Source organism: Podarcis raffonei, chromosome 3 (assembly GCF_027172205.1).
Source record: "Podarcis raffonei isolate rPodRaf1 chromosome 3, rPodRaf1.pri, whole genome shotgun sequence".
Taxonomy (NCBI): Eukaryota; Metazoa; Chordata; class Lepidosauria; order Squamata; family Lacertidae; genus Podarcis; species Podarcis raffonei.
In genome coordinates this window covers 43,512,735-43,656,913 of record NC_070604.1, presented here as the reverse complement: position 1 = coordinate 43,656,913, position 144,179 = coordinate 43,512,735, and the positions used below count along the sequence as shown (strand labels likewise).

General features: G+C 41.4%; 2 protein-coding genes and 2 long non-coding RNA genes across 5 annotated transcripts; 3 read left to right on the top strand and 1 right to left on the bottom strand.

Annotated features, from left to right (window-relative positions):
- The first annotated feature begins 33,140 nt into the window (after positions 1 to 33,140).
- Positions 33,141 to 101,688, top strand: SNAP91 (synaptosome associated protein 91). Of its 2 annotated transcripts, XM_053381390.1 has the most exons (31): positions 33,141 to 33,253; positions 34,652 to 34,811; positions 52,609 to 52,751; positions 53,543 to 53,618; positions 56,002 to 56,104; positions 58,231 to 58,324; positions 58,972 to 59,083; positions 59,687 to 59,793; positions 60,544 to 60,585; positions 68,308 to 68,394; positions 69,483 to 69,553; positions 70,765 to 70,770; positions 72,791 to 72,818; positions 75,947 to 76,056; positions 76,612 to 76,715; positions 80,638 to 80,652; positions 80,824 to 81,003; positions 84,331 to 84,438; positions 85,064 to 85,354; positions 85,568 to 85,648; positions 85,800 to 85,871; positions 86,753 to 86,836; positions 87,894 to 87,977; positions 90,691 to 90,834; positions 92,973 to 93,122; positions 94,264 to 94,294; positions 95,283 to 95,394; positions 96,721 to 96,801; positions 97,715 to 97,819; positions 99,631 to 99,733; positions 100,196 to 101,688. In XM_053381390.1, exons 2-30 carry the CDS (start codon positions 34,682 to 34,684, stop codon positions 99,721 to 99,723), a joined length of 2,844 nt encoding a protein of 947 aa, XP_053237365.1. In that variant the 5' UTR covers positions 33,141 to 33,253; positions 34,652 to 34,681; the 3' UTR covers positions 99,724 to 99,733; positions 100,196 to 101,688. The 2 variants fall into 2 exon arrangements, 1 of the variants encoding a protein (XP_053237365.1); XR_008329452.1 differs by lacking the exons at positions 68,308 to 68,394; positions 70,765 to 70,770; positions 72,791 to 72,818; ... (12 more) ...; positions 99,631 to 99,733; positions 100,196 to 101,688 and having other exon boundaries at positions 80,824 to 80,915.
- An 11,732-nt stretch (positions 101,689 to 113,420) lies between these two features.
- LOC128410301 (uncharacterized) lies at positions 113,421 to 123,428 on the top strand. The gene is made up of 4 exons (XR_008329451.1): positions 113,421 to 113,609; positions 116,833 to 116,908; positions 122,946 to 123,004; positions 123,089 to 123,428. It is a non-coding gene; the product is annotated as an uncharacterized LOC128410301 (long non-coding RNA).
- On the bottom strand, positions 115,655 to 127,160 carry PRSS35 (serine protease 35). Its single transcript, XM_053381380.1, has 2 exons — positions 127,028 to 127,160; positions 115,655 to 118,561 (listed from the first exon to the last, which is right to left on the bottom strand). Exon 2 carries the CDS (start codon positions 118,543 to 118,545, stop codon positions 117,301 to 117,303), a length of 1,245 nt encoding a protein of 414 aa, XP_053237355.1. The 5' UTR covers positions 118,546 to 118,561; positions 127,028 to 127,160; the 3' UTR covers positions 115,655 to 117,300.
- Positions 127,161 to 127,552: 392 nt separating this feature from the next.
- Positions 127,553 to 128,761, top strand: LOC128410300 (uncharacterized). Its single transcript, XR_008329450.1, has 3 exons — positions 127,553 to 127,768; positions 128,290 to 128,428; positions 128,666 to 128,761. It is a non-coding gene; the product is annotated as an uncharacterized LOC128410300 (long non-coding RNA).
- The last annotated feature ends 15,418 nt before the right edge of the window (positions 128,762 to 144,179 follow it).

Genomic DNA, 144,179 nt, shown 5'->3' with positions numbered 1-144,179 from the left:
CTCTAAAAAGTCGGGGATCGACTTATACGCTGGGTATGGGCTCGCTGGGCAGCGGCAGTGGGCGGCGGGCTCCGCGCTGGGAGGAAGCTGCCCAGCGATGCTAAGCCGGTTTCGCTGGGCAGCTGCCTCCCAGCGCGGAGCCCGCCGCCCACTGCTGCTGCCCAGCAAAGCTGCCACGTATAAGACTGGGCATATAAGTCGACCCCCCAAATTGGCATCTGCCAATTTGGGGGGTCGTCTTATACGCCCAGTCGCCTAATACGCCGGAATCTACGGTACTTTATGAGTGTTAAAATATTTATTTGTGGTATTACAACTTACAACAGTTCTGCTATCGTATCCAATACTGATGATCTCTCTCTCTCACACACACACAGCCAAATATATAAAAAGTATAAATTTTGCTTATCCGCCTCTTTGTGTACATATGCTGCAGTTAATGTCCAAAGTTAAATGAATATTGATGCTGACAATTCTAGACACGTTTTGTAAATGTCTAAAGAAAGATAGATATAGATACTAGATATATGCACACATTTAGGAGACTGTCAATTTGGACATTTTGGGGATTAATTTGGAATTGAGCTATTTTTGAACATTTGGCTTAATATATTAATTGCAGCTTTATCACTTAAGTAACCAGGCATTTGGACTGAATCCGTCTTAAGAAATGTTTTCATTGTCCACAGTGCAACACTGGGAGACAATGCCATATAACATGGACACACAAGAGTAAGCACTGAGATCTGGGCAAACCTGAGTGTGTTAATCCAAACAAGAAGGGTGTTCACAGATGGCTCAGGGTGAGATTTGGCAGGGTGGTGCTAATGACACTTTTACATGGGAATATCTGGATGGAAAACATTCCACTCTTCATTTTTACCTCTGAGTTAACAAAGTTTGAACAGAGCTCTTGCTATCACTGGAACAATGCTGCATTGTGGACCTTCTATTTGTAAACAATAAGCAGAATTATATCTCTATTTTACATATGCAATGTTAAGGGCTCAGTGTGTGTTACAGATCTTACTTTTACAGACAGGATTCTGTTCTGCTTCACTACGGATGACAGGAAAACACCCGAGGTAATTAGTTTGTCACCTCTTTATCACTAATGACTTTCTGAGGTTGAGAACCTCTTATTACAGGAGATTCCACGGTCTTGAAAACTTGAAGACAGAACCAGTCCACAGGATTTTTTTTTTTAATGTGATGTAGTCAATCTGCGTTGACTCATCCAATACATATTAGCTAGGTGTTGAGTTGGACTTCTGAATATGTAGCATAGGATGAGCTGCAATATGGACACACACTCGGGGCTGCTACAAACATGTCAAAATTCCAACAGAGAAAGCTCTTCTGTGTAGGAAATAGCATTACTGCATGAACTGAACATTAGTGTGATTTCATAAAGCAGTTCACCGCTGGGAAATAAAATGTTACTGAAATTATGGGGAATGGGGCCTGATGTAACTGTTATCATAGATTCATTTCACAACTAGTGACTCTGCATATACCTAGAATGCTGGTCAGGTAGATAATTTCTCTGGGAATAACCTCTGATGGGTGCAACTGCTACGTGTCCTCCAAAATACTTTCGCACATTGAAAAGTTTAATATTGCAATCACTACTAATTGCACCAGCAGTACCATCAGCCAAGAAAAAGAGAAATAACACTGTTAAGAAAAGCAATTCAAACAGCCCAATTTAGTAATCATCTCAATAGTAGTTTTTATCATTTTTGGTGTTTCAATCCAATGGTAGGACTTCATATTTAGACTGCAGTTCTATGAACACTTCTTTAAGAAAAAAACCTTTTGGAATTTAATGCAAGGTACTTCTGAGTATATGCCTATGATGGGCTGCATATTTCTGAGTACTGAGGAACTGTGAACATCATTCAGATGAACAAAATAATGTGGTTATTCCAACTGTAAACAAGGAAATAATTTTTTTAATCAAAATATACTGATTTTCTATTTTGATATGAGGAAGGGTTTTGGATTATCAATTGAAAGTAATGAATCCTTTTAGAAGAAACACTACTACTACTAAAAAAAAAAATTCTCAGCAAGCTAATTTTACTACCGTATATACCGTAAAAAAGGTAAAGGGACCCCTGACCATTAGGTCCAGTTGTGACCAACTCTGGGGTTGCAGCGCTCATCTCGCTTTATTGGTCGAGGGAGCCAGTGTACAGCTTCCGGGTCATGTGGCCAGCATGACTAAGCCGCTTCTGGCGAACCAGAGCAGCGCACGGAAATGCCGTTTACCTTCACGCTGGAGCGATACCTAGTTATCTACTTGCACTTGGACGTGCTTTCAAACTGATAGGTTGGCAGGAGCAGGGACCGAGCAACGGGAGCTCACCCCGTTGCGGGGATTCAAACCGTCAACCTTCTGATCGGCAAGTCCTACGCTCTGTGGTTTAACCCACAGCGCCACCCGTGTCCCAATTTTACTGTATAAGCAGAAGGAAAATGTTCGTACTGAAAAAATGAGTTCTATCATACTGTTGTTCCATTAGCAAAACTATTTTTTAAAGGGCTTGTTAGCTTCGAAACAAATCTCATGTGTATGTTCATTTATTATATTTTAGAAAATGTAATTATGCAATGCTACAATCCCATACATGCAGAATTTAGTAAGAATGTCACAGCGTATGCCCATGAATGTCCATTCAGAAGTAAGGAAACCTGCCTGCCAGTTCAGATCTTCTTTGCTTACATCCTACTAACATTTGAAATGAGTTTGGCTGGGATGCAGGAAAAGACATCTTCCGTGGCCATGCCCACACCTTGGAACATCCAGCCAATGGAGGCCCATGTCACTTCTCAGATGGCCCTTCTGCCCCTGTGCAAAGACATTTATTTTCCAGCAGGCATTTGGCCTGTCAAGGTGTTAATTTTAATCTCCCTGATTTGTTAACTGGAAGTGTTTTATTGGCTTCCTCTTTTTCACATTTATTTCATTTTATTTGTCTAATGACCTTCTGTCCTTCCAGAAAATTTCTCGTGAGGCAGCAAAGATTAATATGTGAGTTAAACCAACACATAGGGTAACATCTAGGGTGCCTATCTGCTAGCACAACATACTTGTGCTATGTGCAACAAGGAGCTCCCCATCCTCTCTGCTTATAGCTTTCTGTACACCCCCAAAATCTGCTCTGGGGTGGTGGGGGTGGTGGACCCTCTAAAGAAAATGGGGGGGGGTTTGCAGGATGCTGCAGGGGGAAGAAAGGGAGGGAAAGTTTCCCTGTGCCAATGACGTCTGCTTGTACAATGTGGATATCTCCCATAATAATAAAACACAGAAAATCAGTACAAAATGCCTATAAGAAGAATATCAAGTACCAACAAAAAACACCCAAGTAGGCAGCTCCAAGATTACAAAGATATAGCTAACCCAAACAGGTTGATAATAAGATTGCAAGCTGCCTTGAGCATGTCTTTTTAATGGATAAATATGCTTGTAAAAGAAAATATAGCCCTGCTGAGTTCAGTGGGATGTACTCTGGCTGTAAGTGAGTTAAGATGGCAGCATCAATTTGAGAGGCAGTGTGAGTCAAAACAGGTTCCCACCTCTTAAGCAGTACCACTTCAGCTCACTAAAAATTAACACCTCTCTCTTAACTCTGAACAAACAAGGAGCTTCCTTCATTGCAGACAAACCTTTCAGAATACAACTGAAAATGGCAGCTGAGCTCTCCTTCCATTGTCCTCCAATTCAATGACTATGAAACATTTCTAACCAGGCAGTGTTGATTGCACTTCTTATTTGGGAAAACTGTGTTCTGCCTCTTATCACTACAAAAAGTACTTTTTGTATTTTCTTATGGTGGAATCTTAAAAATGATGATGATGATGATATCTTAGTAATTGAACTAACAGGTCACATAATTTAAGGCAGTTTCCATGCATCAAAAATATACAGATTTAAAAACCAATAAAACAAGTACTGTACTGTAGATAACAGGCCATTAAAAACAAACTAACTAGGGTAGACAAGACAAAAAATGAAACATACAGAGGAGACCAGTAATTATAAAGCATCCACACCCACACACACACCCACACACACCCACACCCTAAAGCAGCCAGCAAAATTGTCATGGCAGGCTGCCAGGAAAATCAGAGCATTGATGTCTGGGCCAGATGACAAAAGTCCATTCACCACATGGAAAAGCTCTGTGCACACTTTCTTCACTGCTATCATTGCCACATAATAGGTGCAATAATGCATGTTCAGTCAGATTTGCACTACTTACCCTTTTCCCCGTTTCATCGCATGCAGGTCACTAAAGGACCAAGGTGACCTACACACTCCACAGCGTTGGCAAAGGAGGATGGAGGTGTGCATGTGTGTTGTGTGTGCAAACTTTTTGCTTAACTGGAATGTAGTATGCTGTGCAAAGGGTCACATCCCTTGCTCCATGCTCTTTTGTGACTTGTTAAGGTATTGGGTACAATCCTAGTCATCAATTCTAATCCCAAACCATCAGCAGATTCTACCCCGATAGAAGAGTCTTGGTGGAAGTCTTTGTCCAGAAGCCATAGAGCTTCTAGAGGTAGCTTTAGGATAGCCACCTCTGTAGATCAGCATCTTGGGGAGCCATAATCCTTGGCATGACTCTGAAATGGTTTCAGCCCTCTGGCAGGAGGCTGGAACAGATACACATCCAATGCCCGAGCCAAAGTTCTACCAACGTATGTTTGTAATCAATAAAGTTGTGGCCATTTTTAATGCAGATCATTGTCTGTTTGAATTCATCTCATCACCCCTTAATTTAACCACTGCCAGGGTGAGGGTGACACTGTGACTGGGACCACAAAGAGTCACATCCCTTGCTCCATGCTCTTTTGTGACTTGTCATACTCACTTTTGCCTCCAGCTCCACAGCTCTCAAAAATTGCCCACAATAGTATGCTGCGCTTGGACTGGAAAGAGTTACTCCTCTGCCCCACCCCTCTAAGCCATGAAGAGATTAAAAATGCTAAAGTGAAATGTTTATGTGGAAGCTTATCACAAAGGCACAAAGGAACTTATATAATTCATTTCTATCTCTATTTCAAATCGGAACCAGTAAAGGCGGTGAAGGTCCTGTGTGAGTGTCTGGAGACAGATGGAGGATGGATGGCAGCTAATGGATTGAGGTTGAATCCTGACAAGACAGAAGTACTGTTTTAGGGGGACAGGGGTGGGTGGGGGTGGAGGATTTCCTGGTCCTGAATGGGGCAACTGTGCCCCTGAAGGACCAGGTGTGCAACCTGGGAGTCATTTTGGACTCACAGCTGTCCATGGAGGCACAGGTCAATTCTGTGTCCAGGGCAGCTGTCTACCAGCTCCATCTGGTACGCAGGCTGAGACCCTACATGCCCACAGACTGTCTCGCCAGAGTGGTGCATGCTCTAGTTATCTCTCACTTGGACTACTGCAATGCGCTCTACGTGGGGCTACCTTTGAAGGTGACCCGGAAACTACAACTAATCCAGAATGCGGCAGCTAGACTGGTGACTGGGAGTGGCCACCAAGACCACAAAAAACCGGTCTTGAAAGACCTACACTGGCTTCCAGTACGTTTCCAAGCACAATTCAAAGTGTTGGTGCTGACCTTTAAAGCCCTAAATGGCCTTGGCCCAGTATACCTGAAGGAGCGTCTCCACACCCATCATTCAACCCAGACACTGAGGTCCAGCACCGAGGGCCTTCTGGCAGTTCCCTCATTGTGAGAAGCAAAGCTACAGGGAACCAGGCAGAGGGCCTTCTTGGTAGTGGTGCCCGCCCTGTGGAACGCCCTCCCATCAGATGTCAAAGAAATAAACAACTATATGACATTTAGAAAACATCTGAAGGCAGCCCTGTTTAGGAAAGTTTTTAATGACTGATGTTTTAATGTATTTTAATGTTTTGTTGGAAGCCGCCCAGAGTGACTGGGGAAATAAATAAACTACTACTACTATTATTATTATTATTATTATTATTATTATTATTATTATTATTTTGTAAAAAGGGGGAGAGACTCACTTCCATCAGTATGTCATTCCAATATTGCTACCATTTTGTTGACCAAGAATAACACAGTTGCTTGGCGGGGTGGGAGTGGGGGGTAGAGAATAGATAAAGCTATGTCACTTCGTTAATTAGGCATGGTAGGCATCATGCGGTTCTGCATCAATATGCTAACTGGTTAGAAGCATACATCAGAATCATCACCACCATACCACTGTCGACCCTTCTCAACTAGGTATTTTCAAGACAATGTGGCTTTTACTGTCATTAAGCAATGGATTAGGCCTATAATTCTGCAGCGACTGAAACTGATTAAACTTAGGCAGAGTCAGTTGCAATCTTAACGTACAAATAATTGTGCAGTTGGGTAATCTTAGGCTCTGGACTTAATAGTCTTATGGAGGGCTGTGTGGTATTTCACTTATTTCAAAGCGCAGAAACTAATTCCTGCTGCATTTGGGGATTCTCATTTTTGTCGGAGTGAGGAGAAGCACTTCAAAGTCCTGCCTGGGCAGGCAGCACTGACTGCAGTCATAAGCATAGTTTCTTGGAAGTATGTGCCAACACAGCTTATTTTTGAAGAAACTTGTTTAAGATCAGAATATTCATTTGGTCCAGCTTTTGTTCACCCCTTTCCTACTCTTTATATTTTACAATCCTGTCATCTGTTTGACAATTGTATCGAACTTTTGTGGGCAGCATATCCCCAGAAGATTAGCAAAATTGTGACTAGTAAACCTTATTGTTGCAACCAAAATAACTCTGACTTGCTATAGGAAAAAAGCATTTTCTTCCTACAATGAAAAAGTGCCTGCTAAAAGTTCTGGAAGTAACAGACATGGACAAGCTGATATGTATGGTTCATCAGATAAATGGACTGATAGATTGGACTTAACTTTCTTACTTAGTATTAAAATAAAAATACTTTGTCTACCAGATTGGAGTTCTTTGGGCAACATCCACATCTTCTACAGTGGTACCTCGGATTAAGTACTTAATTCGTTCCGGAGGTCCGTTCTTAACCAGAAACTGTTCTTAACCTGAAGCATCACTTTAGCTAATGGGGCCTCCTGCTGCTGCTGTGCCGCCAGAGCACGATTTCTGTTCTCATCCTGAAGCAAAGTTCTTAACCCGAGGTAATACTTCTGGGTTAGCGGAGTCTGTAACCTGAAGCGTATGTAACCTGAAGCGTATGTAACCCAAGGTACCACTGTATTTGTGTGATGCAACTTTCCTTTCCTCTCCTCTCCTCTCCCTTGCAGTCCCCCCCCCTTAAAATCTGTTCCAGAGGGTCCCCCAACCCTCTGAAACAGATTTTGGGAGGCTGAGGGCCTGCAGAGGGAGAAAGAAGCCATCCATTCCACTGGTGGATGGACAGCTTTGGGTTTCTCCCTTTGTATTTATGAAAATATCTCTCTGTTGTGTGCTGCCCTCCCCTTTAAGCATTAACTTCTGCTAAAATACCTCAGGACTCTTGCTTGCTTTTGGTCTAAACGTGTAGTGGAGTTATAGGGCCTCTACTTGGTGATTCCAGCTACCTGGTGTGCATATAAAATGCAGAACAACTCATTTATATTTCCCACCCCAATATAATTATTTAGCATGATTTACTAAATATTCACTTTGAACGCTGAGCAAAAATAAGAAGCCTTCTTTGGTTCTCATGAGCTCACCAAGAGCAACTGCAACGAGCCCAAGTTGAGCTACATGCTGAACTTCACAGGCATTGTTAAAATGCTCAGCTTTCTAGAAACTTGAGCAGAAATCTCAATAGTCTTAATGTCTTCCCTACTTGCCTATGACAATTTTATTACATTATACATTATCCCATTCAAGATTTCCCCTCACAGTACTTTGGTGAAAGGAATAACACTAACAGATTGTTAGGTTTATACATTAAGCTCATACAAAACACAATGGATCTTTCCTATCCATATTTAATTGTGCAAGAGAGCAATGATGCATTAATAAGGAAGAAATAAACAAAAAATAATACCTATATTTCTTAGTTGAATAATTTTCCTGATGCTTAGCAATAAGTTGATTCTGATTACAACATTGTGGTAATATTTTCCCATTTAATCAGTGAATGACTAGAAAATCTGTAATTGTTACTGTCAAGGGAGGGATTCTGGTTAGTGGGCCCTTATTATCTGTCCAACTAAGAACAGAGGAGCCCTTCAATGGCAGCTATACAGTTACGGATAAAGGACTAAGAAGAAGAAGAAGAAGAGTTTGGATTTGATATCCCGCCTTTCACTCCCTTTAAGGAGTCTCAAAGTGGCTAACATTCTCCTTTCCCTTCCTCCCCCACAACAAACACTCTGTGAGGTGAGTGGGGCTGAGAGACTTCAAAGAAGTGTGACTAGCCCAAGGTCACCCAGCAGCTGCATGTGGAGGAGTGGGGACGCGAACCCGGTTCACCAGATTACGAGACTACCGCTCTTAACCACTACACCACACTGGCTCACCACTAAGGGCCATGGCTCAATGGTAGGGCATCTATTTGCATGCTAAAAGTCCCTGGTTCAATCCTTGGCATCTCTAGGTAGGGCTTGGAGAGACTTGTATCCTGAAACCCTGGAGAGCAGTTGCTATTCAGTGTAGACAATGCTGAATTAGATGGACCTTTGTTTTCTGAGTTGACACACCTTTGATTCTCTGGCAAAGTAATGGAGCACCAAGTAGGTTGGATCCCCAAAAGAGTGAAGCTACACAAATAGCCTCCACTTCATTTACTAGCATTGTTGTTGTTGTTGTTTAGTCGTTTAGTCGTGTCCGACTCTTCGTGACCCCATGGACCAGAGCACGCCAGGCACCTCTGTCCTCCACTACCTCCCGCAGTTTGGTCAGACTCATGTTTGTGGCTTCGAGAACACTATCCAACCATCTCATCCTCTGTCGCCCCCTTCTCCTTGTGCCCTCCATCTTTCCCAGCATCAGTGTCTTCTCCAGGGAGTCTTCTCTTCTCATGAGGTGGCCAAAGTACTGGAGCCTCAGCTTCACGATCTGTCCTTCCAGTGAGCACTCAGGGCTGATTTAATTAAGAATGGATGCGTTTGATCTTCTTGCAGTCCATGGGACTCTCAAGAGTCTTCTCCAGCACCATAATTCAAAAGCATCAATTCTTCGGCGATCAGCCTTCTTTATGGTCCAGCTCTCACTTCCATACATCACTACTGGGAAAACCATGGCTTTAACTATACGGACCTTTGTTGGCAAGGTGACGTCTCTACTTCTCAAGATGCTGTCTAGGCCTGTCATTGCCCTTCTCCCAAGAAGCAGGCGTCTTTTAATTTCGTGGCTGCTGTCACCATCTGCAGTGATCATGGAGCCCAAGAAAGTAAAATCTCTCACTGCCTCCATTTCTTCCCCTTCTATTTGCCAGGAGGTGATGGGACCAGTGGCCATGATCTTCGTTTTTTTGATGTTGAGCCTCAGACCATATTTTGCGCTCTCCTCTTTCACCCTCATTAAAAGGTTCTTTAATTCCTCCTCACTTTCTGCCATCAAGGTTGTGTCATCTGCATATCTGAGGTTGTTGATATTTCTTCCGGCAATCTTAATTCCAGCTTGGGATTCATCCAGCCCAGCCTTTCGCATGATGTATTCTGCGTATAAATTAAATAAGCAGGGAGACAAAATACAGCCTTGTCGTACGCCTTTCCCAATTTTGAACCAATCAGTTGTTCCATATCCAGTTCTAACTGTAGCTTCTTGTCCCACATAGAGATTTCTCAGGAGACAGATGAGGTGATCAGGCACTCCCATTTCTTTAAGAACTTGCCATAGTTTGCTGTGGTCGACACAGTCAAAGGCTTTTGCATAGTCAATGAAGCAGAAGTAGATGTCTTTCTGGAACTCTCTAGCTTTCTCCATAATCCAGCGCATGTTTGCAATTTGGTCTCTGGTTCCTCTGCCTCTTCTAAATCCAGCTTGCACTTCTGGGAGTTCTCGATCCACATACTGTTTGAGCCTTCCTTGTAGAATTTTAAGCATAACCTTGCTAGCGTGTGAAATGAGTGCAATTGTGCGGTAGTTGGAGCATTCTTTGGCACTGCCCTTCTTTGGGATTGGGATGTAGACTGATCTTCTCCAATCTTCTGGCCACTGCTGAGTTTTCCAAATTTGCTGGCATATTGAGTGTAGCACCTTAACAGCATCATCTTTTAAAATTTTAAATAGTTCAGCTGGAATACCATCACTTCCACTGGCCTTGTTATTTGCAGTGCTTTCTAAGGCCCATTTGACTTCACTTTCCAGGATGTCTGGCTCAAGGTCAGCAACCACACCACCTGGGGTGTACGAGACATCCATATCTTTCTGGTATAATTCCTCTGTGTATTCTTGCCACCTCTTCTTGATGTCTTCTGCTTCTGTTAGGTCCTTACCACTTTTGTCCTTTATTATGGTAATCTTTGTACGAAATGTTCCTTTCATATCTCCAATTTTCTTGAACAGATCTCTGGTTCTTCCTATTCTGTTGTTTTCCTCTATTTGTTTGCATTGCTCGTTTAAGAAGGCCTTCTTGTCTCTCCTTGCTATTCTTTGGAAATCTGCATTCAATTTCCTGTATCTTTCACTATCTCCCTTGCATTTTGCTTGCCTTCTCTCCTCCGCTATTTGTAAGGCCTCGTTGGACAGCCACTTTGCTTTCTTGCATTTCCTTTTCATTGGGATGGTTTTCGTTGCTGCCTCCTGTACAATGTTACGAGCCTCCATCCATAGTTCTTCAGGCACTCTGTCCACCAAATCTAAATCCTTAAACCTGTTCGTCACTTCCACTGTGTATTCATAAGGGATTTGACTTAGATTGTATCTTACCGGCCCAGTGGTTTTTCCTACTTTCTTCAGTTTAAGCTTGAATTTTGCTATAAGAAGCTGATGATCTGAGCCACAGTCAGCTCCAGGTCTTGTTTTTGCTGACTGTATAGAGCTTCTCCATCTTTGGCTGCAGAGAATATAATCAATCTGATTTCGATACTGCCCATCTGGTGATGTCCATGTGTAGAGTCGTCTCTTGTGTTGTTGAAAAAGCGTGTTTGTGATGACCAGCTTGTTCTCTTGACAGAACTCTATTAGCCTTTGCCCTGCTTCGTTTTGATCTCCAAGGCCAAACTTGCCAGTTGTTCCTTTTATCTCTTGATTCCCTACTTTAGCATTCCAATCCCCTATAATGAGAAGAACATCCTTCTTTGGTGTCACTTCTATAAGGTCTTGTAAGTCTTCATAGAATTGGTCTATTTCAGTTTCTTCAGCACCAGTGGTTGGTGCATAAACTTGGATTACTGTGATGTTAAAAGGTCTGCCTTGGATTCGTATCGAGATCATTCTATCATTTTTGAGATTGCATCCCAGATTATCTTTTTTTATCATTTTTGAGATTGCATCCCAGAAGACAACAGGCATTTACTAGCATACTATCTAGAATAAGGTTACCAGATGACCCCATTTCCCGGGGACAGTCCCTGGATTTACAAATCAGTTCCCATACAAAATCCATTGAAGTTGAGCCAGAATCTAGTACTAAAAGGGTTTTAGAACTGATACAAGAATTTGGTCAGGTCGCAGGGTTTAAACTGAACAAGTCAAAAACCAAGGTTTTAGAGAAAAATTTAACACAAATTGAGAGAGAGAGGTTTCAGAACATGACAGGTTTAACAGTGGTTAAGAAAGTTAAATACTTGGGGATCAATATGACAGCAAAAAATGGGAATTTATTTAAAGATAACTATGAAAAATGCTGGAGTGAAGTGAAAAAGGATTTAGAAATATGGTCAAATTTGAAACTTTCATTGCTGGGCCGTATCGCTGCTATAAAAATGAATGTATTGCCTAGAATGTTGTTTTTGTTTCAGGCATTGCAAATTGTGGACAAGATGGACTGTTTCAAGAAGTGGCAGAGAGATATTTCAAGATTTGTCTGGCAGGGCAAGAAGCCTAGAATAAAAATTAAAATATTAACGGATGCAAAGGAAAGAGGTGGATTTGCCCTGCCAGATTTTAAACTTTATTATGAATCAGCAGCTTTCTGCTGGTTGAAAGATTGGCTACTTCTTGAAAACACAGACATTTTGGATTTGGAAAGTTTTAACAATGTATTTGGATGGCATGCATATCTGTGATATAATAAGGTCAAAGCGCATGAAGCATTTAAAAACCATATTGTTAGGAAAGCATTGTTTAATGTTTGGATAAGATACAAGGATCTATTGGAAAATAAAACCCCAAGGTGGCTGTCATCAATGGAAGCGAAAGCTCAGAAAAAGCTCAATATGGAGGCAAAATGGCCGAAATATTGGGAAATTTTGGAACAAGATGGAGATAGACTAAAACTGCAGAGTTTTGAGAAACTAAAGAACAAAGTGCGAGACTGGCTTCATTATTATCAGATAATGGAGGCATATAATTTGGACAAGAAAATTGGCTTCCAGGTGGAAAAATCAAAATTAGAAACAGAACTGTTAGAACCTAAAACCAAGAATTTGTCAAGAATGTATAACTTGCTGTTGAAATGGAATACTCAGGATGAAACGGTGAAGTCTGTTATGATTAAATGGGCACAAGATGTTGGACACAATATTATGTTTGCTGACTGGGAACAGTTATGGACCACAGGTATGAAGTTTACGGCATGTAATGCCTTAAGAGAGAATATTATGAAAATGATATACAGGTGGTAAATGACCCCAGTCAAGCTAGCAAAAATCTACCATTTGCCCGATAACAAATGTTGGAAATGCAAAGAAACTGAAGGTACATTCTTTCACCTTTGGTGGACGTGCCCAAGGATTAAGGCATTCTGGGAGATGATATATAATGAATTGAAAAAGGTATTTAAATATACCTTCTTGAAGAAACCAGAGGCCTTTCTCCTGGGCATAGTTGACCAATCAGTGTTAAAGAAGGATAGAACTTTTTTTATGTACGCTACAACAGCAGCAAGGATACTTATTGCAAAATATTGGAAGACACAAGATTTACCCATCCTGGAAGAATGGCAGATGAAGGTGATGGATTACATGGAGTTGGCGGAAATGACTGGCAGGATCTGAGATCAGGGAGAAGAGTCAGTGGAAGAAGATTGGAAGAAATTTAAAGACTATTTACAGAGACATTGTAAAATTAATGAATTTTAGAATGATGTTGGATTGAAATTAAGTGGTTTCTAGCTGTAATGGTCTAAAAGAATATGAAAAAATGGTTTTTTATACGTAAAAATTTAAGGTTACAATAATTTAAGATTAAAGATCTGGGTAGAATAAAGAGGGAAAGAAACTGCTGAGCTAATAAATTGAATTGGAATACAAAAAAGGGAGGTATGAGGAGGTCCGAGAAACAAGTAAATGAAATATAATGTGATGAAAAGATTGTTTGTTTTTAACAATTTTTATTTTGTATTTCTTTTTTCTTTTTTCCTTTTCCTTTTTCTATTTTGTAAGGCAAAAATCTTAATAAAAATTTTATTTTAAAAAAAACAAAATCCATTGATGTTGAAAAGTGTCCCTGGATTCGTTGAAAAAATCTGGTAACCTTAATCTAGAACTGTGTATGTAGCTTTTCAAGCTTTAACTACAGACTCATAGTCTCTTCCTGTTCTTTCATATCAACAATCTAGTTTTCAACCAGATTATACATAAAGCCTCCTGCACTCTTAAATCAACACTTCTATCCAGGGTAGGTCACCATTTAATTAAGGCCTCTAAAAAAAAATAATATTCTCAGTGCTGGGGATATTGTGCTATTAATTATACACACTGGGTTCATGTTTAGTTTTTCCCACTAGTATTATATAACGTCTTCAAGACTGCTGGGTTCCTTAATGGGAGAGAGATTATACATGACTGCTTTCTTACGCTGAAAATGGGCTAACCCCATGTCCTGCAGGATTACAACATTCAAATTATGTTAATTTAATTAAAAGGACAGTGTTAGGTACTTTAGGACCCAAGTGCAGACTTTGTTAATGTAGTACCATCATTTAATCAATCTGATTACATCATCTTCTAACAACTGGGCAACTGAAACTGTATGCATTGTTATGGGGTTAGGGTTGGACTAGATGTCCTCTTTGGATCTCAAATAGCCTTGTGATTCTTGACTGTAATATTGGGGCCGGGGTGGTTAATAGAACCAGAAAGACCAGAAGACAATATCGTTATCATTCTGGCAAATGGCCAAGCATCCTCCTTTTGTTAGGGATATTGGGGGCCTTTAACAAAGGCCAGAGACTGTTAGGGAAGGGGGCATGTCTTTCTCTCTTCTCTTAAGGAATACTGTGGTCCAGGTGTCTGTGTGAAGAAAATGGAGACAGAGTTCAGACTGACAGCAAGACAGACTAGGGAGTTGAGGAAGCACTGAGCTTTGGGGATATTTCTTAGGGTGTTTAAGCCAATATTACCAAATGCCAATAACCCACCAGTGAGCTCAATCAGTGGAAACAAAAACCAGAAGGTAGTATCCAGTATCTTAGCACAGTAGACCCACTGAAATGAAAGGACCTAAATTAGTCATTGCAATGGGTCTGCTCTGAGTAGGACTTGCATTGAATACAACCCAGTCTAGACACTGAACTCCTGAAATCTCTCACCACTCAAAGAATTGGTGTGAATGCATTACAGTATGATCATAATACTGGTAAAACAAGCAACAGCCATTTCTGGACCGCAATGGCCTGGCCACTGTCATCCTTGCACTGGTAACCTCCAGGGAGAATTACTTCAGTGTGCTCAGTATAGGACACAAAAAAGGAATCCTTTGGTCTGCAGTGCTCCTCAAGACAGGGGTCAGCAGGGATGTTGAAAAGAAGCCTAAGCCCACACAATACAACCGTATACAACCAGAATATTGGGGGAAGGTGTCAAAGTGGCCTTGACATGTGACTTGACTGCTGCCAGGCAGGAAAAGTTTAAGCCTTTAAATGCTATTCTGCAACTAAAATTATTCATACAGCCAAAGAGGGATTCACTATAGTTTATGGATGGACTCTACATAGTATATACATTGACCTCAATCTGGCTCTGTGTGTAGTGGCAACCTTGCATGTGCAGAGCTGATGTTTTCAGAATGCAAACCATAGGAAACCCCCTGGGACATTGCCAGATACTGCTGGGTGCAAGCACAATATCCTGTTTCAGATTGAGATGCACAAGGAGTGCCCAGGAAGCTCAATCGGAGTCCAAGCAGGACCATGGTCAGCTCAGTGTGGAGCTGGGTAGATGCAGGCTAGCTAGATGCACATTAACCAAGAATTTGTAGATTGTACTCCAGCAAAATATGGAATTGAGTGAGACATAGGTCAGGGGGAGCCAATGTAGTGCTGCCCAGATGCTGGGCGTCATTCTCCATCAGCCCCAGCCAGCATGGCCAGAGGTCAAGGCTGATGGGAGCTGTAGTATGTCAAAACAAATTCAATACCTGACTATGCAAATACAGTAATCACAATACACAAAGCGCAACAGGCTGAATAATAATAACTGTAAACTGTATTGTTTCTTCTTGTAAGTTCTTGTATAACACAATCCTTAGGTAAAAATAGAAAAGTCCTCAAGGTAACGAGAACAACACAGCTGATGTACACTGATGCAGATTAAACAATAAGAAAAGATAAGAAAAGATGAGAGCTGGACCATAAAGAAGGATGATCGCCGAAGAATTGATGCTTTTGAATTATGGTGTTGGAGGAGACTCTTGAGAGTCCCATGAACAGCAAGAAGATCAAACCTTTCCATTCTTAAGGAAATCTGCCCTGAGTGCTCACTGGAAGGACAGATCCTGAAGCTGAGGCTCTAACACTTTGGCCACCTCATGAGAAGAGAAGACTCCCTGGAAAAGACCCTGATGTTGGGAAAGATGGAGGGCACAAGGAGAAGGGGATGACAGAGGACGAGATGGTTGGACAGTGTTCTCAAGGCTACCAGCATGAGTTTGACCAAACTGCGGGAGGCAGTGGAAGACAGGAGTGCCTGGCGTGCTCTGGTCCATGGGGTCACGAAGAGTCAGACACGACTAAATGACTAAACAACAACAAGAAAAGACGAAATGTATTAATACTGGAATTAGTTTCATAGGTTATATACCATACATATGAACTGTATATGTTGCACATACTGGGCTAGACCTTTACTTTAGGAAATAACCAATAACATGTTTACAGTTATTATTATTCAGCCTGTTGTGCTTTGTGTATTGTGGGAGCCGTAGTACAACAGGGGGACCATATTGGCTACTCCTGGCCTAAGTAGTCCTGTTATCAGGATGGTGTCTCCAGTTCTGCACCCTTTGAGAAAATTCTTGGTACCCTATTCCACAGCCACTGGCTCTTGTCGACCCTAGACATAGTGTGATTGCAGAGAAGGGCCCTTCTGAGGAGCAGTCCTCCGAGGAGAGAGATAAGGCTATCTTTTCAGCCAGCAACCCATTGCTCCCCTGTGGCAGGCTTCTGGGCTGGTTCCTACACCTACAGTGGTACCTTGGGTTAAAAACACCTCGGGGAACAGACTCTGCTACCTCGGGTTAAGAACTTCGCCCCAGGATGAGAACAGAAATCACAAGGTGGCGGCAGCAGGAGGCACCAGAGGTACCACTGTACTCTTCTCCAGCCTCAGTGTTCTCAGATTGGTCCTCTAATAGTAGTGGGTTTGACTGCTGTACAGATGGCTCCGTGGATCCACTGAACTGTATGACATTATAGGTATGCATGACCGTGTTGTACACTAATAAAGGACATTGTTGCTGGAGATGTTACTGCAAAAAATATATACAATGTCCAACCCAGAATTATTCTACAGAAGCATTAGTTGATTGAGCTCATTTCAAAAACTTGCTTCCTCTAATTTCTAATGCTTCTCTCTCTTTTTTTCTATTCACTCCCCATTTTTCTTTTCCAATTTTTGGTTCTGTCCTCTTTTCTTCCACGTATGCAGGGAACAAAAACTTGGTGAATCCTACATATGGCAGGAAATGCTTTCCTGCCTATTTTTCAGCATGGGTTTCACATCCACATTTGATGTGTTCTTCCACTTATGCACATTTTTTTTCATGTGCAGAGCTAGCTGCACATGGAGCATGTCCATGGTATTTGTATTCTGGGAATGTAAACCTACACAACAGTATTTTAAGTATCTCTGACATGACATCAGCTGAAGTCAGCAAAACTGCTGTTTCGATATACATTGTATGGCCACGTTCACACCATACATTTAGAGGACTATGGCACCACTTTAAATAGTTATGTCTTCCCACAAAGAATGCTGGGAAGTGTGGCTTGTTAGGGGGTGCTGAGGGTTCTTAGGAGACCCCTATTCCCCCCTCAGAGCTACAATTCCCAGAGTTCCCTAGGAAGAGGGCTAGGCTGTTAAACTACTGTGGGAGATGTAGCTCTGTGAGGGGAATAGGGGTCTCAGCCCCCCCATAACAACTCTCAGGCCCCCCCTTAACAAATGACAGCCTCCAGAATTCTTTGGGGGAAACCATGACTGTTTAAAATGGTATTGTAGTCCATTGTATGGTGTGAATGTGGCCTATGTTTCTTGCTGCTTTTTATGACTAAATAATCTGAGTATTAGAAATGATATATAAAAGGAGGGCACAATGGATGTAATATTAATTATATGGAAAGTTTGTCAAATACCAGTTTGCAACTCCACCTCACCCTTTCTGCTTCTTTTGGCAATTAGGAGGCAAATGTGTCAATGTGACATGAAAAGGATTAACTGAAAAAAGGTGCAGCTGCAGGTCAAACAAAAACCGCCAGAGCACTGAATGATACGAGAATCAAATGGCTTCTGATATCTGATATGCACCAGCCATCCTAAGCATCAATGGACAATTTATTCCAGGGAAATATATCAGTGGCACTGCCCAACTGTCACTGACTCAGCCATTTAAATCTTTCCTGATATTGAAATAATCCATCCCAATAAATCTAGTTAAATTGTTTTAGATAAGGGCTGCAAATTAATGACTATTGTCTAGTGAGTTTCCAAAAGCAATAGCCTTGATGATGAGATAAATGCTGCTATGCCTCTCCAGAGGAAGGAGCAGGAATATATAGGCTCAGTTTGACTGGCATTACAACCGTAATGAATAATAGCTATGGCTCTGTGGGGAAACTGGAAGACAGACTGAATACGAGACACAGCAAATGCATGACAGCGCCATCCAACTGTGTGTGGTTTAATAGCGGAACTCGTTGGCATTTTCTGAGGGGAACAAAAACCCACAACCCCTCTCCTTTACCAAACATACATGTAGGGAACACAGGTGATTAACTGGAGAAACAAAAAGATATCTCATTCTCCAGTGGGTTTTTAAAAAAGAAAATATTGCTATTTCTGATATCATTTTGAGCATGAGCAGTTCTTTTTTTGGGGGGGGGGGATGGGGACTAGGGAGAACAACCACTGCAGAAAGCTCTACAAAGGGGTTGGGAAACCATCTTTGTTCATCCTGATTCCTGAGGGCTGCATTTCCTTCTGGGCAAACTACTGAGGGTCACATGTCAATGGCGGATGGGGCCAGAGTCAAAAGTAGAAGAGCCACAAATATAATTTTTACCTATGTATCTTAGGCTAGTTGCTACAGATACTCATACACCCCTCTCTATCTTGCATCCAGACAAGCAAGAGTCATTATCAGAGTTCAAGGATACATTCTCCCCCTCATGAAATTAGATATGCCCAATAGAATATGTTGTGGCATGTGCTTGGTTGAGGCGCATGTGTGGTGCCCGCAACAGTTTCTCCTGTACGCAAATGTGGCCACCGGTTGGCAAGCTCTCCCCTACGGATTGCAGATTGGCAGAGTTAAACCAATGTCACAGTGGAGTAAGGGAGGCAGGTAGGCCTCTGGCTGCCACAAACTGAGGGTCTCAGATCCCAAGAGGGGACAGCAAGGTTTAGGAGGAAGAGAGGCAGAGTATTGAGACTGTTAGAGGAAGCGAAGGCGGGGTGGGGTGGAGGACAGCCTAGGAAAAGGGGCTGAGGAAGTGAGTAACCCAAAAGCAGCCTTCTCTGCTCTGGTGCCCTCCAGGTGGCCTCCCAGCTCCCACCAGTCCCAGCCAGTATGGCCACTGGTGGTCAGGGAAGATGGAAGTAGTTGTTCAAAAACATCAGGAGGCCAGAAGGTTGGGGGAGGCAAGCTCAAAGGAACATAGAGGAAACAAGAGGGAGAAAATACCTTGTAGTCTAGTTGGCCTCTCAGCAATTGTTCTGGGGGGGGGGGGATAACAGCAAGCAACACTTTGTATTTGGGAAGATGCCAGCACAAATACATTATATAGTGTAATAGTATATAAGGAGACATTAAGTAGATAATGTAGAACAAACAACATGCTGCAAAGGGGAATACGGCTTCAGAAGATTTATGGTAACTATGGTATTTCTGATACATATAACTGCACCTTAGATCTGAACGGTAATGCAGTGGACTTAATGCGTACTACACACTCCATTTGATATTTTCAGCGCCATTATCAAAAAGGATGTAATTTCTCTAATGTATATTTGGCGCCATCTATAGACTGATAACGAAACAGTATCCCTTTGCTGTAAATTATATGCAGCCATTGTGACTTTTAGAAATCATGTGCCAAACTGTATCAAAACGTTAGGGTTGTATCTACCTACATTCTACTCAGAGTAGACCCACTGAAATTTACAGACTGAAGTTAGTCCTGTCCATGAATTCCAGTGTGTCTACTCTGAGTAGCCTAGCACTGGATTACGATTACAACCCATAACCAGGCTAGAAAGCGCCCCTGAACTCTGATAATGTTTCTTGCTGGATGGGAAAAAGAGAGGAATGTGTGAGTAAATTAACATTTGTTGCTCTACACAATTTTGCTTCTGGCCCTGCCCACCATTGGCATGTGGTTTCTAGAATATGACCCTTGGGGTGAAAAGGGTTCCCAACCCCTTGTGTGCTGGAATGCAGCCTAATATATATATTTTTTGCAGGGCTGACATTTTGAAGAACTGTAGATTTTAGGCTGTGACTGTGCTACCTGCTAATCCTATACATGCATAGGATTGCACTGAGGAGAATTTAGGCACTCCCATGCTGTCACAATTGATATATACACCAATAGACAGCTAGATAGACAAAGATAGAGATATAGAGATATATATAGATACAGATACAGATGATACAGATACAGATGATATAGATAGATATAGATATAGATATAGATATAGATATAGATGATATAGATATAGATATAGATGATATAGATATAGATATAGATATAGATATAGATACAGATATAGATATAGATATAAATATAGATATATGAGAGGGATGTCTTGGCTGTCAATAAAAATCCCAAGACAACTTCCGGGTCAGCGCCATCGACGAATGGCGGAGTTCCTCCGACCGGAGGAACGGGCTCTGTGGAAATTGGGTCTTCCCGCCGCGGCGAAGGCGGGGGCCCGCTAGAAATACCAGGCGGAGAAGCCTGGGGACGTGGGGTTCGGCAGAGCGCCAAGAGCGCCTCCCCTACTCACAAGGAAACCCCTTTTCGGGGCTCCGGAGTAAAGTGGGGTGAGCAGCGCGGTGCTGCGAACCAATTGCTATTTCCATGGAGGGAAGCCGCGCAGCCATCGTCGGAGAGCGCTGAATTTTTCCTGATGACATTTGGACTCTAAATCAAGTACCCGTGAGTAAAAACGGAGAATTGGATTAAGAAACTTGAAAAATTTATGAATTAGGCACGAAGCGGGAAGGTTTAAACAGGAAGTCAGCCTTCCGCTTTTTTTTATATAGACTGAAGCAAAGACCTTGCAACCTAATAGTCTGGAAAACTGCATTAAAATTGGAAATTTCCTGCACCCATAACTAATAAAAACCCCTTGGAAGCAGGAGAAAAGGGGGGGGATTTTGACTGTTCAATCCTGCAGGAGGAGAGTAAAGGAATTTAAGTTTCCATCGTTCCAAACCTGGGGACGGGGTGTCGGGACAGAAATTGTTTGAGACGTCCATTGATTGAAAGCGGAGTATTTTTGACAGATAGTCAAAGAGAAACAAATTAACTTCAACGCTACTTTCTGCATTTTTGCATTTTAAAGAAACAAAGTATCTGAAAATCGAAAGCATTTGAAATCCTCTTTGTTGGATACATTCTGAAAATGGATACAAATAGAAAGTGTGTCCCCTAGAGGGAGCTTGTCAGTTTGTTGTTGCAGCTTACTTGGAGACTCTACAGCTGTGCGAGATTGGGATCGTGGGACCAGCCGTTTGACCTTGACAGAAATGTGTTGGAAGGAAGGTTTGGTGTCTGCCCTTGGCATGACAAATGTTTTGCTGGAGCAGCTGCATGAGAAAATGAATTTGATGCATGAAAAATTGGACTTGATGAGTGCTGTGGCCAGTGAATATGATTTAACAGAGAATAAGGATAAAGAAGCTATACAGCGATCAATTCAGGAATCTGGTTTAACAAGGCAAGTCCAAGGGCAGATGAAGAAGGAAGAGGTAGTGATTACTCTTCAAACAACACAAATGGAGAGATCCAAAGTCCTGCAGGAAAAAAAGCCACTGCGTTGGAAGGTTGAACTTGGAGAGTGCTGGGAAGTGTTTGAAATCAAGGAAGCTTTTAACTCTAGTGGGACTATGAAACAGGTGAATAACTATCTTTTGGATAATTTTTTTTTGGATTACAAAGATGACGATGAGGAGTGGGACTGGGGGGAAGTGGCCAGTCTGACGAAGGAAAATGGAAATTATTACCGGATGGAACCCTCCGGAGACCCACTCCCCAAGAAACTAACAATAGACAAAGAAGTGCGTAAGCATAAACAAGAACAAGAAAAATTGCAGAAGGGGCCTAGAAGAGATTTAAGGGCCTCGGACATTAGAACACCAGATTGATGGACTGGATGTATTGGACAGAAAGGACTGACACAATCCGAAACCAGGAAGAAGGGACGCTGGATAAAAATTAGAGATATAAAGGGAAATTCTTTTGTTAATTTTGGAATTAGTGTAACATTAATGAAATATTAGGGAATATGCTGGAAAGGAATTAAATTGGCTTTAGTAGAAATGATGTAAGGAGATATGTATGAATATGATGCAAACTTTGAAATTTTAAGAATTTTAAGATAAGATAAGGTTAAAGAGATTAAGGTAAATTGAATAACAGATTATATTAAAAGATGGAAAGGATATGTCGAATCAACAAATAAGATAGACTGTGAAGATTAATTATTTAAATTAAAATTTAAATTAAAATTGAGAAACATGGGAAGAATTTGCTGGAATAACAATTTAAACTAGAATACAAAAAGGGAGGTGTGAGGAAGTTCAAGAAATAAGCAAATGAAAAACTGTAATTTGAGATTTGTATTTTTTATTCTTTCTTTTTTGGTTTCTTCTTTTGTCTTATTTTTTGCTGTATTTTTCTGTTTCTTTTTTGTTTCTTTTTTGTTGCGTTTATGTATTGATGAAATTGTGAATAAATATCATTAAAAAACAACAACAATAAAAATCCCAAGATTAACTTGTCCAGAGTATTTCAAAGGGAAGAAATATGATAAGAAATCCCATTATCTGAAACACAATTAGCCACATTTAATTTCTAAACAGCCCTTCATCCGAGAATCACAGGTTGGTTTACAATATAAAAACACCAAATTACATACCATAGTAACAAACAATACCTTCCCACACACAGTTTAAACAGCCATAGATTGTTGAATTAACCAAAGGCCTGGCAGAAGAGGAATGTTTCTGCTTGGCGCCTAAAGATATGCAATGAAGGCACCAGGCGAGCTTCCTTGGGGAGAGCATTCCACAAGTGGGGAGCCACCATAACAAAAGCAATTGCCATTTGTTTTAGTATCTTAAATTATTCAAAGTACTTTATATAAAGAACCAGGGTGACCTACCTCACAGGGTTGTTATGAGGATTAAATAGGTAGGTAGAGAACCATATGTGCCACCCTTGGTCTGCCTGGAGGAAAGGTGGGATATAAATGTGATAGATAAATAGATGCATCATCTCAGTAACCCGTAGAACAACCCCATAAGGCAGATGACATTTATTATATTTGGAACCTATAATAAAATGTTGCACTTCTGCCTATTCAGGGTCTACTTGGTCATTCCCTCCTGTTAGAACATTCCATTCCACTCCTCTTCCCTTTCTAGTGTTCCATTTTTCTTTTCAAACTCTCATTCTACATTGTGTAGCTGCTGAGCATGCTAAATCTTCTATTGGCTGGGCTTTTTTTTGGTGGTGGGGTAGAGTTCCATCTTCACACCTTGGAGTCCTGAATACCTTGGAGTTCTATAAAGCATGGGAATAGTTCCCTATTGTTTTTCGGTGGCCCCATTCTGAATATTCACCACCACCTGAGCAATGAGGTAAAGGTAAAGGGACCCCTGACCATTAGGTCCAGTCATGGCCGACTCTGGGGTTGCGGCGCTCATCTCGCTTTATTGGCCAAGGGCTTCCAGGTCATGTGGCCAGCATGACTAAGCCGCTTCTGGCGAACCAGAGCAGCACATGGAAACGCCATTTACCTTCCCACCGGAGCGGTACATATTTATCTACTTGCACTTTGAGGTGCTTTCGAACTGCTAGGTTGGCAGGAGCAGGGACCGAGCAACGGGAGCTCACCCCGTCATGGGGATTCGAACCGCCGAACTTCTGATCGGTGGGCAGGCCAATAGAGTGAAGCCAGCCATGAGCTGGACACTGTCACCAAGCTAAATGGGGAACATAAGAAGGGCCCTGCTGAATCAGGCCAAGGCCTGTTTGTAGTCCTCCAGGTTTTGTTGGGCTTTGCATCGGCTCCTTCTAGCACAGCCAATGGTCCGAAATGAGGGGAGCTGCAGTCCAACAATATCTGGAGGGCAACAGGCTTCCCACCCCAATACAAAGGCTGTTGCTTTGCAGAAATTGAGTATGGAGCTTGGGCATGTAGAGCTTCTCCCAGCTAACCCTGAAACCACAGAGACCTATATAGGAACATAGGAAGCTGCCCCACACTGAGCCAGACCATTAGCTTAGGGATGAGGAAACTTTGGCCCTCCAGATGTTGTTGAACTACATCTCCCATCAACCCCAGCCAGCATGGCTAATAGACTAAGGGGAGTTGTAGTCCAGGACACCTGGAGGGCCAAAGATTCCCCACCCTGGAACACGTCCATCTGCCTTGTTATAATCTACCTTGACTGACATCAGCTCTCCAGGGTTTGGAGCAGGGATCTCTCCCAGTTCTACATAGAGATACCAGGGATTGAACCTGGAAGCTTCTGCATGCAGAGCAGATGCCATGGCCCTTCCCAGTTTTGCATATGTGTGCACCCTTCACAAATGGCAAGAGTGCTTACTGTATTTCTATTCCACATACAAAACAATTGCATGAGTTCCTTCCATCTTAGAAATGGGCTTTCTTTTGTACGGATTAATTCAAGCACCCTGTCTCTGGAAGATGCCACTTTGGGTGAAGATGCTTTTTTTTTGTGCAAATGGATTTTTTCTCTGTCCAAAAAAGAGAGGCACATTTGCAGACATGCAACATTTAAATGTGACTCTATTAAACAAAAGTAGTCCACAGCCAGAAGCTGCTCTGCTGGCAAAGCATCGAAATTCAGCTTTGCTAGTATGCCAGTATCTGAATTTAAAGCAGTAGTCAACTGTACTGAAGCGAAAGAGTCTATCATTTCATTTGGCTCTCTGACAAAAATGCAGTCATAAATGAAGTCTAGAATCATCCGGTTTATTATTCCTGTTTGTTTCTGCCAATGATGTCCTTTTTCTGCAGCACTCCCACTGTGGCTCTCAAGTCCTGAATGCATTTCTTTTAAAGATAATGAATGATGCCATCCTGTATGGCAATTTCTGTTGGTACTAAAGGGTTAAGAGGTAACAAGTCGCTTTAATCACTGAGCAGCTGGAAGTCATTAAGCATCCAAGAATGTGAGTTAGTTTGTATAAATAGTCAGTTCACCCGTGTGTGTGTGTGTGTGTGTGTGTGTGTGTCTCTCTCCCTCTTTGACCTGACTCGCAGCATGTGTGCTTTATCGCCAGGGTTTTTCTTTTGTAAATAAAGTTTTTTCCTGAGTTCCAAAGTGCTTGCTCCAGGATTCTTCATTGAAAGGTACTGACTCTCCTGCCTTCTTCAACCGCTGCACGAAATTCTCTGCTGAGATAAGATTTATGGCATTGGAAGCGCACTGGACGTTTACTTAACATTAAACTAATTAAAGTTTAATGGACAATTTCCTCTCTTATTCCCCTCTGAAATTTAGGGGGAAAGAGTAAGATGACTTATACATCAGCTGACTTATGCATCCAGCAACGATTTGAGTACTGGGCTAGGGAGATATTTGTCACAAGTGTGTTATAATTAGAACAAGCCACACAGATGTGCTTCAATATGGGTGAGAAGTTCTGACTTCAGAAATCATAGTTAGCATGATATACTAAATCCTTCACTACAGATCCTTTTGTTGTGCCGTAATGTTCTTCACTGCTGGGAAAAGAGCCATACAGCCCCTTCTTCAAAGGTTATAAAGCACAGGAAAATAGGAATCTGCCTTACACCAAGGCAGACCAATGCTCTTTTTAGCTCAGTACTGTCTACACTGACTGGCAGTGATTCTTCAAGGCAGCGTTCTCTCCCAGTCCTACCTGGAGATGCTGGGGATTGTACCTAGGACCTTCTGCATGCAAGACTGATGCTCTATCACTGAGCTACGGCCTTCTGCAAGTCAGGTATGGGGAGTTTGTTGGCCTCCTGGTGTTGGACTACAACTCAAGTAATCCATGATCCTTAGCCATGCTGGATGAGGCAGATTCCCCATGCCTACTATGAGGCCTCAGCCCTGCAGGTGTACTTCAGCACATGTGAACACAAACATGCACACATGCACAACTTTGCCCCTTAGTCCTGAAAGAGGAGTTAATTGCAGCTATATAGGAAGCTAGCCAACCTAGCAGTTCGAAAGCATGTCAAAGTGCAAGTAGATAAATAGGTACCGCTCTGGTGGGAAGGTAAACAGTGTTTCTGTGAACTGCTCTGGTTTGCCAGAAGCGGCTTAGTCATGCTGGCCACATGACCCAGAAGCTGTACACCAGCTCCCTCGGCCAATGAAGCGAGATGAGCGCTGCAACCTCAGAGTCGGTCACGACTTTACCTTTACCTTTTTATATAGGAAGCAGGGATGTGGGTGGTCTAAACCACTGAACCTCTTGAGCTTGCCGATCAGAAGGTTGGTGGTTCAAATCCCTGCAACGGAGTGAGCTCCCATTGCTCTGTCCCAGCTCCTGCCAACCTAGATAGCAAGCACAGGGTATCAAAAAGGGACTCTGCACTTTTGAATTTGCACTACTGAGTCAAACCATTGGCTTAATGCTAGCTCAGCACTGTTTACAAACAATGCAAACCCAAGTGCTACCCTCCATCTCCAGGATTTCAGCCCTACCTGGAGATGCCAGGAACTTTTACATTGCTCTGTTACTGTACAGGCGTCTCCCCACTTACACGCATTTAACTCACACACAGTGCCGGGTAGTAATTAAATAAACTGATTTAAACTATAAAGTGCAAAAAGGGCCTCGAAACAGCAGGAAAACTGTGAAAATGACGGGAAAACAGCAGGAAAACAGCTAGCAATCCTAGGAGCCTTTGCAACTGCAACCCCATGAGGTTTATAAGGTGTTTACAGGCCTTTTAGATGGTGTTCCCCACTATATGCAATTTCACGTAAATGTGTGGTAACCCCGGGAATGTAACCCCTGTATAAGTGGGGAGATGCTTGTACTATGCCTCTTCCCCATACCATAAGGATTAAGTGTGCGCTACCAGCTTGGAGAGAAAATGCTTCTGGTAACTTTTAAGTTTCTGCATCTCTCTCTCTGTGTGTCTCTCCCCCCCCCCCAGCAAATACTTCACAAAGCCAAATGCTCAGCCAATGGCAAATAGTACTTATTGACTTAAGTAAAATGGTGCCCATTTACCCCAGCTTAGAATCCCTTTTTTCAAGCAAGATGCATCCGTGAAAGAGAAACTTACAAATCCATTAAAGAAACAAGTCAGTGATGTTAAGGAACACACGAGCTTTGAACTGTTTCCTAATCAGTATTTGAGTTGTAGCGATTTCTCAGTTAATTATTAGACCCTTTTTATTAAAGGTTTGTTACACAGGGGACATACAAGCTCTTTTCCTTTTATTTTATTTTTTTAGCACACAGCCATTTCCCCTAGCAGCATTTCCTAGTGGCATTCACTTTCAGAATCTGTTCTCGAAGCTTTCCAGCAACAGATTTTTTGCAGTGTATGTTCTCTCCTGGTCTCTAGCTCAGGGTTCAAACCAGCCATTTTCTCCAAGTATGCAGGCCATTTTATCCCTTTCTTATTACCACTCTACATTCCATGCTAACCAAGCATGTTCAGTCCTTATTGGGCTGCTTTTGGTGGGGATGGGTCAGTTGCCACGATTTAAAAAATAACTGTGTTTATGGAGAACGAATGCTGATATTTCCCTCTTCTCAAATTTGGTTGCAATCCTTGTGGTAGTCACCACCTGTATTTTTTATTGCAAGGGGAGAATGTAAATCCTTACTGATAACCAATTAAATAGGAAGCTTTTCCTGGGGGATTCTGTCTGAACATTCAGCAGGAATGTGTTGACTCAGGCACCGCCACAGACTCCGTGTGTGTGTGTGGTGTGTGTGTGTATGCGCGCGCACACGTGACTTTGGAATAAAACAGTATTTGGATCATTCTTGCTTTCCACGAGCCAACTGTTGCAAGGTCTTCAAGGAATATAGTGGTAGGGGTGGGGAGAGAAACCCAGATAGAATGTAAATTACACGACTAAAAAGATTTTCTCACTTGTTATTAATTGAATCACTGTATCACCTTTGTTCTAGCATCAAAGTCAGGTTGCGTAAATATGTGTCAGATGAGTGGGACGGCTTTTTAAACTGACAGCTGGGGTTTAGTAGAACATCGCAATTATGGCTTTGCCTGTCTCTTCATCCAACTGGTGAAGGAACTAGTCCAAGCTTTAGCTGTTTTTACAGCATTTCTACTTTGCAAATGGTTTTACTCACTGAACGCTCTTCATTCATGAGTTTATCTGCATTTAAACTGGTGGAGATAGAGAAACAGCAGAGTGGGCTGTAGCATTTTGATACCCCCACAATGCATAAACACCTGGAATCACACAAACAAACTTTCTGATTAGCTTAACAGAAAATGAATAATAAATATAGCAACAATAACCATCATCATAATAGTGTGATTTTAAAGGAAAGATGTAATTGAAGGATGTACCAGTTTAATGGAGATTCCACAGATCTCCACAGATTCAGTTTCTAGCAACAGATTTGTCCCATATGCTTAGGAAATGCCCAGTCATTCTGGGTAAAAATTAAACAGACTCTCTGTTCCTGACAAAATTAAACAGAATCCATCTTGTGTAATTTTGGATAAGATAAGATGAAAAATGATAAGAAGAGGTCCCCGCTCTGGTTCCCAGATGCTGAACTTGCTGATTTAATAGAGCTCTGCTGCAGAAACACATTCTGTCGGATGTTACCACAATTCATTCCCCTGAAACACCCGCTCCCTCCCAGTCAACCACAAATCCTGCCAGCTGAAGCAAGCAGGTGCTCCATACCTGAGACAGGAGCTAACTGGTAACTCTTAATAATTGAAAAGTTGGTTATCCCATAAATGAATAGGATGGCGACAAAGGAATCTCAAAATAGCTTGACAGTGAACCAACATTACACAACTGGTCATTGAGCTTGCATTTTACAACACATATGCCTCATCTGTGTTGGCTGCTATTCAGGTGTTGTCCCCATAAATTATTAACATTTACAGTTATTTGCAACTGAGGGTACAATCTATACAGGAGCTATGTCAGCTGAAGGGCTTTACACTGGGCTGCTGGCAAGGCAACTACACTGGTGGAATCAGGAGCAAATAGGACCATACTGGGTTTCCAGGAAGTGTTTGCTTTCCATCCTAGTAGAAAGCAGAAGGAAAGGGGGACAGGAGCAAAGGAGAAGGAACAAGGAGAGGATAAAGGAAGAGGAAGGGAGGAAGATACAGACCATGAAGGGGAAATGGGCTGCCCCATTGGAGACTGGAAACAGGAAAGGGAAGGAGCAGAAAGCGGTCTGGTAATCTCAGTGCTAAAATATTACAAAAGACAAAAAAAGGACATACTCCTTCTATCTTTTACGCTGCAAATAATGGGTTGTATTAAAATTTGGTTACATCAATCTGTCAAAAACAACTCCCATTACTGGCCAAGCAGAGTGAGGCATTTGGTTTAACTCCTTCATTTGGCATTCCATTTGGTTGCAACACTTGTTTGCTTATAATGCAATAACTTAGGTGCACATTGAGATATCAGAATGAAGTTCAAAACACACGTTCAGGTCATAACTACATTTTAAGTCCAAATACTGGCTTGACCCTACACCCATTTTCAGGAAGAAGGGATTATACAGAATTGATTGTAATGAGGCATTTGAAGTGGGGCTTCTTAGACAATAGTATATGCTTGATGACATAGACCTGTGAAGACTATGTATGTGGTTTTTCGAAATGGCTCTTGAGTGGGAAAGATGTGTTCCCCACTCTGATTTTCAAAGTCAAATACATTAAAGGTATCTTTAGAAATCTACCTTTTATTCAGTTAACATAGCTGAAAACAATTTTAAAAACAATGTAATTCTGATGATAAACTACCCCTATTAGCTACAGGATTCCCCATGCAGAAATGATTGCAATTTTATCATGCACAAGGGTCATAGCTGTCAATGTTTCCCTTTTTTAAAGGGAAATCCCCTTATTCCGAATAGGATTCTTCACAAGAAAAGGGAAAAGTTGACAGCTATGACAAGGGTATCAACCATAAAAAGCCCGACTCAGATAACAGCCACACTTCCAAGTCCACAATGCAAAGAATTATTTGTATACAACTGTTTGAGGCAGCCTTCATGTTCTTTCCAGTCACTGGCTGAGCTGCTGTGATTTCATAGCATGTTAATGATCATTCTAACAACTGTGGCAGAATGTGACCTGTAGATTACTTATACAGGGTCTTCTTTGGGGCTGCACCATTACAGCTGTTGCCAACATTCACATTTTAAAGCCACCTGAAGACGTATATGTTTGGTCAGGGCTTTGTAGGGGATTAATGCAATGTGGGCAACTATATGATGATGTTTATATTTATTACACACACACACACACACACACACACACACACACACTTTATGTATCAGAAGATATCCAGGTGTACAACATTAAAAAGTGTACAACATTAGTGTACAACATTAAAAACAAATCACAAAACATCAAAGATAAAAGCATAATAGAAGCATACTGACAGACAGCCTAATAATAAAATAGCCATCATAATAACAGCCCTTTCCCAAACACTATATATTTCCTACAGTATTGTTATGATTATTTTAAAATGGTTTTTGATGTTATAATTTGTATATTGCAATGCTCTTGGCAATTTAGATCTGTTAGCTGTCCTAATGGCATCACAGATCACTGTTAGAAATATACATAATAAAGACATATAAATGCATACATATTGCAAATTACAAAATACATGCTAAATCATTAGGAAAGAGATCAATGCCTTTTTACAAATCAATGGTGTACGGTTCCAAGTGTGGCACTCAAGGACTTAACTGGTAGGATGTTCTGTTTCTTACTGTATTTTTAATATCCTGTTGCATGCTACCTCACTCTCTAAGCCAGGCATGGCCAAACTTGGCCCTCCAGCTGTTTTGGGACTACAATTCCCATCATCCGTGGCCACTGGTCCTGTTAGATAGGGATGATGGGAGTTGTAGTCCCAAAACAGCTGGAGGGCCAAGTTTGGCCATGCCTGCTCTAAGCGGTGTGAGATTCCAGAGGTTCCAGGCACTTTGTGCTTCATTTTGGAAATGAGCCCAATAGAGACTGTGGTGGTTTTATGATATATGGTTTATTTATATATGGTCTTGTTTCTCCCATAGCCACAGCTTTGGATTCAAACAGAAATCAAACATTGTTCTGACACTCTCTCCAGCTTGCCATTTCTCTTCTGGCCCACATTACTGCAACTTCCAACTCCTAACTCAGGCTTTGTCCTTCTAACCATATATGAGTTGAAGAAGGAGCACCACCATTTGCCCATCTCTCACAGAGCCCCCTTCCCTTTCCCTGCCCTTAATGGCCCATCACCAAAGCTATCACGTCAACACAGGAACCTAGCCTGCCTTAACACTTGCTGGATCCAGGAGTTAGAAATGTCTCACACATAACCTACTTCCTGCCCCGCAAACTCAGAACAATTCATATGTATTTCTATTAATTGTGCTCTTACTCCTAGGTGCAAATGGCTTCAAGACTTTTTATAGCGTGGAGTGATGTAGAAATTTAATAAACCAGACCTAACCAGCTGCTGGTGGTGGGGAAGCCTGCCTTTTCCATCCCAGCACTAGAAGAACAGCCTCATGTTCTAGCTTTGCACTTCTCAGCGGAATAGGATTTCTCCTTGCAATATGACTTCACCTCACACCCCGGCTCCTGCTCTTTATAAGGACTGGTATTTTGCTAGTTTGTAAAATTAAGAGGCCACTGCAACTGTAAAATAATTCAACATGTACTGTTATCTTATAAGCAAGCTGTACATCCTGAAACCAAGAACTCTAGAGCTGAAGGTTACCATCTCTGGATTAAATTCAAAGTAACTATTCAAGAGCAAAATTGTTTTGGGATTTTCAATCAACATTAGGGGGCCTATCCAGGAAAAAGTAAGCAAATATAAACCACTGCAACTGGTACCAGACTGACTCAGGTCTATCTAATAACGTGACTAATGAGATGCATCCACATCTTTCCAACATGCCCCCCTTCTGCAGCACCGCTTCACTCATGACTTACGAGCTCTTATTGCTGCTCAATTTGTCATTACGGGGAAAGATGAAATATAGCATCATGATAGTGCAATTTCAGTTTCTGAGTTCTTAAAATACGGCAATTTTCTGAGTTTAACTACAATTGCAGGTGATTACAAAAGCAAAGACGTTTGAAAATAATGAGGAACTGTCATTATTATAATACAATTTGAAGTACATCTTAAGTGGCTAGAAAGCATTTATAGTTGCACTGGAAGTTATAATTTGAAGCTGTTTTATATGAGAACTATTTATGAACATACCTGCAGTGCCATTCTAAGCACCTTTACCCAGTCTGAAGTGATTCCCATTGAGCTCAATGACTCCTATAGCAGGCAGCATACTTAGGGCTGCAGCTTTATGTTAATTGTTCATCCATTTGGTTACACAGCTAATAATGTTTATGGCAGCAAAGAAGATGAAATGTGAAGGAGCCTGGTAGAGTCAGGCAAATCAGATATTAGCTCTTTATTTTTATTTTATTAAAGATTTTCTTGATTTACAAAAGTGTGTGCAATGTCTCTCTTGTATTTCCCCCATGTAATTTTTTTACAAATCGGTTTCATTTGTTGAGACATTAGGAAGAAAAGGGGGAAAGAGGTGTGGGGGGGAGATGGGGGGGTTGGGGTTGGGTGGCGATGTTTCTATTTTACTTACTATATGTAGGGTTTGGTGTCAGCCTTGCTTGTGCAGGTTCTTTGCTGTTCACTTGTGTTCCTTTGGCTCTTTACAAAATGGTTTGATAATATGCTAACTTTATTAGAAATAATACAGTCCAAAGGGGAGAGATCTTGCTATATTTTCACATATTTGAAGTGAAAGGTACCCCCAAACAAAAATACAGGTGTATACCGATGTACGTATATAGTAAAACTATTGGGCTGGTGGTGGGGAAGGAAGAGGGGCGCCGCCACCCCGGTTTCTCCACAGTCAGCAGCTGCCCTTCCCACGACTGGGCGCGCGGTTTTTTCCAAGGCGGGGAGATTCCCACCGCGCGGCCCGCGAGGGGTGTCCCTTTTAAGAGCGCGGGGGGGTGTTGGGGGGGAGGCCTTATCCGGTTCTTACGGCCCCCTAGAGGGCTGTCCGCTTCGTCTGCTCCGAGTCACCTGACTCCGAAGAAGCCACAAACCTGCGAGGCCCCGTGAGGAACGAGCAAGAAGAGCCGGCAAGAAAAGGCAAGGAGGGAGCGAGGTGTGTGCGCGCGCGCAGACACACACACACACACACACACACACGAGAGAGAGAGAGAGAGCGTCGGGGGTTGCGTATTGCACGCATACATGCATCCTAGCAGTGGCACCACAGGGAAGGTTTGTGGCCGCAACCGGGGATTAGGCAACCGGGGATTAGGCTAGAAATAGCGGTGGCGGCGGCGGGCGTGGAGAGCTCCCCCGGCACCCGCTCCGGCCTTAGCGCATCCCTGCTCTCCCTGCACCTGAGGGCGCGGCGTGTGCGCCCAGGGCGCGCCTTTCCCGCGCTCTGGAGCAAAGGGGGCCGCCGGTGCGGACGGAGGGGGCTCGGCGCAGCTGCGAGCGGGCGGGGGCGAGAGAGGTTAGCGTGTTGGGTGGAGGGGGGGGGAACAAGCGGAGGAGGAGAGACCGTGGCCTCCTCGCGAGCAGGAGGCAGCGCCAGCAGCACCGCGAGGGGCAGAGCAGAGGCGCGGCAGTCGCCAGAAGGACGCGGACGCACTGACAGGTCTGCTGCTGCCGCCTCGGGCACTTCCACATTCTCCGGGGAGGGGACGGGGAGAGCAGGCCTGGCTGGGCGCTGCTTGGTAATCCCCGAGGCGAGGTGGGGGGACGGGAGGGAGGGAGGGAGAGATGCAGATATGCAAGACTACTAGCCAAACGCCGCCGCCGCCGCCTGTGCTGTCGTTCCTCTCCCCCCCCCCCGGAAAAAGGGGAGGGTTGCATTGCAGAGGGCGAGGAGAAGGAGACAAGCGGCTTGGAGAGGGTAGGGGGGAGAGGAGGGGGAGCGGGGGGCTGCGGGGTGTGAGAGATCGCCGGGGTGGGGTGGTTTGGGATTGGGAACCGGCGGCCTGCGGTTGTCTTCAAGACAGAGCTGGCTGGGGGAAAGGCACCGAGAGGGCATAACATGGCGCAATGATATGATAATCTCCCACCAGAGAGAGAGAGAGGTAGAAACGCAGGGAGGAAGGCGAGAGAATCCCGTTGCTGCAGTAAGAAGCCCCGCCAGCAGCAGGAGGGAGCGGTGGTGACAGGGCCGTGTTGGAGACTGGCTAGATAATTCAGTCGCTGGGCCCTCTTGGGGCTCTGTCAGGAAGGCCCAGGGCTGGGAGATCTTCTGTGAGGTTGCGGGGAGGGGAGGGAGAAAGCTTCATTTATTCCCCACCCCTCATAAACAAGAGAGATGAGATACATAGTGGTTTGCAGGAACCGCCATCATACTCAAGGGAGGCAGGCAAGGGAAAGGACACCCCCCCACACACCCTCGGAATTCATATACAGTATTATTATGTGGGCATATTTCTGTTTCGTCTACAATGCCCCCAGAATCTCTCGGATATAGTTGCAATGCAAACACTTACACAACAGAGGAGGTGGCATGGGAGGAAGGAGGGAACCTGGAATGAGCCAGGATTTAGAAATCAGCTTTCGCTAGTTAAATAATTGTCCATATATATATATATCCTTTTAAAAAAGATTATCCTCCCCTCAGTTGTTTTTCTTCCCCCCTCCCCCTTGTAGAAGTGGTAGCAGTCCTAGAATTAGCCGAAGATGTCGGGTCAGACGCTGACAGATCGCATCGCAGCTGCTCAGTACAGCGTTACAGGATCAGCTGTAGCTAGAGCCGTCTGCAAAGCAACCACACATGAAGTGATGGGGCCCAAGAAAAAACACCTGGACTGTAAGCATCTTTTTATATAAGTGGTTCGCGTGTGGAGGGCTAGGGAATCTGTGTGGTTCTGTGCTCCTGGGGTCCATTGCCCTCTGGGTAATCAGTTTCTTCCACCATTAGAATTAAATTAAGTGCTTAAAAAACGAACTTTTTATTGTAGCAATATAACACCTCAGAAATGACTTAGTCCCCTTATTTTGCTTCATTTTGACCTTCAGGTTTTAGGACAGGTGCATGTATCAGAGAGAAAAGGCCTGTGACTACTTGGAAACTGCAAAAGTATTCTGGCCATGCTTTGGGCGAATGAGTTTAGATGAGGGTGGATGTTGACTTGAGTTGCTGTAATGTGGAGATTATCTCTACAGAGAGGTTGGTTTGATTGTGGCAAAACTGAATGATTCTTGTTCATTGTAATGGTTCCATTGTGTATCGTTAATGAAGGGTAGGAAAGATGAAAATTTTAAAGTATGTCACATGCACCACTCATCCCAAATGAAATCGCTGTAGTGCTCTTAGTTGTGTTATTTTGTGCAGCCATCCTTAATTGTGTTAGATCTTCATTCTGCACTCATTTGGCCTTCATTCTATGTTGCAGTGGTAGTCAAAATGGCTAGACCATGGTTGGGCCATCTAATCCTACTTTATGGCCCTCATATTACAGTTTGTAATCCTAAATACTGCGAGCAGCAAAGGACAGAGTAGTTCTGATCTTCTGTACTCAACACAGCAAAATAGAAACCTAATCAACACCAGTAGAAATGAGAAGGTCCACAGACATCAACCTGCACACAACATCTCTAGGAACTCCTCCCATCACCCATCCGTAATGAAGTCGCTCATCAGTACTCCCATAGAACCCACACAGAGAAGGCACCAACAATATATGTGAATGGAAGGGATACCATGATGACATCACAGGGCCCTGTTACATCTTCCTGTGCACATTGCACAGGTGCATTCTGTAACTGCTGGCTGGGACTGATGGGAGCTGTGGTCCAAGACATTTGGGGGGCACCAGGTTAATGAAGGCTGGGTTAGGAGGACAAGCAAGCACACACACCTGCAGCCACAAGTTCTAGTACAGGGTTAGGAGTTCAGATGCCTTGGCAGCTGGTGGCAGACTGCAGATAACTCTTTTAAGAGGGACAATGTCATGGTTAAATGTGTCCCCTTCCATTCACACTTGCCACACTCTATAGGGCTGAAGGAGGTAGGATCTGTAGAGCACAAGCTTCTCAGGGCAAAATATTCTGTTGCTGAGATGGATAAGTGTTATGACTTTGCACTTCCTTCTTTATTGTTGATTTTGCATAGCTGTCTGTGCAGGTCCTTCCTTTAAGTAATGAGCTGTGATAGAAAGAGAGCACTGTACACAAAGTTTTCCAGATGTACATTTGTATCCAAGCAGGTCTCACTATCTGAACACAATGCATTCTCCAGGAATTGTTTGTTAGGTGAGCGTTCTTTTAATGAGAAGATGATTTCCATTGATTCCTATGGGGGAATTTTATCATGCATTCCGACCATGGAATTCTGACCCCAAAATGACAAACAAAACAAAAAACAAAAACAAAACTGGGAAACCCAGGACAACCCTCTGAAAAAAGATTTGTCTGATCTCTCCCACTTCCCACCATGGTTTCTGGTGAAACACCTGCTGCAAACCAGCAAAACATAAGGCTGCTTATTTGTTTACGGTACTACACATAAGTCTGGCTGTTTGGATATCTGAATCTGTGGTGTGTATAATGAGGTTTGGGTACTAATTCCTCATGTGAATGTTTCAATAACGTGAATGTTTCAATAACAAGTGTTTGGATAGTGGGACCTGTGTGTGTTTTGATTCTTTGGGCAGAATAACATAAAACTTGTGCCATGCTTGTTATGTGATTGGTATTCATTTGCTAGGGCTCATATAAGTATATTGTTTTTAAAACAGCATAGAAAATGGCAGAAGATGAAATTAAAAACAATACAAAGCAGAGACCCATTCATCCAGCTGGGAAAGCTTGTCAGAAGAAAAAATGACTTTTTTTCTGGAAAGTGCAGATAGAGGGTGTCTGTTGCATATTGACAGGAATGCTGTTTGACAGAACAGGGGGCAGCCACATTGAAAGCCCTGCTCTGAGTTATTGTGGAGTGGACTATTGTGAAGTAGATACATAGGAAGATGCCTTATGCCAAGTCAGGACCATTGGTTTCTCTAAATCGGCGTTTCCCAAACTTGCAGTCACTGGCAGCCAGAGTGGACAGTATGGATTTAGAGCAGTGTTTCCCAAACTTGGGTCTACAGCAGTTTTTTGTACTACAGCTCCCAACATCCCTAGCTAGAAGGACCAGTGGTCAGAGATGATGGGAATTGTAGTCAAAAACAGCTGGAGACCCACATTTGGTCTCTAAATCCATACTGTGCACTCTGGCTGCCAGTGACTCTCCACGTTTTGAGGTAGACTTACCTGGAGATGGCAGGGTTTAAACCAGGGATCTCCTGCATGTAAGGCATGCACTTGGCTCCTGAGCTACAGCTGTTCCCTGTGCCACATTCTGTTCTCTAATGTGGGATGGGTGAGGGAAATAGGGGTTTGCATGCCTATTTCTGGGTCTCCATTGACTTGAAGTGTGTTTTCCTGTGGTGCTGATAGCATTATGAAATCTCTAGAAGACTAAATTATGCATTTCCCTAGAATAGTACAGCACTTCTCACCATGCCCCTGACTCCAGCCAGACTTTCTCTGTGCAGCATAGGGTTATGCTGGTGTAAATTCACTACACTGGCATAGCATCACCTTAACTGGGTTCAGCAGAATATGCAGTAGCAATCCTATCCTCACTTAGCAGAATAGGATTGCACTGTTACTCTGTGACATCCAACTGGGTTTTGTTTAGCTCTCTTGATGTAATCACTTTGTATAGAAAAACTGCATAGTTTAATGATTAGCCTGACATTGTTTAAAAACTTCAAAGATTGGACATGAAAAGCAGGGGCATAGTAGAAATAGTGACCACATCCTCTCTTTTTTTGCACCTGCAGATCTGTTTAGAGACAGAGGTAATTGAAATTGCCAGCTGACAACCTTATAGGCAGTGATTGATGCATTGGGACTTAACCTTTCTTGGCTATTGTCTGACTATCAGACCACATTTCACGGTAACTACATTATATTAGGAATCCAAAAGGCAGGATAATGTAATCTTTTAAGCAACTCCATCTAGCCTTATTGTCGCGACCTTTTTAACATAAAACATGCAAACATGGTGCCATGTGTAGTTGTTAAGTTTCCATCCCTAATCATCTTGGCCTAATATGTGAAGATAATAAGCTTCTCCCACCCAACCATTCACACATGTCCGCTGTGATTTTTAATTGGAAAGAAATTTTACTGAATTCAGTGAAAAATGTGAGTAATTATGCCTAGATGTGTAGCCTTAGAAAAACTGAGATGGGTGAGTGGCAGTGCTGTTGGCCCAGCAATACATATTCCCACTTCATTTGCATTGAATAAATTCAGATGTATGTACTGAAGATTCATGTAATCAGTTACTGCTGTAGATGTTGGCCATGCAGTTTTTGGGATTGGGAGCAATATACTTCTGGAGAAATGAGATTAACTTTGTAAGTAAGAAGCACAAGGCGGAATTGTAATCAAGTTATGGGGAAATTTATGTATGCTCTTGAACAAACTCCTCTGTTTTGTAATAGCAAAAAGGAGAAAGACTGGGGAGAGGCATTTGGAGAATAATATTGGTGTTAGGGATCTTGGAGCTTGCACGCTGCTCTTTAAGGCACAGGAGTCAAAATTGGGAGAAACTACAAAGGTAGTCTCTGCTTTTCTAATAACAGTAAGGTGGCAGCACCATTGGGGGTTCAGGTGTGCACAGTGGCAAGGAGCAGGGAACAGTACAGTATAGTGAAATAGGACAGGTGCTAAGAAATCTTGGCCAGCCACCACATTGCTGAGCTTATGGGGCCACAGTCGATGCCTCTTGAGACCCCAGAATGCCTCACAAGAGAATGATGTGTCTACATTGTGATTCCAAAAATGTAAAATGATCTTATTTTTCCTTGTAATCTAGTCACTGTCCCCTCCTCTTTTTTTTGCTATCCTGCTCATTTTTGCCTTCAAAGGCCATTTTTATTTGCTTTTCTCTTTCCCTTGTTTCCTTTTTTTCTTGATATACCAGGTTGTTTGATGTATAATGGCCTTGGCTACAAAGTGTAATAATGTGGTATTAATTAAAAAGGTGGGGAAGGAAAAAGTATGATGCCTCTAGGAGCAAATGTGACTTAAAATGCTTACCTTGAAGAGGCTTACCTGGTTCTGCCTTTACGAGCAGCAGAATATGGGACAGAGTAGGGAGGTTCAGGGTATTGTGAATGCTTACTTCAAAGGTAAAGTAAACCCAGATTCTCTGATAAGTGGAATGTGGTGTCTTCCATTTCTAGATGCTTGAGCAACATCTGTCCTGCTATAGTATGGATAGTGAAGCATCTCAAGAGACCTGCTTTGCAACCTATGGGCAGTTTTTTTCTTTTTTAAAGGTACCTGTCTTTTTAATAGTCCTAAATCATATAGCATCTTTCCACATTAGAAATAGGGGGAAAGATGCTATATGACTTAGGGCTATTAAAAGTGGCTGAATGTGATAGTTCAGAAAAGCACCAATGCCACTGGGGAAAGGGACAGACATGTTTAAACTTAGAGTGGTGATGGGAAATCTGAGACTTGCATTCCTCCCCTCCCCTTTTTAAGTAAACACAAGCATGGTCCTAAATGTGCATATGTGTGCCCTAGTTTTTGTTTTTGCATTCCATGGTTTGGAACATGTTTCTCAGAAAACAGTCCTTCAGAAGTTGAATTTTAATGGTTGCTGGCTGTTGTGCTGGAGAAGGCAAGTAAATAATAGAATGAATGTACATGTGGCAGAAGGCACACTACTGGGACTTCCACAGTAACTCTCCAGAGATAAGCACTTCCCTTGTAGAGGAAAGAAATGAGAGCAAAGCAAATAGGCTGTTAGGCTAGCATTTTATGAATGGTTTACTGTGGGGATGAGCACGATTAATTCAACTAGGTAGACCCCCCCTTTTATTTTTTTCAAAAAGAAGAGTTTGGATTTGATATCCTGCTTTATCACTACCCTAAGAAGTCTCAAAGCGGCTCACATTCTCCTTTCCCTTCCTCCCCCACAACAAACATTCTGTGACGTGAGTGGGGCTGAGAGACTTCAGAGAAGTGTGACTAGCCCAAGGTCACCCAGCAGCTGCACGTGGAGGAGCGGAGACGCGAACCCGGTTCCCCAGATTATGAGTCCACCGCTCTTAACCAAAAGTAACTGAAGGCAACTTACAAAAATATAGCAGATAGTTTAAGAGCAACATAAAGCAAAATCAGAGCAAAAGCTAAAAATGTACTCATATTTATACAAAAAGGGAGGATGAGGACACCCCCACTTAAGGAGACCACAGGTAATTAAAAGGCCTGCTGGAAAAGGAATTTTTTTGCCTGGCGCCTAAAGATAGGTAATGATGATGCCTGGCATGCCTCCCTAGGGGAGCATTCCATAAGTGGGGATCTGCCACTGAGAAGGCCTGTCAACACTGTCCACAGCTCCCTCAGAGGGAGCACATGATGAATGCAGCGTCCATGCTGGTTCGTGTGGGGAAAATATTGGGGTCCTGAGCCACATAAGGCTTTATAGGTCAAAGCCAGTGCCTTTAATCGAGAGCACAAAATAATTAGAAGCCACTGTGGTTATGCTGGAATGGGTGTGATATGTTCAGATCATCTTGCATTGGTAAACAATCTGGCTGCTGAATCTGCACCAGCTGAAGTTTCCAAACTACCCTCTAAGGCAGACAGAGATGGATTTAGGGGAGCGTGGCCAGTTTGCTGGCACTGGGCACTGAGTTGAGAAGGTGCCCCAGCGGGCATCATAACAGTGAAGAACAGTGGAAGGCAAGAGGCAGTGGGGTGCCTATGTGTAAGTAGTAATAGAACCTAGATGTCTGAAGGGTGATATGTTCAGATCATCATCAAGATATCTCAAAATAGAAAACTCTTTAGCAGTATGGATCCAAGACGTGACACACATTTTTGCCCTGGTGTGGAAACAGAGCCACAGTATGTACCCCTGTTGAATTTCTATTTTGAATCATTCCCACTGTTCTCTTTCCCTATTGCAAGTGGAATCAACAAACTATGAGCCTTGGCTTGCTGTGATGACTAAACTGGTGCTCATGATTTGTTTTTCTCCAAATAAACCACAATCTGGAGTGAAGGTTTCTTACTGGCTTCCTGGTTGTGACTTGTTTGGGAGAAACAAACCTTGGGCACTGGTTCAGATATCATGGTAAGTCAAGGTTTGTGGTTTGTTGCTCCTGCTGTTGCTTGGAGAGGAGTGTAGCAGGAAGGATTTAGCAGTTTTCTTGTTTGTTGCTTACCATGTCATCTTCATGATAATGATTGCTTATCTTCAGAAGAAGTCATAAGCTTGTTGCCCCTGGATTTACAAATGGTGGTGGCAGAGTGATCAATAATAATGTGTGGAGGTTTTTTTGGTTGGTTTGTTTTTGTTTTTTAAGATGCTGAATTGAAATTGCTTAGTAAGATATTTGGTCAGGGCTAAATTATTGAGATGGCCACTGGAGCAGTATGAGTAGATAATATCAGTGATTCAGATAGCACTTTGAGAATGATAATCTGCATTCTTTCTCTGTATGCTGCCTGCAAGAAGGAAAGAGGAAGAGGAGGAGGAATTTGGAGGTTAATTGCAGTTTGAGGAGCATTTTAAACATTAAGGAGCAGTTTAGTCAACATAATTTCAGAAATGACATGGTCTGGGAGTGCCCCCCCCCCAAATTCTAGAATGTATTCTTTGGTCTGCATCCAGATACAAATGAAAAGCATATATGTGTGTGCATGTAGCTTCTCAACACTGTTTTCACACACACTCTCAAACTTCTAATTCATAAAATCTTTAGAAGCAGTATGAGAGATGCTTTTAAAAGATTATAGTGAAAAAAAGCTCCACATGTGCACAGAAACAAGCTTTCTAGACTCGGGTCTGGACTTTAATGTTCTAAGCGGATTGTGAAGCTACCGTATTTTTCGCTCTATAGGACGCACTTTTTCCCCTTCAAAAATGAAGGGGAAATGTGTGTGCGTCCTATGGAGCGAAGACACCATAGCCCCGCGGCCCTCTCCCGGCTGGAGAGGTGACGCGCGGCTATGGCAGGAGCCTCCATAGCTGCGTGTCAACTCTCCAGCCGGGAGAGCGCGCGCGGAGCTAAAGCAGCCCCCCGCGACCCTCTCCCGGCTGGAGAGGTGACGCGCGGCTATGGCAGGAGCCTCCATAGCCGCGCGTCACCTCTCCAGCCGGGAGAGCGTGCGCGGAGCTAAAGCAGCCCCCCGCGACCCTCTCCCGGCTGGAGAGGTGACACGCGGCTATGGCAGGAGCCTCTATAGCCGCGCGTCACCTCTCCAGCCGGGAGAGCGCGCGCGGAGCTAAAGCAGCCCCCCGCGCCCCTCTCCCGGCTGGAGAGGTGACGCGCGGCTATGGCAGGAGCCTCCATAGCCGCGCGTCACCTCTCCAGCCGGGAGAGCGCGCGCGGAGCTAAAGCAGCCCCCCGCGACCCTCTCCCGGCTGGAGAGGTGACGCGCGGCTATGGCAGGAGCCTCCATAGCCGCGCGTCACCTCTCCAGCCGGGAGAGCGCGCGCGGAGCTAAAGCAGCCCCCCGCGCCCCTCTCCCGGCTGGAGAGGTGACGCGCGGCTATGGCAGGAGCCTCCATAGCCGCGCGTCACCTCTCCAGCCGGGAGAGCGCGCGCGGAGCTAAAGCAGCCCCCCGCGACCCTCTCCCGGCTGGAGAGGTGACGTGCGGCTATGGCAGGAGCCTCCATAGCCGCGCGTCACCTCTCCAGCCGGGAGAGCGCGCGCGGAGCTAAAGCAGCCCCCCGCGACCCTCTCCCGGCTGGAGAGGTGACACGCGGCTATGGCAGGAGCCTCCATAGCCGCGCGTCACCTCTCCAGCCGGGAGAGCGCGCGCGGAGCTAAAGCAGCCCCCCGCGACCCTCTCCCGGCTGGAGAGGTGACGCGCGGCTATGGCAGGAGCCTCTATAGCCGTGCGTCACCTCTCCAGCCGGGAGAGCGCGTGTGGGGCTAAAGAAGCCATAGCCCCGCGACCCTCTCCCAGCTGGAGAAGTGACGCGTGACTATGGCAGCAGCTTCTCCGCTGCGCCTTTCCGCTGCTCCCTGACCTGCTCTTTGGGGCTGGTGGTGGGCTTCCCCCCGCCAGCCCCAAAGAGCAGGTCGAAAGGAACCTGAAGCCTGGAGAGCGAGAGGGGTCAGTGCGCACTGACCCCTCTAGCTCTCCAGGCTTCCAATGTAGCCGCCTGATCGCACCTTAAACGGCACCTTGTTTTAGAGCGGGAAAACAAGAGGGTGAAAATTCTCCCACTCTCTGCGCAGCGCTTCCTGCCACTTCGCTGAAGGGGCGCTGGGCAGAGAGTGGAAGAATTTTTTTCCCTTGTTCTCCCCCCTCTAAAACAAGGTGCGTCCTATTGTCCGGTGCGTCCTATGGTGCGAAAAATACGGTAATTGCAGTCCTAAGCATGTTTACCCTGAAGTAAGTTCCACTATTCTCCATAGGACTTGTTTCCTAGGTAGTGTGCTTAGGATTGTAGCTGAAATTCACCATCTATGAAGAACTTTCTGGTAGTCCTGGGAACAAGCTTTAAATTCTGTTTGCAGCCAATCTGAATTTTGCAACTCTCCATAAATTATACAAATTGAGTAAATTTGCAAAAGGTAATTTAATTGATGGTCCTTAGAGGTTTAATTTGATATAGGTCAGAATTTTAGAGGCGAGAGGTACAAACCATTATTTGAGGAGGTATCATTTGTCCCATAAATGAAACCCAGTTCTTGGGTTCATTCTTTGTCACAGGAAAGAGTGACCAAGAAGTAGACTCAAGGCTTGGGCTGTGCAGTTCTAGAAAGCACTTGTTGGCCTGTTTTGGAGTATGTCTCGGCTTACTAAACAGTGAGATGCATGGCCTTAATTTCTTGTTGGGTCTGAATTGGAAAACCAGAATAATTCAGGATATCAAATCATCTAAAGTTGATGTTTAAGATACTGACTTGTTTCAGTCTTGGGAAGCATATTTTCCCAATTCATACATAACAGGAAACATTGGTTAACTGTGGCAAGCTGGGAAGGGGTAGTGCAAGGATGAAATGCGTACACAAGGCTCTTAAACCGAGATACATGCAGCAATTTAATTCAGTTGGAAAGAAAGTAAACAAGCTGCAATCTAGGATACAGTTCTGGTGTGCAAATTGGGGAGAGAGAGATGCCCATATTATCTACCGCTTCAGTAGATGGAATGGGCATTGCCAGCAGGAGCTAGGTCAGTGATTAACTTCCTTGCACATGAATAAATGGTTAATATTTATTCCTATAAAACATGGCAATTGTAGAATGGTAGAACCTGCCATTCTCTGAAACCGGGCAACTAGCCCTCCGTAGATAAGGATCCTGAAAGGCAAGGGGTCCTGTGTGTTGTGTGGCATGCAGGAGCACAGTGTTCATCCAGAGACACCTGTAAAACACTTGATCTCCTTTGGTAGTTCTCTGCTCCTTCCATCCTTAATTATGAGTGTTTCACATTTTTGTCCCACAAGACTACCTTTCACATTGGTTCCACTGCGGGTGGCTGCAGTGCATAGATGATGGATTTCTAGAAGGGACCAAAAATTGGCTTAAAAGTAATAAGTACACTTGGTGCCAAGTGTATTTAATGTAGTGTGGGACGCCATCCTAACTGAAGAGGGAGCCTCCAGGTTGCCAGCCAAAAGCAGGGCATAGGATTGATACATGAAATAATGCAGTTGGCAGGAAAGGTCAGCATAAGGAGGTTTAGGAGAAGCTTTGCTAAACAATGGAGCCTGGCTGATGTAGGCATTAGGCACTAAATAATAGCATGCACCAAGCAATACTGCCTTTTTGTAGCTCTCATGTTGGTTTAGCATGGAAGGGGCAGCTTCCTTGCATGAATTATTGAGAGAGAGTGCTACTGAAAGTGATAATCTGACAATATAAGTACCATGTGTTTGGGGTTCAAGACATGTTTCAGTCATGACACTTTAGGCTGTAATGGAAACTTGGCTGTCCCTCATAAATATGAGGTATGGCATCTAGGAAGAAAACCTAAGTAGAAAATTTCTGGGAAGCCTTTTTTTTTTAACAACTAAAATGCCAGTACGGTAATCAAGTTGTCATTTTTAGAATTTGAAGAGTTGCTTTAGAGGCCATAATCTCAATGGTTATATTTTAATGGATAACTGTGTGTGAACACCTGCTAATAATACTTGAAAGTTCTTTCTTTCTGTGTACAAATGTGGAAGCATGCATGGAGCAGTTGGGTCCAGTTGCATTTCCCCGATTTTAGGAAAGCAGGGGCAGAAATGGATGACATCTCAACTGGGTACAAGCTTTAAACATCTGGTTTCTTGAAAAACTTTCAAGACTAAGAGAAGGCCCTTGTCTGTTTTGTATAAAGAACTCAAGTGCATTCTTTAAGGAACAAAATAAAAAAAATCCTTCCAGTAGCACCTTAGACACCAACTAGGTTTGTTATTAGTATGAGCTTTTGTGTGCATGCACACATCTTCAGATACACTGAAACAGAAGTCACCAGATCCTTATATATAGTGAGAGGGTGGGGAGGGGTATTACTCAGAAGGGTGGTGGGAATGGGTGATTGGCTGATAGGTGTGGTAAACCTGTTGATGACTGTTAAAGACTGCAATTGGTCTTACAAGGAAAAGCAAGGGGTGAGATGGCTAAAAATAGCTTTATCAAGTATAATGAGATAAGAATCCAATGTCTCTATTCAGACCAGTTCTCTCCATGGTTTTAAGTTTGGTAATAAGTTGCAGTTCAGCAACTTCTCTTTCCAGTCTATTTCTGAAATTCTTTTGTAATATGACAGCTACTTTGACATCTTGTATAGAATGTACTGGAAGATTGAAGTGTTCTCCTACTGGTTTCTCTGTCTTGTGATTCCTGATGTCAGATTTATGTCCATTTATTCTTTGGAGTAGGGTTTGTCCTGTTTGTCCAGTCCCACCACCTTTCTGAGTAATACCCCTCCCCACCCTCTCACTATATATAAGGGTCTGGTGACTTCTGTTTCAGTGTAACTGAAGAAGTGTGCATGCACACGAAAGCTCATACCAATAACAAACTTAGTTGGTCTCTAAGGATCTTGTCTTAGATCAGGCAGTGATCATGTAACCTGGCAATGTTAAGAGTAGACTATGGTAATAAGTTCTACATTTGAAAAGTGTTTACATGTGAGTTGCTATTGGTACATATGGTTTGAAGCCTTCATTGCTGAACTCCTGCACTTCTAGGTGCAATGCATGGTGTCAGTTGTGGCCTTTGGAGCCCTAAATGGCTTAGACTTTGTAGATTTGGAAGGACATATCTGTTGATAAGACTTTAATTTGGTTGACCTTGGGATTAAGTAAACTTTGATTCCAAAATCATTGTCCTGTGTCCACGCATACAAAAGCCTAGATTGTCTTAAATAGTGCTTACACTGCAGTAGTGTAATCTTCCAATTTCCTTCAACAAGCAGGGGGAACTGTATGCTTCTAGTGCTTAATGCTTCCCCTGTTCTTTGGTTGTCTATAGATAACAACAACTTGTATTTCTGAACTCTTCTAGGGTGCTTATAATATGTAATACAATTATCAAGTGGATTAATTTTTATTTCATGGAGACCTAGAATAGGTGGAGTAGCATCATCATTAGTAGCAGCATCATTAGTAACACCAACTAAGTCAGATTTTTGCAGTTAGCCACTTGCCTCATTATTTTGTCTGGAACATTAGTTTGGGCAAGCATAGCTCACCAAGGTGCCTCACGCTATTATAAAAACAAAAACAAATCTTATCTCAAAACAATCAAAACTGACAAAGACAGCAACATTCACAGTTATTAAAAGGCCAGTTAAAAACAGGTTATCAAAAGGAGGTTCAGAAAAGATGAGCTTGTTAGTGAGTCTAGTCCATGCATTGGCAATGAGAGCAGTGCATGCTGTGCTCTGTTCTTGCATATAGCTGAACTCTTGACAACTACAAGTGTGGTTCGGATATGTATCTAAACTGTTAAGTCAGGCTCAAAGTGAGGCAAGGCTGAGAGAACAAACTGGTGCAGTGCAACGTGTTGTACTACTTTTGCATTCTTGAAGTTCAAACTATGTCCCACCACTACCACCATCTTCTGGCTTCAGTGGCAGGGCCTAGGGACAAGACAAAATAAGTGTCCAGCATGGGGACCTGATGGTAGACTGCTGCTCCTTGAATGAGTCCTTATGAGCTCTCTGACTTTAGATCTTGTTTGCAAGCATCACAGTCCTGATGCTCTTTAAAAAAGATGCTTCATACAAATCATTAAAGATGAATATTGTGTATGTCACCTTTTCACCATCTCTTACAAATCTTTCCTGCCGGGGATGGCCACAAGGGGTCTGCAGAAACTAGGCTGCCTGGGGAGTAGAGGTCTTGATCATTGTAAGGCCTTTGCTGTTACTTACAGTATAAAATGTTGGAATACTGCCAGTATAATTTTAGAGAGAATAAATGGGCTGCCAGGTAGTTGCTGGTGTCATAATATGTTAAATAATTGTCATAATAGCTAATCTACTGTGTAGGCTTTCTGGTCTAGCTACTTTACATATTGAAAAGAAGAAACCCCGTCCCCATCAAATTTAGTCCTAAAGCGCACTACTTAATGTTCTTGCTTTTGTCAAATGACTGCTCCAACAAAGTAATGCTGCTACTTTTGTAAATGTGAAGTAAAAACAGAAAGTACCAGAAGTACTTTGCATAAATTCTCAATATCTTTTTACATTAACCCTGCAAGATAGGCTGGTATTGTCATCTACATATTACAGACAGAAGAGATTTTCTGTGACAAAGGTCAGCTAATAAGGGTCAGTTTGTATAAGGAGCAGAACCAAGTGTTTAAGCTTTTCCTGGATTGTACTTTTTCAATAGGGCTGAGGTTGCATGTTAGCATACTTATCTCATGGAAAGAAACTCTCTGCAAGTCAGATAATTAGCATTCTAGCAAGAAAGCTGTGCTGAATCCCTTTCACTAACGTACCATTTCTGCATGAGGGAGTTTTTTCCATGGCGTTAGCAGGTAGTAGAGAATCTCTTCTGTCCCTCCCAACTTGCAGTCTGAAGTTGGGACAGTCATAAAGAAGTTTTGCCACTTGATTCTGCGTAATGTATAAACTGCTTTTCATAACTCGGTGATATTTAAACTGAAACCTATGTGGCTCATGGTGCATTAGTTTAACCAGCACACCAATTCTCACTCTAAAAATGGTAGACTCTTCTTCTACTGGCAGAAGAGTATTTTGCATAGACCTTATGGACTTGTAGAAAATGGGGCACAGTTATTACTTTGAAAACTATAAGTGAAATATTAGCAAGACATGACTCTGTTCAGAGACCTGACAGCCAATCAGTAACTAGCTGCAGGTGACTTAACTGTTTTGGACCTTGAGGCATTTTGCATTTTGCACTTCTTCAAGCATAACTCATCAGTGTAGCCCCCTTTTTTTGCTTCAAGTGTTTTACAGTGCTTATTAAAGGGTGCACAAATTTTCAGGTGAAAATAACATTTCATTCTAGATCTGATAGTTTACCTACTTAGATCTACATAGGCGATGTGCTGCTAACTAGCCTAAACAAAAATAGAGTGGAAACAAATGCCAACACTAAAAATAGAAGCACTGTTTGTCAAAAATATATTAGAGTAAACGTGTGACACTGTTTCCATAAATTTACCTGTGTAAATTTACAGTGTTTAAATGAATATTTAAGCAGCATGAATATCTAAAGCAAATTAGGCAGGAAAACCAGAATATTATTCCTTCAAAAGGCAGTTATAATTTTCTTTTACAAGAATATTCACTAAATGTCCACTTAAATTGTGTTTTATCTTAAATTCCCTGAGGTGTTCAATGCAAGTGTTTAAAGTAGCATTCTGGTGTTTGTGAATAGCAAACAGCATTTATGTTCCTGCAATTAGGGGTCTGACCTTTGTGGCCCCTCTTCTCACATGCTTCCATACATATATGCCTGCCACACTTTTACTATTGCTGTTCTTTCATAGCTACTTCTATAGCAGCTGAAGTTCTGCTGTTTTCTTCTGGCTTTAAAGACATTCACATAGAATTAGATGGTTAGAATGGACCAGACATTTGTTGACATAAGCCCTGTGTGAGTATTGTCTTCGGATAGCTGGTGAGCTAGTTGTTCTTAAAATTCAGAACTTAATACAGTGGACAGCTCCTGTGGCTGACTTAATAAGACAGCGTGCCTCTAATGACTGCAGGAGCTGTTTTTAAGCTATGAGTGCAACAATTAGAGCCCTTACTTTCCTAAATCTTCCCTACTAATTATGCAGCAGACCCTTGGTAATGATGGTAACGAGATCACATTTAGAGCAGATTGCACAATATTTCATCACTGTTAGCCAAGAAACTGCAGTGAAACAGAATGTCTTTTTTTAAAGACCTAAAATTTTCATTTGAGACTGTGTAATTAAGAGACCTCTGGTTATGAACTTCCAGAGGTCCGTTCTTAACCTGAAACTGTTCTTAACCTGAGGTACCACTTTAGCTAATGGGGCCTCCCGCTGCTGCTGTGCTGCCAGCGCACAATTTCTGTTCTCATCCTGGGGCAAAGTTTTTAACCCGAGGTACTACTTCCGGGTTAACAGAGTCTGTAACCCAAAGTGTTTGTAACCTCAGGTGTTTGTAACCCGAGGTACCACTGTATTGGTATGGGGAAAAAGATGTGAGGCACCTTCCTTTAGCTCCAGATGTTAGCAAGTGTCACTAGAATAAAATTATGGTAATGAAGGTGCAGATTTAGTTGTTTGTTTTAATTCCTATTTCACAATAACATGTTACTCACCTAGTTCTTGCGATTAGGATATCAGTATACTTCTATATCATTTAAATCTGCTGTGTGGCAACTTCCTTTTCTTTTACAAGTAGCCTAGTGAACAATCACACTCCTGTTGGCTCATCTACTTAATTTTAAAATTTACTATAATTATATAAGGGTTGCCAAATGACATGTGCTTTGGGCACCACACACAAATGAAATTAAAATAAATAATGAAACAGAAATATCATAAAATAAACTGGCAGCTTAAAAATTAGAGAGATGACTAAACCAAGGTGATTAAAAAATAACCAGCACAAATAGTGGTTCAAAATGGTAAAATCATTTAACCCCCCCCCCTTTGGCATGGGAGAACGAAAAGGTCCCAGAATGACCATAAAAAAGGTACTAGCCAATCCTCTCTGAATTAGAGGGATGTCTGTAATGCTTCCATTGCAGTATATTGCTACATCTTTGCACCCTTACAATTGGAGGGTCACAGTTGTGAACTTGTTTGTATTCCTTGAGCAATATTATTGTTTTGTTTTCATGGGGTTGTTGTAAGCTGCTTTGAGTATTTCTGTTTTGGACTAGTGCCAAATTAAAGAAATTCTAATTTGTATCTTAATTTGTGTATGTCTGTCTCTGGGAGGCTGAAAACAAGTTAAGCTTTTTTGGGAGTAGGTGTGCATGAGAAGAAACTTCCGTCACTAAGCCAGAGGGATGCAAAGTAGGTTAGACTAGAAACAACAACAGCAACAAGAACTGTGACCCCTAATTTCTGAGCGCTGGTAGAAATGGAGAAGTACACTTAAGCTTACCACCAGAGAGCAAAATACAGAAAAAGCATAGGAAACAGAATAGTGAGTGGCACTTTGTCGAGGTCAGCTGAGGTGACACAAAGCTATGCTTCAGCATTTGATGTGCTGGCTGCTGCTAGAGGCTTGAAAATTCCCATGCTGCTTCTCGTTTGCTCTGCTAGGGAAGAAGTATAAATGAAGAGTACAGTGACAATTTACATTCATGTGCCTTGTTCAAATATGGAGCTGAATTCCTTTCACCAACATCCTTTCAGCCTGCCCCCCTCTCCATTCTCTTGCTTACATATCTATGCCTACTTCTGTAGCTGAAAAAAAAGATGTCATGTTAGTCCCAGAAATTGAGACTTAAATAAATAATTGCTGCAGCATTTCTCAAACAGGGCATGGAGACCTTTTGAATGCAAGATTGCTCAAAAGTAGCCCAGCAACCTTCTCTGGAAGTTTAATTAATGACTGAATCCTGTTTTGGGATCTGTCAATGAAAAGCTAGACAAGCAATGTGTTGTGAGGACAGAACCATGGTGTATCTCTATCTGAGCTGCAGTTCCTGTGCATCTGCCAGTGCCTCTTGGCTATTATGTTGTTAGTTTCCTGAGTCAAAACATGAATCTCTTTGGTCAAGGTAGGGATAGGGACTCTTGCAACATTAGCAGAACAAATTTCACTGCCCTTAATCCTTTCCCTTGGCATTTCTGTTTGGCATTTCTAGATCAGTATGTGGGAGGAGTTGGTCTGGATCGCCTTAGGTTATGTTTTGTAAAGAAAAGTGACTAATAAATGATGATGATAATACAATCGTTGTGTTTTCTGGGGTATATTCTGCAGGTATAGCTGCAGCAAGTAGCAATTGGACCATGATGGATAGACTGGCTTTGTGCCCATTGGTTTATTTGGCTAATAATAGTGAAACTATTTATGCATTGGATGCTAAATTTGGCAAATGATACAGTGCCCAGTGCATGGGTAAAGCTGCCTGAAATGTAGCAAATGGAAGGATTTTGACTTCATTTTAATTTTAGTCTAGCTTCAAAATCATGTCACTTTCCCCCTCTTCTTTCCCAAACTTGCGGAGCTAGAAATATAAATGCTTAATTCTGGGATGAATTCCCATCTTATTTACCTTCATAGTAATGTAGTGCAAGGAGGGAAGTTAGTTGTAAGTGAAGGGGGGGATAACTGTAAATAATTGTGCTTTATGTCCACTGACTTCATACCACAGGTAAGTCAGCTGAGACTCATCTTTCAAAAGCAGGTCAATGGAGGCAATGGCAAAGGAAGGGATATTGGATCTTGTCCTTCTCACAAATTAGGAATGAGCAGAGACTTGCTGGACAAGTGAGTGGAAGTGACTTGTGGAAGGGATACTAGGGGGAATGGTTAAGGAACACATCTCTGGCAAACACAGATTTCAGAACCCTGAAATGGCAAATAAAAGGAAAGATCCACAGCAAATAGAAGGAAAAGGAGGGAGCCTTTTGAAGTGCCTAGAAGGCAATTTGCGTCTTTTAAGCTTCAGTTATTATACTTCAACATGATTTGAATTGTGGACAGGGTTATTCCTCTTTCAGGCACAGATCATGCTTGTAAAGAACCACTCCCATTTATAGTCTCTGGCTAGTAGTAGTAGGCAGTCCGGAGGAAAGTTGGTTTCCTATCTTAATTGTTTCTGTAGTGATTGATCTTGGGTAATAAATATATTTTTGTTTTGACAAGCTTTCCTAGCTGGATTAAAAGGGCTTTGCCTTACATTTCATTTTGTATTTGTTTTTAAACCCATCTACTGTTTTAGAAAATATTTTTAGCTGTTTTATGGTATGTTTGCACATCCCCTTGTGACAATCATGTGTGAAAGGCAAACAATTATTTAGGAGGTTGCTCTAAATAAAGTCCAAGTATAGTAGTGAAATTGAGTGACTGTTACATCACTAAACTGAAATGGCATGGTCTTTAACAATAACAAAACTGAAAGTTTCTGTATTTACAGTTATCATTCTCCCTTTCCCAAAATAGATCTTATCCAAGCCACAAATGAGACAAATGTTAATATTCCTCAAATGGCTGATACACTCTTTGAGAGAGCAACAAACAGTAGTTGGGTGGTTGTGTTCAAAGCCTTAGTTGCAACGCATCATCTAATGGTTCATGGCAATGAGGTAAGTGCACAAAATTTTCTTAAAGCTATCCTTCACTCAAGCTTTTGGGAGAGGACTTCCAAGGAGGCCAAATCAAATAGTTGCATGAACTCCCACTTAAAGGGGCTTCCCTGTCCTTCCAAAGGAGCCCTGCATAGTGCCAGAGAAGCAGGGTTTCTGGTAACATCCTGGCTCCCACTTGGATCTTGGACTCTTGACTCAGTTGTTGGGATTAAAAGCTTTATTCCAAAATTCACTACAGTAAAAATATTATAGGAATAAATGCTGAGACAGATACTTATAAAGAAAATGGCAATACTCATGCCTGTACCAATTTTGCCCAGAAAGACCCATTTTAGTTCTAGGTTCAGGGGTTTCCATAACACCAGCCAAAATCTTTGCACTGTTCTGGCCATGTGAAAATGTGATGCCTTGCTGTGTTTAGGGTTAAATTGCACAATTGACCATATGCATATTGGAATCTTATTTATATGAGTAGTGACATTTTAGAATATGTTCTTATATCTGCATTGTTAAGCACACACAAAAACACTGGATGGTCTGATTAAGTCTTTTTAGTGTGGAAGAAAGCAGTGCAGACTTTAGTTTTGTGCATTGGGCCATCTGTATCCACTCCAGGCAGAATTATTCAAATTGGCAAGAGATGTGTAAGGCATGGCATTTATTATAATATGATTATCATGGGTTTTCACCTAGAAGGAAACATGCTTGTGGGTTTGTCATGAAATAGTGAGAGGATAATGTTGAAGGACATATACAACTAATATTATCCTTTCCTCCCTTCCTCCTAGAGGTTTATTCAGTATTTGGCATCTAGAAACACACTATTCAATCTCAGCAATTTTTTGGACAAAAGTGGATCACATGGTAAGAACCCTTTGCTGATAATGTTTGCCTGGTATATGTGCAATCATTTAGGCATCCCTCCCCCCCCCCCCGTGAAATATATTGGCAGAGGACAAGTGCCTTGTTTCCTTTATAGGAACTGTTTTTAATATAGCAGAAAGGAAAAGAAAACGTGTGCTATTTGGAGGAGGGATGAGGCAAGAATAAAAAAGGAAAGAAAATGAAGAGAACATGTTACAATGGAAGGACTTATTTAAGCTTGTGTAATTTCAGTGCTCTGTTCTTTCCCCAAAGGTGTCACAAGAAACCTTGTATGGGGATTGCGTACTTGAAAGCCTGGAACCATACACTTAAGCACTAAGCTCCTAATATTATCTGCTGCTTTATAATAACTTCTTTCTGATTCCTTGCATCATCTTAAGCCAAAATATCCATTCCTAAGAACACACAGTTGTACTGTATGTAGGCAAAAATTAAAATCTCAGAACAGCAGAAGGAGTAGCCACTGGTGGTTGCAATCTGTCCTCCGTCCAGGATGAAGTTCTCATCCAGAATAGGAAGGTTACATTATCAAAGCAACATCTCTCCACCCCCTTCATCCCCCCCCCCTTGGCTTCTCTACCGCAAGAAGAACTGAGACTTACAGCTTTTCACACCCAAAGCTCAAATTTGGCAAGTTATTGTCTTGATGGCTTTACAGTGGAATTCTGGGTAAACATGAAATTTAAACTATTGCTTTTCTCTTAATCCTTTTATTTAAGCTTGTGGTAGTATATGAATTTTAATACTTTTGGGGGATAGGGTACAAATGCAGCCAAGTTGTGCAATTTGATTTGCCTGCATCCTTTTCTTTGTCTGTCCATATCTTTTTGTTGTGTCTCCCCATGTCTGTTGCAGTTTGTGAGGACAGGGACATGTCTATGCCACATCTGTAAGGCAGCATGTACACTGATGGTGCTACAGTATATAAAGAATAAATAGCAGGCAAATCTGCTTTCCACTAATGACTTCTGCTTGCACATAATGGAAGCTTTCAGATGTGCTATATGATAATGGCAGCGATCACATGAGAGTGGTAGAGGTTTTGTTTTACCATTTTTGGGGAGCCTAGGGTGCTTGATACAAAAGGGCAGTCATGATTTTTACTGGAATGATTCTTCAGTAAATCCTTAAGTCCTAAGAATAACAATTCTGGGAGCTGTCGAACAAGACTAATTAGACACTGGGCATGCCCATCTTTTATATGTGAAATATAGATGGAGAATATTAATGAGATTCAAGGCTGAAACATTCCTGAAATGTCTAGATGTTAAGGAGGTACCAGCTTTCCATGTAGCAGGGGGGATTCAGATTGAAGTATAAAGTTTAAAGAGGTATTTTGGCCCCAATATATGTTCAGCCTTGCTTGGAGCTTAGTCTCCAAATGCCTCAGCATGTTTAGTTTGCCCCTTTTCTAGATCAGTTGGTAGAACACATTAAAGCAGAAAGATATTTCTTTATACTATCAAACTGCAAAGTAGATCTGGATAGAACATTTTTTACTTTGGATTTTTCCAGCACAGCCTCTTAAATTCTGTTATTTGATTTGGTTGCATTTGGGATCCAATAGGCTCAATGTATTTGCATCTTAACTGTTTTCTAGACCAGGGTGCCTGTGAATATTTGTTATGAAGAGCTTATTTTAAAGCGCATTGCAACCTGCTTATCAAAACTACCTGTAGCTTCAAAATGATAGCAGAACAGGGTAACATGGTATTGGAAGATGGCAAGATGAGTGGAGCAGTAAAATTAATGAATAAGCAAGGTATGCTGTTGGCCACCATGGCTTATCAATATATCAGATTATATTTATCCAAAGGTCAGTTTGAACACCATTTTTCAGTTATTTCCAGTCACCCAAAAGAACAAAACACATATATCAGTGTAGATTACAGTAAGCCCACAACTTGCATGGGGGTTACGTTCCAGGGATCATGCCTAAAGCAAAAATCGTTGATAGTCAAAGCTCATTGAGTTCAATGGCAGGTGGGATTGCCAAAATCATTGTTCCCAGAACTCTGCCCCCTTCTTAATTTTTTAATATATTTTTTACCACACAAGTAAAGCTGAATGTGCAGAAGTTAAATGTGTGTAAATTGCAGGCTTACTGTACTTTGCTTGTCATATAACTCTTGGCACCTACATATATAGCTAGGCAGGTACATGTAGGGATTCTCTTATGTAGGTTTAAGTGAGATGAATTATTTTGCAGAATGTCACTGAAATCCATCAGGGTGTCATCGTTAATAAAATAAATCATTGAGTTAAAGATACAGCATTTGCAACCTCTCTCAATCCATTAGTAAAAGATTAAAAGGATTTTTAAAAAAATCAAAAAATTATGACATATTTTCTTCCTTGCTAGGATATGACATGTCCACGTTTATCAGGCGCTACAGTAGATACTTGAATGAAAAAGCATTTTCCTACCGGCAAATGGCATTTGATTTTGCAAGAGTGAAGAAAGGGTAAGCTTATCTAATATAAATACTGATGGTTCCTACAAGTATTGTTGGTTGCAATATATGTTGCTTTAACTGCTACTATTGCCGAAAGTAATTTAATAATTAAATTATAGCACTAGAATGTATATAGTGAGTGTTCTGGTATGCAAGTAGGTTTTTTTAGTTTTTGCAAACCTGCTGTAGGATCTGGGGCGGAGGAGGAGAGACTATTTCTACTTCTGACCAGCAGGTGAAATCTAGTGCTTCTGTTCTACAGTGGTTGCTTTATATATTGCAGGGATATCCACTGGCTTAAGAAAAGAGGAACTGATTTTCTCTAGTTCCTCCTTCCCACTTCAGCCCCCAGAAAATATTTCCTGGAGGGTTGGAGGAATCTCCAGAATAAGTCAAGGGGAAAGGAGGAATGTAAGAAGATCACTTCCCATTATCTTAACATAAGTGGATGCCTCTGCTGGATCACAATCTGTTTCGTATCTATTTATAAACCATACACATATTACTGGTAAAAGTATTTGAAAATGGGAAAGCTGCTGCATAAATTGCATAAATGAATACTGTTGTGGGTTTATTTGATTTCCAAATGCAATTGAACATGAGAAGAAATTTTGTGGTTGTCCTAGTATAGTTGGGGCTTCCTTTATATGGAACATTCTGTATTTTAACCTTGTAGAATAAACTGGGCTAAAAATGAAGGTTTGTATCTAGTGCTCTATACATGTAGCTCTGCTAGCACAATGGAGCATTTGTTTCCTTTGCTGCTCTCGAAATCTGCTCTAGGGTGTCGTCCAAAGCTAATTTTGAAGGCATGCATGAGGCTGTAGGGAATAGGAGAGGAAGAGGAAGCTCTGTTGCATGCATAGAAGTCTGTTGCACCAATGGAGGCACATCACTGAATATGGCCCAAATTGTCTACACTGGGAAATGTTTCCCTGCTTCTATGCCTTTAGTGACCTTGTCTCATCTCTAGTCTCATTATGTGTCCTGCTGGTATATTAATACTGTAGAGAGGAGGTAGAAATGTGAGTTTACTCCTTTCAGCAGCAGCCATACATGTTACGTATGGCCCTTAGTCCAAGTTTGTATTGGTTGTTGCAAAGATACCAGGCAGTGTGTTTTTATTATTATCCTGTATTATCCTTATTATCCTGTAATGATCCCCTTGCTCTAGCCTGAGTCCCCAAAGATAATTCAAGGAGTTAATCAGAATGTGATGCCTGTTGAAAGTAGAAAAGGGACCAATACTATATGGCTTAAAATATTCCAGAATTCATTATGGGGCAACCTTACAGGGCTCACATAATTTGTGTGAACCCTACAGGCACTTTGCTTTTCCCTTCCCCATTATATCTGGAAGTGCAGAATCCTTTTATGGCACATAAAGAATGTATCTTCAAATAAATGTTTAATGCAATAGACAGAAAATATAAGCAATTTTTTTAAAAAACAACAACACCATGGGTGTCTTTAATCTGAAACACAGAACATCTGTACATGGTTGGATGTTCCGCTGTACTGCATCTTTTCCCATTATCTGTGGATTAATAGAATATTTAAAAATAGTGCATTATTCTCCACAGAGTGAAATTACAGTGTAAAACACAGTGCATGCTTGATTTAATCAGTGATGTAAAAGTTTGACCTTAATGAATCTTCAGTACTTCAGGTAAGTAGTTGAGACATTGGAGTGTGCCTTGTGGAAAAGCAAGTACTATCAGAGAAATATTGGAACTACTATTTGTCTATAGAAGCAGGGTTTGATGACCAAAATCAGGATCATTTTTCCTACCCTGCCATCTTTTTTCAGCACTACATGTTTCTCTCATTCTATAATAAGGTGCCTCCTAATTAAACCTTTTCCTAGAATGAAATACTATCCACTTTAATTTGAATCTCAGTCTTCACTCTAAAGCAGGGAAACCCCAAGCTTGGATCTCCAGCTGTTTTTTTGATTACATTCCCTTCATCCCTGACCACTGGTCCTGCTAGCTAGGGATGATGGGAGTTGTAGTCCAAAAACAGCTGGAGACCCAAGTTTTGGAAACCCTGCTGCAAAGCTTTAATTTTGTTATTAGTTACCAAATAACGCCTATGAGATTTTTTGGGTTGTAGCTTGATTTTTTTTCTTCCAGGGCGGAGGGTGTAATGAGGACAATGGTTCCAGAAAAATTACTGAAGAGTATGCCAATATTACAAGGACAAATAGATGCACTTCTTGAATTTGATGTATGTATTTACAGTTTTCTAAATTCTTTTATGATAAAAGGAAAACACTTCCCACTTTAGGTCACTGTAGAAACATAATATAACTTCAAACCTTATGAACTTGTACTAACTTCTTATTTCTTTTGGCAAGCTTCTCCAAGGTGCAGAAAGAATGTGGCAGAAAATTCTGAATTGAACCGTACTGAATAACATTTTTGCATTTAACTGAAGGTCCATAACAAAACTTGGTCTTCCAATCGCTAGCAGCACATACACATACATACACACAAAGTGTGCATTGTTCACAGTTGTGCAAGATCATGCTGAGGATTGTTTGTCGGTGCATTTTCCCTTTTGCATCATTGTATTTTCCAACAGTTGAGAGAGATAGAATTTGGATATTTCTGAGAGGCAGAAATGAAGTTTTTCTCCAGCTCCTGTTGTTCCCTTGAAATGAGATGAACCTTGGTACTTTAAATTTGCTTCAGATTTGTCTGGATTTTCACACATAATTTGTATATTCTGTTTATATGCGTGAAACAGACTTCAGTCCTGCGTGCGCCTGAACAATGTACATATTCAATAGTATTTAACTTTGTTCTAAGATATGACATAGCTCCAACATTTCAAATCACAATTAACAACCATGGGTTCTAATTTTTATGTAGGTTCATCCAAATGAGCTGACAAATGGTGTTATAAATGCTGCATTTATGCTTCTGTTCAAAGATCTCATCAAGCTTTTTGCTTGTTACAATGATGGAGTTATTAACTTATTAGGTAAGTAACTTGATGTAGCATGTTTTTAACGTTACATTGCTCCAAGAGAATAGTAGTTCTGCAGCTTAATCTTGTTAAGAGAGGAAGAAGCCATCTTATTTTCCAAGTGCATGATTCTCTCACATTCAGCTGTGTTCTTTTCTATATTGTTCCATGTCACCCCAAATTCCAAAAGCGTTGCAAGATTCCAGGGGTTCCAGGCACATACCCAGCATTGTTTCCTTTGGGAAGATCAAGGCATAGCAGAGGCTAGTGTCTTTAAGAAATATGGTTCATCAACACATATTTTCACTTGGAAACCCCAAGTGTTTCTCTCATTGCCCCTCTCATAGCTTCAGCAAACTTGGATCCAAAGCAGCAGTTAGTCATGGCTGCTGGTTTCATAGTGCAGCCTTCTGCAGCCAGCACCGCATGGAGTTCAGGAACAGTGAGAGATTGGGCATGGAAAGTCTGCAGCAGGACAAGGAAAGCCAAGGAATTGAGCAGGGCTGCTGAGCATATGCAGAAGTGCTTTTCTGCTTGTGCAATAATCTGCAGATGAAGACTTGGTATGAATAATGTAAAAGTTTTGTGGATTAAAAATGAATATGTCATTTATTCCAGAGAAATTCTTTGAAATGAAGAAGGGACAGTGCAAAGATGCTCTTGAGATTTACAAGCGGTTTCTGACTAGAATGACAAGAGTATCAGAATTCCTCAAAGTTGCAGAGGTAAGTGAATCTTCCACTGTGGCATGTTGGTTGTTATGGTTGCTATCTAGGCATGTGATTTCCCCCACAATTATCTACTTGATAGCAAACTGAGTTGTCGTTCAGATACTCTCTTTGTATGTGTTTAGATCAAACGCCACGTCCATAAATAAACTACATTGTGTAAAATTTCTTTGACATTTATTGAATTTTGTGGAAAGTGTTAGCTGTTCAGGATGTCACCAAAATGCAAATAAAATAACATTAGTCTCTGCTTTGGCCTTCTACAGTATATTCATGTTATACCAGTTAAGATGATAGTAGTAGACCAGCAGCCTGCTGGTGGGAATAGCTGCTGCATCATTATCTTTCTGACAGAACAGCAATTTTTATATCCCAAGTTAGGGAAAACCCATCTTTAAATAGATATGAGTTCTTCAATTTCAGGCATTCATTTTTATGCGTGGAGCGGGTCAGAAGGACACAGCCTGGGACCAGCTCTGTGCACAAATGTTTTGCTGCATCCATCTGTGTTTGAGAGAAGTTCTCCATCCAGAGTTGCAGTTCTGTAGGGCAATGAATGTATTGCATATTTCTACAAATATGCATTAATTTTAAAGCACCTGGATGTGGATATTACAAATGGAGCTTCAAAGTGAGTTAAAATCACAGTTCAGATGCAGTAGTCAAATTGAGCTATTTAGTATTTCTGGACTTGTTAAGCATAAACAAAAGAACATTTCTGAATTATTATTTTTTCATTATCCACAGCAAATTGGAATTGATAAAGGAGACATTCCTGATCTTACACAAGTAAGTTCCTAAATTATATTTAGCTTGGTGGTTGGTTTAACAATAGCAAAAATGACTTCTGTTCATTTAGCATGCAACCTAATGGCGTTACTCATATTTTAAACATCAGCATATGCCTCCTGAAAACAGCAACTATTTTGACAGATGTCAATCCACTTTTTGTTCCCAGAAGAGGACTTCATTTTTAAGGCCACATTTAATTAAGAGATAAGCAATGAAAAGACTGCATATTTCTTCTCCCTTCCAGAGGTGCAGATTGATCCCAGAAGCTGAGAGTGTGAGTAATGCATCTGGGAGAGGAAATTCTTAAGTACTGAATCCATGCTTTGACCTAGTCCATGACATCACTTTCACTGGGTTACCTTTTGTCTCTAGACAAGAGACAAGTTTAGGGCTGCCATAATACGACTAAAGATAAGGTGATAAATTACCAGAAGCCAGAGAGCTAGTGTACTGGTCAAGAATTCGAGTTAAATCTCTGTTCCCTGGATGACCACAGGAAAGCCTATCTCTCAGCTCCCATCTGTAATGTGGAGTAACATTGGCTTGCCTTACAGAATTGCTGTAAACATTTATGTAAGAATACATGTGGACCACATTTTAAAGGCCTAGGAAGTATGCTGCTAAGTCGTTACACAGAAATGTAATCAAGGGATCGAACACTTAAAAACATTATTGTGGCATCCCTATCCTTGAGATTAATCATTAAGACCCTTGCATATAAATGAGATTGCTTTACCTTCAACTTCACAGCAGCATGACCTCTGTTAGTTGACCTCCCAGATAATTAAAGAGTCGGTCTGATAGAACAGGGTGCTGTGATTACAAAGACCCAGCATGGATTTCTCAAAAATAAGTCATGCCAGATGAATCTCATTTCTTTTTTTGATCGTTACAAGCTTGGTGTATCAGGGGAATGCCGTGGACGTAGTATGTCTTAATTTCAGTAAGGCTTTTGACAAAGTCCTCCATGACATTCTTGTGGAGAAGCTGGTAAAATGTGGGCTAGATTCATAGCTGGTTGACTCATCAAACCCAAAGAGTGCTCACAAATGGTTCCTCATCATCCTGGAAAAAAGTGACAAGTGGGGTGCTTCAGGGTTCTGTCCTGGATCTGTTGTGGTTCAATGTCTTTATAAACAACTTGGATGACATCAAACTGGGAGGGGTAGCTAATGCCACAGAAGGCAGAACTGGGATTCAATATGACCATAACAGATTGGAAAGCTGGTCCAAACTAGCAAAATGAATTTCAAAAGGGACAAATGTAAGGCTCTACATTTAGGCAGGAAGAACCAGCTTGCCAGTAGTACATGTGAGAAAAGGATCTAGGGGTCTTGTAGGCCACAGGTTTAACATGAGTCAACAGTGTGATGCAGCAGCAAAAAAAGCTAATGCTATTCTAGGCTGCTATCCTTAATAGAAGGATAATGTCCTGATCAATGGAACCACGGTATTCTAGTATTTGTCAGACCACACCTGGAGTACTGTGTCCAGTTCTGGGCACCACAATTTAGGAAGGATATGGACAAGCTGGAATGTGTGTTGAGGAGGGCAACCAAGATGATCAAGGGTCTGGAAAGCAAGCCTTAGGAGGAGCAGTTGAGGGAGTTGGATATGTTTAGCCTGGATAAGAGGAGAATGAGAGGAGATATGATTTTTTTTAAATAGAATATTTATTAAAGTTTCCAATAATAATACAATAAAAATCAAAAAGAAAAAAGAAAAAATACAAAAAATAAACATGGTTAAAAACACATAAAATATCATTACTTATTTTTCATTTACTTATTTCCCAGACCTCCTCATACCTCCCTTTTTTGTATTCCAATTCAAATTGTTAGTTCAGCAAATCCTTATCAATAAATTTAAACCTATTTCTAAACCTTTTTTTCCATATTCTCTTAAGGCATTACAGCTGGAAACCACTTAGGTTCTATCCAACATCATTCTAACAATCATTAATTTTGCAATATTTCTGTAAATAGTCTTTAAATTTCTTCCAATCTTCTTCCGCCGACCCTTCTCCCTGGTCTCAGATTCTCCCAGTCATTTCTGCCAATCACATATAGTCCATCACCTTCATCTGCCATTCTTCCAGAGTGGGTAGATCCTGTGTCTTCCAATACTTTGCAATGAGTATTCTTGCTGCTGTTGTAGCATACATAAAGAAGGTTCTATCCTTCTTTAACACCAATTGGCCGACCATGCCCAGTAGAAAGGCCTCTGGTTTCTTCAAGAAGGTATATTTAAATACCTTTTTCATTTCATTATAAATCATTTCCCAGAAAGCTTTAATCCTAGGGCACGTCCACCAGAGATGAAAGAATGTACCTTCATTTTCTTTACATTTCCAGCATTTATTATCGGGCAAATGGTAAATTTTTGCAAGCTTGACTGGGGTCATGTACCACCTGTAAATCATTTTCATAATATTCTCTCTTAAGGCATTACATGCCGTAAACTTCATACCTGTGGTCCATAACTGTTCCCAGTCAGCAAACATAATGTCATGTCCAACGTCTTGTGCCCATTTAATCATAGCAGATTTCACCGTTTCATCCTGAGTGTTCCATTTCAACAGCAAGTTATACATTGACAAAATCTTAGTTTTAGGTTCTAACAGCTCTGTTTCTAATTTTGATTTTTCCACCTGGAATCCAATTTTTTTGTCCAAATTATATGCCTCCATTATCTGGTAATAGTGAAGCCAATCCCACACTTTGTTTTTTAATTTCTCAAAACTCTGCAATTTCAATCTATCTCCTTCTTGTTCCAAAATTTCCCAATATTTCGGCCATTTGGCCTCCATATTGAGCTTTTTCTGAGCTTTTGCTTCCATTGGTGACAACCACTTGGAGTTTTATTTTCCAATAAATCCTTGTATCTTATCCAGACATTAAACAATGCTTTCCTGACAATATGGTTTTTGAATGCTTTGTGTGCTTTAACCTTGTCGTACCACAAATATGCATGCCAACCAAAATCATTGTTAAAACCTTCTAAATCCAATGTGTCTGTGTTCTCAAGTAGCAGCCAATCTTTCAACCAGCAGAATGCTGCTGATTCATAGTAAAGTTTAAAGTCTGGCAGGGCAAATCCACCCCTTTCCTTTACATCAGTTAATATTTTAATTTTTATTCTGGGCTTCTTGCCCTGCCAGACAAATCAAGAAATATCTTTCTGCCACTTCTTGAAACAATCATTTGTCATTTGCCATAACACTCTCATGAGAATCCAAGGTCGCTCCCACGGCTTGAGAAGATTGTTTTGAAAGGGAATTTTCCTATAGCCCAGTTGTTGTTGCAACAATGACAATAATCCTCTAGGGGGACACAGTTACAGTCCAAAGTTTGCAACTTTCTTGAAACAAATATAGCCTTTGTGAGTCCCCCAACTCCTTGAAAACAATAATTTCAATATAATTGGAAGTTACTTTAAGATACTTTAAAATCAGGAGAAGTCCAGAAACACTGTAGCTCTCTCACAGAGTTAATTCAAAAGATCTTAACTTGCCGACAGGCTTTCCACTGGCCGGTTTTTCCTGTTAGAATGCAGCCCATTCCCAGGTTATGGCAGTGGATATTCACTTTCTTTCCTCCTTTTCTTGCAGGTAAATGTTCTCAACTCTCTTCCCCTCCACTCCTGCAATCTGGAGGGGGAACAACTTTCTTAATGTTGAGATTTAAATCTTTTCTAAAAGTCTGTCAGAGTTTCCACTTTACAGTCTCTTTACTTTGATCTATTTACAAGCAGGGAAGGCAGACTTTCTGGTTGTACCTTCCCATTTCGGTGTCAAATTTAATCAAATTTTTCTCCAATTAATTCAATATAATCCTACTCATGGGTAGTTGCTTTTAAGTCCAATTGTTCCAGGAAAAAGTCAGTGCTCTCCGATAACAGCTGTGCGGCTTCACTCCGCGGAAGAAGCAGTCGACTCTCAGCACCGCGTCTCACCCCCCGTCCTGCTCCAAAGCCCTTAAAAGGGTTCCTTTGCAGCTGGGGGGGAGCGCAAATGGTGCCCGCCGAGTCCCCACGTTCGCAGGCTTCCCCCGCCTGCGATTTTTAAAGGGTCCCCGCTTTGCCGCAGCGGTAAGACCCGATCCCGCGGAGCTAGTCCCTCCGAGACTCAGAGAGAATCCGCCATTAATCGTTGGCGCTGACCCGGAAGTCCTGGACCTCCAATCTGAGAGGAGATATGATAGTCATCTTCAAATAAAGTGTAGTGTGACAGGATGTGGAGGATGGAGCTAGCTTGTTTTCTCTTTCTCCGGAGGCTAGGATCCAAACCAATGGCTTCAAGTTACAAGAAATGAGATTCCAACTACATAAGGAAGAACTGACAGTAAGAGCTGTTTGACAGTGGAACGGACTCCTTCGGAAGGTGGTGGACTCTCTTTCGTTGTTCAATAAGCATTCCTGTGCTTCTGTAGGCTTTTGCAGCCCTTTGGAAGATTGCTTTAAGAAAACTCATGACAGTTCAGTTAGGGGTGCCGGAATGCTGTTGGTTTTCCATTCTTGTTTACTTTTTGAGGATTTACTAATAAGAGAGCTTTGGAGCATGATCAATTCAAATATTTTACTGCATACACCAGTGTGTGTCCTCTGAAGAAAAGCAATATGCTGGCTAATCCCCAGCCTCATTGAAACAGGTGTATGATATGGCAGAGTAAGAGATAAAAAGAGTAAAAAATATATATGCTTTTTCTTCTGCTGAAGCTTGTGTTTTTTCACAGAAAAGCTATTTTAATATCCGGGGGTGGGGGGAACTTTAAATATAGCTCAGCAGAAGGAGTACCTTGAGACTGTCTTTCTTCATACCAAAGGTCTCTTGCTTAGCATTGTTTAATTTATAGATTGATGTTGTTGTTGTTGTTGTTTACAATACTGCACCTGCAGATGAGGACTAACCCCTGAACCTACTTCCCTGATTTAATTTTTCCTCTATGGTGTTTTCTCCCTACGCATGCCCAGGTGATGTGTGCTTTCATAAAACAAAATATGCAAATGGCCTAGTCATATGTGAAAGTCCAATGAGAATTATTGTGGGGGTTAATATAAGTTGGTGCCTCTATGCTAGTCAAGATAGGGACAGCACAACTTTCAGTTCTAGTCAGTAGCTAACTGAGCCTGGATATAGGGAAATTGTATTCAGTTGCTCTTTGTGAGTTATTATTGATAGTTACATTATCGGGAAGTTACATGGTTCTCACAAGTATTCAAAGGGTTAATCTTCAATGGTTTTGCTCAGATTCCTGGTGTACATTTGGGGTGAAAAGTTAGCAAGGGAGTGATGTTTTGTTTGTCATTTTAGGCAGCATTTTTATGAAGTATGGCCACCCAGCTTGCATTTTCTTGTCTTGACATTATCTCTCCTTGAGTAGTGCTGGGCTATGGCAGAGGAGTGCAAGTGCAGAAGCCAATGAGAGTAAAATTGAAACAGAGCCAAATTAAAGAGAGTGGATGGGATTTCTAATGTGAAAAACAGTGGATAAGAATCTATTATTATTTTTTAGTCATCACCATCAGTGATTGAGCTGCACAAGCTACCAGTTTGTCTCTGGGCTGAAATTCAAAAGCTGGTCTTAACCTTTTAAAGCTGAAATGGTCTGGCTCCAGAAACCTTACAGGCCACATTCTTTGGTGCTCTGAACCTACTCTGGCATTCTGTTCAGAAGCTGAGCTCCTGTTCATTATTCCCCTCACCCAGTGTGTGAAGTTCAGTATGTTGGAATGCAAGGGAACATCTGCCCAGTCTCTGAAATGTCTTCCATATAGAGGCTTGTGTTGACACCTTGCTTAGTCTTTTGACAGTCAACTGATTTTATTGATCCAGTTCTTGAAACTTTATTTTCACCACTTAAAATGACCTTGTTTCTTTATTTATATTAATATTTTTAAATTGAAAAACCATATAAAAGTTTTAAGGGGCCCCTTTAAAAGGGTGACACTACATTTGAACATAATACAAAGGCTATAATGACAGTCTCTTAAAATCACTTCTGTCTGAAAACATTTGCTGTTTTTCAGATAATTATAAGCCAAGGTTTGCTTTAGCCATAGTTTATTCAGTCAACCATGAGTTGTCATATCACAGATAAGCAAACAAGCAACAGTTTGTTCCTCCAGAACTTGTTTTCTTTTCTAGTTGGTCTTGCCTTGTACTTCTGTAGCTTAGTGAGCTTGTGCAATGATGTGACCAAACAAACCATGTTTAAACAAGGTTGTTGGCCAGGTTACTTTTCCTTGGTTTCAATAAACAATAAACACCCATAACTGGGAACTCCAAAGGCAATTAACATTATGCCTATTCATAAAATCTGGTTTCACCCTTCTTTCTTAGCTGCTTGCCCATACTGCATTGTCAGGGAGATTATAAAGTTTTGGAATATGTTCCTAGGTAGTATAAAGGCCTAGTGTAATTGCAAATTGACATACTTTAATTGTTTATAGCAACCAGTCAATTTGCATGCTTGTTTGGAAAATAGATGAATGAGGAGACTCGATTTAAATCATGCCGCCTTCTGGGTGACTGCATATTAATTCGTTGTATTTAGTGAGATGTGGAACACATTTCGTGGCTGTGTACTCAACATCCTAAAGATGTTCCTTGCTCCATTAACTACATTCGCAGTTTATGGTGGTGGCTAGAAATACTAATTAACTCTATCTCTAAGAGGAGGATTTGTTCTTGCTATCAAGTACTTTATTTGAGATAAGTACTTGGTATCATTAGTACTATGCAGGACATGGAGTGTTATTACTACAATGCATTCTAAGTGGAATTTATATTCTAAAAACCATTTTAGAGAAGGCTGTCATTAGTGCACTAAGAGATGTGATCTGCACCTTTAGTGTAAGCCCCATTAATTTCACATATTATAATAAGAATCTTATGGATATGTCCTTTGCTAACAGCAGAAGAGAGTTACATGTTTTTTTTCTTTCTAGAATTAGCCTGGGCTGTTAGTGTTCCTAAGCCAGCTGTATCATCCTCACTCTTGCCCTTTGTCCCTTAAAAAAAATTATCTACAACCCAGGAAAGCCAGAACCAATAGCACTGCTTCATACACCGTATTTATGTGAATCTAATGCACACTTCAGTTTTCAAAACCTTGAAACCAAAAAAGTATTTGCTGTGCCAGCAGTGTTTTTCAGGCTTGCAATCGAATCTAATGCACCATCAAAGACGCCTCATGCATAAGACACCCCCTATTTTTAGGGACTTGGATTTAAGAAAATGGGGGGAGATGGTCCAGAGTATAAGACGCCCCCTAATTTTTGACATTATTTTTTAGGAAAAAAACCTAGCCTTTTCCTTATACTTGGAAAAATATGGTATAATGTGCACCCTAATTTTCACAACGTAATTTGGCCAAAAAAAGTGCGTATTACATTCAAGTAAATGTGGTATTACAGATTAGAAGCAAGTAAGATGCTAAATTTGTTAACATATATATCTAATGCTTTCTCTTTTAGCAACATTTGAAGTTGACTTTTGAGGTTTGGGCAACTGCTTATAAACTAAAGCACTGCCCTGTGAAACAGTTCATCTGTTATATTGTAGAAGCCTCTGTTTAGGGTTAAGACTGTTAATCTCAAAGGATTTAGGGCTCTATGCATTGCTAATATAGTCCAAACAGCAAGTTTTTGCACATTGTTCCGGGTAACCTGCTTAATTTCTGTGTAAATCTATTTTATGTATGTAAAAAAAACCCTTAGGTGTTGCTGACCAGAGTTCTATGTGATCTGAAAAACAGTGGTGATAATGAAAAGTCCCCATTTAAAGACTATACAATTGATGAACCGGTAATCTTGATAAAATATGGCTTGCATCCACTTCTGTACCTCTGAAGTTTTCTTCTTTCATCAGTGACTTTGTGGAAATCTGCTTATCTAGGCACTATTTTTATCCTGGAGGAGCTAAGGACACTGTTAGTCATTCTTACTGTACTTACCTTTCCTTTCTCATTGTAACAACAGCAAGCGCATGTTGGGAACTCTCTCTTAAAAAATAATATTGAAGGGATCAAAGGGGGGAAATCAATCAATCGATCAAATTGCATTATTCTGTAACTGCAGAACTAATACTTGTGTCAAACTTTTATCTCATTTTTTAAACTTCACTTTAGAATGTAAAATACTATATTCCCAGCCTTAAAAAAAAAAAAAAACAACAAGAAGAAGAAGCAGTCTGGTTTCTGGTCTGGAAAAAATAATTATGTACTACTTCTGGGAAATATTTGGACCTGCAGCATAAACACAGTATTTATAGCAGAGACAAAATGCCTGCCATCTCTTGATAATACAGCCTAATGTGTGTTATTGCACTGTGAATCCCTCTCTCATATCACTGGTCAATGTTGGGAGAGCTGTGGCATGATGACAACATTTCATGCATTATATTAATGTTACAGAAACAAGAGATTAAAGACAGGGAGCAGCTGCACTTTCTGTCCATTTTTGTAATATGTAGTTCTGACCTATGTTACAGTTCTACTTGTGTGGAGGACTGGGGAAAATTTGGTTAAGCTAATTAGGTTGAATGCAGAAACTCTAGTTATGCATGCAAGTATCTATTTTAGATTTATTGGCAACTTTGACCTGTGAATGCCTGTGCTGTTGTTAATTTCTAATGCACGATGACTCATACTTTCGTTTTCTGACTAATAATAAAAACAATATTCAATGTACTCTAACCAAAGAATAATAGTTTCAATAGCAGCATGGAAGTGGTGTTCCTTTCTCAAAGCTGTGTTTTGGAATTAAGATGATGGCATGTAAATGCATGTAACTGGTTATGACTAGTTCCGAGAAGAGATGGCGTTCATGTTGGACTTCCCAAGCTGCTGCTCTTTAGTTTTAAATGAGTAACTTGTTTTCCTTATCTATCTTAGGCTCCCAGTAGTCTTATGGAGACTCTTGAACAACATCTAAACAGTTTGGAAGGAAAGAAACCTGGAAACAGGTATGCAGAAAGGTGATAGAGCTGTATGTGAAGTTGTTACACTGCAACTCTAATCCTATCAGCTTGGTTATCTGTACCTAAATACCCTTGTTGTATTCAGACTGCACCAAAACCAGCACCTAGTTCTTCCTCATAAGAGAGCACCCCAGCCTAGCAAACAGAGCATAAGACCTGCCCATGCTTGCTTTATTTAGATTTGGGGTTATAGGATGTTAGGATAGCTCCAACATAAAACTGTGGTAGCAGAGCAGGGCAGTTGCTGAGGAGCTACCCTGGCTTGTTTTGTCTCTTCCACTGTAACTCACCTGGGCTATCCACACCACTCACTCGTCTTCCCGGATGGCCTGTTGTTCTGTTCTCACTCTGCAATTCATGTGACTACCTTACCTTTTAATTTATATAGGAAGATACATAGATACACACAAATACCCTTTTGTCTAAAGAATTATTATTATGTATTAAATTTGTATACCACCCTTCATCCGTAGATCCCAGGGCGGTTCCCAGCATAAATTGTAAGCTACACAAATGTAATGGAAATTTTTCTCCGTTTTTTGGCACCTTCCTCTTAGCAGCCACCCAAAAATTATGCTATCCATGTTCTAAATTGAAAACACGGGTCTCCAGTATGTACTCCTGATGTGTCGTATTGCACAGTGTTTCTTGTGAAGCAGGACGTTCTGAATTTCATCATGCAAGCATAATGCAATCCAGTTAAAGATTATAGTTACTTGATTTAGATTACAACCCTACGCAAATTTTGGAGTAAGTCCAGTTGAATTCAGTAGGGCTTCTGAATGTACATGCTTAGGGTCAGGATGCATGTTTGCCACAGGCATTACATGTGTTGGACGAGGATCATGGATACCAAGCTTCAAGTCCTGCTCAACTGTGAAGCTTGCTGTGCCTCACAAGACTTGTTAGGATAAAATGGGGAAGGGGGAGGGCGAGAGCCATGTCTGCCACCTTGAGCTTCTTAGAGGAAAGATGGGATATAAATGTAATAAATAAATAAGAATTACTAAGCATATTAATATTTTTCAGCTGTATGTATACCATGCATGTTCAGTAACAGTTTCCTAGTGTCTTGACCAAACACATATCTAGGCTATTTGTTTATCAAGCTGTTAATTAAGCTGTAATTAACAAATGTTTCTTTACATGTGCCTCCCTTTTGTTTTGTTTATGTACATGGCTGTTTTGCAACTTAGTGAGGGGTAAGTAAATATACACACTAATGTTATGCATGTATATATTATACAGCATGTGTCTCTTCTAGCATCTCTTAGTGAAGCGATAGGCGTTGCTTAACTTTAATTCTGTGATACAGACCTAGAACTGTGTTCAAAAATGAAATGCCTATGAATTACACTTTGAAACGGAAAGAAACACTTTGATTTTCATAATTAAAAATGCATTTCTGAACTAAAAGGATAGTAAATTATGTATTTCAATTCAAAGTCTTGTAGACTGGTGTGGGTTCAGTTTTAGTTGAGAAGGGCAGACTGAACTAGGAACACACATTTTATAAAATGAGAAGGGCAGACTGAATTAGGAATACACATTATTTTATAAAATGTTGATTCTTATGTGTTCTTACTGGAAATGAAAAAGTATGAAATACTGTATTTCTTTTTTAACAGAGTGGGTAACTTTTGTTAAATTTTAAGTTACCTTTTGATTCAAAATATCAATGTCAATTACATTGAATTTAGCTAATGCAAATTTGATTTAACTAGGCATATACCATTCAGCTGGGACGCGGATGGCACTGTGGTCTAAACCACAGAGCCTAGGACTTGCCGATCAGAAGGTCGGTGGTTCGAATCCCCATGACAGGGTGAGCTCCCGTTGCTCAGTCCCAGCTCCTGCCCACCTAGCAGTTCGAAAGCACGTCAAAGTGCAAGTAGATAAATAGGTACCACTCTGGCGGGAAGGTAAACGGTGTTTACGTGTGCTGCTCTGGTTTGCCAGAAGCAGCTTAGTCATGCTGGCCACATGACCCAGAAGCTATCTTTGGACAAACGCCGGCTTCCTCGGCCTATAGAGCGAGATGAGCGCGCAACCCCAGAGTTGTCTGCAACTGGACCTAACGGTCAGGGGGTACCTTTACCTTTTATACCATTCAGCTAAAGTCTTCACTGGGCTGATGGTTCTGGTTTTTAATGAGTTTCTGATAAATGCTGCTTAGATTAATTTGGAGAATTTGCTCAGGTGAACAATCGATAGAAATTTTGCAGGAAATCCCATGAAGGTGTCTGACATATCCCACGTTAATGATCAAAACAACTCCTATTACATTTTTGTGTCTGCTTTAGCAATGTAGCTGCATAGAGTAATATGCAAACAAGCAACCTCAGTTATACTAAAAAGGTTTTTTAAAATATATACAGTGCTACCTCGGGTTAAGTACTTAATTCGTTCCGGAGGTCCGTTCTTAACCTGAAGCACCACTTTAGCTAATGGGGCCTCCTGCTGCCGCCACGCTGCCGGAGCACGATTTCTGTTCCTATCCTGAAGCAAAGTTCTTAACCTGAAGCACTATTTCTGGGTTAGCAGAGTCTGTAACCTGAAGCGTATGTAACCCGAGGTACCACTGTATTTCCTAAGTAGTATTGAAACATAAGAAGCTGCCGCCTTATTTACAGAGGCAGATCAATAGTCCATGTTGCCCATAATTGTTTCCTTTGACACTTAGTGGCCCCATAAAGGGTCAGGTAGAGGTTTTGTCGCTGCTATCTGAGGCTCCATACATGCTGTATGTTTAAAGCACATTCAAAACACATTTCCACCCCCTCAAAGGACTCTGGGCACTGTAGTTTGTTATGGATTGCTGGAAATTTAACACTGTGAGGGTTAAACTACAGTTCCCAAGATTCTTTGGGAGAAAGCTGTGTGCTTTAAAAGTATGCAGATGTGATTCTTTAACTGAAGGAAACTGGGACTTTCTATATGCAGAGGAAATGTGCTTAACCACTGAGTCATGGCATCTCTTTGTACATTTCATTGACTGCATTTGATATTCAGGGAGAGTATTAACCAATCTTCAACTAAAGTTTTACAGACCTGAATTTTCATTTAATTCCTAAACTTTTAGAGTAGAAGGTATAGTAATACACAAATCTTATAATTATTGTTCTTTGCTATAGACTGTGGCCTTGTACTCCAGCCTGCAAGTCTGCTTAAGATATTCCTAGTGTATTGCATTCAAAAATTTTCTTACATTAATTCTTCTAGCTCTGGCGCTCCTTCACCCTTGGGCAAGGTAAACATTTTAATGTTATAATAGCTAGATAGAGTTACTCTCTTAACACAAGTGTTTAAGAAATGTGAATGTAAAAGATTTGTTAGAAGCCCAACTGTATCTTGACTGATGTGCTAATTCTGTGTGCGGGAGGATTTTACATGAATGAGTAATCAAACCCAGACGTCTATAGCTGCATCTTCTCTCTTTCCCACAAACTTAAGTAGTGACTCTATTTACACATTTATTTGGATCATGTGGTAAAGGAAAATCAGGTGCTTTTATAGGTATTTGCAAAATTGGTGTTTTGTATTTATTTACTATAATTTATATTCTACCTTTCTGTCTCAAATATATATACTTGAGGTGGCTTCTAGAGAACGAAAACAATAAAATCAAACACAACAATATAGCAGTGTATAAATATTTTTATAAATAAATGTTGTTGGGCTCCAACGCTTATCAGCCCCAGCCAGCATGGGCAATGTCCAGGGATGATAAGAACTGAGTGGGCCCAGGGACATCTGAAGGAAATCGGGTTGGCTACCCCTTTTGTAAGGCATGCTAATAATTCTTGCTACCAATCTACCCAGTTAATGACCCTGTAACTTTTTATGTTCCTCATCCCTTATTTAAAACTGGAATTAGAATGGCTATTATAGCATCCTCTGGTATTAGAAAGCTCATTTTAGTGACAGTTTGTACATTTTTGTTGTTGTTGGGCAGTTCAGCAGCTTCGCATCTGAGTCTTTAAAGAACCTTCCATTGTTTGCCAGACCTGGTAACATGTTACAGTGGTACCTCGGGTTAAGTACTTAATTTGTTCCGGAGGTCCGTACTTAACCTGAAACTGTTCTTAACCTGAAGCACCACTTTAGCTAATGGGGCCTCCTGCTGCTGCCACACCACCGGAGCACAATTTCTGTTCTTATTCTGAAGCAAAGTTCTTAACCTGAAGCACTATTTCTGGGTTAGCGGAGTCTGTAACCTGACGCGTATGTAACCTGAAGCGTATGTAACCCGAGGTACCACTGTATTTTTAAATTTGTCAGTTAGCCCTAAAACTTCATCCTCTTGTCACCTGTTTCACTCTGTTTTTGAGAATCTGCACCTGAGAGAAACAGTTCAGGAATAGCTATAAACTCCCCAACAACTGGTACACTGAAGACCAGTGCAAACAATTCATTCAGCTTCTCTTCAATCTCCCTATCCTTTTCTAGTAGAACTTTCATACCATTGTCATCTACATCCCTGGTTACTTACCTCCTTCTGTTTAAAGCCATTTTTATTATTTTGTCTTAATACTTCTGGCAAGATATGCTTTCTCTGTATGTTTGTTTTAGACTTCGTACTCTTTGCGTTCTCTTTTGGACAGATGATCATTATTTAAGGGAAGGTTTCTTGCCTTTGATAACTTCCTTGGTTTTGCTTGTTGCCCTGCACTGACGTCCTCTTGAACTTATTTGTATTTGTTGGGCCTTTTCATATCATGGCGTTTAAAAAGTTGCAAGAATACTGCTGAGATTCAGCTCCCCGGACACTCCCTTTTTACTAATCCACTCATTTATAGAAAGTTTCCTCTTCTAAAATGTAAATGTGAATATGCTGGATTTCTAGGACAGCTTCCCATTTAAACCACAGATTGGGTACAATGAGGACATTGCAGTAAACTATACTTAATAATTTTATCATTCATAAGCTAACTAATTGTGCCCACTTAGCTCCGCTTTGCCAGCACCGGGAAGAAACATTGTGTTCCTTTGCTTTTGCTTTTGCATTTTATCCATGGATTGTGTCTATTTTGCTCCCCAGAAAACAGTTTGTGTCCACCATTTGTTCTTCGTTTACTTATTGTGACATATCTGAGCAAAACAAACTATAACCTCTGCTGTTAAGTTGGATCATGATTTGTTTCTACTCAGCACTAGTGGAAAGGAGTGAAAAGGGTGTGATTGGTTTGTGCACAGTAAAGTATTAATTATGGTTTACTGTGAATAGCTGAGATCCCTGTTCCAGAAGGCTATGACAATCTTGCACCAGGTTCAGGTTGGATCTCAGGATTAAGTCTAGACCTGCCTCTCCCTTCTGAGTAGGTTTTATTACCAATTTACAGCACAGTCATTTATCTTACCTAGAAATGTTGCAACTGGAACAGTTATAGATTAGGTTCTATTTCATACATCATACAAATCCTGCCTTTATGTTTCTTTCTAAATTCTGGTGTCAAGAGCCCTATTCTCTGAAACCATACACCTGAACACAAAGAACAAACTATTCCAAGTCTCAGAATCGTCAAGTTTTTTTTTATACTTATAACAGTTTTGTCTGCAGAACTATTTGATAAGGGCACAGTTTCATATCAGATGAATGCAGTTGTCACATTCTAAATGTGAACCTGGAAAATAATGGCGTTTTCCTGCAAGGATTGAAGTGGGAGTTTAGTTTCCTCTGCCTCTGTTGAAGCTATTGTTGTTGGTTTTTTTAAAAATAATAATTTCTAAGCCATCAAATAGGGTGCCTAGTGTCTGGGGGCCATATCTTAAGTTCCTCCTAGACTGAAGATATACAAAGTCTCTTAGAAAAACAACAACACTTGAGTACATGGAAGGGGGTGGGGGAAAAGATTTTACCCGTGGCCTTCAGCAGCAGAGGAACACCGTTGCCTTGAAGATACGCTGATGGGATCTTTTCCTAGATGGATGTTGGCAGGCTTCCAGCTTCTGTCATGGCAGTGAAATCTGAGATCTTGCTTAGCCACTGATCCCCAGATAATATTGAGCCACTGTGAACTAGAGACCTAAAATTCAAAGGCATTATAACTCGCTGTTAATAAAGTAACTTCTGTATCTACTGAATTTGGCACTTGTCTTTTTAACACATGCTTATGGTTCCTCTTTATGGGCTAATGATAGAGGAAGTGAAAGTTTGAGATGGACCTCTTTATTGGGAGGGGATTTAATCACGTTACGCTGCAAGCCTATTCACGCTTACCTAGTAGTAAGCCCCCATTGAACTTCATTCTGAGCAGACATGCACAGGACTACACTGTTGACCTCTTTTTTTACATTAAAATACTAAAGATACTTTTAAGATAGCAGCTGCTGAAAAATTAAGTGCATGTTGTGTACTTATGAGTTTTTCTTGTCCAGTCTTCTCCAGCCACAACTGTTACGTCTCCCAATTCCACCCCGGCAAAAAGTATTGATACATCTCCTCCAGTTGATCTCTTTGCAACATCATCTACAGCGGCTCCAGTCAGGTTAGTTAAGCAACAAATAAAAATACATACTCATTTATTTATTTTTATTTTTAAAAGTTGTGTTTAAAGAGTGATGATATGGGTAAAGTTGTCTTTTTCGATACATACAGGCAATGACCAACATGTCAGTGGAGTGCTCTTTCCTGTTCTGGCCCCTTTTCCACCAACTTCCGGGTTGCGGAGATGTGCGGATGCATGGTCATGAGCCAATTGGATGCACATAGATTGGTCATTGCCTGTATTTTATAAGTTCTCTACTTCTTTCACACTGTTGGAAAGACCATCTTAAGCTCATTGTGGGCAAGCTATTTCATAGTACCCAAAGTATGAGTGTGCACAACTCTTAATGCATGCATCTGACACACACACACACACACACACACACACACACACACACACACATGCAGTGCTATCTCCCAATGTCTTGCTTCTAGTTCCACAAGGCACTGATCAGGACAGAGGGATAGCGAAGTCTTCACAAGACTAGTACACCATTTCAAAACTACACCTACAGCTTTCATCCTAAAATTCTTTTCTGTCTTATTTCTGCAACAGTGCTTCCAAACCCTCCAGTGATCTTCTAGACCTTCTGCCAGACGTTACATCTACTACTGCGCAAGCAGCTTCAGCAGCTTCAGCTGGAGCAACTTCATGGGGAGGTAAAAACTTTCTGATCACAGACCTCTGAAAACTCCTTTTAGAATAATCCTTGACCCCTGAGCATTGACTGCACTCTGGCTGTGTTCCTACATCACACTAAACCATGGTTTACAAAACTGTGCATAAGCTGTAAGGAGCCTTGCACACACACCCCACCCCACCTCTTCTCACACAGCTAGAAGGAGAAGCATTTCCTTCAGTTTCCTTCAGTGTTGGATTGTCATAGCATGGGAACCTGGGATCACAATGCACCACTAACTCATTATTTTCTGGTCAATTGCTTCAGAGCATTGGTTGTGAAACTGGTTTTCTTAAAATGACCATAGTGTAAAGCAACCTTTCCTAACCTGGTTCCCCCAATCAGTGTGGTCATAGGCCAGGAGTGATGGGATTTGTAGTCCAACAACATCTGGAAGGCACTAGCTTGGGGAAGGCTGGTGTAAACCATAATCTTGGATTTTCGGGCAACAACAAGCCAGCTTTAAAGGAAGTAAATGTTGCCAATGTCATTGTCTTGCATATGCAGGATGGGAGAGCACACAAGCCCAAGACTTGTTGCAGCTCCTGGATACTATGTTAAACCATGGTCTAGCATGACATGGATCAGTTCTGCTTTCATGGTGTGCAGCACTGGAAACCTGTCAGAATTGTTATTCTGGGGGGGAAATGCTGAGCCACTGATTACTAGGAAAGATTTTGGAGTATTTGGAGAAGGGCCTTGACTCACTCCCCTCCTCCCTTAATAAGTGACAAGAATCCTTCTTGGAACTAGCCAGCACAAGGGCTATATGTTGTGTGTGGTGGCGTTTAACAAACCAAACCAAACCTTACTATTTTAAGAGTGGGCAGAAGGCCACATTAATTTTCCAACCCCTTGGATGAACACCAGTCACTTGCTACTACTTCAGGTTTCTAGTTTGATATTGCATGTCAGAGTGTTGGGGGAGAGCGATGTAGCTCCCAAAGCTTCTGTGTTTGACCTGTCCCAGGTGGATCACATGGCACATAGAAATATTAGTAGTGGCCAATTGGGCAGGGTATTGATAGGTAAAAGACTTTTGCCACCACTGGGTAACAGGTGTAGGAAGAGGTTTCTCATGCCAGTGGGTGTCTTATGACATCACTTGGCATTGAATCCATTAGGTCTGCACCTGCACATGATACCCCTGGTAAGGGCGTGCGGTCATCCTTCTACATGGATCGTTGCTTATAAAAGAAATCCTGAAATAGTGCTAGATGTTCTCACTGTATCTCGAACCATTTCTTAGAACCAATAGGTCCTTTGGAAATGTATATGGATAGTGTCACCATTTGAGAGAAGCATTCACTACTGTTTTCTGTAGCTTTTTTCTTTTCTTTTTAAAGAACACTATAGCAGCAGCATTTGCATGGTAAGGTCTATGGGATATTAAAAATATGCCAAAAAAACCACCCCCAAAAAACCACTTGATTTTGTTTTCATTTTAACAAGGAACTTTGAGAAAGCTCAGACTAGGAGGTCTGGATTCAGCCTATCTGTTCACAGTTTTCATTATTCCATAGTGAATCCTGTTTCACAAAGAAAACCATGTTTTGAAAGCTTTCATTTTGGCAAATGTACAGCGAATGAGTGTGGTTGAATCCAAGGTGGGTCTCTATTTCTGCTGATCTCTGCATAGCCATTAGTGTAATAAAACGCGGATCCTGAAATGTGTTCTCATTTTACGTGTGACTTGCCCTATAACAAGAGCACTATATCCCTAGCTATGTTGAGCTTTAATTCTCTCCTTCTGTAGAAGGAATGTGACATTTAAACCCCGAATGCCTTAAATTGTCATTAAATATGCAGTACTCTGGAACCACAGTGGAGGCTGCCAGAACTCAGAAAACCTTCTTACACCTAATGAGAATATTAAACCTTGGGCTATATGAGCACCCAAAACAGGCAGGAGATGCAGAACTTAGGTATCACCTTAAAGGAGTGTAGATTTATAATACAGCCAATTTATTGCTGGGCAGGGAGTGTCTTGTTCAACTGTGTGAATTGAAATATAAATTGTGTTTATTTGAGCTATGCTCATGCTGCTTCTTAATGACTTCCAGAACAGCAGCCATGATCGTCTACTTGCAGCAAAGACTACCAAGAGTCTTGTAGCAACTTTAAAAAATGCTTAACAATTAATTATAGCATAAGCTTTTGTAGATTAGGGTCTGCTTCAGACTAAACCTGGTCCCTCTCTGGAAGTTGTTGTCCAGATGGAAGGCACCATTTATCAGTATAGAGCAGAAATCTAATCAGTCTCATTTAGCTGATGAAGTGGACTTCAGTCCATGAAAGCTGGTAGCATAATAAATCAGTCTTTTAAGGTGCTACAAAGCTCTTTTTTGTTGTCGTCGTTGCTTCTAACTGGAATTTTAGGTCTGAAACATGAAAGTGGTTTCTAGTGGTACCTATAAATTAAAAGCTGGCATTCTTGTCATGGTGATAAACTGGCTAGCAGATTATTGCGTCCATCCACTTGTGTAAGGGAAGGTCCACTTCACGGTGGAGCATTGCCTTGCACTGTTCACCTCTTCATCTCCCCTGTGCCCCCAAAATCTGCTCCAAAAGGTTGAGAGAGGCTCTTATAGGGGCACTGGGGGAGTTGTTGGAGAAAGAGAGGCAGTAGGCATGCTGCCTAAGAGGAAAATTTAAAGTGAAACAACTTCTCCCCGGTTTAATCTACACCCAAAGTCAAGGCTGCACACTTTATGGCTTGGTATGCCCAGTGCAGCCCAGCAGATATACATTGTGGTCACCAAGGGTTCAAGGTTGTTTTTTCTTGTGTGGAATTGGAAAGCAGAGTTTCAGTGATGCACATGGCAGATAATACACACCTAGACTGCAGTCTGTCTTACAGTGGAGCACCTATTGTTGTGACCTCTTGTTAAGCTTTCTTCTCTGTGCCTCTGATGCAGAGAGAAGAGACATGTTTGGTCAGCAGCATGTTTTCTTCTGTTTGCTGGCTGGGGTTGATAGGAGCTGGAATCCAACAAAAAACCAGAGAGTACCACATTTCCTAGTGCATCACTGCTTACTCAGACTGCGGAATAGTTAGTGGTACAAGGAAACATCTGTATTGCCTACTTTTTCTTACATTTGCATCATTTCTATGACATGGCTTACTGAGTCAGAGTTTGACTGAGCAAGTTCTAAAAATCCAGGGCTTGTTCTTTAACTCTTTGCTCATTAACCATGAGCTATAGGCAAGAACAATAAACCTAGCTGTCTGCTTTTGTCCATTTAGACAGGAAGGGTCATTTCCAATTTGAGTCTTTCAAAGCTAACTCTGGTATCTAAAAGATTATGACTTAAAAGCCTGGGTTTGCAAGTCAGGAAGAGATGCTTTTTTTGGGGGGAGGGGCAGAGCAGGGACGGGACAGGCCTGAACTGTACTCTTTCAATAATTTTTTTATATATGTTGCACTTGGCTTGATCAGTACTTGCACCCATCAACCTTCGCTGCCTGTTGGATAGTAACACTTTTGTGTCATTTCATGATGGACTCTTCGAATGTACTGTAGTTGGGTGAAGTGGTATTCATCTTCCCAAGGGTGTTGAAAAATGAAATGGTACATGGGGGACGATGCATCAGATGAGTCCAGATTATTTTTAAAGATGAAATGTGGTTGGATGAAGCTGTGGTAGAAATGGTTTCAGAGAAGTCTCGGCCACTTAAGTCTTTGTTTTTAGGAGCTTTGGAAAAAAGAAAGCAGACTGCATCCTATAAAACCATATGCAAGGTACCTGTGGCATGTCTGGAGTTAGAGCAGCGTCCTGTTGATTTGAAATAGCCCCACGCTGGCAGAGAATGACTTCTGGATAGCATGCATGTTGGCCCTGGCAGTTATTATTAACTCTTATTTCTTTACATTGCTATCTTCTAATGGACAATGCTGCAGACCTCTTGGGAGAGGGTGAGTAATGCTTGATTTCTAACCCCAGTTCCTCCAAATTGTTAATACACAATTAGCCTAGTCCTGCCATTTCACTCTTTTTTGCAATGTAGTGTTAGTTTGTTTTCCCCTTCTCTCTTTCTCTCTCTTCTGCTCACTATTTCCGTTTGATCTTCATATATGGACTTGTAGACGGTCTGGCTGGGCTTTCCGGTGTTAGTTCTGAGCCGCAGATTTCAGATCCGTTTGCAACAGAGCCCACTCCAGCTGCTGCAGCTGCTGCTGCTACTACTACTACTGAAATAGCACCTGCTTCTGCTACATCTACAGCTGCCGCTGCTCCTACTTCTGCTGAAGTGGATCTCTTTGGAGGTTAGTTTCGTCACTGAGGTTTTTCCTCCCTCTCCCTCCCTCTCTCCCTCTCTCTCTCTCTAAAAAAAAAAGAGGATGAGAAAACTTTGTTGAAACCCACTGATTTTCATAGATTTGCTGCAGAACTGACAAAATGAAATACTTATACCTGGAAGCTTCAGGATAGCCCAATTTGCATGTTAAGTTTTCCAAAAGCAAGGTTGCTTTTGGGAGTGATCACCATGGAAACTTGAAGTTGGGCCAAGGGATGACAAACACACAATATTAAGTTGCTTATATCGCTCTCTCTGCAAATAGCCATGGGAGGTAGGAAGACCAGGCCACAGAGGAGTGGGATTCAACCCTTTTCTCCATGCTGTGGTCCTGACAAAAATCACCCCACCTCTGAAGCTGCTACTGCTATGGGAGGAAAGCTCCCTTGGTAGGCAGCATGTAGCTGCTGTGAATAATGCTTGGGGAGAGAAAGGGAAGTGATAACACTGAAACTAGTTACTTAAGCTTATTGTGGAGATTGCACAAGCTTTCCATGTTTGGGACTCTAACACAGACCCGCTGTTGACACAGCAGCAGCAGCTGCTGCTACTAGTACTTTAAATCCTACGGATTGTATCCTATTCTTGACACAGGATAAGTTTCATGCTAAAATGCTTGCACAGCAGGAAGAGGTATCATTGGTTTATTCCTCTCGTGCAACATCCCAAAGGCTGATGGAGTGAGAGGGAGGCTCAGCCATTCTCTTACCTCGTTTTGCTATTCTGCTAATCTATATTTCAGACTAGGGCTAGGCGATATCTGGTTTTCAACATTGAGATATAACACCAGCCAAACATTGTGATATATCGGTATCACAATAAGAATAAGGATGGAACGATAAATAAAGATAGAACTATGTAGAGGTGAACAGTCAAAGGTTTTTTGTTTTTTTAAAGCAAGCTTTTCAGAAGAAGTACACACACACAAACACACACAAAGCATTGTGCAAAAAGAACAAATGGCTGATTAGGAGGTTGCTCAGGTGAGCAAAACATGATCCATACAGCAGCTAGGAAATTGTGTGCCATTTTCATCAATATTTTGATGTGGCTTTAATATAAAGCTTCTTAATTACTTTGTCAAATCAGAACTTTTGAAAATTGAAATTCTCGGTTAATTATTGGACAACTGCCATACAGTTTGCTGTAATGTGTTAAATGGAGACTACACAACTTCAGGGCAATGAGAACTTGGCAGATTCCATTTCCTGTTGCTCTTCTCTTCTTTTGCTCTTCAGTAGTGTGAAATCAGCTTTAGCTTGGTTCTGTTGCAGTTCAGATGCATGTCAACGTGAGCTTTTTAGAATAGCTGGCATCAGTAACTTTTTGTGTGTGTGAAGATGTATATTTTTAACATGAAAATGCCATGCCTAAGTTAACTGCATGTAAAGCTTTTGTGTTTGGACAAATTGTAACTTAAAACATTTCCTTCCTTTTTAGGGGTTGCATGGTACAGTATTCAGATCTAGGAATGCTAATTTGCAATTCATAACCCTCCTCTCTTTAATGTCCCCACAGCCATGGTTTCTTCAGTTCCTCCTCTTCTACCCTAGTCACTTTGCCTACCCATCCATTCACAGATGATGGATTAGGCTGGATTCTTGTATTGCCATAGAGCAGTCTACAGTGGGTGATAGTACCATGAAGGGGAAGGTGGGAAGCAGCTGCCTTCTTCTTCACCATTATACTTAGGAAGTATCAAATCCAAAACCAGATGAGCAGTGGAAGTCTTTGATTCTTGGTTTCTATCAAGACTTTAAATTAAATTGAAAACAATTTGAAATGGGACTTGTCCTCTGCATTCTGCATAGCGGCAGCAGTGGCGTTGCTTACAAAGGCTATCCAGATGGCACATCTCCTCTCTTTCTGCCACTGTGGAATTGGCAGTTGGGGAGGAAATGGTACCACTGTCAGTTGCTTTGTTGCAGTCATCAAATGATCCAGATCATATAGACAGAAGCCTTCACACATACAGTTATATGCATGGAGTCTCCTTTCTTGCAGACACATTTATGTGCAGGTGCCAGGGACTTGGGCTAGTCAGCATGTGGGCAGAGCCAATTGGCACACCCACTCCTGTGACTTATAGAATGCATTAGTGTATCTGCCTGGATACAGCTAATAAGTTCCCCATACAGACGTACCTTGGATCCCGAACGCCCTGGAACTTGGACATTTTGGCTCCAGAACGCCGCAAACCCGGAAGTGATTGTTCCAGTTTGCGAACATTCTTTTAGAATCTGAACGTCTGGTGCAGCTACCAGTTGGCTGCAGAAGCTTCCTGCAGCCAATCAGAAGCTGCTATTTGGTTTTTGAACATTTTGGAAGTCAAACAGGCTTTTGGAACGGATTCCGTTTGACTTCCAAGGTACGACTGTATTAGATTAATCCTGATAATGGAAAACAGTCTAGGTTAGAAAATCCCACACTACTGCTGGATTATGACTGTAGAAATTTTTAGAGTAATTTCCATTATTGCACAAAGGCATTATTAGATACCCATGGTGTATGGATGATAGTATGTAAGAAAAGGGTGTTAAACTGCTTAGGACAGTATAACCAAAAACTGTAATTATATAATTCTAAGAAGATGCTATATGCTCGGTGTAAGATTATGATTATTATTTTTCTAGTAATTCATCTCCTTAGGGCGTAGGCTGTATATGTTGGAATATCAGTGTAATTCAAGTCACATTGCAAGAGCTATTTAGAGCAAGTGAACATCACTATTGCATTCCTATTGCCATAAAATCAGGAATTGTTGCAGTTTATTGTATAAATAGTTGAAGCCTGCTGGCACAGTTTGGTTCCTAAATCTTAAGAAATGCCCCAGATTTAGAATTATTGTTCAGATACGTATGAGAGAGCTTGACAGAATAGGACAACGTTAATGTCTTAATTACAATTTTTTATCCTAATTGTATACAGTCCATTATTTTGGTCCATTATTTTAAAAAAACCTTATTTTGGTTGTTACATGAGCATGCTATTCAGAACCCTTATACAATGAATATATGGTCGCGATTCGCTATCCTGCATATCTTGCCTGTGACCCTCAGGCTGTCTCTGCATCCTCACCTACTACAAGCTGATTGAGCAAACAAAACTACCTGCAACAAAAAACAACAACCCAAAAAACTCAGGTGGGGCCCTCCCTGCCAACACCCTTGCCTTTCCAGTTTGTATAAGGGAATCTTTTCTATGCCATTTTTAACCTGGTTCTTTTTTTTTTTTTACTATATTTTCTTCTTCTTTTAATCCTTCTTTAATTTCTGTTCCTAAAACTGCATTCAAGATGCCTTTGCAGCTTCTCCTGGTGAAGCCCCTGCAGCAGCTGAAGGGGCAGCAGCACCAGCTACCCCAACCCCTGTAGCAGCAGCTCTTGATGCATGCTCAGGAAATGGTGGGTTCCATCTCATTAGCTAGTCCGTCATTGTCGTGTTTGTCGTACTGTTGAAATAAACTACATGGCAGTATGTTTGTCTCTCTCTTTCTCTCTCTCTTTCTCTCTCTCTCTCCCACCACCCCATGACTTCCTTTAATCTTTTCTCCAACAGCTTGGGAGGTAGTTCTAATCTATCAAGCAGCCCCCCCCCATCTGTAGACCCCCCCCAGAGCATGTGTAGAGAAAATGTGGTTAATTTTTTTCTTTTCCAGTGAAGTTCCCCCCACCCCCTTTTTAACTGAAACATCCTAACAATGCCGAACGTTAAAGGTCAGTCAGTGGGTTTCTTCCTGTGGTTGCTACCATAACGTTATGACAGAGTTACTATAACTTTAGAAGCTTAAAAAAACCCAAAACCTTATTTTTTAGGGGTGGGGGTGGGGAAAGCTGTGTTTATTTACCCCTTGGTAAAGATGGTGGAGGCTTAGCTAATGATCTCTTGTGTTTTGTGTGTATGCATAATATACTATATATTTTTCTCTCTCTCTCTGTGTGTGTGGTTTTAATCCACACTCTGTGTGGTTTCTCCCCATCTCCCTCCCTACTGATCCCATGTATATATTGTGCCCTTTCCTTTTACAAGACCCCTTTGCCCCATCTGAAGGCAGTGCAGAGGCTGCTCCAGAGCTGGACCTCTTTGCCATGAAGCCCACCGAGACCAGCGTTCCTGTAGTTACCCCTACAACTAGTGCAGCCGCTTCAGTTCCCGCAACTACTCCTACTCCAGCTGCTGCCGTGGCCCCTCCAACCCCTGCTACTACTGCTACTACTACGGCCACTGCCACTACCACTACTGCTACCACGTCTGCTACTACCACTACCACCACCACCACTTCCTCCTCCGCTCCTACTCCTGCTCTAGATATCTTTGGTGGTAATTTGTTTTTAACTCTTTTTTGTTAATTAAAAAAGAATGTTTCTGGGGGAATTGATCCTGGATGTACAGCATATGCAAACAATCTTTTGCACGTATACTGTTTGTGACAATTGGAAAGAAACAAAAAAAAAATTCCATGTTGGAGGTTCAAAAACTGCCAAGTCTTGTCTCCCAGAAATGAGTTAAAGACATGTGTGTTCTTGATCTTAGATTTGTTTGAGTCTGCACCCGCTGATGCCTCTGCAGCACCTAAGCCAGACGCTACTCCTAGCATAGACCTGTTTGGTACAGGTAAAGAATAGTACTATCCTTTCCCTTAATAACCCAAACTCCTCCTTCTCTTAATTGCTTTTCTATTTTGACCAGTATTTTGTGTGAAGCATCTCTTTCGGTTTCCAATCTTCATTTGTTTTCTACTTGGTTTTTCTTTGTCTTCTGCAAGATGCTTTTTCTTCTCCACCAACTGGAGCTTCTCCTGTGCCTGAGAGTTCTCTAACTGGTGATCTCTTATCTGGTGAGTGTGCTTGTTGCTTTCTCTCACATGACATAGCACAACACTTCCCTTCCCAAATTTGTTTCAATACAACTCAGTTTGAGCTGCTGAAGAGTCAGTGGTTACTTTCTTCATCGATACAAAGCTGATCTCTCCTCTGTGTGCATTTTTGTCAAAGTTTGAAGCAACTTGTGCAACAACATATCCCAGAGTACTTGGAAAATTATTTCCAGGAAGTCCCATTGGGTTTGAATCTTACCACCTGCTATGTGTGGCAAGGACAATAAAGGTTGCAAGGAAGTCTGGAAAACAAAGAAGTGGCAGTGCTAAGCAGACTCCGTAGAGACCTGGAACTCAATAGAACTCCTGATTCAGTGGGCATGCTTAAGATCATACTGCAGATGTGTCACAACAATGATTAGGATAAGTAGTAGTGGTAGCATGACTTGGTAGATACAGGGAATTTTGGGGGAAGGACTTGTATATGCAAAATTCTCCCTATGATAAAAAGTACTTTTTGGGTCAGTGAGTTGATTTCATAGATGAGACATTATCACAAGATGTCGGCGGAGTGATAAAATATTTTAAAAATCCTTATGAGTATCAAGGGAAAATAATGTATGATAAAATTTGTATGTATAGAAGATAAATAGAAATGGTCAAGGAACTCGTGTGTATGTGTGTGTGTGTGTGTTAAAATAGTTGCACTGCTTGCAAAATGCTTATTTAAAGTACTATAGTGGAAAGAACTAAATTTTGGATACTGCATGAGAAATGTAAAGGGAACATGTGTGCTGATATCTCAGAAGTCAATGTTTATTTACTGTGTTTTCATGGATCCAAGGTAGTTGGATCTCATCACTCCTGATTTGCTTATACTAAATATATCATGCTTACTGCAGTGGATGCATTTGCAGCACCATCGTCCCTGCCCACTGCCTCCCCAGCTAAAGTGGAGTCTTCAGGTGTGATTGACCTGTTTGGTGGTGGGTATTGTTCCTTCTCACCATTAGAGAACTTCACATTTCATTTCAGTTCCATTTCATTTTTCTTCACTAGAAATTAAAGTTCCTTAACAGTTTTGTTTGTTACAGTTTTTATGTTGTTACTGAATATGCATTTAAACTGTTTGCTATAAAATAAACCATTAGCCCTTTTTATTTATTCCATCATCTCTCCTGATTTCAGCAACATTTCATGCATGGAATTGCTTTCTTGCTTAAATAACTTGAATTATTACATTCTTCACCTACAGTGTGTATAGAGTGCTTTGCAGTGATGCTTTTATATTGCTTGTGTGGTTTCTATTTCCAGCTGCCTAATATCTTTAAGTAACTAGTAAGGAATGGAGTTGAGAAACTTTTGTTGATGTGTTTTCAAATGGGAGAGATATGTCAGTTGATCCCACTTCTGTGGAATTTGATACAAAAGGGCAAAATTGTGGAAGCTTATCATATTTTACAAATTTGAGAATCTGAATTTGACTGTACCTTAATTATGCTTTTTCCATTCAATGCCTGGAAAATATTTCCCTCTAAAATATTTGCATACATGTGTTTATTTTCTGTACAATCAAGCTTTCTGTCACTTTGCCAATGATGGCAGGGAGGGAGAGTTTTTTTTGCAGAAAGCTGAGCTTCCATTTAGGCCCTCCAGCTGTTACTGGACCAGACTCCCATCATCCCTGACTACTAGCAATGTCAGCTGGGGCTGATGGGAGCTGGAGTCCAGCAACATCTGGAATGCCACAGGTTTCTCCTTCCTTCAGCTAAAGTGTACCTAAGTGATTTGCTTCAGATCAGCGAATGCAAACTGGTAATTCAGTAGGGTGGTATAGGATAGCTTTCTTTTGCTTTCTTCTGGAAGAGCTGTGATCAAAACTTACTAATATCCTTGGTGGTGGTTTTTCTACAGCCATGAAAAATGGCACTTGTCTTGTTTTGGTAGTCCAGGGTTGTGTGCTTTGCCCCAAACTTGTACATTAACCTACTCATTGTTTAAACCCTCTTGCCTTTTATTGCTGTCTCATGGAAATACCTATAGATGCTTTTGGAAGTAGTGCTCCTGAACCCCAGCCTGCAACCCAAGCTGCTTCTAGCTCCTCTGCTTCCGCCGACCTATTGGCTGGTAATGAAAAACAATTATGTGCCATTCTTAACATCATGGTGCTAGTTTTTTAAAAAATATTTTTTAATATTTCTTTACTTGAGCACAGGTATTGGGTGATCGCTTACAGAAGCAGCAAGCTTCACTCCATTTGGTGCATTAGAAAACATGACTCTGAGCCAGGGGTGGGGAACATTAGGCCTCTGCAGTGCTAAATTCCTTCAGGGTAAGGGAAGTGGTTGAGGACCACCTGCTCAAATGGGTGGAGTCAAAACACACACCACCTCTGTCTGTCATGTTCTCTCTCTCTCTCTCTCTCTCTCACACACACACACACGTAGAAACATCTTAGCTTGCCTTTCTTGGAACGCAGAGAAAAGAGGAAGTCATTTTTTTCAGTGCTAAAAGCTTAGCTGTAACTCAGTAGAATTTCACAGGGAAGTAGGAAGTAATGTGATGTGAGAAACCTGATATGGAGGCCTAGTAAGCCACTTTCAATCTACAGGCCAGAGATTTCTCACCACTGTTCTAAGCCAATAGAATTGTGTTGCTGCTAGTTCTGTTTAGCCAGTCAGGATGAAGAAGGAATTTTTCTGTTCTACTGATGGCAGTGGAAAGCAAAGTATTTGCAGAGACATCATTTTGACGCTTTTCGTTAGCCTAAATTTATTCTGTGAAACGTTTAATTAAATGAACTAGAGATTAATATCCTAAGAGTCCGCATGGTGCCATAGTTAGCATTAGACTAAGACCAGGGAGATCTTTTGGTTAAAATTCCCACTCTCTGATCATGGCACCACCTCCACTCACGCAGCACAGTCTGTGTCACCCAGTTGTTCAGATCAAACGTGGTACATGTGCTTACAGGATATTTGATGTTGCCCCAAATTCCTTGAAGTAAAAACGGGATAAAATGTATTTGAATGAAACAAAGAACATTAAACAACAACAAAAAGCCCTGACCTGAGAGAGGTTTGGCTGATTTGAGGCACACAAAATTAGGGGACGTAGTTATTTGCCTAAGATGCATGTCCAGAACAGAATTGTCTGTATTTGCACACCTCTAAAGAGAACACAAGAAATGCTATTCCAAGGGTGCCTTCCTGACAAGAACAATATTTCATCAAAGCCAACCTTTCATGTTTATAGTATAGAGGCATCCTTTTCTTGTGGAGGCAGTTCCACCTGGACCTCTAAAATGTATTGCAGAAAGTCCTTTCTCACAATGCATCCATTTCACGGGCTGCTCAGTAGCAATGCTCTCTGTTATTCATTATTAGTAGCAACGCCATTAGTAAGTAGCACGTTTACACCATAGATGCAATTGTGCTTGCTTTTTTTTGACTTTGATTAGGCTTCAGCAATAACATAAGTAAAGGCAGAGCTTTTAAAGCATGAAACCGGAGGTGCCAAACATTTAGTTCTTGATTCATGCAGCGGCAGATATAAAAAGTTGGAAGTGTAGGGGAAATCCAGGCCCTGGGTCTGGGTCCCTTCAGGCCTCTCTAGCTGCCCCTCAGAATTCTCCCTAAGTTACACCCCTCAATGGACCCGATAGACGTTCTCCTTGAGGGCTTTTGCACAGCCAGATAGTGCCCTTGAACTCTGATAGCACCTCTTGCTTCCCTGGTTGAAGGATAGAGAGGGGTGTGTTTAATGTGTATAGAAACTAGCCTACTGTACAAAGCTAAAATTTGCATCCATTGCTCTGCCCACCACTAGCAGGTCTCCCCTGGAAGGCTGCCCAGAGGATAATGCAGCCCTTGGGTTGAAGGTGGTTTTCCACCCCTGCTTTGGCTTCTAGTTCTTGAAGGCTTTTATGGCTTTATCAGACCCTTAGTAATAAGACTGACTTAAGCCTTCTTAGCTGTATTATTTTGCCTTGCAGCCCAAAGGAAGCACATTACTGCTTCAGCCCTCTTCTCTTGCCTACTGCCAATTGTTTATTTTGCTCAAGTTAATGCAATGAGTGAAAATGGGGTTTATAATTGAAATGTGTGCACAAATATACCCTCCAGCTTAGATAATTGCTAACTAACTCATGGCTGCTACGCAGATGATGATGTTTACGAATTTCTCAGAACTAATGCACTAGAAGGGCAGTAAAAGGAGTAGCAAAATATTGGAGTGCTCTCTGATTCAGAAAATGTACCTTGATAGTACAGTACACAAATATGTCAAAAGAGCAGGATAGCCATGTGTACCATAATGTGTCCGATGAGATCATATGTCCTTCACTGTATTATTCCTAGCCTGGGACACTTGCAGGCTCCAAACAATGAATAAAGCTGGTCTATATATTTCGCAAGTGATTATATAATTATTAGAGTTTCTTTTTCCCTCTAATGTAGAATCACAGCAAATGGTCAAAAGTAACTTTTGAGTTGTTGGCAGTAAGTGTGCAAGCTCTTACATCAACCCTTATCTCAGCTCTAAATTGATCTTGCAGCAATTAAGTACTGAAGGGAAGGAAATGATACAGCAAGCCACTTTGATCCCTAATAGTTTGATCAGGACAAGAGGGGGTTTTTTAGTATTAAGTCCTACCATAAAGTGTTCTGAGAGGATGGATGTGCAACAGTCCCCAGTTGTTCTGCTATGTAAAGCAAGAAATAGTACCATGTATCCAAAAATTTGCTTTGCCCCTTAAGAGTATTCAGATCTGTGTGTGCTGGCCAGCTTTTAGTAGTTATCTAATTACTTTCTCATTTCTCCCTCCTTCATTTTTCCACAGGTTTTGGGGGTTCTTTTATTGCTCCTTCTCCTTCACCTTCCCCTGTTACTCCAGCTCAGGCTAATATACTACAGCCCAATTTTGAAGCTGCTTTTGGAGCATCACCCTCACCTTCTCCTGGCGGCACTTCCTTTGATCCCTCAGGTGACTTGGGGTATTTTGTTTTTGTGAACAAAATGCTGATTTCATTTATGAGATGAGATGCTGTTACAACTCTACCTGATGTGCAAAAGGGCATTCAGAAGGATTTCTTTGGAGGCTTAAAAATTTTCTGCCTTGTGCTCCTTTGAAATGGGTAAACGTTTAGCGCAGTGTAAATTGAAGCAAAGTTCCTGTCACGCAGTTGTCTTTCGTAGGGTTTAAACACAGATCAAACCAAAGTCCTCTCTTTGCATGTGCATGTTTGTTTAAAGGAAACTCCTGAAACTGCAGACACTTTGTACTGTTTATTCAGTATATGGATGTGTGGTCTTGCTATTTTTGCTGAGCCTTTTCCAAGCGTGCATGGCACAAAAATGTTAGATATAATGGACTTCCAGGGTGTTCTTCCCTTGACATAAAGCTTAACCTTTCATCACTGCTCTGTCGTTTTCTGTTTGTATCTCTTTCATTCTATACTTTCATGCTGGGGCCTTGCTACAAATTTGCAATTTGGGTGAGTTCTGCAACAGAATAAATAAAAACAAAATATTTTAGTATTGCTTTGCTTTATTTGATCGCTTGTCGGAGCATAGTGCAAGTCGGCTTACTAACATTGGCATGCACATCTGATGTGAATAGGTGTACTCACCATGTAATGTTGGTCTGGCTTAGAAATTGCTACCTAATTAGGTATAATGGGATGAGATCCTCTGGGTTGTGGTATATTTTTCCAAATGTGATATTTGAGCTGGAAAAGTTAGGCCAATCCATGGCAATATTATATTCTTTCTGATACCTTCTAAAGCAAAACTTTTAAAGGAAAAAATATAACCCACTATCCTAGCTTGTAGATGTCAGAAATGAAATACTTTTGTGGTTTGGAAAACTTACTGTGCAGTTAGTTTTCCAATGGACGTCACAACAGGCTTATTGATACTTCTGTCCCAGGAATTCTTACTACAAGTTATCTTCTCTGGCTTTCTTACCCTTGTTTAATGTTGAGCAGGTTTTATGTTTTCCAATTTTCTTTGCACCCACAACTATCCATTCTTCCTGACACACTTAATGTGTACTGTTACAAGAACTACCTAGACAATCCCAAGGAGAATTGGCCAAATGTTTGCCATAAAGTATGCTGAGATAGAAATTAGAGGTCAAAAATTCAAGGAGATATTCTGAAACTTCCCATGTTTGCCTGCCAGAAGCAATAAAACCATTGCCATATGGTGTCCCTAATTTTCTCTTTGCCATATGTAAAAACTAAATGTGGGGTAGTTCAGATGTTTTTGAAGGGAGAAAGATTAAAAAGTTGGCTACAGAGAATTAAACTTAGGGATATCATAGTTATTGAATGTAGTTTATGAGAAGACTATCTGATGGCAATTCCTTCCACATCTGCAATTCTGCAGCAATCACAATTCATTTCAGTAGTTACCTAACTCCATGCTTTCTTTTCTGGTCTTAGAAAGCTGATTGGCAAGTGGACTGTGATACCTTGAATTCATACACAAATAGAGGCCTACTGTCTAGTTCAGTTGTTCTTCCCACCACAGGGAAAAATGAAGGGATGGAGTGTGCAAGCCTGAGACCTACTCCTAACCTCTCCCAAGGACTATCCTGGGGAGAAACAGTGTCCAGACAGACGCCCTGTTTGACATTTCAGAATGTAACAAAGACCCCATAGAAGATTCTTGTAGTATAATAATACGTGGTCTTGTCTTGATTTTTTTAAAAAAACAACAACAACCCATAACTTCATTTCTCTTTCCATCTGAATTCATGGTAATGGTATTGGAAGCTAAGCAGTGTTGAAATGCAGGGTATTCTACATCTTAAGAGGTTTCCAAGGTAAAATACTAGTCATTATTTGGATCTTTTCAGATTATTCATTAGAATAAATTATATACAGGATTAGAGTAAGATTCAGTGTGTTAGCCAGATAGCTTGCATGCATGCCTTCCATTGGCATTACATTAACATTAAATCTATGTGATGGTGGTACTAAGATCTGTAGTGATTGTATGTGTTACGAAGTTCATGGTTTGACCATTTTGGATGTCAGTTGCCTCAACCCATGTTAACCCAGGCCGTGCTTTACAAAAGATTGGTGCCCTAAACTACTGCTCTTTTTTAATCTACAGTGTTTGATGGCTTAGGTGACCTCCTTATGCCAACTATGGTGCCATCTGGTCAACCGCTCTCTGCTTCAGGAATAGCCGCCTCTTCTACTTCAGCTGCAACCAAAGGCATTGGAAGTGATCTTGATTCCTCTCTCGCAAACTTAGTAGGGAGTAAGTTTGGGAAACTTCAGTGCTTGGAAGTGGGTTTCGCTTTGTTTTTTTCGGTGACCCATGGTGTATCGTACTAATCAGTTGGACATGATTTACACTCTGTGTGCCTCTGTTGTGTATCTCTTCAATAGTTATTGCAGAAGGATGTGTTTCTTCCCCTATAGGAAGACAAAGTGATGAGGTTTTCATTTTCTGTGTGACAGGAAATTCCTGTTCTCGTCCTGAACTTGTGACACTGAAGCATATACAACACTTTTTATATTGCTGAGTTGGCTCAATTCTACAAGTTAAGCAAATCACTTGAAGACATTTTTTAAAAAATTAGATAGTAAATGGAAGAATAATAGTTCAAATAAAATTACTCACATTCCTAAGAGTAGCGTTTAAAGTGAGAAGTAGAAAATTAAATTTGTGGTTACATGGATGGCCAGTAAATGCTACCTAAAATAAGCATTGATTTCTGGCTTTACCTTATGCTTCAGAGATTAACACTCAGATGACAGTAATAAAGGCCATGTGTTTGCATGAAGATGCCCAGAACAGATAGGATTATGAAATTGCATCTCAGTGTTGCATCTGTCCTTGAATAGTGTGAGAAACCTTTTTGATATATTGTACGTTATTTTCATTTCAGTCACTTTTTTATAGCTGAATAAATGCTGCTTAAGTCTGTTGACCCTTAATGATTCAATGAGCTCAAAATTGCATTCATTAGTCAGTGGTTTCATTAAGTCAAGAATGGAGAACCTGTGGCCTTCCAAATGTTGAATCCCCTTTCCAATCATTCCTGACAACTAGTCATGATAACTGGAAATGTTGGGAGTCCAACACCATCTAGAGGAGAGTTTCTCAAACGTGCATCTCCACCTGTATTTGTACTACAAGCTAGGAGGACCAGTGGTCAGGGATGGTGGAAATTGTGGTCCAAACCTCAATCTAGAGAGTCACTGGTTCCTCAGAACTGCTGCTAGATGGCAACTGAACCAATTCTCTAACTCATAAAGCTGTCTTATACCATGTTCCTATGTATCAAATGATCAGGCATATTTTGGTCATTTGTAAGAACTGTTGAAATAGATGTTGATATCTTTATATGCAAGTTGGGCAAAACTGTTTTCAAATTACCTTTCCATCTTTGCAGATCTTGGAATTTCTGGTACAACATCAAAGAAGTAAGTAGCTAGTAAAATCAAAATCCCAGACATGAATATACTGTACTTTTTACTGACTGACTTTGCATTTGTGGTGCTTCTATTTATTAGTAGTATTTTTAATGAAACTTCTGCTTCTGCTTCCCTATAAACAGTGGTGGAGCTTCATGCTCTGGCACTGGGGAGCGGAGAGCAGGGCTGGCGCGTGTCCTGGGGGTGGGGCGCGCCGGCCGCAGGGGCAGGGCGCCCGGAGGGGGGGCAGCCACAATGGCACCCTACTGGGATTGCGCTGCTGGGGGCGGTGCACTCCCCTCACACTCCTCTTGGTTATGTATTCTTTTAAATCCATTCTTTGGAAAGATGACAAAAACAGAATGGTCCTGTCAGTAAAAACCTGGTCTCTTATGGCAGAATGGACTGCTAGTATTTCTCTCCACAGTTTCATAAGTGAAAGCTTTATGAATTGCTGTATTTTCCATTGCATACTGAAGATTAAGGAACATTGTACAGGCATACCTCAGAGGTGTTGCGGGTTTGGTTCCAGACTACCACAATAAAGCTAATATTGTAATAAAGTGAGTCACACACACACAAAATTGTTTCCCAGTGCAGGTAAAAGTTATGCTTGCATTACACTGTGGTCTATTAAGCCAGGCCCCCAAGGCTGCAGGGGGGGGGGGGAGGGAGGGAAACCTGACTCCAGCGCTATGCCAGCTGCACTCCCATGGCCAGAGAGTGGCAGCGGTAGCAGGAGGCTTCCTTCCATTGGAAGTGGCAGGCTGCCTACAGCTGCACCCGTCTCCTTTTAAGGAGCAATATCTGCAATAAAATGCAAAGTGAAGCACAATAACATGAGGTATACCTGTATTTCATTTTGTAATCTAAAAGCCAGTAGTAGTGCAAATCTAAACATTGCTTTTGTTCCAGCCCAAAATATTGCACTATTTCCAGTTCTGTCCCTTAGCTGGTTGGTTGATTGATTAGCATTCAAAATCATTGTCTGTTTTAGGGGAGATCTTCAGTGGAACGCAGGAGAGAGGAAGTTGACAGGAGGAGCCAATTGGCAACCCAAAGTAGCACCTGCAACATGGTCAACTGGCGTTCCTCCAAGTGGCCCAATGGTATGTAGTGTTGTTGATACTTCTTATTTTTAGTGAAATGCATATGAATTGATCAACTGTTTCAATAGACTCTGCCACAAGCAAGAGCTTTGTCACCCTAGAAAACCATTATTTTGGGCTGGATTGTCTGAAGTCTGTTTACACTAATGTTAGAAAGTTTAGGAAATGTATATCCCATCCTACTATTGTTTAAATTATGTAGTTATCTTATCATTTGTTCCGGGAGCATAACACTTCCTTAGTGTTTGAATGAAAGCATGTTTTCAATTTATGCCTCCTGTACCTTTAGTATAAATGCTTTTGTTCACTATACCCAACCTTATTTCAGAGAATAATCCAGAGTGCTAACAAACCATGGGAAGCTAGAATATTTGTTGAAATCACTGTTGTTAATAGTGTTGTTGGTTGTTGTGAAACAATCCACCACCTTGGGACAGCAGTCTGAAATATAAAAGCTTTCAAATTAAACAAGAAAATATTCAGCCAATATTCTAAAACAGTAAAGAGACAGGGCCTGGCAAATCTCAATTTATTCTGTGGGGTAGGCACCACTCCATAGAAAGCTCTGCCTCTGGTTGCTGCCCACTGCCTGACTAGCCTGCATAATCTGAAACAGAGTGTCCAGTGATGATCTGGGGAAGAACATATGGGAGAAACCGTTTGTTGTGGTCCCCTGCCCCCAAGTCATTTAAGGCTATAAAGCACCTTGAATTGAGCCAGGAAATGAACTGGCAGCCAGTGCAGTAAAAACAAGATAAGCATGGTGTGATCAAAATGCCTAGCTACAGTATCCTAGTGCCACATTTTGCACCTCTTGTCATCACATGGCGACAGTATGGCCAGTTCAAGACCCAGCATGTTTCAGAGTTCTAGATTGTGGCAGTTTAGTGGAAAGGGGTTGCACACAAGGCGGGAACTGGGGCCAAAGTCACTGTGTTCGGATCTGGCTATGAGCCTGTCTGCTTGAGAAACAAGTGAATAACATAGAGAAGTTGAATATTTTCAAAGGTAGCTCTGAATAAACCCAGAACTTTGTAACATTCGACAAACTAAATTGATGACTGTATGTTAGGTTTTTTTTATTGTATAACTGTAAATCCTTGAGACTTACGTGAACAAGGAAGAGGAGGATAATTGCTGGATGACAGCTTTTAATACAATTAATCTGTCCTGTGTTGATTTAACTTTGGCAGGATGTGGAAATGGCAGGATGGGCTTCTGTAACGAGTGTTGAACAGTGACTTAATGTTGGAAGTGAGTGTGTGCATGCGTTCATATCTGTATAATCTGTAATCAGTGTCTGGTGTTTGTTATTCTGGTTTCTAGACAGGATCTGGAGCTCCAGCAGGTGCTGCCCCTCCTACATCAGGTGCCCCCCCTGCACAGCCTGCACCAGGATTTGGGATGGTGAGTGACATTTAATAATAGAGATTGTACTTGATCAGTTATTTTCTTAAAAAACAAAACAAAAAAACAATGACAGGAAGGGTTGCCACCACCTGCCACTTAACCTTTGCTTCCTTTTTAAGTTGCTTATGGCCAAGACTTGTATATTTTGCCCTTTTTTATATAAAAAAAGTCAGCATTCAGCAGGAGGAAAAACAGAAGTCAGCCCACATTACCTTTTTTGTAAGCTTGCTTAACTTGGATATTTTGCATGCTTCTGGAAGGAGAAAGAAAACTATGCAGAACTCTGAAGCTCTGCCCCAGGAATCTTTCCTTGGTCCTGCCTTCTTAGTTTTCATCAGACATTTGTCACACATTGAAGTTTATCATTTGAACCTTGAAGACCAGGAACACGTTCCCTTTAAAAAGAATACATCTGATGCGAAACGATGCACCGAACACCAATTTCTGTGCTTGTCACTGCACAATACACAGTGCACTGCATAAGGAGTTTGCTGGGGTTTGCTAACAGATTACAAAGGGCGTTGGTCTTCATCTGGCTGGTTAGGACTCAGTAAAGGATCACAGCCTGATCTAAGGTGGCAGCACTACCACCATACTGATAGATAGTAAAAAAAAGAAATAAGAAGAAAATAAGTCCCACAATGCATGCTTGGGTTAAAGGTGAGTCCCAGGTCTGAAAAAGTTGACAACTACTGGCAATAGGGTATACAACCTACCTGAAGTGTGCATTGCTGTTGTTGAGATTTGATTTTTGTATAGTGGAACTCTGGCACACTCATTGGACTGTGCATACCTGAAAGGATGGAGGCTAGCAGTACCTGTCTTGCCAAGATGTTGTCAGCCAGCTAAGACACAAGCTTGCCTTGTTTGTACTGCATGCATCATTCATTGTTCTCTTAATACTTCCCAGCAACCTCCTGGATCAGGTGTTCCAATGATGCCACAGCAGCCAGTTATGTACGGACAGCCTATGATGAGGCCGCCATTTGGAGCAGCTGCAGCAGCTGGTGCACAAGTAAGCACTAACAATTTCTCTCTAAAAGGTTTTTTTGGAGCAGCTTAGCTTTTATGTCTCCTCTTTTGCCCTGTGACCCTCTCCTGTATTTTCAGCAATTTACCTTTTAAACTCCTTTGAGTGTTTTAAACATTTAAATTATTACAGTCGTACCTTGGAAGTTGAATGGAATCCGTTCTGGAAGTCTGTTCAACTTCCAAAATGTTTGGAAACCAAAGCTTGGCTTCTTGATTGGCTGCAGGAAGCTCCTGCAGCCAATCGGAAGCCCCGTCGGATGTTCGGCTTCCAAAAAAAGTTCAAAAACCAGAACAATCACTTCCGAGTTTCGATTGTTTGGGAGCCGGAACGTTCGACTCCCAAGGCGTTAGACAACCACGGTATGACTGTATTCCAATATATTTTGGCTTCTATGCAGAGCAGTTGCATTTGCATGGACAGGCAGAGACACCCCCCCCCCAACCCAAGGCCAGCTCCCACGTGGAATAAAGACACACAACACTGTGTTACGGGATTAAAATTGGCCACAACTTTATTTAAGATTCAGATGTAGGGAGACCTTGGCTTAGGCCTTGGGTGTTTATCCCTCCCAGTCCCCAGCCGGGGATCTGGGGAACATCAGGGTTATCCAGCTTGAGTGGGGATTGGACTGTCTCTGGAGAACGTCTGTTCAAGCAGGGAGCCCGCCCCCCAATTCGCCACAACACGGGGTAGACCAATGACTCCCCTCAGAACAACCCCTTTAACGGGGAACCCTGGGATCGCTGCTGCAGGGGGGACATGGGTCACCGCTTCATCCCTCCCTTTTTAGGGAAGAAAGACTAAAGGATTCCACCCAAGGCCTGAAACCACCAAAGTTGTGACGTTTTGCTATGGGGAAGGCAAAACCAGCCAATGCAGGAAAATTCCTTTCCGGCCCTTTCACAGCAACCAATATGTAGCAGCACCAGCATACCTGTGACAAAGTTAACCTGCAAAAGAAAGCTTTACTGAGGGAGGGCGGGGTGGGAGAAGCTCTGGAGCCAACTGTGACCCCCCAGGTAAGTTCCCCCTCTATTTTGTGGGTAGGGAAGTCCCACCCCCTACCTGGCCAATTCCCCTGGCAAAGCTTCCCCCACCGGGATTGGTTGACTGTCTGAGGTTGGGCGGGAACTTCCAGGTATCCAGCCGGGGTGGGGGGCGATGGCAGACAATACTGCTAGGAGCCGTGTAGGATCAGGGGTGCTGCACGCGTCCATGCAAAGTACACTCCCCATTTGATGTGGGGAGCAGTCATTCTGTAGTAATACAAAATGCTTGCATGCACTTTCCTTTAGCAGAAAATGGGTTTATTGCACCCATTTTCTTTCGTGATTGAAGATGCTGTCCTCAATACAAGTTAGGTAAATAAATCGTCAAGTAAAAATAAATAAATAGCAAAATGCATTAGTTTGTACTCAACATCATCAAACTTGAGAAGATAAAGTTCCTTTCTAAACAAAACAGCATTCTGGGTCAGGGAGCCACTATCTCCTCATTTGTCTTCTATCTTACCTGCCAGCACAACTTAAGTGCCGAAGTGTACCCGCTACAGTGTGTTCCATCCCTAGATACGCTTAACTTAAAATGTGTCTAAAATAAATTACATTTGTGGGACAGGGTGTAACATTGGAATAATTTTAATCTTCAGATTATCTATTGCATCTTAATTTTGTTCGTACGTGAATCCTAATATTTATCTTACCGTTGTCCTTATACTCTACTCTTCTCTTCTCTCTCTCTTTTGTTTGTGTGTTTGTTTCATGCTCTTCTTGACTGATGGGAAACCTGTTAAGCTCTCTCCAAGTCCTACACCTGCCACTCAGAGTCCCAAAAAACCACCATCAAAGGACCCATTAGCGGATCTTAACATCAAGGATTTCTTATGAACTGTTTAAGGTATAGCACTGCCGGACCTATTTACTTACTTGAACTTTCTTTTCTGGCATTTGCTTAGGTGACTGAAGTCAAATAACTAATTGTTCTTAGGTTTGGAAGGTTTTAGCAGTGGGCTCCCAAATATTACTGGTTCCTTGCGCAACACCAACATTTGGTGCCCCCATGCCTCTCGCCTTCCTTCCCAAGTCATTGTTTATGTTAGATCTTACAATGATTTACGTGGAAATTATTCAGTTTGGCTATGTATTTTTTTTTATTGTTTATGACTACTTTTGTTATGTTGTAAATGTATTTTTTCATGTTGTAAGCCGGATTGAGCATGGTTTGAACTATGGAAAGGTGGCATACAAATAAAAATTATGTTTGTATCTTGGTAATGCCAGATCATGAAACTAATTCAAATGCTTGTTGCTTAGTTTTTCTCTTTTGCTCTCTCTCTCTCCCCCCCCCCAACTTCCACAGCTGTAGTTTTCTGTCAGGATAACTGAAGATGCAAGCTTGGAATCTACAAACAAGACTTTTGTTGCTCGGAGTTGTCTAAGTGAGCCACCACTACCAAACCCAGTGCTTACAGATTTCTCTCCTACTTCCAAAACGTGTAGCACAGCTGTGAAAGTGAACATTAGGAATGTGTACTATCTTAGTTGTTATCCCTCTTCTCTCTCTCTCTCTTTCTCAGTTTGTGTACTTGGGTTATTATTTATGTGTTTTACAACTTTAAACAATGGATGTATGTTTCTGATGCCTTCTTAGTGCTTTTCTGAACCTATCCAATAGGGGCAGACTATGCAGCTGTTGTGTGGTGAGCCATTTGGAGCGATGTGTCTGTGTTTCTGGAGGTCTCCGTGTAAATAACTTTGGCAAACCTTCTAAATTTTTTCCCTTTTGAAGTCCAGTTTCTCTTGTATATCTGTTATACAAAATAATAGTGTAATGATACCAAGGTAGTAAGAAAAAAACACTCTCAATCCTACAAACTCTTTTTGTGTGGAAAACGTTTCCCCCCCAAATGCAGGTTTCTGAATTTGTTGTGGAATATGTTTTATTTTTGTGGCACTGTACATGTTAAAGATAATTTTAAAAAGTAATATAAAAGAGAGCTCCCATTTAATACATCTTCTTTCAAGTTCCTTTGCAAATAATTTTTTTTTCAAAAAAAAAATTGAACATACCTTATCAAATTTATTTTAAAATATTTAAGGGACTTTTGTTTCCCATTTTAAAACCAGCTTATTTATCAGCTCTTATTTTAAATGCACTGAAAATAAGTAAAGGGCAAGTTCCTTGCCATGTTGCTAAGAGGGGGAAAAAATCCTAGCTGGGCAGACATTTTAAGGATTGTCAGGTTAATTAGGTCGCTCAGTGTATCTGTTGGCAAATCATGAATAATTTTTATTTTATTTTTTATTTAGCTTTTATGTACATCAGTTAGTTTGGTGCTTCTATGTATAAGCCTTGGACTAGTAGTGTTTTTTCCATTCCCATACACCGCTGTGTATCTTCCGTACTGTCTGTGATTAGAGGTTGCACTAAACTGGAAAACTGCACCCTTTACTGTAAACAGAGAAAAAAATTGTGTTCCTTTAAACGTTTTAGTTTGTTCTCTCATACTGTTTGTGCTGATGGCTTGGCTTAAGATTTTTGACTCCTTAATAAGGTCACTGTTGATCAGTGTTACAAGTGGCTTGGCAGCTCTTTGTAAAAGCATATTAGGTTGGAAAGATGTTCACCTAAGTCTTTCAAATTAACTATTTAATCAATATATGGTACCATTTTTAAAAAGTGGTTGTATCTGAACTTATTGTGGGGATAACATACACTGTAATGACAGAGAGTTAGAGAGAGAGAATTTCAAAGTGGGTTTTCTTTGTATTTTGATTTGAGAAAAACCCAGTGCATGTGTACCCTCTGAGATGCAATAAAACACCTTGATCAAAGTAAATTAAAACACAAAAGTTGTGTCCTTTGATTGTTGCTCTGACTTCGCCATTTGGTGCTTCTCGTAGGGACACAATAGCTGCTGACTACAGTTTGACATGCTTGTTCAGAGCAGGAGAGGTCTTGCTCTTTGAGTCTGCTGGCATTTTAAATCTGACAGCTGCTAGAGAATTCTCGAGCCTACTAAAGCAATTGTGACTGGCATTACAACCATATGCCTTTTTTGCTCAGAAGTCAGTCTTGCTGTATTCAATGAGGCTTACTCCCAGGAAAGTGAACCAGAAGAAGGTAAGAAGGTGAGGAAAAGGGAGGTATATGAGCAATAGTGAGAGAGAGTGTGATCTATGGATGCATGGGGTGTGTTTTGAGAGTGAGAAGGAGCAACTATGGATTTGAGGGGCTGGGTCTGACCCAAATCCACTCTAGCTCGTGGATCACAAGGTTCTGTCACAAAAAAGTCCCATAAGCCCCCACCATCACCCCCCAAAAAACCCCGCACCTTGGTCTATAATAGTACCAGAGAATACAGTGGTACCTCGGGTTAAGCACTTACCGTATTTTTCGCTCTATAAGACGCACCAGACCACAAGACGCACCTAGTTTTTGGAGGAGGAAAACAAGGGGGAAAAAATATTCTGAATCTCAGAAGCCAGGACAGCAAGAAGGATCGCTGCACAGTGAAAGCAGCAATCCCTCTTGCTGTTCTGGCTTCTGGGGTAGCTGCGCAGCTTGCATTTGCTCCATAAGATGCACACACATTTCCCCTTACTTTTTAGGAGGGAAAAAGTGAGTCTTACAGAGCAAAAAGTACGGTAATTCATTCCAGAGATCCGTTCTTAACCTGAAACTGTTCTTAACCTGAAGCACCACTTTAGCTAATGGGGCCTTCCGCTGCTGCTGCGCCGCCGGAGCACGATTTCTGTTCTCATCCTGAAGCAAAGTTCTTAACCTGAGGTACTATTTGTCAAACAATAGGATCAATATGGACCGTCGTGAATGACCTGTGAACGTAGCTTCAAAAACTAGCACTGGATATGAAGTAAGTGGTAATGTGAACATACCCATAGTGACCAGAATTATATATACATAGCTATTGTTCAGTCATACAATATATTATAGAGACATTATGAGATCGATTGTTTTTGATGCCTTGCCAATAGCAGCTGCATATTGAGTCAACACTTCCATTGCACTCTCCACCACAACCCCAAGATACCTTTCCTGATTAGTCTCACTGCTAGCTCAGACCTCCCCCCTTCCTCTTCTCTGTGTATAAAATCGGGGTGGGGGTTAGCCCCATGTGCATCACTGCTCATCTCTTAAAGTATGAACACATCAAAAGATGTAGTCCCAATACAGATCCTTGGATGAACCCCAATTCTATCTTCTGCTTTGAGAAGTCTGCATTTATTCCTACTCCCTGCTTCCTGTTATTTAACTAGTGAGCAATCCATAAGAGGACTTCTATATTTATCCTATGACTTTTAAATTCGCTCAGGAATCTTTAGTGAAGGACTTTAAAGTCCAGGTAAAGAGTGTCCACCGGTTCGGTCTTATCCATATGCTTGTTGACACTCCTAAAGGTTAGTGAGATGGGTCGGGACTTTCCAGAAGAACATGTTGCTACTGCTTGATCGTTTTATCTTAGCACTTTTCACCGAAGCTTTCCTTAAACAATGTTTTTCATCAAAACAGGCCTGTAATTGCCTGGATCCCTTTTTGAAAATCGGCTGCTTTCCAGTCCTCTGGTGCAGAGGAGAATGTAGCATCAGAAGCTGCCATTCTGTTCAATTGAATGATCCAGTAATGCGCAACTCAGGCAGAATTTAATTTCTAGGTAAGTAGCTAAGGCAGCAACTCATTTTCAAGTGGGAAATTTTCTATAGGGTATAGATTATTTCACACATTCAAGTGAGAGATTATGTGACTGTAGTAACTATTGGTCACCATAGTGTTGCAGATATTTCTGCGTAAAGCTAAGCCATGCACAGAATTGGGAGAGTCAGTGAGCAGGGAGATTCCCAGGCCTGTGCTTAAGAACCCCAGAGTCCAGGCTGTACCGTAAGAGGAGTTATTGGAGAAGAGGTGGGTTCGGCTATCCCCAGGGTGAGTCTGAAAATTGTATTTTCAGGCTGGTGATTTGGGGACAATTTTGGGCCTTGAAGACATAGTTTAATGCTCAAAATTAAACAGGTCTGTTCAGGAACAAATCCCCTTAATTTTGGTGAGCCTTGGTTTCTAAGTACAGACACCTATGATTGACACCTTAATCACGATTTTTCTAAATAATTCTGCACTGCTGGGCTATGTAAAAATCAAAGGGAAAAGTTATTTGTGTACGTGTTAGGTGAAGGATACTGTGGAGTTCTTGGACATTTAATCCCCTTGGTCAAGTCTGGACATGTTTAGGTTGCATTATTGGGAATTACTGCAAAGTGTTGAGAGCGGACCTTCTTAGCATACTTCTATTTTAATCTTGAGATAGGTTTTCAAGATACAGGTGGAGTGGTGTTTCTAAAAGTCTGGCTCCCAATGTGCTTCTGGTTCAGTCATGTAATGAGGGGCTCCCCCCTTTTCCTGGGCTTTTCACCCAGTCAACAGAAAACCATTGCGGTTGTGATGCCGCTTTAAAAGACTGGCTCGCTCCCTCTTGTCTTTTCCTTCCCTGTATGGTACTCTGTTTAAATTGGATGCTTATGCGTATATTGACATTAAAAATGAAACATAAAATATAAACTTGCTGGCTGATCTGTTCTTGCGTTTTCTGCTGCAGAGGTCTTGAAAGTGGGGTTAGTTTAAGTGGACAAGTGGTCCTGTTTCAAAATGTTTGAGAAGCAGTGAACTCAGAACAGGGTTTTGGATCTAGGGCTGCCCTCTGCTGGGTATATAATAAAAATACTTAACACAGTTAAGGTGTGAATCTCCAGGTTCCTGGTTCAATATTAATCCTGATTTGCTTGCACAAAGCTAATGGTTAGAAAAAGGGGTGTGTCAACACAAGGGCCTTAGGCTGCTCTTTCCATGTGTGTGTTTGTGTCTTTGTGTACATGAGCACTTTCCATTTATGCCTCCCAAATCTTTTTTGATGGTTTCCTATTGACATTCGTGGCTGCTGTTTGAGGGGATATATTTCTGTGGTGTGGCATGGTGCGTTGTCACCTCCCCTAAATTAGTATTTCCTCCACCCACAAAGATGTTCACCGGTGTGCATGACCTTTTTTAAAAAAAGCTACCCCAAAACATGTTTTTTTCTGAAATTCAAAGTTTTCACTCTATTAGATTTTCACAGAATCATAGAATTTCAGGGTTGGAAGGGTCCCCAAGTGCCATCCAGTCCAGCATGAACTTCAGCCAAAGAATCCCAGACCTCTGCCCAAATCCTTCCACAACTCTCCAAGAGAGCACCCCATCACCAGCTCTCAGTGAAAGAACCTTCCCGTGTTCAGCCAGAATCTCCACTTCCCCCTGGACCTAGTTTTGCCCCTACCATAAACTATAATACCACAGAACAGAACTAAAAGAACAGTAAATAATAATTTTAAAATGTGTGCGTATTGCTCCAAGTAAGGAAACCTGAACTGAACAGGGAGAAAGTATGGGACAACACTTCAATGAGGAGGATGTTATGTGGACACCATGGAAAAAAAGAGAGACACGAGCAACTTCAAATCCACATTAAACTCTAGTGTGGATGAGCCCTAAGTCTGGTTTTTCTTGAGTACAGCAATACCTCGGGTTACGAACTTAATTCGTTCTGGAGGTCCGTTCTTAACCTGAAACCGTTCTTAACCTGAGGTACTACATTAGCTAATGGGGCCTCCTGCTGCCATCGCGCCGCCAGAGCACGATTTCTGTTCTCATCCTGAGGTAAAGTTCTTGACCCAGGGTACTACTTCCAGGTTAGCGGAGTCTATAACCCGATGTGTTTGTAACCCGAGGTACCACTGTATTCATTCTGATGTGTTTATGGAGTAGTTATACTAAGTATACATTTTGATTTGCATGTGGGGTGTTTACATATCTTCTTGTTCATTATTTATTCACCCAGCACATATTAATGTAAGTAATTCATCCTGTCACTTTCTTGATTTCAAAAGGCTGTGGTATTTTGTTTGAAAGTGGATTTGTCTCTCCAGGGCAACAGAGCATTTCCCCCACTTTAATTGTGCAAACCTAAATTTCCAGCATGCATTTGAATCCCTGCCACAAAGTAGTGACAGCCTCGAGGCAATCTGTATGTTGCGACTCTGTCCATGCTTCTGTGTTACCAATGATTTTCTTCACAATACTAGAGTTAGAAGAAATTCTGGAGCCAGCAGGTGGCAGTCTGGAACTTGCCTTGAAACTGAAGTTGCATATAGACAGAGCCTAATAACTCAACCCTACATATAAATGTGAATACAGTGGTACATCTGAATGCAAACGGAATCCGTTCCGGAGCCCCGTTCACATCCTGAAGCGAATGCAACCCGTGTCTGTGCGTGTCGCGATGCGCCGCATCCGTGCATGCGCTTGACGTCACTTTGAGCGTCTGTGCATGCACAAGCGGCGAAACCCGGAAGTAATGCACTCCGTTACTTCCGGGTCACCGCAGAGTGCAACCTGGAAATGCTTAACCTGAAGCCACTTCAACCCGAGGTATGACTGTATGTTTGCAGACTTCGTTTTAGTTGTTGTGTGCTAAAATCAAACCTCAGTTCTACCCATGCTTGGATGACTGGTGGAAATCTGGTTATCTTGCAAAGATACGTAAAACTAAAACTGGGATCAAGGTGTTACTTTGTGGTATTCTGCAAGAGAAATCCCAAGAACTTTATGACAAGCAAGAGTACTAAGTCTAGCAAAGCAATAGGGAGGTATTACCATCTTTCTCCTTACCCTATGAAGACCTGGCTCAGCCTTCCCTCATCTGGTGCCCTTCAGATGTTTGGGATTTCATCATCCATCAGCCCAAGACAGTATGGCCAATTGTCAGGGATAACGGAAATTGTGGTCCGAAAATATCTGAAGGGCACCAGGTTGGATGATCTAGATGATCCATGAGCCACATTTCATTGTCTTGATCCAGCTAGGGGTTGTGTGCAGAAGTATATTTCTATACATGCATCAAAAAGAAGAGGGCCATTTTCAGTTGTGCTCCACCCTGTGAAAAGCTCTCCCAAGTGAGGCCTGCCTGGTGCCAACACTAATAACTTACTTTCCTCTTCACTGGGGTATTTGCTGGTATTTCAAAAGGATTTGAAGCTGATTGTAAGTTGCCTAGAGACTGCCCTGTGTTAGATGACAAACAGATTTAAATCACCATCCTAATACAGTGGTACCTGGGGTTACATACGCTTCAGGTTACATACGCTTCAGGTTACAGACTCTGCTAACCCAGAAATAGTGCTTCAGGTTAAGAACTTTTGCTTCAGGATGAGAACAGAAATTGTGCTCTGGCGGTGCAGCGGCAGCAGGAGGCCCCATTAGCTAAAGTGGTGCTTCAGGTTAAGAACAGTTTCAGGTTAAGTACGGACCTCTGGAACGAATTAAGTACTTAACCTGAGGTACCACTGTAATCAATTAATAGGTGATCATCAATGAAATTGAGTCTTGCTCAATAATTTCAAAGTCACTTAAGGACTTCCATTTGCTCAATGGGGCTTTTCTTTTCACCCTCTCTTCCGCACACATTACCTGAAATTGGCTTCATCATAAAGAGGAAGCAGGGAAACCAGAGCTTGCTGTTCCTGCCTTCTCTGGAGCACTGATAAGGGTGGCCCTTGGGTGTTGTAGTTTTTTCAAGGGCAACAGCAGTAGCTCTGAACAGCTGCTTGGGTGGAGAGATTGGTACTCCTGTTACTGAAGGCTGGTTTATAAATTGCTTGAAGGAATACGTTTGGTCCCTCATCATCCTTTCTCCTATTCCTCAAGTGCTACCACAATTTATCTTAGGTGGGCCATATGCATACAATCCCAACAAGAATGTATTTTATTGTGTTATAACTCTGAGGTCACATCCACACCACATGTTTAAAGTGCAGTTAATTCACATGACTTCCCTCCCCAAGAATTCTGGGAACTGCAGTTTACAGCTCACAGAGCTACAACAGCAGCATGCTTAGCAAACTACCGTTCCCATGATTCTTTGGGGGAAGTCATGTGCTTTAAATGTCTGGATCTGGATCTGAAACCAGCACAATTTCACCCAAGGTTTTTGGCCTGAAGTAAAAAGCAGGATTTTGTGAACCTGACACGCAAAAACCAGATTTACTGTGCTATTTCATTATTCGGGCATCTAAGACGCAGCCTTTATAGCAGATTGGATTTTTCACCAAACAGTTGGTTTAAGTGTTGTGGCAAGAGTCCATATAACTTAGCTGTTTGTATATATCTCAGGATCTTTTGGACCTCATGTGCCTTTTGCTCATAAGTTAATATTATGGTTTACTTGTATCCTACCCTGTAATTTTAGTATGGTTTTCAATTTTTAAAAAAGTTTTTTTTTTTTTGGACTTTGCCAACAGCTAAAAGATGGATTAGGTTTGTTTTGAGGTATTTTTAAAAGCTGTTAAAGAACACATGAAATTTGCCAACATATTACTTACAAGCTTATAATTGTCAATTCTTTTTTTGGGAAGGGGCGTGTTTGCTGCAATGTGAGGACATCAAATATAGTCCTTGCTGTCTCGTGTACCGTTCACATTCAAAGACAATTTGGTAGGCAGGGAAGAGTAGCTCAGTTTCTTTATATTGCCAGTGATGTTTGATGTCAAAATGAGAATTTACATATGCATAAATCTGTTTTTCTTTAATTGTTTTACCTCACATTGCACAAAGTTATGTTTTTGCAATGTTTGAACATGTGTCTGGATGGGAATAGTTTCCTTCCCTCTTTACCCTTTGACTGTTGTTTTTAACATATTCTGTGTTTTAGTGGTGGCACATTGTTATGTACTGAGTTGAATAGGATCCAAACTGCAGCAGTCTGATTGGTCCTAGAACAATAGGACCCAAAAGGCAGCAGTCTGATTGGTCCTAGAACAATAGGATTCAGAATGCAGCAGTCTGATTGGTCCTAAAACAATGCAGCAGTATGATTGGTTGGCAGGAACTACCCAATCATGCTCCAGATAGAAGTGAATCCACAACCTGATTGGCTTACAGTAGAATTCCGGAATTAGCCAATCATGTGCAGCCCATTGTGTAAATAACGTATATAAAGCAGATACTTTGAGGGGACATTCATTCATTCCTCCTCACCACTATGAGCTGAATAAAGAGCATGAAATCACTTTGCGACTCTGAGTCTATTTCACACATTGTTGCTGCTGTTATAATGTTATTTGCGTAGCTAACAGCACCTAATAAAAAAATCACACCATTTGCTCCCAGAGCAAGCAGGAGAGGTTCTTGGAAAACAACCTACCCTTTCCTCTTCTGTAGAACGAGAACCAATGTTGTGCCCTCCAGACATTGTTGGACTACAAGTCCCATCAGCCACTGACAGTAAGGTCAATGGTCAGGGGTAAAGGTATTCCAGCCACATCTGGAGGGCACCACTTTAGCTTTTCCTGAACTATACAAACAAGGGTAAAAACCAGAGGATTCAAAATACATAGGCCAGCAATATAGGTAGAAGCCATGTCATATGCAAGTTCTAACAAAATAAACTAAACAATGTGAGAAGTTGCCATGTGGATATTTCTGTATGTAAGTATGTCAAAAGTGTGCTACAGGGTAGTTTACAATAGAAAGACGATGTAATGACTCAATCATGCTTTGAAGGTAGCATAAAAACCAGCCCTAACTCCTATTAAAATGAGCATGGCAAGCTGTATTGATTCAAATCATGTAGGCATCTGAAAGTGTGTTTGGTGGTTCAGAGGGCTTTGAGACATGCTTACATTTATAATTATTCCCAAATGAAACTAAGCAACATTGGTCACCATTTTGAAATTTGAAAATATTAGGAATGCCATGTTCAGAGTGTCAGACATTCTTTATGTAATCCTTGTCCCTAAGTGATAGTAAGTGGTCTGAAGGTGTGGACATGTGTAGTGCTTTGTGTTGTCATGGTCAGATCACCATCGTGAAATTTGGAATGGTTGTGGGAATTCGCTCAGCAAAGATAACACACCCATTTGAATGGTGTGCATCCGGTGACTAACGGATTGCTCTGGGGCAGGCCTGGTCTACCCATGAGGCAAGGTGAAGCAAACAGCCTCAGGCTACAGGATCCTCAGGGGCAGCAGATCCCATCTTTATTCCTCACCTTGTTCCTGATGTTGATTTTTACTCACCTCTTCTCCCCTGGTGGTGCCAAAATGTATTGGATCGGCACTGCTCTGGGGATTTTCCAGCAGAGAAAGCAGTAATCCTGTCAAAGCCCTGGTCTCACTGTAGGACATTGAGATGAGATGGGAAGTTGACATAATTGCTTCTGAACATCTTCTCCAGCACTGCGTAGTCTTATCGTCTCCCTGGTATTCTGGGAGGCTGTGGGTTATGAAACTTACAGATATCCAATGACTGCAGCAGAAATTTACCCTTTAGGCGAGTGCCAACCATACTATCTATTTTTAAGAAATAAATAGGGGGTGGTAAATAACATTGTTTATGAACAAAGCTTAAATTACTGAGGCATATTCCTTGAAAGTACTTTCTGAATCTATATAGGGTTCAGATCATAGGAAAAGGATCACACTGCTATAAAACTATCAACAGATCCTTGCTTTCTGAATTATGCATGTGTTCTTCAGTTGTATCACTTAACATATTCTTTTTGAAATTACATTGTCTCTCAGGATGTCCATGGATAGTTCCAGACTCTAGCAGAAAAGTTAGCCTCCAAATATAGCCCCAAAAGCAGACTCCAAAATGAATTTGGCCCTGGGTTCTGCAGATGTCGCCTTGCCAGCTTGCAGCTGCTAAGAAGAGCTGTCCACTGTGGTCTTGACACAAGCAAAGTACATGGCTGCACCCAGCTGTTAGAAAGCCATGTCATTTTCAGTCCAAAGCAGCCTATAACTGATGTGGTTAGAGGGGCAGACGCAGGGCCCACTTAGACTTAGCCACTTGTCACGTGCCTACAATGTTGTCTCCACCTTGTATGTTAAAATTAAAGGCTGGCTTTTCCACTTTGGGATGAGTACTTCAATCTGCTGCCATCTGAGTTGCTTTCACTGACTTGGTACAGATGTAATGCTTTCCGAGATTACCGAACCATGGTTTGGTGACAGGGAGAGCCTTGTGGGCTTGCAAGTTCCATCCTTTCTTCCCTTTTGTGCAAAAAAAATGATGCTTTAACAAGACTGGGATTTATTTGACTGGACTAACCAGAGAATGAAACTAGGGAACAGTCACCATAACCATACAATCAGAGGTGGATTTAGGGGGCATGTGACGGTTCCCTCAGTGGCGTGCAGTCATTTCACCTCTGCACATACAACCCTGAGATTCTTTCGTATGAGACCTTCAGGGCAGGGTAGCCGACTAAATCTCACTATTGCACAACGGGTGAAAGAAATATGTTAAAATTTAAGAGACTTGTGGGATCTGTAAGCTGCTCAGAGCCAGTCCATATCTTTGCCATGCTTCACATACAGAAGGCATAGCTGGAAGTGAAGCAAAGTTGCTTGGCACTGGGCGTGAGATAGCTTCAGGACATGTCCCTACCTGAAGGTTGCAGCAAGAGGAGCAATAAACAATTGGGAAGTGGCCTGGTCACTGCATCCATCTGGGAAGTGACTTCCTGTCTGATCTTTGCAGAGGTTAATTCCTGTTTGAGAAGTGTGCTAGCTTGCCTTCCTCCACCACCGTAATCCATGACTAGGAGGGATATATTCTGAAGTAGGGAGTCTGCTGCACTTGTTTAGGCTTCAGAACGTGGACACTGAAAGGGTCTAAATTGCACAAGGAGCCTACACAATTACAAAAAGCTCCCCACTGCAGAAGTTGTGCCACCAATCTGTGGAGGGTTAAGGGAACAGCAATAAGGGAAGAAGGAAGGTAGAGCTAGCATGCTTGTCTTCACTCTTCACCTTTGCACAAGGCATTTAGGATATCCAAACAGGGCTTCGGAGACCTCTTGTTGATACAGACTACCCTACCTGTCTCTGTTGCACCCAACCTCAACTGTACAGGAGGCAGGCCTCACAATGTGGCTTCCCATTGAGAACCAAGCCTCTGTTGGTAGAAACAAATGGTTTCTCATGAGTTCTCCTTCTAGTTTATGAAGGAGCTGCTTATGCCTGCAAAAGGTGGCTCCAACATAATAAATGGTGTGTTCTGAATTGCAACTATTGTCGTATTGGAGGTTCTCTTCCTTTCTGCTGTATGTTTTTAGTAACAGTTTAGTAACAGCACAATGGGCCTAGCAGTGTAAAGGTTTGAAGTCTGAGGCTTTTTATTGGTATATAGAAATGAAGGGTAGCCATTTAATGCCTGTTCTGGAACCTGTTTAGTTTCTTTTATTATTTATGCCAAAGTTTCTTTCTTTTTTTAATCACTCCTCTCCTCAGAAACCAGATCCAGATGTGGAGTAGGCTTCGGTGAGTAATCTAGAGCTGCCTTTGGCAAGCGTGTTCTGTACAGAAGTTTTCACAAGATTTATGTAAATCTAGAAAAAATAAACTAGCCAGTTTAAAGCCACCCCTTTTAAGCATTTATGAGGTCAGAGTAGACTCTCTGTGTAATGCTATTTCCCCATACAAAATGCTTAATCAATGCCCTTATAGTTCCATTAAATCTCTAGTTTTTTGCTGCCAAAAGCAGCAAGCTCTAAGGGATCAGGCGAGGTAAAGGCTAGTCAGTGTCAGAGGGCTGCCATTCTTTTCATTCTGTATTTAACAGCTGCATGACAGGCAGAAATCCAGCATCTGAACTTCCTCCCGCCAATGCATAATTGGATCAAAAATATTTCCTATAAACACACACAAACTTTCACACACACAGACACACACACACCCACACCCAAACTTTCAGTGCAAAATTAAAAATGTACAATAAAAATGTGCCTAAAATGGACACAAAATCCTGGCAAAATAGATTCTTATTTGAATCTATAGTATTTAAACATGCATTTTTATATTTACAGTACATGTTTGGATTAATATAATTCCTTGCCAGTTAATTCAAGGGAATTAAGACAGTCTTAATGTTCTGGTTAAGGCTCTAGACCACAATAATGAAATTTGTCTATGGATAAATGCATATCTACCAGTAAGAGAATGGCACCTTCAGACTGTGCGGTCTGTGTCCATACCCCATTCCACCACTACACAAAAAAGAATATATTTCAAGCCTAAAGCATCAGTCTCATCTACGGTAAACTAATGCAGTTGCCTTCAGTAACACTGTGTAAACCTGTATACAGTATTTTTAACTCTTGACAAAGAAGAAAGATCAGAAAAGGGAAAGGCTTCTTTTCACTGATGAGTTGTTTTGTTTCTCTCAAATTAGACCTAATATTAATGAGCTTACCTGACAAAAACAAGCTCACACCTGTCACTGAGTTTGTAAATATACGTAGAGGCTCATTTATAATTATATTTTGGGAACAATTCATGTTCTTATGTGGCTGCATTGTTTTATACTTTCTGGGTGCCCCATTATAAAGCAGTTGTGTTCTTGGTTATAAATCCAGCACTGCTGCGAGTTGTTTCTTTTTTGTTTCCCAGGGCATTTCTTAGCAATAAAATGTTTGGTGTGGTGCAAGCATATTTTTTATTCTGAAAGTGTGGCCCAGAGAGAAAGGTTTGAGAATCACAGCTCTATGGTTTCTTCCTGAAATGGCTGCAGCCAACCAGCAAAAGGGAGAAAAAGGCAAAACTGATTTGTTGAGATCTCTCCTGCTCCCTGATTTGTCTGATCTCTCTCCACCCTTCCCCTTTCCCTTCTCTCCCTGCGTAGTTTCTGCCTGGAAATGGCTGCTGCCAACCAATGTAGTTACAAACAAGTAAGGAGGTATGGAAGTGGGAAAACTTGAGCTGTTTGGATATCTGAATCTGTGGCGTCTATAGTAAGATTTGGGCATAATGGGAAGGCAGACAGTGGGACCTGTGTGTGAATTTTACATTGGTGTAATAGGCTAATTTATGCACCACCACCTCAAATCTCCATCCTTCAAGCAAGCAAGATATGCTATCAGAGATCTCCCACTCAGGCAAAAACACTCAAGCAGGACAGGTGAGGGAGTATGGCATAGAGCATGGGTAGGCAAACTAAGGCCCGGGGGCTGGATCTGGCCCAATTGCCTTCTAAATCTGGCCCGCAGACGGTCCGGGAATCAGCGTGTTTTTACATGAGTAGAATGTGTCCTTTTATTTAAAATGCATCTCTGGGTTATTTGTGGGGCAAAGGAATTCATTCCCTCCCCCCCAAAAATATAGTCCGGCCCCCCACAAAGTCTGAGGGAGAGTGGAGCAGTCCCCTGCTGACAAAATTTGCTGACCCCTGGCCTAGAGAGAGTCCTGAGGGCCAGGCAAAGGGATCTGAAGGGCCGCTCTTGAGTAATCCATGATGGTGAAACGAGTTGGCAGAATTGTGTTGACCTAGTTGGAAGCTCACGTTTTCCCTTCTGCACTTTATCTGCACTTTATCCAGCATTTGTAGGAAACTTGTATGGGAAATAGAACTTTATCTTAGTGCAGGATGCAGATAATGCTTCCACGTCTCCACATATTATCATGCAGCATCGGTGATTTCAGCCTGTCTGCATGTTGAAAGCTTGCGTCACTTGGCCTTTAATCCTGATATACACAGTTGGCTGTGCTGCAGCAAGTTGTTATTGTTGAATATTTAAAATGGAAAGTTTGTCTTTTGCAGAAGATTATGCAGGAAGTAAGTCTTTAAATTAAGCAGTGATAACAGTGGGAGACCAATTTGTACTTTTAGATGCCTGAATGTAGGGTAGACAGAGGCCCAGGACGAAAACATGGCTCCATAGTCAGTAATGCATCAATTCCTAATAACCTCAGCAGCAATTTGCTTTTGGCACAGAACTAATTATTAAAAGCATTGAGTTGCTAATCAGAAATGTTATGTAGGCTTTCAGCGTGTTTTTTCTGGATTTTTACTGGGATAGAAGGATAGCTTCCACTAGATCAAACTATTTATCCACTTTGGCTCATTATTATCTAACTGGCAACAACTCTCCAGGGGCTCAGGTGTTTCATATCCCTGGCTCAGTGGTGGCTGGTCCATTAGGGAAACTACAAAGTGAAATGGCTAGCAATTTTTTAACCCCCACACTGCCCCAAATGTCAAGGCCGCACTGTTTCCTGTCACACACATCCTTCTAGAGAGTCTTGGATACTTTTATGTCAATCTCCCATTCTCAGGCAGTCAACAATATGCACCACACAGACAATATCAGTCCAAAAGAATTGTTGTGTCTTGGAGGGTCCCATCCATCTGTCCCGGGGCCTAAAGGTTTATTTGTATCTTACCAGCAATTTGCCCTACTCTGCAGTTTTCTTCTCCCTCCTGTTTTCATTATGTGAACCCAACTAATGTGGGTAGCTTGTGTGTGTTGCAAGAAAAGAAATCAGGGATTTTAAAAAAAACATATAAAATGTGTGATAAATTCCTCCCTGCTACCCTCATGAATCCACCCCCCCCCAAAAAAAATTTAATGGTTGTTTCTAGAATATAATAGAACTGTGAGTCAGGTACTCCATTTCTCACCAGGTGGCCAGGCTAAAACTTCCACTTTGTGTGCTCTGCAGCTTTAAGAATGAGTGCCTAATACTGCAGGGGAAATTAATTTAAAATAATTTAAAATGTTTCCATATAAACGCTGTGAACTTTGATAACAGATTTTAATTTTGTCTGGGATGCTTTCAAATTCACTTTTCAATAATAGAAATGATTAAAAAAAAGTGGATTTGCAAGTCAATGCCAAATTTAATATCCCCAAATAATTATATACACAAATGGTGTTTTAATAATATCTCATTCACACAATATAGAGATGATTTGTAAAAATTTTGGCCATCAATATATATTTTAATAGTCATTTATTTTTTAAAAAAATCTTTGTTCTTCCACACTGGTGGGGGAAAAAATTGATCAATACAAGTTAAAAACTGAATTACTGTAATGCTAATAAAAACCAAGCTTATATGGGCCTGGAGTATGCATCTTAATGTTACATATTAAACAGCATCCTGACAACCAGCTTTGTCACAAAGAACTTTCACATACACTAGTACATTTGAAGCAGAAAGCTCAGCTGATATAATTTTTTTAAAGCTACTGAAATGTGTAAATTTGCAATACTTAAGCTCATGTTAAATACTTTTCTAGTAAAAGTCGAGGTTCAGAAATGAACATGAACCCAGTTGGTTTATTGCTATATAATAAGTCACCTAATGTATTTACATAAGAATTTAACCTACATTTTCCAAAAGGTTGAAACATGACTCAGCAAACAATTATCTGCTTTTGGTAATTCTTGATGCTGAGAATTAACACAACTACCCAACCCACAAACCCATCTGAGGAAAAGATAGTCTGTTGGATAGTCCCAATTCAATAGTCATCTCAACTATGTGTTTTGGCCTTGTTGTAAAGGCTTCCCCATTCACTTCAATGAATGGGCCAGAGTTTTGTATTGAAGAAAAGAGAGCTGCCCTACTCTCTAGTAAGGTGAATGGGGGCTGCCCTCACTCTCAAGTGCATATGGCCTCTTGGGCCTATAATCCCATTTTTAAAGACAACCTTATTCATCTTTGGTGTGTTTAGCTCTTTTTAACCATTGTTTTCAAAACTTGAATTAGTAGTTGTCATTGTTGCCTCTTGTCAAAAGTAACATCACTTGATGCTGATGATTATATTTTTAAGGCACTGATTTGTTCAAAATAGTGACAGGTTAAAACAAATACACATCTAATAATCTCCCTTTTGCATATCTTCTAAAACTGAATTTACAGGCATTAAATTGTACTCATATGGTTCCTTTCCCCCCACAAACAGAAGACATGCTACATTCATTAAGTTCCACTTTGCTATTTTAGAATTCAAGGAAAAGGAATTTGTGGGTTTTGCATATGATCTAAACTAGGCCAACTTGGCAGAGGCATTTCAATCTGAAGAGGTATTGTCTACAGTAATAAGGGTTATGGGAGAGCTTTGTTTCTTGTCTTATCCCAGTGTTTCACAATTGGATTCTCCCGCAGATACCGTACAATAATGGACATGCAACCTGCGTAACAGGAAGAATAGAAAACATACTGGAGCAGAACCCTGAGACAAGTAAATAAGTTGAAAACAAAACAATCACATAGTTTAATAGTACCAGTTAAAAGAGAAGACGCTTCTCCTTAAAAATGCAAGCAAACGGAAAGAGCCATTAGTTTCTGTTCCATAATATGAATGACTCGAATTTACCACAATTTAAAAACAATAAATACAGTAATACAATATGGGGCTTTAAGTGCACGTCATATCTACGGTCAATTTAAACAACTCAGTCGAAAAGAAATTCTGCTAAATGCTGTGTAAATGTTTTCAGCATATCAGAAAAATGCTGGTTTCAAGTTCAAATAAAGTCAGATGCAGGTCATTGTACGTTCAGCATTTATTTTTGCAGGTTCTTCACTTCGTAGCACTGTCAGATACTAGAGCTGATCTTGCATCGGCTGCCATTAGCCCTGTGCACAATTGTCATTGTTCCCATGTATCCAGAGGCAAATCTGGGCATATTTGGCAGGAGTAATTCGAACGGCCACATTGTAATCCTGCTCTTCCCCATTGACATCCACCCACTGGTGACCAGAATAAATGGCAATAATTTTGCGCTTCCACTTCTTCTTGTTGGGCTCTTTAAGGCGAAGGTAGATCCCCGATCCAGTAGAGCCAGACTCGGCATCACAATACTGGTAGAAGAGATCGCTGGATTCCTCAGATACGCTGCAAAAGCGATAGACCAGTTGACCAGATCGGTCAGCGTCATATCCGGAAAAGTGGATCATGCTTCCAGGCACTGTTTTGCTAGCTGGGCTAATGCCCAGCTCCATGTATTTCTTCTTGTGAGGACGCTTGAGCTCCAGGACTGCGTAGTCGTAATCCACTGCAACATCTCCAGTTATGCCCCTCAGCCAGCCTTTGGGGATCTGTGTGCTTTTAACTCTGGTCCACTGGAAGGAAGGCTTACGCTCAGATTTCCTCTCATTCAACCCAGATGCCTTTGGTTTCCTGCCAGCTCTCTTGCTGGGACCTTGTTCCAGCTGTTTGGCATCTGTGTGGTGGTCCTTGACCTCTGACACTTCCCTCTTGCTCCTCTTGGCTCCCCTGCGTCTCTTGCCGTCCCCTTTGGATTTCAGCCTCAGCAACCCCACCCTCAGCTTCTTGCTGCCTTTGATGTAATCTGTGCCATCGTGCACACAGTGAGCAGCAGTGAGGACGTGCTTTCGTGAAATCAGGATGCCGCTGCAGCCCGTGGAGATCTTTACAGCGGTGTTGAAAGGGAAGTTGGTCAGGAAGCGCGTGTCGGAAATGCTGAACCTGCTGTCAGTGCCGTAGACCTGCCTCTTTCTCCTGGAGCGCACCTTGGCGGTGGTGTTTGCCACTGGGTCAAGATCCGCTCCCAAGACATTCACCTCAGTCAAGGTCCGTGTGCCGTTCTCAAAGACAGTCTCGTAGGAGAGGAGCTCCTTCAAGTCTGACAGGCGTGGCACCGGGAGAGTCCTTTGGCATTCAATCCCACACACTCCACTCAGCTCCAATTTGGCATTTGCTTCAAATTTAGGAGCGTCGAGGAGGAAAGTTTTTTCTTTCACTATCTGTGGTACTTTTCTTAACTGCCAGCTGAAATCTTGTTCTGCATCTATTCCATTCATGAGGCTCCAGACAGGAGTGGAAAACAGCAGTAACAGAAGAGCACGGTCCATTATGTCTCTTGGTTTTCTGTTAAAAACAAAACACAAGAAATGTTTGTTTAAATGTTGTAGCTTCAGAGATGTTTCCATTTAAAGGATGACATAAGTATTATACTATTTTTGTAGCATGGCTAAGATATTTAAAAATAGCAACAGCACTCCTAGAAAGACAATAAACTGAATATGTAGGACAAGGTACTCAGACCACCATCATTATCTTTCTCTGTTTATAGATCTTTGCAATTGTGTCCTGTATTTGATTATAGAAACATTTAACAATATTGTCATTAATTTGGCTAGCAAAAGCCAGGAAGATTCATGAAAATATTTTTCTTTCTGTTCACTCTGCTTTTAACCACTTGACTTTGAAACTATGATAAATCGTTAAGTTCCTACAGAGCTTAAATTCCAGCCTTGCTCCCCCACACACAAAACAACCCTTTGCATGTTGCCTGAAAATGACAGATTAGGGACATCTATGCAGCTCCACACTGCATTTCTATCTACCTAAAGGCCAAACTAGATGAGATATTACTTGGAAGATCTGTCACAGTTATCTTAACTTCTAGGGATCAATGACATGCTTGATCTGTATGGCAAGGGGATGGGAATTGCTTCTCACAGGAATAAATACCCCTGTTAATAACCTCCATCTGGCATGATTTTCAAGCAATGACTCCTTGATGCCATGCCTTCCTTGCCTAACTTCCCTCATTTTATTTCCTTTCCTTTTTCTATGCTAGGCTGCTTTGCTTAGGAATCTTGTGGAATCCTATTGTCTCCTCCCTTTATAGACACACACTCATGGAGACCCTTCCTTCCTTCCTTTTTACATCACACCAACGTTAATTACTTTCAGGTGTGAGGTCAAAAGCATTTCTTTTCCACTAGGCCTTTAACTGAGCAGCACCGGCCAATATTGCTTTTAATTTTATCTGCTGTAACCCATCCCACAACTGTTTTATGGTGAAGGGCAGGATATATATTTTTAATGAATAGATGAATACCAAGGTATTTTCATGGACTAGAACAGAGGTGGACAACCTTTTTGCCCCCTCTGAGGGCCATATGCAGCACTTTGACAGGCAAGTGGAGCTGCTTGACAGTCGGTGGGGAAGGACTTAATTGGGGGTGGGTGGGACACCAGCATCTTCTTTCAACCTTCTGTCCCACCCACCCACACTTTAATCTGCCCCCTCCCCAGCTGCATTGGCAGTGCTGGAGAACACAAGCTTTAATGTGCATTCCCCAGCAATCCCAACTTAGCTAAAATAGTTGTCGCCACATTGCCTACCAGGATGGGAACAGTAATGGCTAGTCATCTGGGCAGTAGGGGAAAGTGGACAGGGTTCCCTGGCACTTTGTGGGCCTACAGAGAGCTGAATGGTGTTTCCCATAGGTGGACTAAGAACATCTCAAGATATAAATGAAAGATAGGTTGTTTTGTAATAAAGTATGCTACGGTACAGTGGTTAGTACATAAACTGGTGGCATGAAAGGATAACTGGGCCTAGAGGACATACTAATATTTACTATTGGTAGTGCCTAGAGTTGTCAACTTAAATGGGGTATTTACCGTATATCTTCACTGTTTCATTTGAACTTGGAGCACTAGTAATTTGTGATGTAAAAGAAAAATCAATGTTTTTAAAAAGAACAACTTCCCTGACTGGGCATCTAAGTACCATTCTTATCACTAGTGATCAGGTGAATAATTATTTGCAAGCCTGACCCAGGCATTCCAAATAAGTTAAGGAAGGAGAAAACCCAAGGTATCCTGAAGTCAAGTAGCATTCTTAATAACTTAGAGTAAATCATGCCCACGCCTGCTGAATGCCAGTGAACTGTGTAAATGGAACAAACATGACTTTTTACAAGTTGAATTTGATGCATTACAATATTAACAAATGCAGTGACTTCTGCCATTTGGAGAATGGAGCTTGCTTTCCTCTCCCACTTTATACATTCACCACTATGGAAGCCTCAGACATGTGTGGAAATGGCAGTACCTCTAATTATACTTTAAGAGTTAGGCATTTAAGGACATGCATCTGGTTAGACTCTATGGTTCAATATTGTAATTAAAGTGCAGATCAGGATAAAGAGCTCTCTTTTGTTGTTATTATATATACCAGAGTTCAAAAAGGGCTGAAGTCTACATTAAAGGTTTTTAAAAAATAATAATTGTTTTCAGAATTAAAGGCTAAAGAAAAGGTGAAAAAGATGCAAAAGATGTGGCTCAAGTTCTAAAAGAAAGAATAAGGAAGATAGTAGCTATTATTGAAATGTGGGTTTGATGATAGTTTAATTCTATGGCTTTTAAATTACCTGGACTATTTTCCTGGAATAGCAATACAATCCAGAAATGGTTTGTGTAGCTACAGCAGTTGGCAAAATCCCTTCTTCAAAACATATCTGTTAGTGCAGCAAGCCTAAGGATCTTGCTATGTGAATTGGGGTGTACACATGTCTTTATTTGATGGTAATCCACATGACAAGACAGGCCTCTGCAGATAGATCTCTTGCAGCAAGGACACAGCAGTCAGTTGTGAAGCAACTCAGCTTCCCTCCTCCCAGTCCAGTGGGTGGTGTTTAAATATTAGGCAGGGCAGGAGACCATTTTAACAAACAGCAGATCCCTTCCCGCCTTCTCTCCATGCTCTACTCAAGACTCCGCTTCCAACAATGTCAGCAAGGAGGAAGTTGTGGGTAAAGAAAAATGCCTCATTTGAGTTCCTTCCCTCTATCCATAGGCGCCAGGTCTAGGGGGCTCTGGGTGCCAGGGCACCCACAATGCAGAGCTCCGACACAACTTCTGGTTTCTACCAGAAGTTGCATCAGAGCACTGATGCGACCTCCCAGACCACATTGGAGGCCCCTCCAGTTGCGTTGGAGGTCTTGTGAGGCTTCAGATGTGACCTCTGAGACCCCGCGAGACCTCAGAAGCACTGCTGATGTCGCAGACACCATTGGGCACCCATAACCTGGGCCCCAAGTCAGCACCCCTGTCTATATCCTTGCCTTAAGCACATTATCTGCAGAAAATGACATGGAAAGGAGTCGGGATTTGAACCCTGGTATACCAGTCCCTAGTCCAATGCTCTAACCACGGTTCTGCACTGGCTCTAATCCTTACACAAACTGCACTCCAGAAGCAGCAGCAGGAACTTAAAGGTAAAAAAAGTAAAGGTCCGCTGCAGCACTGGGTGCTCCATCCAGCTGGAAGAGCAGCTAGGCCTGCACCATACAGAACAGTTTTAAACTACTTCTGAACTACCCCCAAGTTCTTCCTAATGAGGGTGATCCTATTTGATTGGGGTTGTTAATGGTTTATTTTCCCTTAGAAGGTTTTTATAGTAAAACAGGCTCAGTGTTGCAACTCTTTGAAACCAGCCCTGACACTGCCACAAAGACCACACCAGCTTCTTGTATTGCGTTGTGGTCTGTTAAATATATATTCCCTGCTTACAGCAAACTCAGAAAGGTAACTTGCAATTAGCTTCTGGCTGTTTGGTACATGTGATTTAATGGAGACTCTTAGTGTTCCTCGGCTGCTCTAGCTGTAGCTTCTGCCTCCCTCTTTGGCCCTCTTGGGTTCTTCTTCCTTTGGCCCCAAGAATGGAAGGAAAAAGCACCCAGATCTTCCTCCTCCTCCTCCTCCTCCTCCTCCTCCTCAGCCTTATCTCCCAGAAGCAGTGTGTTTCTTTGGCTCACACCCACACTTGCCATATCAAACAACCACAATCTTTTGGACAGTTCCTTAGCTTCTTGCTGAACCTCCTAGACTTTGTGCTGCCATGGCAACAGGGCCAGAGCTCACCTTGCCACTCACTTGATTCTGGTTTGCAGGTAGAGTGATTATACGCCCCATTCCACCGAACATAGTCCTCTGTTTGGAAAGCTGCCAGGAGGATAGTCCTCTTTTTCATGGCATCATATGAAGGGCTGCCCAGCCCAAGCCTGGTTTAAAAATAAAGAACCATAAGAAGAGAGACTGTCGGCCTTGAAGCTGGCCATCAATGGTTGGTACTTCGACAACAGACTGAGCTCATCTGGACATAGCCTTCCCCACTGTCTTCCCCCATATTTCCACTTAATTTTCAGTCATTATTTCTAAATTTCAATCTGTACATATCAATTTGCATGAGCATATTTTATGCAAATCTGCACCTGCTATTTTTTTGGTCATGCCTTTCCTCTTTTGGCCACCATAAGTAAAGGAATGCACAGCTTCTTAAAAGGGATCACACATGTATTCCTGCCCAATTGTGGGCGTTTTGATTTTGATAGTGAAGCATCTGGATCAGCCCCACATGAATGGACAGAGATATGCTATCAAAAGTTTTCCATGCTAGTAAATATTTAGTAGTTTATTATTAAAAAGTAATCATGGAACTTATTCTCCTTTGCAGTTCATCATCTGGAAACATTACAAGACTTCTACTTAAGGCAGATTGGGAATACATTAGAGGTAAACTGAGAGCAGGCTGCTAGTGTTTTTAAGATTTTTAACTAGATTATAAATTTGACAGTGTCTCTTATATTTGCTTTTCAGCCTATTCTTATTAGTTTTGACCCCTCCTGAAGGCTGAGTTGACTAAGAAAGTAAATAAATACTGCTTTTCTTCCTTTTAACTTTCCTTTCATATTTTTAAACATGCAAGTATGCTTGTGGTGCTGCCACCAGAGGGCAGAAAAATCTAGACATATCCAATAATAGACTTTATGAATTCCCTAGAAGGCTGAAACTTTTATTTTTTAGACTCCTACTGTACTTCATTTGAGTATACTATTACTGGAATATGGTATTCTCCTCCAGGGCAGCTTCTTGTTCCACATAGCTTGCCGTGTTGCTTTCTTTTAGTGGGCTACACTTCTTATTTTATCTTTTTGAAAAATGCTTAGCACACTTCAGACTATTTTTCCCCAATGAAAATACCATCTTATTTTTTCAGAAACTTACTGTAATATTGTTATAGGATGGCAGCTACCCCCCTTAGGTTGGGTGTGCAAATCCCTTCATCTTAAAAAAATTAATATTTATATTTATATACTGCCTACTGTAATTGGCTATGGTACTACCCTATTCCAAGATCTTTGGGGAATTTCTCTATTATATTATATAAATTTGCTTGTCAAAAAAGAGCTCAATACACAAAATACTTTACCTACGTTTGCCCTTGGAAGATGGCGTAAAGGTGTCGTGTTCTTTATAGCCACTCCAGTAGCCTAACTATACCTGATTCTCTTTTTATATTAGGATACCTAATACTTGAAGGGACGTGGGTGGCGCTGTGGGTTAAACCACAAGAGCCTAAGACTTCCGATCGGAAGGTCGGCGGTTCGAATCCCCCCGACAGGGTGAGCTCCCGTTGCTCAGTCCCTGCTCCTGCCAACCTAGCAGTTCGAAAGCTAGTCAAAGTGCAAGTAGATAAATAGGTACCGCTCTGGCGGGAAGGTAAACAGTGTTTCCATGCACTGCTCTGGTTTGCCAGAAGTGGCTTAGTCATACTGGCCACATGATTCGGAAGCTGTATGCCGGCTCCCTTGGCCAATAAAGCGAGATTAGTGCCGCAACCCCAGAGTTGGCCACGACTGGACCTAATGGTCAGGGGTCCCTTTACCTACCTAATACTTGAGTTTCCAAGTTACTGTGTTCCAATCCTTCCTTAGAAGCCAGCCTCCTAGTTAATTCCTTAAATGAACCAAAATTTACATTCCATATTACAGCCCACTCTCATAAAAGTACTGAGACTACAATGGTCCAGAGTATTCATAATTCTAAGCCAGCCTATGACTCAGCAAGAACAAACAAGTATGCTGGTAACCAGAGTGAAAATCACAGTTTCTACACTCCTCCTCCAGTCCTGTGATCACTGCACTACCCACCCAGACCTAATCCAAGGTTTGGCTTGGTTATGTGTAAACTTGGGCCTGTGATAGAATGGACTATAAACAAGGTTTGTTCTTGGATTACCACTTGCAGTTGAAGGAGACAAACCAGGTTCACATGTAATACTTATCCAAACACGACTCAGCTCTGTATAGCATGGTAGCAACAAGGCCAGAAGAGGAGCAAAGTGGCCGCAAACTTCTGGGCACCCACTTGGTTGCTCTTGGTTTGGCTTAGCGTTATGTGCAAGCGAGGCTAAATTATTCTTTCTGCAAATTATCTTTGATGCCTACACTGCAAAACAACCTCAAAAGCACACCAAATAGGTGGCAAGAAGATTTTGGGTTGTAAGCACCAGAATTCTACTCAGTTACATATACGTCACCTATGCACGAAGACACATTTTAGCACACACAGTTATTTTAAGGAATCAGTAGAATGGTACCTGTCACCAGACAACCACTCTTTTGACAGGCTTATGCATATAGTACTGCTAAATTCATGGCATGTTTTAGAGAGGAAGCATTAAACACTGAAGTCTGTACCAGAAGGTGTACTTTTTATAGTTTACAAGGTTATTTGCAGGGAATTCCTGGATCTTAAAAGCCTTCAGGAAAATTCAGTTACTTCCCTCCATCCTCAACAACTTATGTTCCAAGTATAATAAGAGTGGTGAGTTTCCAAAACAGTGGCTCAAAAGCCACAGGAACCTTGTGCATGGGTCATCAGTGTCCAGTTATAAGCATATGCTACAGAGGCTGAAGGGGCAGGCATGGAAATTGCAACCAAACTCTCGGTTATGCAGTTGACAGGTGAGTCCCAAAGGAAGATGAATTTCCATTAGCAGATCCCTGAAAAAGTCTGAAACCACTGCAAGAAGAGAAAGAGTTGCTGTTGGCAAAGAAACTGTTATTTCTCTGTTTCTGGTGACGGCTTCATTACGTTCTTAAGGTTAGTGCTGTCAGCGCTAATCTCCTTACACTTTGCAATGTAAGAAGACCTGTGATGAAGTCTCTAAGGAGCATCCTTCATAGGTTACGAAGTAACTTTCTCTTCTAAATTCTTCCGCCTGCATCCACGGGAAGTAACATACAGCTGGGTAGTTGTTGAATTATTTACGATCCAAATGCTCATTTGTACATTATCTACTCATTTGTAGATCTTTATTATCAGCTCTATTACATAGAATAAAATATAGGGGACATATATAAAACATGGTGCAACTGGACCCATTTTGAGGACTTCTTCAACTTTTGGAACACCATACTGTATAACCAAGTATTGGTACCTAAGCACGAAGCTTATAAAAATGACCTTGCAAGAAGACATAAATAGATGGAAATTGGCTTTAACAATTCATATAATTCATTCTGCTTAGTGTTCTTTGAACTTGCAGAAACCACAACTCATTCCAGCCAAAGGCTCTAAGGGGATACACAGCCTCACATTTACTCTCTACTACAGACTAATCAAAATCCCTTTGTCATTTTTATTTAAGTGTAACTGCTCTTTAGGGTTTTCTCCCCCTCTTTCAGCTTCTCCATCTCTTTCTCCTGAGCTCATTTCATTTATTTAAACAAGGCTTCCGAGGCTGAAAATCAAATAAGTAACCTTAGTCAAGAGACTTTTGTGATTCCAACACACAGCTTGTCAGTGCTAGAAGCAGCAATCTGGATAAAATTAGTGTCAGTTTTCCAAAAAGGAAAGACATGGCTAGTTCTGCGGCTGGTTCTGCATTTAAAAGCTGGCTATTCCAGAGCAGCAAAATCGCTTGCAAGGACAAAGTTGCACAGTAGACACTTAAATCAAGGCTTTTTGGCTGTCAACTGCGCAAAATGTAGCTATTGATAAAAATTAGTGCCTCTCTCTTTACTTATGCATAAACCCAACTTAGGAGCACACGCAATATATACAGCTCCCAGGCTTCCCCCTGCTGCAGTCTAAGTGCAAACTTTTAAATTCCTGCTCACTCTCCTCACCATTGCCCTCTTAGGAGTCACAGAGCGATGCTCTCCGTTCCTAGAATGCTGTCCAGCAGCATCCGCTGAACATAAAGGATTGATGTCTAGCTCAGAGCCGCCACTCATTTGGGCAAAGTCTAGCACTGCCATAAAGCGGAACTTTGATGGGTCTTTGAAACGTCCCTATTAATTTGCTGGAGGGTGGAGGGAGCTTTTAAATTAACAGTTTGCTCCTAGGCATATTGACTAGAATTCGATGACACACAGAAGAAAGTGTGCATGGATGGGACTGCAGCATCATTTGCTGATGTGCAATTTCATGGTATCCCCCGAAGACCTGGAAACCCCCACCCCCACCTCCACCACCCTTTTATTAAATATTGCTTCCCGATCAAGATCAAGTGTATATCCGTTTCACCATTGGCTCCAACAAAATCAAGAACTCATTCATCGCAGCCCCAGAAGGTGTGCCAGTGCCAACGGGTTTAATCCGAAGCGAAATCCCTTTCGGCTCAGCGGGGCTTCCCTCCCTGCCAGGTGTCGCTTTGGGGATTCCACACAGGAGGAACCGCTAACCTCGCCTTTCAGGTGCTGCAAAGAGCAACACGCCTTTGAAACGAAGCCCGGACCATCGCCATACCTGCCCCGCTCGCCAAGCCTCTTGCCACGACGGTGCTCTTCGCGAGCCAACCCTGCAGCGAGCCTCTTCTGGAAGCCCAAAGCAGAAAGCAAAGACGCCCAGGAAGCTGGAAAGGACTTTCAGCCCTCAACGGAGGCAGCAGCAGCAGCAGCAGCCTCTCAGCTTTGGACGAGGCTCCTGACTGCAGGCGGAGGAGAGGGAGCCGCCAGGGTCTTTCCCTGCCGGGTGGGCGGGGAAGGGACGCGCCAAAGGAGGGGGAAGAAAGGCGGCCTGGAGGGAGGAGGCGCGGGAGAAAGAGGCGGGAGGACGGGCCGCGACCGCCAGCCGTGAAGGGGCAGCAGTTGCTGAGGGACCAAGAGGCGGAAAGGGGCACATTCCTCCCATACCAGCTCGAAGCGGGCCAGAAGAGGACAGGCGTGGCCCGCGCTTGCCGCGCCCGGCCCGCTTGGCGGAGGGGATGTTGCTCGAGGGTCACAAGGGCGCCGTTTCGCGCGGGGCAAGATCGGTGGTGGTTGCCGACCCCCCCCCCGCGCCTCAAAAAGAGAAAAGAAAAATATACCATCCAAATATCAGTCATATAATTTCCTTATATTAAAAGTAACTTTCATTATTGTTGCCCGTAAACAACAAATGGCATTTTTATTACTGTAATTATATCTCTCCTTTCCTCCAAGGAGCTGAAGGTGGTCTGCGGGGCTCCCACTCCGCCACTCCATTTTATCCTCACAACAAACCTCTGAGGTAGGTTAGGGTGTGGAAGGTTGGTTGCTATATTTCAAAGTTGTTGAACTAGGGTCCTCCCCTGCAAAGTTGTTGAGGGTTTTTTGGTTTTGGCCCCCCAAAATGAAGTTTTTGAGCTATTTTAAAGGAAAGTCGCCAAAAATGACATTGCCAACATAGGTTGCCATACATCTGGATTGTCCTGAACATTTTATAGGAATTTTCGCCCAGACACTGCTTCCTAATGCAATATTCCGGATATGTCCTCAAGGTCACCCAGTGAGCTTCATGGCTGAATGGATAGTTGGACTCTGGTTGAACTTGGTGCTGGGATACCTTAAAGATTAGCAAATCATCTAGACTGCAGTCTTGCCTGAGAATAAGCCTAACAGAACTCAGTGGGACCTGCTAAAAATAAGTTTTGCATAGAACTGAACTGTTGAAAGCTGAAGGGGAAAAGTGGTTTCCTATCCTTATATGCATGTCCTAACCTTTCTTGGTGAAGGGAAATATATTGAAAGCACACCTTTGCTCTTCAAAAGGCACTGAAGGCAGACAAGAAGTGAGTGGACAACCCAACGTGAAAAATGGAGTGTGAACGGTTGCCAAGTCCGTTGCCAGCATGGTCAGATTCTGCACACGGAATGCGACTGAGTTTCTTCTTTGCATAGACAGCAAAAGGTACCGGGGAACAGGGCTGGCCCACATACTAGGCAAGGTGTGGCAACCGTCTCAGACGACAGGATCCACAGGAGCAGAAGATCCAGCCTCTAAGCAATGCATTGGCCATTGCTGCTTACTGCCACAGTTGCAGTGATGGTTGTGGCACGCTCCTTGGAGGCCAGATCTGCCTCCTCCTTAGCAACCTCTTCAATGTTGCCTCTATAGGTGACACTGCTGGTCTCCTCCCGCCCCTAGGGAAGAAAAGGCATGGGCTGCTCTCTGGGGTCTCCTGGGCTCTGCACTCTCCTGGTGTGATTCAGACCAGACCCCTTTCTCCTCCTTCGATTTGCACTTCAAGGTTGATTTGATTCCCCACTTTGTTCCCTATGTAGCTCTTGATTCCCAGCTTGTTCCTGGTATAGATCTTTACTCAAACTCTAATTCCCTAGCAGGTTGGTGCCATTTTGTGATTTGCCTGAGGTGTCAAAATGTCTTGAGCCAGCCCTGACTGGGGGCCTCCCTCATCTCCCTAAGTAACACCCCTGTCAACAGGGTTTCATTTGGAACGAGGTCCTTGTAAACAGTTTTTAATGTCAGAGCCAAGCTCAGCCTTGTAACATTTACAGGACAGAACTGTGTTTTCCCCTCAGTAACCACAGCCCACAAAGGGCCTTGTCACATCTGCTAAATAAGTTCCTAATGACAAGCTGGAATATTGAATTGGGATGAAACTATGTTAAGCCATTTTAGGAGTATGGTTGAAGTGGTTTGAACACATATTCACAGCCTTAAAAATAAATGGCTTGCATTGCTAAAAATTATGCCCAAACCACCATCGATTTCTTTCTTGTGTTATATCCCAAATTAACAGTATTCATGCAGGTCACAAGCAGCACAAGAAGCATAAATGCACTTTTTGAATATATTGTGAAAATGGAATCATATCACCATGTATTGGCTATCCAATGGGATAGAAGCCATGGCTTAAGCCTCATTAAAAATCATATCCTTTGATTAGCAAGTTCCATCCTCTTGTTTTTACTTTGTGTATTCCAAGACTGATCTCTAGCTTCTGCTAAATATATTCTCAATACCCACACCATGCTTTATCTTAGCTTTGCTTGCATTTCACATTCAGAATTAATACAGTGTTTTACTACAAGATTTTTTTTATTATTAGTATTAGTATAATTAGTATTGGTATTGGTATTATCAGTTTTAGCTTGATATCAGGCTCATCTAAGTGAGCCAAGCAGAATCCTCTCCAAGTGACATTCAGGGGAAAAATATGGTAGATAGGCAAAAAAAAAATAAATCATTTGCAATAGTATCTCTTTTGTCACCCATACACCTAAAAAGACACCAAAAATGAGTCACATAGAGATGGCTAAGCTATAGACCAGGGATGGGGAACTGTAGCTTTCCGGGTGTTCTTGGACTTCAGCACCCATCAGCTCCAGCCAGCACAGCCTATGGTCAGAGATGAAGGGAACTGTAGTTCAATGACATCTGGAGGGCGACAGGTTCCCCATCCTTGCTATAGACAAATGATGTAAAGGCAGCAGCTTCAGTAAATGTTCTCTGCTTTTCTTTATCCTCACAGCTAGATGTTAGCTGAGTCCAGCACAGTAGAAGAGACAATTAGGCTCTTTTACTTGCTGTCTTATATTTGGTATTCTATACACTTGAAGTTCAGTAATACGAAGCGACAGAATTTCCTCGATGTCTTTTATATAATGTGATAAAACACAAGAAGTGTCAAACAACAAAACCATCACAATGAAGAGTTTCCAAACTAAATAGGAAGAGAAAGGAAAACATGTTAAAACAAAGTGGTTGTGTTTTGGAAGTATCTGCTATGTTTTGTTATTTCTGTTGTGGGTTACTGACATTTTTTGGTTAACATCTCTTCACTGATGATACGAGAGTTCATAGTGAGTCATTCTTCCAAGTCAAGCTCATATATCTTACTTGTTTTTGAGTGCCATAAGACTTACATAAGCTTCCATTATAAAACTGGCTGTGTAAATGGGAAGATAGTATAGTGGTCTCACCTTTATTGAAGAGCAGGGACATCCCTCTCCATGCAATTTAGTTATAGTATCGCACACCACCCCATTCTCTGAGCAGTGCGAGATTCCAAGGGTTCCAGGAGTTTACCCAGGGTCTAGTTTCCGTGGAATGAGGGACAGCAGAGACTGTGGTGTTTTTATTATATATGGTTTATTTACACTTGAGCCTATGATAGAAGGGCTTACTGCATTAACACCCTAGAAGGTCTTGCTTCTCCCAGAAATCAAGCATGTCTCCCACTCTCAGGCTTCTGCCGCCTTCTAGCTCAGCTCTCACACACCACTCCAGCTACTATCTTTCTCACTACCTGCCAGGTGAGGGAGGGAGCCCATCCATTTTCTCTCCGTCACAAAACCATTTCCTTTCTTACCTTAACAACTCATAAATAGGGGCCATTAACTCACAAAAAAAACTGGCCTGGCTATTCCAACAATTGAATCATAGAACCATAGAATTGTAAAGTTGGAAGGGACACCCCTCCCCCCCCCCGAGCCTCGTCTAGTTCAACCCCCTGCAATGCAGGAATCTCAACTGAAGCATCTATGAGAGATGGCCATCCAACCTTTGCTTAAAAGCCTCCAATAAAGGAAAATCCACAAACTGCTTTAGATTTTAACTTTTGCTGGATCCAGGAATTAGAAGGGGCTCCCTGACCTGCGCCCCCCCTCCAAAGGGAAAAAAAACCACAATAGGTATAGATAATTGTATTACATGTAATGTTTTACAATCTTTTTAATAAGTTAATTTATAAAGTTACCTGTTCTGTGGCCGAGTGACTGATGTAATAGGAGGTATCTTGGTCCCCTTTGCTTCTGCCAGTGCCTAGTAATTCCATCTGTCATTTTTATATTAAAAAAACAGTCCTGCCTTCATAGAACTTACATCCAAATAAGCATACGTAAGATTGCACTTTTATTCAAGGAGTAGCTAACCTGACATTATGCTAACATGTATGTAAAAAAGAATAAAGTGTGTGGTCATTCTAATTCTTGAGTATCATGATTCAGGAACAAGTAATTGTTTCTCTCTTTTGCATTTATAATCCATCTCCCCAAATGCTTGGGAGTGGAGGATGTGTTAAAAGGAAGCATGCCAAAAGGTTTTCAGGGAAGCAGATCAGAGGTTGGTATTAAACTAAGTTTTACTTGGAATAGATCCATTGAAATTAATGGACCTATCTTAGTCATGCCCATACATTTCAGTGTGTCTACTCTGAGTAAATCTTAGCAGAATACTATCCCATGAATATACTAGTTAAGGTCATCCACACCTTGGCCTTAAAAGTGCTTCTTATCACGCCATGAATAGCTATCAAATAGAGGGGCACACTGTTGTGTTCTGGTTTCATTAGGAATACGCAACATACAGTAGTGCTTGCTGTAAATACCTAATTGCCACTGGAATCCTTCCAGCATCCAAACCTAATTCCTTTGAAAGTAATTTTATCTCACTAGAAAGTGAATGAACCCTCGTGCTATTTTAACATGCCCCCTGAAATTGATCTGACACTAATAAACAGACATTTGCTTTGTAGTGCATTTACACAAGCTGGTTATCTTTTCAGATCACCTAAAGAAACACAACCAAACAATTCACTCCAAAAAAACAAACAAAAAACCTATTAACTTTCTCCTAACATTCTTCTTGTTTATTGCTTGGGACCTACACATGTTAATGTTCATGCTAGAAAAACCCATGCTACAAAAGCCACAGCGTAAAATAGCTCTCGGTTTTAAATTAACATGTGGACATTTGGTTTGAATTTTTAGTTACCATACTCCTATTTTGTTTATAATAATTGTTTGGTTAGTGGCTCCCATGCTAAGACAACTTGCAAACAGAATTTCCATCCTTTTTTCCACAAGCTTTAAATGTTTGGTATATACCCAGTTATATTTCCTTGGGAGCAGTGTTGTATTATTGATAAACTTAAAGGTTATTATTAATTGTATATGTAAATCACCTAGAGATGTTTTGTATTAGGCAATAAATAAGCACTATTATTATTATCATCGTCATTATTATTATTATCATTATCATTATTATTATTATTATTTAGGGACGAATTCAACGTCACACACTTCTGAGTGTTTTGTCAGCAAGCATTTCTACTTGCCAGATTGAACAATCCCCCACTTTCCCCGCCATGCCTTGCTCAGTGGGGGGTGGGGAGGTTCTCCTGACCCTCCAGAGCAGATTGGAGGGAGAGGAAGGAGGTGAAGCCCCACTATGCTACCAGGAGCCCTTGCACTGGCTTCTGCTAGTGCACCACATTAGCTGAATCTAGACTAATAATAAGCTATGTATTTAGGATTGCAGTCTTTAAGTATTTTCAAATAACTCTTTAGCCCAAAGGACAAAATATTTTACCTGGTTCTTAAATACATCAGATTCAGAGCCAGGAGACACACCTTGGGGAGCATCTTCCAAAGCTGAAGTGCTACAAATTAAAATGCTTGTATTCGTCCTCTGTACCCCACTTGCCTCAACAAATGTGGGGGACTCAGAGGTGATCCTCCAAGGTTTATCTTAATATTTGGCCTGATTGTTGTGAGAGATCATTTGAGATCGTTGCAGCTACATTAAGTTGCAGAAGCTTAATGTAGGATTGCAGCTACATTAAGTTGCAGAAGCTGCCTGTGATAATTTTTTAAAAAAATCAAAGTATTATTAATGCAACAATACTAATCTTCTTCTTCTTTCTTCTTTGGTGATCACTCGTAGCCAAGTAAGATTGTCTTCCATAAACATGGTTTAACAATGAGTCCGTAAGTGACTGTGGAGGCCAATTCTGGATCCACACGTCCATCCATTGGTTTCCGGGCGAGAGTTTATCACAGTGTGGATTTGCCAAGTGTGCCTTCCTCTTAGCACATTTCTCTCTTGTGTCCTGAGTTTGAGTGTCTTCAATGTCCATGACACCTTTGGTAAAGGCTGTTTTCCAATTGGAGCACTTGCAGGCAAGTGTTTCCCAGTTGTTGGTGCTTATATAAAGCTCACACATATTTATTTGCTTTTTACCTCATAATCCTCTTCTTTGTATGTTTTGCTTGCATTTATTTATGTATGTATTACATTTATATTGCACCTTTTGTCGAAGTTGCTTAGTGTGGTGTGTCTGGTTCTCCCTTTCCCCATTTGATCCTCTCTAAAACTATATGGGGTAGATTAGGCTACAAGACAGTGATTGGCCCCAAGTGACCTAGTGAGCTTCATGGCTGAGTGCGAATTAGAACCCCGAACTCCCAGGTCTTAGTCCAGTGCTCTTATCTCTGGCTGTACAATAAAAGTTGTATTAAATGCAATGCTTCTCTTTTAAACAATCAGAATAAAGCTTTGTGGCATGGATTTCAATGTTGTTGGCATGCTCCATGAATCTTTAATGATAGCACTGAGGAATTATCTTAATTGTGACAGTAGTGGATGATATTTTTTTTTTGTACTGAGCCTGTCAGAACAGAAGTTTATTTTCTTTTTATATTAATTTTTAATTGACTTTTTTGTCAGAACGAAGAATGAAACAAACAATGGTAAAATTACAAATTGCAGATATAGTCAAAGGTGTCAGATGAAGTAAATATTAGGAAACTGTATCAAGTACAAAGATAAAAAAGGACCAGTGTTTATGACATATCGGAGGAGTTAGCTGAGTTCAAAGAATCAATCCAAAATGGAAAGTAATCAGAAGGAGGCAGAAGTGTCTTGTCCCTAAGATTTGCATGAGAAATAATAGAAACCAAACCTCTTCAAGCTTGTACAGTATCTGTATTTTTCTCCCCACCTTGCCTGCATTCTTGGTTTAACCTGTCCTCTAGTGTCAATTGCCAAACTCTGATGAAGCAGGTTTTAACTGAAAAAACTTTCCAATGTTAGGCAATCAATAGTTTTCAGATCAACAGTATCAAGGAACATACTGATGTAAAATCAGGCATTGCAAGTTGTTCCCATGGAAGACTTGTGGCTATTATGCCTCCTTAAAGGATTTCAAAGTCTTCAGAATTTAACATGACCTTTTCCTACCACCCAGATTATTAAACTTGCATATTTAGGGTTGTATTCAGTGGCTGTGTGAGTGATAAGAAGCTTATACAATTGATCTTCCTCTTTCCCTTGCCTCCATGGCCCTCCTGAACCCCTTGAAGACACACACCAGAGGATGGGGGCTTCCTGAGCATTGGGGCGTGTCATACAAGTATGTGATTGGGCAGTGGGAGGGGACAATCACCTGAATTTTGTGCACGTGAGAAATAGAAAGATCCGGCTACCTTCTGTTCATATAACCATTGGATACAACCCACAAACACTTGAAATAAGCATAATTTTCAGTAATTAATGCAAACCCAGCTTCTCCATACTATTATGTGTTTAGTATCTCAGGAATCCAATTTGGTCCTAAGTTTAATAGCATCAGTTTGATTGGATGCATGTTGTGATATTAAAAACAAACTTGGTACACAATTGAAATTCTGCACATACATCTTGATTCTAAACACATTTGCCCCAATATAGAATTCCATGTGTGCATTAATGCAAACAAGTAATACTTGCATGAGGGTAGACTATGTTTACCTCAGTGGAGAATAAAGATAAATTTGACAATATAAATGATTGTACCTCCTTTCTGAGAGCCTCTTCAAATATCTGATAACATATAGGAATCCAATACTGGCCAGATAGATAGATAGGTAGGTAGGTAAAATATTTAGTAACCTGATTTGAGTCTTCATTTATAACTCTGCTTCTATATTACAAATGCAACTTACACTGGAGCTTTTTATTTTTTTGCAGTAGAAGGGTGTTGAATACTGGCCATCCTAACAGCATAGTTGAGTGCTTAGCACTGTGTTAAAGAAATGAAATACTGTATTGGATTCTCTTTTCTTTTATGTATTCTTATATGTTTTCATGAGAACCTTTTATGGTACACATCTTTCAAACTGAATTCATTGTGTTCTCATATGGCTGATTGATAATAGCTCATTCTTCTTTCCACATGTTTTCCTTTGAGGCAACCCATACATTTCATAGTAGATGTTGAAGTGAAGGAATATAACATATTGGTCGTTTAAGCAGCTATGCTTTGTCCCTTTTTTGGTACTATTTCTAACCCAACTGAAGAAAAGTATATTTACTGTTGCTGTTAATTGTGTGTGGTGAGACATCCCACTTTCTATACTTAATATGTGAGGAGTCCATCTGTTGATGGCATTTTACCATTGCACTGTGGAGAGTGTATTAACTTATGGTCTGTGTGTGTGGTTTGGGAGCTGCACGGCCAGGGAAAAAACAATGCTATCCAGGGTTTTAAAGACTGCAGAGAGAATAATTGGGTGCACTCTTCCCACCTTAGATCAAATCTATGTTGCCAGGTGCCATAAGAAAGCGGCAGAGATAGCGCAGGATAGTACGCAGCCCGGAAATGATCTCTTTCAGCTTCTGCCTTCTGGAAGAAGGTATAGGGTTATAAAGGCCAGGTCTAGCCACCTGAGAAACAGTTTATACGCAAGTTCAAAGACTGGGGATGTGGCGAGCACAATGAGCTCAAGAATGTAGGGAATGAGATTTTTGTGCATGTCCAAGCACTGTGCACACATCAGCATTTGCATGTTCATGCAAACACCTGAACATGCCTCATGTAGGACCCTCCCGGATGACTCTAGCTGGGCCTAAGCAATAATTGGATCCGATGTTTCTAGTTAAATCCTAAGAGTGTATATCTGTGAGTGGGGAGGCACAAATCAGGTGTTTCTAACACCAGAACAATGCCATTGAAGTCAGTGGGATCCCTCCAGCAAAAGTGGCTTTAATACTTAAACCCTAACTTAACAAATGAGAAACAGTTGCCTTGAGTTCACTATGATTATCTTTGAACAAAGCAAACTGGGATAGGGCAGCCTCTTAACACTGTAACAGAGGTTTAAGAATCACATTGGTAGACCACCCCGTGTAACATTAATGTTTCCTGCGGGGTTTGTTATGTAGAATTTCCCTCATAATTCCTTTATGGGTCTAAATTAGGAGACACAGACATAGATTAAATGAATTCCAGGGCCTAAGAGAAGGCTGTTTACACACATTCCTTTCTCTCCCACGTGCAGCATGAAGAAAGAAAAGAATATCCCAACTCTACATTCTGAACAATTTCATACTGTAGTTTTTCAGCAAAGCTAACAAGGAAGGCCAGACTCAGTGGAATTAGACCAGCATGAAATGGGTGGCTTAACAGGTTTGAGGAAAACATACTTTTATGAGTGAAAACAATTGTTTTAAAGCTACGTGTGCAGCAAAATCAAGACAGCTGCCCAACACAAATGTCACATTATAAGTCAGGTTTTATTCTTGTTTTTTTGTAAATTGCTTAGCCCTATCCCCCAAAAGATGTTCAAAACCATACACAATGATTAAAAATACAGATCAAATTTTAAAATACAAAACTATAAAAGAGTTCAACAACTGAGATAGTCCAAATGTCTGCATATCCATGCCCCCACTGTCATAGCTGGCTGGTACTATGTTAGCAACTTGGAAATTTTCACAAAACCAGTCCTATGTTAGGTAGAAGAGAAGGCAGAGACTGATTTATGCTAACAGAGACTTTGTTCGGGAGTCTGTCAGAGCAACAATCTACTATTGGGGTGCAGAGGTCAGAGAAAATCTACAACACCCCTGATAGTGGACCGCTCATTGATGGATTTTTACATGTTTCATGTCTGGACATTAGCACTTGCAGTTATTTTGATACTTTGGAAAGCCAAAAGATGTGCTCATATTAAGATTCCTGTCTGCGTTGAATAAAGACTACCACAGGTAGTCTTGCAAATTTCCTAATACAGTACTGTGGAAACTTCAGTTCTTACCCTGTGAAGAATTTCAGATATGTCTAAGGCTACCCTCACAAGTCTTTGCATTAGAGTCTGGACTGTGGAGCCAAACAACTGGAGAAAGCTTCTCCTCTGTTGTTTTGCCAGGAGAGTTGAGTCATAACAAATAAAGTATGTTCAGAAAATTATCACATCACATTTCACCTCATTAATACAAAACTGGACATATCTTGTGTCTCATAAAACACAAGTAAATTTTCCAGCATTAGTATTCTGGGGCCACAGGAATAAATTTTTGTGTGCAATCCTCTTATCAGTGACCTTTTTGGGGGTCACAGAACTAGCAAGGCCATTTAGAACTCCACCCTTTCCAAGACAGAGAACATCTTGTAGCTGGTTGTAGCATCACAACAGTAACAGTTATTACTATATTAACTGCTGGCCTTAATTTATTAAGTTATAGTACAAACCTATGACTGTCCACCCATTAATCCCATTGAGTTCAATTGGATTTACTCCCAGGTAAGTGTTTTAGGAGTTCAATCTAAAAGTTTAAATTGCAGATTTTGCACTCTAATGTTATCAGTCCTTTGGGAATTCATTTTCAAATTCTCAAATGTATTTTGCTGGCAATCCTAGACACACTTACTGGAGAGTAAGGCCTATTAAATTTAGAGGAACTTACTTCTGAGAAAGCATATTTAGGACTACAATGTCTATCTTTTATTTGTTGGCATTTATTGTACCCCTAAAGATTGTGGTGCTTAAACTATTTCTCACATCTATTAGAAGATCTTTTTACTGTGGCTTAAATTTTAAAAAGCATTTTATGTTTTAATTTTTTAAAAAAATCCTGTCTTGTGGAAAACGTTAATTGTTCTTGAGCAAAGGCATTTGTATAGGGAGCTCAGGCAAAGAAAACTGTGTGCTACAAAATAGTGTTGGGCACTGTTGCTGATATTGTTTAAAGTTCTGCTTATACATGGTTTACACTTGAAATCAATGGGCTGTAAGAAGCCAAATTAGAGGCAAGATTACGGTCATTCTGAATAGGGAATGCACTTCTTCACTGACAAAATTAACAATCTGGTACATGTAACACAATGGCTCAAGACAACTAGAGAAGAAGTCGCAGCTTTGTTAGATGCAGTTGTCTTGAAAATCAGACTTAGGCTATGTACACATTATCAGTTTATCAAGTAGGGGAGGCATGGCCAAACTTGGCCCTCCAGCTGTTTTTGGACTACAACTCCCATCACCCCTAGCTAACAGGACCAGTGGTCAGGGATGGTGGGAATTGTAGTCCCAAAACATCTGGAGGGCCAAGTTTGCCCATGCCTGAAGTAGGGCATACTTTTTCTCAATTTGGATTGAAGCTGATTTGGGGAAAAACACAGCAAAGGCAGTATTTTCTGAGAAACAACGGGATAAATACAGGACAGCTATGGATTGTGGCCAATGTGTATACACTGCTTCCCGAACCAATGGTGGGAACACACTGGAGTGTGTACATAGCCTTGGACTTAAAAAACAGAGAAGCAGAGTAATGTTAGCTTCACATATGTAATGAAATAATGGCTTTCTACTCTGAAATAAATTAGCAGTAGCCTTTGCTGCTTTTTAATATTAAACAAAACTCACATTCATTTCAGCGTCTTCAGAAAAATCACTTTCCTTGATGCTCTGCAATATGTAAATATATTCAAAATATAAAATGGTCGAGCCATTGATTTTGTGATTCAGATAACAGCACAACATAGGATTACAGCTTGTTTTTGGCAGTGCTCTGTGAACCTTTAACAGCTGCCTGATAGGGAAAAGAATTCAGCTGATGAAACTTTTCCCCTGGCTGCATCTTCATGCTGGGAAAGGCATTTTTGTCTGTCACTCCGGCTCTTAAGGACACAAGACCCCTGCCAGGAAAAAAGAGAGTTGCTCTTTTTACAAGGAAGCTGTTAAATTGTTTGGTACCCATAAAGAAATAAGCAATATCATTTCATGGTAACTTAAAAAACACACACACATCAGCACATCATCAGGTGCTATGAGCACTGGTGAGGATTATATCATTGCTGTTTGCTTGTCTAATCAACCTGTTGTGAAATGGATGCACTGGAGACTTACCCCACAATGCTTAATTTACTTCCTTGAGCTGTGCAAAAGAGTACTAAGAGGCAGGCCGTTGGTAATTTCCACATGAGTGGGGGCTGCAGAGACCAGTGTGTTAGCTGCATCCCCATTGCCATTCTGAGCACCCTCAATGAGTTGGGTGGCAAACCTCTGAAGTGGAGAGCCTTCCATGAAGACATGGGTTTTAGAACTCTGATTTTTCCGGGGGGTTTTATTTGTTAACTTAAGAATGTATATGCAATAAATACATATTTGGCCTCAAAACAGCAAAAGAGGAGTGGGGATATGTTCCCAGTTGCTTCTACCATGTTTCTTGCAGAGAAACTCAGCTAGCTTGTGTTATTGTCCCTTTAAGGTGGCTAGTATGAGACATTACCACAGGATGGGGGGAGGTTGTGGGAGATGGTTCCTGTCAGTCTACATCAGGGAGTAAGGAGGCTGCAGAGCATGTGTGGTGCTGAAGCTGATTTTATATAGCATCACCTGCAGGGCACAACCTCTTCCTCCAGCACAGTCAGTAGCTAAGAGAACTCTACAGAAGGGACAAGGCCTGTGGTGTATCCACTGGAAATGTTCCAAATTTGATTGCAGGCCTAAGCTGTAAGTAAAAGCTCTAGAGCTCCTCAGCATCACCAGCAGGGGGAGTTACATAGTGTTCAGAGGAAAGAAGAGCATCATGATGTCATGACTAAGGGTTTGCTCAGGACTTCTGTTGTATTTAGTACAGTCGTACCTTGGAAGTCAAACGGAATCCGTTCCAGAAGTCCATTTGACTTCCAAAACATTCAGAAACCAAGTCGTGGCTTCTGATTGGCTGCAGGAAGCTCCTGCAGGCAATCGGAAGCCACAGAAGCCCCGTCAGACATTCCAAAGAACGTTCACAAACCAAAACACTCACTTCTGGGTTTGCGGCGTTCGGGAACCAAAATGTTTAAGTCGCAAGGCATTCGTCAACCAGGGTATGACTGTATACATAGTAACTGCTGCACTTACATGTTTGAACTGGAAATAATTTCCACAGTGTCTGATAAAAGTACATCATGTTTGCATATGTGATGTGTCTCTAGCCTCTTGAAGAAGTAATTTTGTGACTTCATTATTAAAGCAGTTAAAAAGAATTTGGAGCACAAGAGTGAGACCGGACAGTGTCATTGACATCATTCCCACTCCTCCAAGAGGAAGAACTGGGTAATAGCATGAGCTGTGTAGCCAGAGTCAGTCCAAGTTACACTTGCATCATCATGTGTACATTTCTCACTTAAACTTGAGTTGCTTTTAATACTTGACTTAAAAGTGTGAAGCTTTAATCAGCTCTAATCAATGCACAAATACATGCTGGACCAAACTTTGCATTGAAAGGACTGTCTTTCGATAGGACGGCAGCAAGTGATAGAATCATAGATTTCTAGAGTTGGAAGTGACTCTGAGGGTTTTCTAGTCCAATCACATGCAATGCAGGAATTATGGTCACAGCTGTCCCTGGGTGGGCTCAAACCACCAACCTTCTGGTTAACAGCCAGACACACTGGTCCATTGTGCCACAGGAGAGTAAAAGGATTAAGTTCTCCTCCCTATTTGTTGCAATTCTAGTAATCATCACCTGCCTGTCCTGCAAATGCTATTTGTATTTTTAAATGTTCATGGAAATGCAAATACACATCATGATGATTAGTCCAACAGAACCTGCACCCTGGCTCTAATAATCATTTAGCTTCTACATGGCCCTCTTCACATAATCAATTTGTGTGTAAATTCAGCATGAAGAGTAAGGTTCTTCTGAGATTCTAAATAATATGGGGATTCTCCACAAATGCATGTTCAGAAATAATAAACCCACATCCCGATTCAGAAATACACCCTCCATGGTGATAAGGAGATAGCTTAGCTCACTTATCCCTAACCATGAATTGGTTTTATGTATCAGTAGAACATCTGAAAATGGCTTATATTTCTGTTCATTTAGCTTCCTTTCTGAAAGCAGATTAGCCCTGCTTCCAGTTACTGCATATATGCCTTTTCCTTCTATTTTAAGATAGCCAGTTCCCACATCCACAAGTTAAATAGCATGGTGCAATTGTTGAGAAGGAAGGACAAGGCATTGCTACCAGCAATTGATGCAGTATGGAGATGATGCCCATGGCAAACATATGCCACATTTTCACCCCACAGATTACATTCAACAGGCATCTGGGTATTTTGCATACTTTTATGAAGTGCCACATTCTTCAGGGTTTTCCTATGTATTACACCATGTTTCTTAGCTCTGTCCCAAATGAAATGGATCCTATGTGCTCTCTTAAAAGTCAGTGAGAAAACCGATTTAAATGGAAGCAAAAACATAGCCTAGTGCTGAAGGGTTTTGCATTTCTACTTTGTTAGGCAGCCAAGCAGCTCCTTTATAAAATCTAGACATTTTACTAAATTGTTCAAGTCTGCCAAAACAAAAAAGTATAAGAGCTGGAACTTCTCTAACTTTACAAGTGAAAACTATGTGTGAAATATTTAATGGTGTTGGAATACAAGAGTACATCAAAACATTCAGACTATCTAGGGGATCAGGTTTCTAAAAAGCTGAAATATAAAGGCATAATTCTATGTAATTAGACCACTGACTGGTATTAATTGCTGGAACAATATAGGTCTTTATAGTCACAATGTTACACCTCATAACTGGAAGTTCTGTTGATAAAATGGTATCATTAGGAAATAAAACCATTTGGCAGGTGTTTCCTGGAAAACTGCTGTGTTGGAAATATTGCCAAGGGAAAACAAACTATTTGGAATCCTGTAGTAGAATAAATGTATCTGCTAGAATTTAGATAAAGATGTTGGCCTGGTTTGCAGGCAATGCTGCACCTCTTTCTCGTGCTATATGGGTGAGCATTCATAGGCTTAAAGGAAGCATCAGGCTTGCATGAATCCCCCTTCCTCCTCTTCCTCTGTTGCCAGTGAATTTTGCAATGATAAATCAATGCAACTGTTTCATTCTGATCCTTGGGTAGTGGTTTTCAACTAAATCTTTGTGCAGCCAGAATGATTTCCACTTGTGCAATGAAACTCCTGCCTGCCTGCCAACATGCATGCTGTACACCATGCCCAAAACTACTCCAGAGGATTGGAGGAAAGCAAAATTTAGGGGGCACATAGGGGCAGAAGAGGAGGACTTGGTGAACACGTGGGCTTCTGAAGGGGAGCTTTCAGGCACTTTGTTCCTCCATTATCTTTTTTACTCCTGCACTGTGCTAAGCCAGAGTTTGGTTCAGCATATTGTCTGAACCCTGAGCTCATGCTTGAGGTCTCTCCCTGCTAACCATCAGTTCTAGCCAAGGTTTATTGAAGATATGAAAAATAAAAATTGCCCCACGGTATTGTCAACAGTTCAAAATGTATTCCAGCAGCTTCAGTGTGTGAAACATCTGGCTGTGGCCTGCACAGTGACTTAATGCACAATCCACCTATATTTACACCAAGTTCATGAGAGCCAAGATGTAAATATTTCCCACTCAGGAGATGTAGGCTGCAATAACACCTAGGTGTATGTTATGTACCGAGTTGAATAGGATCCAAACTGCAGCAGTCTGATTGGTCCTAGAACAATAGGATCCAAAAGGCAGCAGTCTGATTGGTCCTAGAACAATAGGATTCAGAATGCAGCAGTCTGATTGGTCCTAGAACAATGCAGCAGTATGATTGGTTGGCAGGAACTACCCAATCATGCTCCAGATAGAAGTGAATCCACAACCTGATTGGCTTACAGTAGAATTCCGGAATTAGCCAATCATGTGCAGCCCATTGTGTAAATAATGTATATAAAGCAGATACTTTGAGGGGACTTTCATTCATTCCTCCTCACCACTATGAGCTGAATAAAGAGCATGAAATCACTTTGCGACTCTGAGTATATTTCAGTGTAAGACTACTGAGCTACTTGAGTAGATATATATATATAAGATGGTGCTGTTAATGGGGAAAGCATGAAGGAGGAGATGTGCCCAGTGGGGAATAAGAACTTTCAATAAACGTTTTAACAAGACATCCCCAAAAAGCAAAAATAAGGATAAAATAGGCATGATATATCAGGGACCAGCTCCAGAAAACATAAATGTCCCTGGTAAATGGGAACAATTTGAGCATACCAGAAGATTTGAAGCCAAATGTAGTCTTGGTAAGTTACCACTGAGAATTCAATCTAGAATTTATGTTTAAGTAATATCTGGATCAGATCCTAAAAATTCAGTGCCAAAGGAGCATTCCTATGTCCAACCAAAGGTGTAGAATTTATGCCCGGTTTTGTATGAGTGCAAGCTATTCTTTATTCTAAACAGAAGTTATGTCACAATTTAGAAATGCATTTTGTCATAGCAATTTGTGATGTGTTGTTTAGAATAAAGCAAGCGAGACTCAAAGTAGGATAAACATTACACATAATGATGTGTTGTATTTTTCAAACACTGGTTTTAGTGCTACTAGCATGAAGACATGCAATGGACAATCCTTAAAATGTTGCTGTGGGGCTGCAATCCAAAGTATACTTGCTTGGATGTGAGATGTAGCTCTGATTGGGCTACAGTTTGGGCCCAATATATTTTGCATCTCAAGCAGCTGCATTACACCATCCAAGAGGGGCATCCCAGAATCCCACGCACTGTCACACTGGAGTGTGGTTATTTTCAAACATTGTGTGCCCATGCATGTGTTGCAGCATCCTTTGGGTCCTTTGAGTCTTGGGTACATCTCTTGGATCA

Bases quoted from the DNA above. Each gene is read 5' to 3' on its own strand.
- PRSS35 (XM_053381380.1), bottom strand. From the start codon at position 118,545: ATGGACCGTGCTCTTCTGTTACTGCTGTTTTCCACTCCTGTCTGGAGC.
- SNAP91 (XM_053381390.1), top strand. From the start codon at position 34,682: ATGTCGGGTCAGACGCTGACAGATCGCATCGCAGCTGCTCAGTACAGC. The intron at 90,835-92,972 runs GTGACTTGGGGT...TTTAATCTACAG, and splicing joins CACTTCCTTTGATCCCTCAG to TGTTTGATGGCTTAGGTGAC. The intron at 97,820-99,630 runs GTAAGCACTAAC...AAACCTGTTAAG, and splicing joins CTGCAGCAGCTGGTGCACAA to CTCTCTCCAAGTCCTACACC.